Genomic DNA, 144179 nt, shown 5'->3' with positions numbered 1-144179 from the left:
CTGCCTGTGTCCAGCTAATGATCCTGTGAGGCTAACTGTGATGCTAATGCTGTCTGCAGGTGCTCATGAAATCAAAGCATTCAAAGGACATTGTATCTTGGCTTCAGTACAACTCTCATAGTAATAATTTAGTCTGGAATCCAACGTAAAGGTCGTTTTTCCCCTTTGGAAAAAACGATGGTCATTAAGAGGTGATTGTATAAGAATTACAAGATCAGCGTACCCTTCTGCTGCATTTGTCACACAAAGTTTTAATGGGATGCTTTCTTGTGGGTCAGTTATAGGGCTGAATGACTTTGGGATAATAATTGTACAATAGCTTTTACTGCAGACTCATTTATTTTAGCATGTGGGTGTGCATGTGTGTGTTCGTGTGCATGTGACTGTCTGGGTTGTTGTGTGGGGAATGGCAGCTGTGGAGGTAGGGTGGTTGGGTGGAAGGAAAGGTGAAAATGCTTTTTAATGACTGTGTTACATTTTTGTATTTTTGTAAATAAAGTTGGACTGACTGATTGAATGATAGTAACAATGCGAATGATATAATTAAGACCAGAGACTTTGTGAAATATTATAATTGGTGATGATGGTAGTTGGATGACTAATGAAAAGTGTTTGGAAAGGAATTTAACACCTAAAATTAATTGCTAATTGCTGTTTGTTTCAACAGTCTGTTCACAGCATTAACTTTTGCAAGCCGAAATAAATACATGACTAATGCCACCATTAATATAACCTACTAATGTTTATAGAGGTCTAAATAGGTAGCGAAGCAGTTTTATGCAGAATACATGAAAACAATACTTTTTTGTTACATAAATCATTTAGCTTTAGCTGTGATTAGATAATATCAACCATGAAGCCCTACCCCACCTGTCATGGACAAATCCCTGCTATGTTGCATATACACATCTGTGCATGTGTCAATAAGAGACTCGTTTAGTGCATTATGAACATGACAGGGCTGCATTGTTGGCTCTCAAGGACTGTTCACATGTTCAGCTGTGGCCTACAACACCATGAATGGGACTCACTCTGACCTTGTTCCGAAAAGCTAAACAGGAAGGAGACATGGAGAGTGGAGATGGGTGACTGGGTGATGTGTGGCATACAGATGTTTGATGAAAATTGTTGTTTGTTTGGATGTACTGGCATATAGGTAATTACTGCTCTTAGTAAGAAAACTGAGAATGTAATTTGTTGACCAGTTATGCTAAGGCTGTGTGAAGTCTGCATACCCTTGTGTTGGTTTCCAGCTTTCTACTTTAAATGCAGTTAGGTTCCAGTCTCATAACTTAAGGAAAAAGCAGCTGACAAATAAAAAAATTAATTGTCTATTTGTGATTATTTAATTAGTTTGTGTCTCTTTGTTTCAACCACAGATTTTATACATGATATGAAAAGTTAGCATTAGTCTTTTATTTACTTTATTAATTCCTTCAAAACTCAGACTGAAGGAATTAACAGACTGACAGAATCGAGGCTGCCAATCTGCACCATTGGCCCCTCCAAACACTATCACACATTCATACTGGGCAAAGAGTTTGAAAGAAGGACACTACAAGAGTGTGCTCTCTATCCAAGTAACCAGGCCAAGCCTTTTTGAGATCAGGCACTGACAATATAGTATATCCAGTGATGGGAAGAATACTTTTAAAATATGTACTTTGTAACATTTTCCTATACATGGTCCAATCAGAGTACTGTATTCTGAATTTTTAAAATCCTTTTATATAGAGTTGCGCTTAATTTACAGTAAAAACACAACGGAGACTTCTTTAAGCTTTATGTTTGTTTGACTGTATTATTTGACATTTATTTATCACTAATTAGAAAAGAAAGTATTGCACATACACTTACCACAAGAGCAGATACTGTATATAATTTGCAGTTTGAAGTCTTAATTACATGATAAAATACTTTCTAAATGCCACCAAATCAGAAAGTAACTGTACCGGAACAGAAACTCAAAATTATATTCATAATACGTATTCTCGGTACATGTTTTCACTTACTTCCCAACACTGGATATGGCCTATCTATAAACAACCCAAATAAACAACAGTCCAATCGCATACAATAACCTAAAATATCTTTGCTATTTCTGTTTAATCCCAATCCAGCCTTTGCTTCCCAACTCATACCAGACGAGTAAACCAAATAAAAAACTGTCAAAACCATTATCCCCTAATCACAAGCTGCTTCACAATGAATGCAAATGCCTGTAAGAAATCACCTTGGACACTTGTACATGCTGTGTCTTCTTTAAACCCCTAATGCTTGTGTGTTTGCCTTTGCTAAGGGAATAAGTAAGTCATTATGAAGTGCATTTGCTGTAACAAGGCATAACACGTGGCTTTGATTGATTTGCCTGTGTGCTGAAGGTTAAAACACTTTGTTACTTCACTGTGCTTTTCAAACACATCAACAAAAAGACTATACTCCCCACAGTCACTAAATATGTGTTCATGATTTAGCTTTGGGCTAACTGACAATTGTTCTACATTTACACATGATGGTTTCACTTAGCCCTTTGTGGAATTGGACAACAATATATGGTTATAGGAAGTGATGTAACAATAACCGAAATATCATGATATTGCATCTTCAGAAGTCTCACAATAATATTGTGGGTTCTCACAATATATTGAATTACAAGTTCCTTTGGTTTCATGCATGCTTTTATAGTATCAACAGCATATGAACATCGGAAACTACATATCCCATGATTCATTTCAATGCAAACAACATGAAAAGATATGTTTTTTACTTGAGTTCAGGGATTATGACAGAAACAATTCACACCAAAATCTTGTCAAGGTATTTAAAAAAAAAAAAGTGTCCTATCTACAATTATATTAGGTCTCCAAAATATTGCAATAAATATCGTACTCCGAGATGCATATTGTGAAAATATCGTACAGAGAAATTTGGATAGAGTTACATCCCTAGTTATAGATACTGAACTGTCAGATACTTAAAATACATAACATACATAAAATTTGACTGTATATGTATTAGAAGTATGCAAAAATATAAAAATATTGATATGTCATGATACTAAATTTGGTGATACAATATCATTATCGTGGGCAGCAAGAATATTTTTTGGTGTCTGATGTTTAAAATAGATGTATTTTATATTAACTTTGCACAAATGGTGGTTTAACAAAGAAATATTGCTAAATTTCATTTGGTTCTTTAAAAAAACAGCAGTATTATGTGCAATATATAAACTATCACATGTATCACTATATATTGTGATAATATGATATCATGAGCCATGTATTGTGTATCATAGCGAATCACGAGGTACCCTGTGAATCCCAGCCCTAATATCTTGTGGTCTATATCTAACTCTGAGAATAGTTAGAGAGTCACAAGTGTCATTTATAAATCACCCTGTGAACAAATTGATAGTTTACATCCCCTTTTTAGTTATGAGATTTTATCCTTTTTTCATTTCTATGTGGGTGCTTTGTTGCGAGCATTCTGATATGGACAGTTACTTAAGCATTTGGGTATTTGTACCATACTGCATTCTTCTTGGTGGCACTTTATGAGTGACTAACTAACCCTATATCATCTTACTGGCTGAAGTGAAGCAGTATTTTGAGCATGTTGTGAAAATGTCCCCCTTGCAGAGAGAGTTGACGGCACACACTTTGTAGAATGTGTGTTTGTGTAATAGGGTGATATTCCCTGTTTTGCCTGCACCTTTCTGACAGCAGCTGATTAGTAAAGACATACTGTCAGCAGATCCCCCAGCGTCTGCCTTGTTTGTGCAGAGTTATGTGCAGATGGGCTAGGCCAAATTCACATAGACAACACTATATTACATCACACCAATGAGATGCTATAGGCTAGACTTATTACTTCCAATATGGCCACTGGAGAAAGTTACCACAAATCTGTGGTGTTTAATGGAGTACGATGACTGATATTGATGGCTTGTTTAATAAATGTTGTGGTTCTCACTTTGCACTAACAACCCGCTGGGGGTGTTCTTCATGTATGTGTATGGTGGAATCAAGTCATCAGTTATCAGGTCCGTTGACAGATATTATTTCTGGTCCCCTAAGACCCTGGGACCCGGGACAGCTGACCTCTTTGCCCCTCCCCTGCCTCTCTACTCTGATGTCAGCTATCATGATGACTCAATGTACACATTAGCAAACGAGACAAAAACATTTGTATATAGTCTGAAAACTCAAGAAAAAATGCAAAATGCAAACATTCATGGTCTCATTTAGGTGTGACTTGTCACCTCAGCTGTTGTAGTTCCAAAGAAGTCTCTAAGCTCTTTCTGGTCAGATTGAGTTCAAATATGTCTCAGTCTAACAAAGTTTTAAGGCCTGTTCATACTTCATAAGAACAGAAGAACAAGGACAAAATTTGTTTGGGCTCTGACATTTCATACTTCAAAAGATGTTTTGCTGCCGAACTGCCCTGCCCCCTCCCCTCACTCTGCCCCGCCTCCTTGCTAGGCATTTCTTTTTGTCCTCCAGCCTAACTATTTTTTATTTATTTATTTATTTTTTGGTGATCCACCTTTTGGCTTTGCAAACTTGTCACAGAGATTACACCAGACTTTTCTACACTTTTCGTCCAATCCTAAAATGTCCGCAATCTCCCTCCATGAATTTCTTGCCATTTGGCGTCTTTATAGTCACAGAGCATTGTGTCGTATAGATTGTTTGTATTTTCTCACTATTTCTGCCAGCTCTGACCATCAATTTTTTTTCTTGCTCCACAGTGGCAAGGAAACAGCCGTTAGATCTCACGCACCTGTTGTCTCCAGCAGATAAACCATGAACAAATAAATAACCAATCAGAGCGAAGATGTCGCTGCCGAACTACCGAATCAAGTTCTACTCAGCTGAGGTGTAGAGAACAAGTCGAAAACAACATAATGCCGTCATTTTGTTCACCCAGCTTTGGATACAAGAACAAGGTTTGTATGTGCTTAACAAGTATGAATAGACAGAGCATGCCTACAGTTAGCATCACACCCCCAGGGAATGTGGATCGTCTGCACAGTATTAATTGGCAGTTAAAAATTGTATAGTACAGTGTTTTACAGTTTTGTTTTGTTTTTTGTTTTTTTTTTTAATTTAATTTAATTTTATTTTTTTGTTTGAGAACACTTTTGCATTTAAAAAAGATGCTCAGACTATCCACTAAAGCGATAATGTTTAAATAAAATCCATTTCCATGTCTGGCACCACAGATTTTGCTATTGTGGTGTATTTTCTGGTTCAGTCTTTTTCCCTGGACACTCCAAAATTACTTCTTGTAATTGTTATAACTTTGTGAATTTCTTACCTCAAATAGATATTTTTCCAAGTCTGGCTGGCAAGCCCTCAAGGCACACTAGTTGAAAATCAATGGTAAATTAGATGTGTGTTTTTTTGTTGTTGTTTTTTTTTTTACATTTATTAACAATAGCTCAAAGTTGAATTGATACAGCAACATTATCTTATTTGTTTTGTAGTCTATGTTGAACTAACTTTTTAAATAGATTATAGAATCATTCAGTTTGTGCATTATTAGTGGGAACTGACTTGCTTATTTCCCTACATACCCTGCTAGAAGATTCTATACTAAATGTTCCACCCAATCACAACATTATAATTACAACTGAAACATTTTTACTTATTTTATATATTTATATTTTATCAATTTATTTTGGCAAAATGGCAAGTTAACATGAACGTCTTTGGATCTGCCCTTGGGAATTGCAGAGATCATTGCTTTGGGGGTAAATTTATCTTTGGCTGCCTTGGCAAAGTATTGCAGCTTTTCATGTTTTCCTGTCTCCATTCCAAAGAAAGACCAAAACTGAGCCAAAAGACGTACTTATAAATCAATGTTTTCACAATAACAAAAGGGTGAAAAAGTTTAAACCGCAGTTCACAGAAAAGTCAGTTGAATGCTTACACAAAGTAGCTTGTTTACTCCGTCCTTCATTCATTTCTTCACATTGTGGCATAGAGCGTTTTGTGCAGGTGATGTTGGAATAAATCAAAGTGTGAGATAATGTCAGACTGAGAGCTCCTCCATAAATCTTATAAACCTGAAGAGACAGCATCACATTACACAAGGGCCAGGCACAGCAAATGGCTTGATTAAGGCATTATATCTATGCCACTATTCAGATTTGACATTATATTAAATGTATATGACTGTTATCTCTATGGGGAGAAAGGTCCACATTTTACTAGTCTGTAATATTTCATATGGACGGATCACAGCTAGTGGTTAATGTTCAAATTCTGTGCTCTAGTCACTTATAGAAATTATTTCATTAGGTTCAGCAGTTGTGAATTTACTTTTTGGATATTTCTCAGGAGACCATGTTATCAAGAAGAAACACTGCCCCCCCATCATCACATTGTCGAATCCGAAATCCACCCGTACTGCTAGTTTTCAGATTCCATTCTATTAATAACATTGTACTATCAAAAGAAATAGCCTATCTAAAAGGACAATTCACAGATGTTTTTATCAGTGACTAGATACAATATTACATCTGTTTTAAATATTACTGGTCTATTGAATGTATGTTTTTGGGGGAAGGTAACAACATTCTAACATGACTAAAAGCTCACAAGAGTCATTTTTGTGTAGGATCTGGTCCAGTTGGTCATTTTAACTAATTATGGGCTGATTGCTTTATTGTTATTGCGTTGAGGAATAATTCACTTCTGTCATATAGCAGATCAAAAGTTTTCCAAATTGCTAGAGTCCACAATTAAAAGTAGGCATTAAACAGTGTGAAGTTTGTGCTAGTATAGTCAGAAAGTATCCGTCTCTTATGGCATTGCTGTAATGACACACTAGTGCTAATCTCTAATGTGCGTTCTGACATTCTGCTGCAGACAGTCCACTAATTGGCCACATGCCTCCCTCTGTGTTTGCTTGGCTTCCTATATGTGAATCGTTCCTTATTTCATTAAAATCTCCTATAGGCCATATAATTACCATGTTCAGAATCAGGAACATTGCTCTTGAAATCCAATTATTGTGTCTGAGGAAATGTCGTGTCAGTAATATAGTTTTATCTTACCCTCTCCACAACTCATTATTATTATTCATGTTTTCCTGCATGTATACTGTTCATTTGTTTGTATATGATAGAATACATTTAAAGTTTGTGTTTTTGGTGTTTATTTCGTTCATGGAGATGGCTCCTCACCTTTTCAAGGGCACAGACACCGCGACTTGTTGACAACTGGTGAAATTGAACAAGGACAAAACATGATTGGAAGCATCGCTGCCACAGACAGAAAAACAAAAGCTCTTATTGAGAAAGACAGTACCCAACTGTCACTATGCAGCAGGCTTGCACTGAAAACATTAGGCAAATGGATCCAAACTACTGAGCTGCACCTTGTAAATACATTTCACTTTAATGAGAATATTAAACAATTATTTCTGTTCTCAAATCTCTCTACAACCATGGGTTTCTGAATAATGAAAAATTAGGACAATTGGCACAGCAACTGACAGTTTAAAACAAAAATATCCTCTCTTTTGAATGGTAAAAAGTCCAAAATGTTGCCTATAACAGGAAGCAGACACCTCTGAATTGCACAGAAACTGTGTAAGTAATAGTCAGTTTTCCATCAGTTGTAATGATTCAAGCAGTGTTCCATAGTTCCTGATGATGGATGCCCCTGGCTCAGCTTCTGCCACAGTAAATGTATCAAAAGCACTGGCCCTCTCAGAGACATTTCCTTTTGTCTCTCTCTTCTAATCCCTCCATCATTCACACACATGTGTCAGTCTGTTTCATGATACATAGGTCTGAGGTGTTGGAGGGGAGAGTGCCACTGGGTGGGCACTTGTTATGCAGACATCTGCTTTGTGGCTTATCTCCACTGCTCAACTGTGCACAGCACTTCCTGCTTGGCTGGACCTGCCAAAGATTCCCTTTTCTGCTGCACTCCCGCTTTTCCTCCTCATCCTCGTGTTTTCTCCTCATCCTCTCTTTTCTTCCTCTCTTTGCCCATCCCTCTGTTCTGGTCTGTTGTGGTGACTGTGGCTTCACTGGTCTTAATGGTCCTCCTTCTCGGTGTCTTTTAACTGATCGCCAGATGCTTATTACTGCTTGCACAATGCCGTTCTTTATTAAAGAGACATATCATATTCATTGCAGCTTTTTGGAAACTTGATTTATTGTTCTTAAATATCTGGCAGGCACCATTCTGCTGTTCTAGTTTGAGTGCATGGCAGTTAATCATCTGTTTTTACTGTAAGTGTCACTGTGTTAGTTTTGATAATTTACAGGTAAGGGAAGCTAAAGCCAATTTAAGATGCATTGCCTTAAAACACATTTTCAGCAAGCCCAAGTCACTACCACAATTCTACAGTTTAGATTTTCATCTGAAAACTGTGAAACCTAATAACAAACCCCAACAGTGTGCCTGTGGTTCATGTAGAGTTTACAGTATGTTTACTTCAGCAGGTCATTTGAAAGAGACCTCACAGTCTTTACCATTTTAGACCCAAAATATAAGCTGTAAACAGCAGGAACAAGAGACTAGATTTTTCAAATATTGAGCTGAACAAGTATTTCTACTTAAATAACAGTCTAGTTTAGTTCATATATTATTTGCACAGCTAAAATGTTGACATGGTAGTACAAACTCAAAGATAAATCTTACTGTAAAAATGTAATGTTAATTAATCATTAATTTCAGTTTATATTGTTTTTATCATTCAACCCATTAGTTTGAAAGTTGCTTAAAATCTTGAAATTGGTGCAACATATTTTTAGATTCACAGATTTTTGGTTCAGGGACACAGATTGGGAAGGCATGATAATGAGCTGACACTCCACCTCAACAACGCCCTTCATGTCTGAAAACCTTTGTTGTATATTTTGTATTCGCTCCCCCATGTCACATCTGCACCCATCACTCTATGTCTCTTTAATCATATTTTCTTGTGCAAATTATTCGACAGTGAGATCAGACTAGACAGATGATAAGAACTCCACATATTCCCTAGTTCACCGCTGTACTGTTACTTTTTATGACGCTTTGTGACACCTTTTTTGGATGGCCACATATATCACGATGGTTTTCTTACACTCTCCAGTAATCATGGAGCTGCTTGTATTTCATTTTCCATATTTAGTCAGTGGTAGTAGGTAGTGAAATACAAAAGTAAAAGTACAATACCTGAGTAAATTTTTTAGGTATCTGTACTTTACTTAAGTAAATTTTACAGGGAATACTTTTTCTTACTAAATTTGAGTGCATGCATCTCTACTTACTCCATTACATTTTAGATCTTTACTGAAAAATAAAAAGTAATTTTCTTTATAATTTGAGATCTGCTGAAATGACTTATTTTTAGCACATTTAATTTGAATTAATGTCCCAACTATGAGCAAACTAAACTAAACACAAAAACACAAAAATTAAGAAATATGAATCACATAAAACTAGCAAAATTCCTCATCAATATCACTACATTTGATGCTTTAATTGTTCTAAATTTCTCTATGAAATACTAGTACATTTTAAACAGGTACTTCAGTAGTTTTACTTTGTTTGTTTAGTTTGTGATACATGTGATACATGAGTAATCTTTTGTCCTTGTATCTGTACTCTTACAGAGTAACAAAATTGACTTCATCTCCCTTTATATTTAGTATATTTCAAGTCATATAAGAGCATTTCCTTGCTGTATCTTAAAACTAGTGGCCTTTCTACACTTCTTGTATATGACTCTACATTATATTAGAGAGACTCTTCTGCAGCTCTGTAACACATTTTCCTGCACAGTCTATTGTAGTCTATTAAATGTAATGGCAGAGCGCAGGGCCAGTGCTCTTTGAGGTATCTCCAGTTTGGCGTCACTTATAATTCTAGCCACTTGCCAGGCCTCCGCTGATTGCTCATTCAACTTTCATTATCTATGTTTAATGAACAAATAAATTTCCAGACACCATTAGCTTCTCATGCTAATGTTATTGAAGTAATTGAAATGAGGCCTTAAAATACTCTGCCTTTACTCTGCGGCTCATCTGCTGTTATATAGGACATATCTTTAGGTGTCACATTATGTACAAATGGAGGACTTTTTTAGTTCAATTCTTTTCAGGTACCACTTTATTTATTATTTAATTTGAGATATCATTTTAGATGTATAGTATTAGGGCTGGGCTCTTTTTTTTCCTTATCAATCATGATTTTTAATTTCAGTCCGCTCACTTCTGCCTTAGAAAACTCTCATGTCCAATGGGAGCAGACATCATAAATGTCATAACAACAAAGAGCTGTGGTAGTAGCACTTCACACCAGCGAGCCGAAGATTTAAAACTAAATATTGTACCGAAAGAACTTCATGATCCTGCTGAAATTTAAGAAAATTCACGGATTAAGAAAATAAACTTGTAGAACGAGGTAAGTAGACAGCAGTGGGCTTTTGCTGGTGATAGTGAAAACAGAGGTTGATCAGCAAAATGTTGTCTTGAACCTAAGCGATTAAAGATTGCTCGAACATGTACAAACATTAAAAGCTCAGAAAAGTCTATTTTGCATAATAAGTCTCCTTTAAAAAAAAAAAAAACAATGAAAATGGCTTTCAACCATAGTCTGTATATATAAATGGACATGGCTAACACACTAGTCACTGCGTTCCAATTTGGAAGTCTGAATGCGGGCGCTTCCGGCTCCTTCTGAACCTGGCTCCCGTTGACTTACATTGGAATATTACAGCCCCTCTGTCTGTGACTGCTGCTGTGAGCCTTGTCATTTTGGTCTTAAAATGTTCATCCCAAGTCTGAACTCTGCTCCAAACCACATGCTTTCACTGAACAGGGATTGGCTGTAGGAGGAGTCCTCATTTCCATTCTCAATTAGAATTTGATAAATTGCCCATAGTATTTTATTGTTAATATTGTTACTGATAAGAAATTACCACTGCTGATGTTAACTACCTCATTTATTTTGCAGACATTTGAATTTTGTGGTCATTATTCAAGCTCTGATTTTTAATAACAGCAATATAAAAATCTGAAAGTAGCTATTTTCAGTTTAAAGAGGTTTGCCTGGTTATGTTTTTGTACACTCAATTGATAAAAGAACCATCAAAACCAAATGTCAGTGTGGGTCTTTAGTTCTACTAGTATTTAGTGGTGGCTTTGTTTGTATGATTAAAGCTGACTCCCACTGGCCCTACTTTTTAATTCCTGGTTTAGCCCATAAAACCTGAACATAAGAATATTTTTTACTGCGTATCAGTCTATAGTGAGATGTCAGTTCCATGTGGCAGGTCTGTGTGAGCTATGAGCAGGGACCATGCAGTGTGTGTGATGGATAATTGCCATAGCAGTGCAGCCTCCCCCCATTTCTGCTGCGGCCCCACCATTCATCTGGTGTCAAACGCAGATCAAACTCATGACTAATACACACTCCTGTCTGAGCAGGCTGAGGAAATACAGCTAAATGACACTTCTACGCTGGAAGGCACTCATTGTACATAATTGTTCTGTAACCCTATATGTTTTCTCCTCTTTAAAGGACCCATATTATGCTATTTTCTGATTTCTGTTTCTTATTAAAAGCATACTAGTTTTTGTGTTCAGCTTCAGTCACACATGTTTAACACACAAATCCTACATATTTAGGCTGAGTTCTTCTCTCAAACAGAAAGCTCTCTCCTCCACTTGGTGATGTCATGTTATACAGGAAGTGCTACACAGAGTTTTTCATCTACACACACTTTCACTAGAATCACTTGGATGGTTTCAGCACGGGAACTGAGTCTCTCCTACATAAAAGTTAAAAGATATCCACTGCCACTTCATGACATCACAAGATGGACCAGAGCATGTTGAGCTTTGGAGATGCAGACAGACTAATAATAAAGGGTTGCGCAAACATACGTGAATAAAACAAAACAAAACTCTAGATAACAACATTGTAACATGGCTAAAACCTCACAATTTTGTCATAATATTTCATATTTAAGTTGAGTCGCCACACTGTAATTTCTTCATTATTAGACTCTAGTTATTTCAGAGATTCAAGTTTTTATTGTCAAAGAAAATAACTGAATTACATTTAGAGCATCTGAGACTACACACTTTTGATGCAAAGTGCCACATATTATTTCCAAATTCAGTTTATTTTAAAGCAGTACCAACATGTTTAACCCACTTGAAAATACTGTATCTACTGAGTTGGGTACAAATATATTTATACAAAGATATGAGGAATACAACTCCATGATTAACGCTTTTAAGAAAATATGTTTTTATTTAAAAGCTGTCTAATCAAAAGCAAACCTTTACAGCAATACCACAGTTCTGTCTTTAATTTGCAGCCACAAATGCAGCATTTTGCCATACATTTTGTAGGTGTTGTTTTTCCTTATCTAATTAGTCCCTGTTCTGTGCTGATTGACTGTCTCTGCTCAAGCGCCCGCCCCATTTACAGATAGGCAGCACCTCTTATTAAGCAAATGAGTGGACGCTCCAATGGGCTTTGCAATCAGATAGCAGCTAACTGAAGGTTAATGACTGTTGTTGGACGTGGATAGGAAACACAAAGGTCGACCTCTACACACCAAAAGTCTTAGTGCGTACATATGACCTTTGACCTTACAACAGCTTCCTGTTTCTGTCCGCGGGGCTGCACCCTGTTGTGTTAGCAGACATGACAACAGATGCTCTACGCTAACATCATTAATCAATGCTGGAAAAGCTGTCCTTACTTAACTTTTCACTTCAGTTTCATTTGTATACAGCTTAAACATGCACTAACTTATCTGATGGAGAGTCCACCCCCTGTTTCTATGTGTATGTGGGTAATGTTCCACAGTATGGTATTAAACTAATTTGATGTAAGTGATGCCACCACATCAAGTTACAGGACATTCTGTGGAGATTTGAGCCAGCTCTCAGTTGGAATCAGTTTTACACATTTTTAGCTATGTGATGTTGTGGTAGATAATTTGAATACCATAGTGTGGAACATTCCAGGCAAAGAAATAACATCTCCATGGAGACAAGCAGATGGCGGACCCTCAAGCAGAAAAGTTACTTTGGCTACGTTTATATGATGACGGTCTGAATAGAAGACGCAAAAGTGGCCTTGTGTCTTCTGTGTCTTTTATTCCACGCTTAGATGAGCATTTTCAGGAGGAAATGTACGTGCGTACGGTGACGCAAAAGTGTGTGGAATTCGCTTGGGTATGCATGCACTACTCCATTTTCATCAGTTAACTCCTGCCACAAAGTTGTCCCACCATCAACTGGTTCTCCCAGGTCTTGTCCATTGTGAGCCAGACGGCTATGGATCCGCCTGTGCATCCAGAATTTGACAGTGGTGTTTGCAGATCCTTCTCTGTTCACTAATAGTATCTCTGCATATTCTGTATATTTGTTGGGATGCCTCTTGTAAGTTTATTAGAGCTGCCAGAGCAACTTGAAGGTCCGACGCATAGAAATTATCTGACATGTTTGTTTCTGTGTACTGCATGTATATGTAAATGAGTGCGTGACGTGAGCAGATCTCAACAGAGTTTTGCATCACTAGCGTGGAGCGTATTCAACTTTTCCACTCTGGAGGGTGGTTTCAAACGTCGTTACCATCTAAATGAAAGACACTTCCGATAAAATATTTAGTTGTTTTTACCCACAAGCGTTCTCGTGTAAACAGGCCCTTAGTGCGCCTTTAAATTGATCTTTCTGGCATTGTGCTGTACCCAGTTTCTAAGCTGACACTAGTGTAAATTGGCTGGATTTCGAGACCAGTGCCCTGAGGAAGCAGCAGCACACAGCCTGCTAACAATATGCATTAGATCCTATTTAAGTAACAAAGCTAAATAAGCTGCTGCGAAGGACTGAAGAGACAAGTGCAATTTAAACACTCAAATTAATTGGTTTCCCAGTTTGACTTGTGCTGCAGCTTCTACTGAAACTATTGTTCAAGTTTATATAGTAAATGAAGACATCTGTGGTTGACTATAATTAGGTTTTGCTGTTTCTCCTCATCGAAGCAAACCAAGAAGAAGAAGTAGTTTTGCAAATCCTACTGCAGAGATCTTGACGCCGGAGGTTAATTGCGGTGTTTTGAAATGTCGACTCCTTTTGCCATTTTTATATGAACCTTGGCTTTGTCTCCAGTGAACACAACAGAAAGCAAAGAAAAGTAAAGAGCTGGGATCCTTGGGGCAGCCACCGTGTGCTTGGCCGCGAGCCTGGTTTCAAGAGTCTTTCTTCTCAACAGGGGGATCAGCCAGGGACACATATTTTCCTATCAAACAGCTGAAAAAAACATAGTGTTGTTTAAAATCTACTTTTGTCACTCCGCTCTTGTGTCTGGGGGAAATCTGACGTTTATTTTCAGACGAGCAGCAGGAAGCACAGCGGATTCAATTCAGCCGGAAAAAGATCTTTAGTGTTGTATAATTTATTAGATCAAATTGAGACATACAGGTTGACTGGCTAATGTCTGATTGGATGAAAAAAAATAAAAAAATGATTTGAAATGTTTTGGACAAGATGTGTAGTGCTGGAGAAAGTTTATCTGCTCATTGCACGTTGATTTTGTTGATGATGTAGCTTGGTTTTAATATTTCTTTGATGTATGATGTGTTATGACTCAAACAGGACCAAACCTGGACAGAAGTTAGTTGATTAATTTCCATTTTCCATCCAATTTATGCCAACATTTTTCCTTAGATTTAATACATACAGGTTCAACAGAATATCTTTTTTGAATTTAATGGCTTTTAATTAGTTTTCTCTTTCTAAAATGGTTGATTATTGAATATTTTGGGCTTTTTTGGTGAATTTTCTTGTCCCTTATTGCGACGAATGCCTTTTTCTGACCAAGGTCACCTATCTATTATGTAATCTATCATTCTTTTTTCTTTTTTTCCCTCTGTTACTTGATGAGGTTAAGCACATAATTGCATAACTGATGAATTCACATCTCAGGCACCTTTAGAGGAGCCATGTAAATACCATTTAATCACTCTGTACATTGTATTTACATGGGTGGTAATCTCTTTTAATGAATAGGGAGCAAGAAATTAATAATTACAGTCAGCCACCAGATTAACGCAATTATCATAATGTATGGTATGTGCTGAAAAAGAAAGAAAACAAAAAGAAATAATACAGGCCTTTGAAAAAGTTTTGAATTTAGCTAACAATTAACTATGCATTTAGTTTTTTGAATGATTTATTTGAGCATGGCACTGTCGAGAAACACCGCTGTACACAGAACAAACTCTAAATGCTGAAGTCATCTGGTTGTCATGCAAAAGGAAATGAGAAGAGGGTCGCTGACTTCATGACATCTTTTTAATCTTCTAATAAATTATTAATTTTTGTAGCAACCAGAGCAGCTATTTTCTAACCTGAGGCTAAGCACATTTAATTACCATGCATTAGCCGTACCTATAGCAGCAGACTGGCGAGTACTTGAACAAAAGCGGCTGTCATTTCATGGACTGAGATGTTATACTTTTCTCTAAGAATGAGCTAATGAGTGGATTTACCAAGAAATAATACATTTGATCGATGGGAACACAGTGGTTATAAAGGAACTATAAATATTCTACACAGGTTTCAATTAGCACACGCACACTCTTCACCCTTCTGTCATTCCCTGGTTCTTTGGGGACCCTGCCCTGTTTGATTGTGTTAATAGAATTTGAATCATATTTAAAATGAGCTGCAGGTCCTTATGGTAATGAGCATGCCACAAGTTACAGCCTCTCTCCGCCTGCTTTTTTCATGTCTATTGGCAGTTCTTGAGTGCCTCTTTGGCTCTCCAGGTTCAAACATCTCAAGTCCAAGAATGACTAAGAGGCAATTAGAGGCATAAATAACATGTAGGCCACTAGCAATGGTCTCACTTTCATGTGGTTCACAGCGAGGTTAGGGCTTACATATTTCTGGACATGACAAATGAACAAAACATGAGGAATATTTCACACAGATGAATAATCGTAATCAATGAAGTTTTGAATCTGGAACTAGTCTATGTGGGACCAATAGTATTAAGCAGGCACAGTAATTATAATGAAGGAAATTGTATTTTTATTTATATATATATATTTTATGTACACAAGAAACAGATATAATTATACACAGGAGATATGCTGGGGATGCACGCAGGCAGGGGAAGGCAACTCGGGGGGCCTCGCAGGTCCTAATTGTAAAGTGTGCCTGGACATGAAGAGCGTGATCATAAATGTGTCTCTTGTGTTTCAGTGCATACGGCATTAAATGGAAGTAAATATACACTCTCTGAAGCCTCTATATCAGACCACAAGTGCTACATCTAAATTCATTTCACATGTTTTTTTTTTAACATTAGCTTTGTACAAACGTGTGCAAATTGTCACATAATATTTAATATAACCTCTTAGTTTCCTCCACATTTGAGCTCAATTTGTGTTCATGACCTTCTAAAATGTAATAAGTTCCAATTGGGTCCACAGATGCATCAAAGTTATGACTTTCAACTGACAACATCATGGCTTTGAGATTAAAAAGCTACAGCTTTTTCGAGCATTCATGAAAAAAAAAAAAAAAAAAAACTTGTTTTATATTAATGATAAACCAAAACATAGTATCTGAAATGTCACAGTTAAAAAGAAAATTCTTGCATAAACTCAGTCTATAGTTTCATAAATATTACACCAGTTGTAAATGCATGTTTAAACTCACTAACAAAACACAGAATGAGGTTAGAAGTACCATTATTCAGCCTTTACAGCACCCCCATACAAAGTACCTTAGAGCTCTCCATAGATCTTCTTAAAGACTATTTAATGATACTCGTCCTGTAGCCTTGAACAGGTAATGTCATGGTTTATATCCTCACATGTGATGCTAACCTGAGTTTAAAAAAGCAAAAGGCAGATTGGGTGGAATGAAATATCCAACTAGTGTCATACAGGTTCATGTATTCAATAGCATTCCTTCCCCTTATTTGCTCAGTGAGTGAAATCAAACTTCTAAAATACAGTTAGCTTATATCTCAGGCACTTTTTGTAAATTATTAAATGTGTAACTTTTTTGGTAGAGTGTGCACCACTTGTTTGATACTCTGTGTTGTTTTTTCCTGACATTTTCTACAGTATGACATTTAATTTAACTCTTACATGGAGACAAGCAGCCCACATCAGCAGGCCAAGTTACAGGTCAGATCTGTGGATAAGTGGACCTGCTCACAGTTAAAATCTATGCTTTTGCTGTAATTTTGAGAAATAAAAACACCTGTAATTGAAGAGATACAAGATATGTTTGTTTAATGCTGTACTCTGCAACATCTCAGGCAAAGTAACAACATTCCCATGGAGACAAGCAGATGATGGACCCTACAAATCAAAAGTTACATAGTGGGTCTTTCAAAATTCTCCTTTCGAGTTTCTGTCAACTACCTCTCAGAAATAAAAGTTCCCAACCTAAAACCCATGTCAAGAATGAGATGAGCAAATGTAAGATTATGTATAAAGCATGCATACAGTACAGTCTTTATTTAACCAGTGAATCACAAAACAGTTGGCAAATACAGCTTGAACGCTGCTTATTTTCAGCCCTATGAAGAAAACATTATTACTGTTTAATACGCACATCACATGAAAAGCCCTGACAACCTGTGGAGAAGAAGAAAGACAGAGCCGCTGCTCACACACTGAATGATGACTTCTATTAGTTATCCAATTACAGAGACATGTGAGTGAACAACATTAAGGTTTATCAAGCTATTCATCACTTAGCGCTGCAACAACTCTGTAGGTAATAATAAAAATATCCATTTATCTTCAGAGTCACGGAGGAATGTTAATGCGCTCGCCTCACCCCAGTCATGGAGTGAGCTACAGTAAAGACAGTGATGAATGGAGTTTTTAAGTGGGATTATTGTAAAGTAGTAATGTGCTGTCAGCGCTGGGGTCTTTAGTAATTCTCATTCAAAGTGTTAGTGATAATATGGAAGTGGTTATTTTAGAGATAAAATTTGAATGTTAGGGTTAATTATAAAAAAAAAAAAGAGATGAAAAAAATAAAATAAGACAAACTTGTGGCATAATCCTTCAGATCAATTCATTAAGTGGTGTGATTCATTTTCAAGTTTATTTGTGAACTATAATAATTTCATCTCAATCACAACATTTACAGTTAATAATAATAATGAAGCTCAGCAGTGACTGCACACTCTGGTTCTGGAAGCACATTTTCCATTCATTCATTTCCAACAGACTTTTCAAAAAATTCAAATATTAAGTGTTCAAAGACACTGCAAAGGCTAACCAGCTATAATGTCCATAATGGAAATGAAAAAAAAAAAAAAAAAAACTAAACAAAAAAACACAAACAAACAAAACAACACACATTTACACAAAACAAAATTTGGCAAAATGCTTTAAAACTTTATATATAAGCAGTTCGTAAAGTTTCAGAAACAGATTTTGAATAAAATTATAGGTGGTTATTAGTTACCATGTAGCTGATCAGCCGTGGGCAAGCTTTCAGACTTTCAATATACATTTTCTTTGGAAAAATAGGAAAATTTAATTAAAGATTTCCTTGTGGCGGTGATCTCTGTTGCCCTCTATATTGATACATATTGTCATTGCAGTAATCAATATGTGTATTTTTGTCAATAATGCTCACCCTCAGGTCTAGTCCATTCAAATCTTCTTTCTTTTTTCTGTCTTTCAGTTTCTTTCAGATTTTTACTTACTATACAGTTTAAATAAAAAAAGATTTTGTTAGCAAGCACAGAGTGAAATGGGGGTGAAGAGTGGAGTGAGACATACAGCAAATAGTGGGTGCTGGGAATTGGTGTCACACAGGTACAGATCTAGCCTTTGACCAAATGTCCCAGCCAATCTCTTCATTGTCACACAAACCTGGTTTTATTCTATGAACTAGTGTTGACATTGTACTACAAAAGCTAGCCCTCGCTCCACATACATTACTTCATTCTATTACTATTACTTGTATATACTATTTTTGGCTCTGGCCCTGAAGAAGAACTATTCTCATGACTCAAGTACCTATGTTATTAACCTTACCTGTGCAGTACCATAATGAAATCGCTCTACTTTATTTGCCATGAATTAGCACTGTAGAGAGTAACCTTCAGCTTTGAGTTTCTTTGTATACCACCTTCTCGCTGTAAATGTATGCTCAAAGTCCTATATTACACAAAATGACTCTAGTGAGATTAGAGGTTAAAATGCTTTTATAACATCAAAACATACCTGGAGGTGTTTTTTGTTTCATTCTCACATCTTTGAGTAATCCTTTATTATTAGTCTAACTACATCGCCAAAGCTCAAAATGCTCTGCTCTAACTTGTGATGTTATGAAGCGGTAGTTTTCATGTTAACAGCTATACCTTAAATTCAATAGAGATGGGCAATTCCGGGGCTGGAATCATCCAAATGATTCTAGTGAAGGTGTATGGAGTTTAAAACCCCAGTAGAGCACTTCCTGTATTACCATATGACATTCCAAGGTGGACTGTTTTCTGTTTTAGAGAAGAACTCATCCTAAATATGCAGCATTTGTGTGTTAAACATATGTGAATGAAACGAAACACAACTCCAGGTTTGTCTTTGACAAAGAAACAACATTTTAACGTCAGAAAATAGCGTAATATGTGCCCTTTAAATCAGGTCAGTGACAGCAGTGCGTTCAGATATGTTCTATTAAAACATTAGTGTCCAGTTTTAGCAGTGGCTGTATTTGTGAGAGGTGAGTCAGCCATCATAATGACTCCCGACCTGCAGGGCTCTGAGCTGCTGTCGGAGCCCTGTGTCTAAAATGGTGAGCAGGTTGTTTGAGCAGAGTCCGTCCAGGAGCCTGTTAGCAAAGGTGGTAATAATAGAGCCATTATAGGGCTTTTGTACAACACATATGAAGACCTTGGCTAAATTTATAAAGCTGACGTAATGGTATTTCCTGCCCAGTGCTAATGGAAATCAATTTGGTGTTTTGTACAAGGTAGAATTGAAAGATTTGTCAATATTGTCGAATGTGTAGAGAAGTAAACAGTAATTCTGTTTTAGTTGCTTCAGATGGCATGAACACACACTGCAATCTTGAAATAACAAAAATGTGCTACCAACTGAAACATTTTTAAGGCTCTAGGCTTTGTTTCGTTACAATTTCAACAAGAATTCTGTATGTTTGACTGTCTTTCCAAGTATAGAGATTATGCGTTGTGCTTTCTTCATTTTTATCTCTCATCTCTTCACAAAATAAAATTAAATAAAATGCTTAGCTCATTAAATTGTTTATACTCTGAATACAGCTGCATCTTGTATTTTTTTCTTAAGGAACATCTTCTAGTTTTTGAATAAAACCTTGTCAACTCAAATGGGTAATAGAAAATATGTCGTCCTTAACTGGGGGTCAGAATCCTTGTGGTTGTAATAATAGAGTGGACCATGGACCTTTATCAACTTCCTTGAATGACTATGGTAGCTTGTTCAAAACCCTACTGCAAGGACACACAAACATGAACATATTATCATGTTCTTAAACCCATTCACTGGCTCCTACGTGCACAAAGCTTTAATTTTGAAGTTTATGGGGAAGGGTCTCTTTGTACTAAAGCCCCCTGCTAACATTCCATTTACAGCCAGTCGAAATCCTTTTTGTATTTCTGTAAAGTTTTAAATAATACATGAACGTTTCATCTTTTGCTCTGCTTATTAAATATTTCAACTTGTTTTTATTGTGTTTCTGATTAACTCTAATTGAAAAGTTTTTTATGTTCTCTGTCTTAAAGGTGCATTGTGTAACTTTTCTGTTGCAAGAGATTCCACGAGACCAATTTACAGGTGAGATCTGTGAAAAGGCAACCCCACTCACAAGAAGAATGCATGTTTTTAAAGGTATTTTTGAGCAATAAAAGCACCCACAATTGTATAAATGCATCGGTAACACTTTATAATAACTACACCTTACTTAGCCTTAATAAAGCATGAACAAAGGCTTAATTAATAATGAACAAAGATTTAATTAATAATGATTCACGCTTAGTAAATAAAGCATAATTTGTCTTCACTTTAGAAAAGCTCTCAAAAAGACTTAACTAACAGATAAGAGCTGCCTGAATTATCATTGCATTGCATTATTAATAAATCATTCTCGCATAGCTTATTAATGATTAATAAATGCTCAAATGGTTAGTCTATGAGTAATTAAGTATGAAATAATTATGAGTAACTATTTACAGCACAGGCAAATTAAGTGCAAGTGCTAATTAAGGTAGTAATTAAGTAGTTACTAAGCATGAATCATTATTAATTAAGTCTTTGTTCATTATTAATTAAGCCTTTGTTCATGCTTTATTAAGACTAAATAAGGTGTAGTTATTATAAAGTGTTACAGCTGCATCTTATATAAGTTTAATATCATATTGTGGAGCATTACAAAGGAAAATAATATCCATGGTAACAGAGCAACCAACCTGAAAAGTTAAACAGTGCACTTTTAAATCCCTTATATGGCCCTCGCTACTTACAGGGCATTGGTGTGCGATGAAAAGATATAAAATGAATTAAACATGTGTATACGGACTGACATGTTTTATGAACCTGCAGCAGCTCCATGTAAATGAATGGTGCCCTCACTCAAGTGTCTGTGGCCCTAATAACAGTGCTGTGATTGGGTGTCTGTTCCCCCAGCGCAGAGGCCAATGGCTGTAATAAATATTGAAGACAGGAGCACTCCAACATCAAAGAGTGAAAGAGCAACCACTCCAAAAGTCTATTCCACATCTACTTCTCCTCATATAAGTCCATGAACTCATAAACTTTTTACTCTTACACATCTACACCATTTATCAGCTATATAACACACAAATCACTATAAAAACTACACCTTGTTAGCCTTTCTGAAGTATGAACAATGCCTACCTACTTCATACTGAACTGATAGTATATTAAGAAGGCACTTGAAGCTATTATGTAACTTTTTGCCCCAGAATTGACCAAAATAAAAGCACATTTTTGTCATTATGGGTTTTTATTGTACTGAAAAACAGAAAAACGTGTGCTGTAAGCGGCCTTGAATTGCCAAAAACATGACTTTTTTGACCTGGAGGAGGGCCTCTTCTTGCTTGTCTCCATGGAAATGTAGTTCCTTTGGCTATAATGTTCCACAGTATGCCATAAAAGTCCATGTAGAATGTTTTGAAGTATGGTTTTAACTTTGAATTTTGAAGTGACGTGGCCACCACTAGAAAGTTACATGGCTATGGCTTTAAGTAATCCTGAATTGTTCTTATTAAATTTCCCAGATGTGAATTACAGTTTTGTTCATGCTTGCTAAGTGGTACCTTTGTTTTATGCCTACATTTTTTTGTGTAAGTGTATACTTTTTAATATACCTGTTTTATATGTTTTAGCAAGTAAGATGTATTGGGGCATTAACAATACAGCGTCTTATTCCACATTTTATCCTCCTAAGTTGATTTCTCACATTTTGGGAAATATAGCAGGCTGGTTTAGGGCCAAATTGCCAATTGTGAGTTCAATATAATCTGAGCAGACAGCTGGGAGTCTGTAGTGGTCGATATTTCAAAATGGTCCAAGAAATAATTGCAGTATAAGGACGAAGTGAAACTAAACTTGATGACAGTTGATGGTATTGAGTGTAATTTTTGCTTCACTGAATTATGAAATCACCAGTGTATCTTTTCTTGTCAGATAATGGAAAAACATTGCACAGATGGACCCACCTCAGTTACAGCCCCACACTGACTGACTGTTTTAAAGTCTCAGTTGTCATACCCCTTTCCTGCTATTATGGCTTTCTCTTTCAGATATCAAATCAAAGCTTGTTTTCTTTTTTAATCTTTATCAATACCACGCAAACATGATGGACGGGTGAATCTTAAGAGACAGACTGGAGCCTCTAATCAGTTGGTGGTTAATATGTGCGACCTTCTGGACATGAGCATCTTGGCCCAAAGCAAATTCAGATTTTTTTTTCAAAGCGCAGTCTGGTGGATGCAGGGTGCTGTTTAATATGCATGGACTCTGTAATTACGCTCTCATAACTCTAATGATATTGCCTTGAGACAGACATTCAGAAAGTCCAGATTACATACGCACAAACACGCTGAGAGAGCCTGTTTCACAGAGGGAGTCATTCATATGATGCAGGAAATTGAGCAGAAATTCAAGATGGTGTTGTTTGAGATGGTAATGTGCACATGTCAGTGAAAGAACTGAAAAGCTATTACTGTATCGCCGTAACGATCAGTCAGGCTATTAGCAAAATGGCCACTGATCAAAAATAAATATGTTAAAATTATGTGGATACATGGCTAACATTACTTTAAATTAGCTGTATCTGTAAAAAAAAAAAAAAAAAGGTTTAAATGGCCCAGATTACACTATTTTCTGCTGTATGTTTAATGTTGTTTCTCTGAGTTGTGTTTTGTTCATGTCTTGATCACTGTTGGGCAAGTTACTTCAAAATTGTAATATGTTATTTATTACTTGTTACTGTCATTTCAAAGTAATTTGTTACATTACATTATTGATACATTTAAAATGTAAGGCATTACACGACTATTGCATTACTTTTAAGTTACTCTCACCAAAATAACTTGAAGAGGCTGAACTTTTGTGCCATATATGGACTGAATCAGGACTAAATCAGGACTGAACCAAGGACTGAACCAGGAAGACTGAACCAGGACTAAACTAGGACTAAACCAAAACTGAACCAGAGCTGAACCCGAACTGAACCAGGACTAAACCAGGACTAAACCAGGACTAAACCAGAACTGAACCAGAACTGAACCAGGACTAAACCAGATCTAAACCAGGTCTAAACCAGGACTAAACCAGGACTAAACCAGGACCAAACAAGGACTGATCTTGGACTAGAACTTGGAATCTAGGATCTGAGAGAACCCCGAGCCCGTGGAGCAGGGTGTCTGCAAGGCGTGATCAGGCATCAGCTGCGATTAGCCCCGTGGAGCGCTGAGTTTTGTGCAGGTCCTTTTCGCCTGCAGTTACCTGACAGTCTATGCATTTCACATATCATCATATCTGCTGATATGATACGGTGATTTAAGCAAATTTGTATGAAGAAAAACAAAAAACCCACCACTTCAATCCAGGTTAAAAAAGCATTGTAACGCGTGTTACTGACATTTGTACCGAGTAAAATTTTACAATTTCTTTCCCCTGTAATGCCTTACATTACTGCGTTCCAGCAAAAAGCAATGCAGTACAGTAATTTGTTACTTTTATGACGCGTTACTCCCAACACTGGTCATGATAAAGCTTTGAATTAAGTATCTAAAACAAATCGCTTGTTCTTTACTGACCCCTTGTGATGGCAGTTACTTTTACCCTGTCCCACAATGATAAACAAACCTGCTTAAACCTCAACCATAAAAGTACCTTAACAATTGTGCCCAGTCTTATCCTATATCCATGTACATTTTTCTATTACATAGCTTTAACATTAACTTACTTGCTTACGAACTTACTTTACTTGTTTTGTTAAAATTGTGTTTCTCCAAATCTCAGAACATGTTAGACCACTCTCTTGAACAGCTGCATGATACACAGGTACACAGTGTTCTGTTAAAACCACAAATCTCTTGTACACCTTGTCAGTTTCAGATTTCTAGTAAAGAAAAAGAAATCACATTGATAAAATATCGCTTCGGTCTTGACTCGCAGTAGCAGTAGCAGAGGTTTTCACGCCATAAACTCATTCAGGGAGATAGCGATGACTAATGACTGAGCATCTTGTCATAGCGGCGTACACGGTGTCGGTTGGAGCTTGTTTGAAGAATAGGCAGGTCTCTGTGGGGGCTCTGTATCAGGTCCTGTTCAGCCAGCTGATTATGGGCTGATGGTGTGTGAATGCTGCCCGGAGAACGAAGGGAGACGATGGAAAAGAGGAGAGAAGAGATGGGGGTTGGTGGAAGGTTTGAAAGAGAGAATGCAAGCACACAAAGATGTTTAGCTGTGGCCTTGAGAATCTTATGTTTGAATGTATAGGTACTTTTTGTGACCAATGTTTTATTGTAATTTTCAATTTAATTATTGCAAAGATGATGAGATGTATTACAATATAAAGACATGTTTTTCAATGTTTTTCTAGCCTGATTCATTAGCTGGTTTCACTTTGTGGAAATCGTCTGACCGCGGAGCATTAGAATTCATTCACACGGTAGGCAGGTACTTTCTTTAATTTAACCAATCACTGCTATTTGGTCATGATGTATGTAATGTGCTGCTAACGGGGCTAACTGGTATATTAAGTTTTTCCCAAATCCTGTAGGAAGAAGGGCAACAACGTCTTTCCCCTTAATAAAATTCACCAAACATTCTCTTTGTTCTGACTTTAAATCCTTGATTGGGGGAATCGTTGCCAAGACAGAATATATGGCTCTTTGCTGATTGGCTGGTACCCGGACTCACACTTCTGGGGTTCTTGCATACCTTCTAGTGTATTCCGATTCCTGACCTAGTCGGTGGAGAGAAATGAAATTGAGCAGAGACACTAGGTGGTGCCAGCCTTACTAATGTTTTTCAGCTCATTTCCAAAAAGAGATGATTTTCTCTGAAACAGTAACAGTTTTTCTTAACAATTAATGTGCTATATGGTGTACAGCTTTTCTAAAATTTGCTATAAAATATTAATTAATTATTATTATAGTTATATATTTTATTAAAAACTTTTTTTTTTTTTTTATGTTTTTAACAGTTATTTCAATGCTTTCCCAGCTGTAATTAGTTTTGAAATATTTTACATTTTAATCAACTCTCTTTGTTCCTCTTGGCTAAATATTTAATGCATTGTGGACAAATATTACTTATGGATGATATACCCAGGATACTATTTATGTTTTGAAATAAAACCATTGAACCATGTTTACACAATATTGACACAGTTCAAAAACTCTTTTGCACTGCCCGGGCACCCTGTTCTTTTTATTATACTCCCCCACTTCAATACATTTTTGAGGCCTAAGCACATTTACAATAACAAACTCAACAAAAAAACACTTTAAATTACTGGATGTTCAACACTTACTGTGCAGTTAAAGATAAAACGGTTTAATTTTATTTGGGGCAGTCTCACCCTTGTAATCCAGTTGTAGGAACCTGGGGCTAAAACTGAAAACAGTGCATCCCAAATTGCTGGTTTGTCCTCAGTGGGGTTCTGGTGGTCTGAGGCACAGTCCTGGCTCCTGTGTGACTGGGGAGACAGGAGATTATAGTGCGCTGCTGTATCTGCTCCGTGTCTCGGTGGGGGGCTTTCACACCCACAAAATGAGTCAATTATCCCTCACCCTGCTCCTCTCTCCACGCAATTAACCAGGAGCTCCTCGTGACCACAGCTCCCCCTCTCGTAAAATGGATCTCCGTGCTTTGAAACCTTCACCAACAAAAGCATATTTTAGTGTGGATCAACTCACAATTCTTTATGCAGAGGAACAGGCCGGCTGCAAAACTGCTAGTGCTTGCATAGTACAGTGTTGTGGCCAAAATGCAATAGTAATGGCTTTGCACAACTTCCTGGAGCTTATAGCCCTAAAGACTCATTCATATTCCACCTGAAATGAATTCAGATACAGCCACAGCGCAGTGGCCTGTCCGTGCCTGCACATCTTACCAGATAATTGGAGCAGTTTGCATTGACCACTGAGAACACTAAATGCCATTGGCTTGAGAATAGGGCATGAATTCTATTACTATCTTTAATTTAATTCATAAGTCATTCACCTCCAGCTATTTTTAAAGCCCTGTCTGGCCAAGCCTCCATGTCAATACCTGCTCTTGTCTGATCGTGGATGCTAAGATCGGTGGGACCTATGGGAGACCCCTGGCAGTACCAGGTGCCACAGTGGAGCAGCAGTGTCTTTAATGTAAACTGCTGACATGTTCTTAGGCAAAACACTTATCCCACCTCACTTATACATCTGGTGTGTGTGTGAGTGTTGGTGGTCAGAGGGACTGATAGCACAGATTAGCAGCCTCACTTCTGTCAGTCTGCCCTATAGGGAAGATATGTATAGAATGAATAAATAATGTGTGAAATAGAACTTTGAGCATGTGGAGAAGCACTATATAAGACTAATATATTATATATTATATTTTTTTAATGTAGCCATGTTGTAGTAAAGGGTTTTTTGTTTGTTTGTTTGTTTGTTTCAGTATTATCATGCTAGTCGCTGTGCTTTGCCTCCCAAAAAGAAAAATGGTGATGTTATAAATGTGTTTAAAAAGTGAAGAATGAACACAAAGAACAAGATCTATTCTTCAGTCTTTGAAAATGACTTTAACAAGACATTATAACATCAGGTCAACTAATCATACTGTTTATTTAATTCACTGAGAACACAAAACCATCAAACATTCAAACATTAGGATAATGGAGTACTCTGGTACACAGACTCTCTTATCGCACTAAAACTGAGGCCACAGCCTCCTTCATTCACTACCCTGTGTATCATAATAAATAATTACAGTCAAGTATGCAGATATATAAGTATGGCTTTGATTAATTGATGCACCTGAATAGCTCTTGGACCTCTATTGTGGTGTCACCTAAGGATACGGATACATGAAGACAAAGAGGTGTTTTTCAGAAGGACGAAGCTGCCTCAGCACTCTGTGACTCCTACCTGAACTAGGTAACCTGCTTCTGCTAGGGGTCCAACCATACCAACTAATGTCTTTCTATTCATTCTGTTCACTTCTTTCTTATGGACAGGTGTAAAGAATATGAGAGTGTTGTTTGTTTGTTTTTTTAAAGGTGAACTTCAAAAGGAAATCTCCAATAACATATGTTTACCAGACATTTTATTACTTTCCCCAATATTTATATTGCTCTGGCAGATGTTCTACTGGCTATCATCAAAGAGATTTATGCAAGCAGATTACCTCCAAAGAGTCCACAGCACTGAATAAACATATAAGAGAGAAGGGAAATGGACATATCTTCCATCTAAAGTGCTGGAAGGATTTGAATGTCTTTGGTCTCTACATTGAGCCTTCAATAAAGTTAGCAAAAGTCTTCTCACAGCTCCAGCTCCAGACGCAGAGAGATTCTTCACAAAAAGGAGCAAAAGACTCATCACAACTTCAATAGACATATGGCAACGCCTCAGGACATGTAAAACTCTGTCACTATAGATACTCATTCAAACCAAGCTAAAATATCATAGTTTTACACACTGTAGACATCCACTCCACTGTCATACAAGACTAATATAATGAAGGGTCAGGCTGAAGCATTGTGCATATGTTGGAGCACTGCTGTTGTCAGCAAACAGATGCTCCACATTCACTCATTATGTGTTGGTTCCTTCTGTTCTGCTGACTGATTCAATACAGCAGTAAATGTGTATCTGTTTGAGAATCTCACCAGCGGCATGTCAGAACGCAGGCCGGACAAGACAATAGCTTTATTATTCACACACATTACATCACAGTAAACCTGATTTTTGTCCCCATGCACACGCACACACACACACATACACAAATATATCATCTAGCGTTTTGAAGTTTGAGTAAAGCCTATGCAGGTACTATGGGCCTGAGATGGGGTACATGCCACTGGACGCATGGCTTTCAGTTGTCATGGAGACACACCCTCCCACGTCCTCACTGAGATATAGAGGTCTAACCACCAAATGCTCTGAAGATGTATTAATTAACATTTTATAGTCCAAAAACATTGTTCCTTTCAGTGGAGTAAATCTGTTTCTACTTCCAATAAATGTTGCTCCTGCTCCCATATAATTGTTTTACTTCTTCTCCAGCCTCGCTCTAATTATTAGCACATAAAGCCTTTGCTGTTGACATGATGACTATTACCTTTTCTCTGCAGATGCTTTGGTGAAAACAGCACAATCTCACGTCAAATAGCACAATTAAAAGCATTGATTTTGAAAGGTTGGCTACATGCGTTCGGCCCATTATCGATTATTTGTCCATTACAATTTCTTGATTATTTCTCACTGATTTGCAGCTTCTATAGGATTAACAACACCTCAACACCACTGTGCTTTAAAGAATGCATGTCTGATGTTGTTGTTACCCAAAGCAACATGTGTACCCTCTTTTTGATCTGCATTTCTATTATTTTATGCTTTTGTGGTGCACTCCCTTTAAGACAATTTAGCAGCTTTCATATAGTCAGGCTTTTGATCTTTCTTTCTTCTTTTTTACGCCTCACCAGTCAAAACCATGGACAAAGGGAATGCCGCTAACACCCATACAGCAGACCCATATGCCCAATGTCGTTTGTCTCCATGGAGATGTTATAGCTTTGGCTGGAATGTTCCACAGTATGCCATTCAACGTATCTATTGGATTTGTTCAATTACAGGAGTTTTTATTGACAAAAAGACATCCATAGTGTGAGAGGGCTCGCATCTCCTCAGATCTTACCTGTAATTTGACCTGATAGATAAGTTTAAGATAAGATAAGAGAACCTTTATTTGTTTTGGGATAATTCCAATGTTGCAACACACAGTTCAAGAAAAGTAAGAGAAGAGAAATAGGCTCTCAAAAGTCCAATTAATAATAATAATAAAATAAATTAATCTTAGAATTTTATTTTTTTATTTTTTCTATACAAGAAATATAATTCAATAAAATGTAAAAAGTAAAATTAAATGAAGGGCTAGAGTATTATTATGTACAGTAATTGGTTCTATGATTATGGTCACATTTTTATACAGCACTTTTCACCTTCAAGGCACTCAGAGCGCTTTATATCAAGAAACCATTTGCCCATTCACACGCACATTCATACATTAGTGTACACAGACACTGGGGGTGAGGTGGGTTAAGTGTCTGCCCAAGACACAACTATAGCATTCATCTGCACCACCAACCAGAGAGGGATTTGAACTGCCAACATTCAGATCAGTGGACAAACACTATTACTTCTGTTACCGACATGTACAGTGCAGCATATAAAAGCATTATTTAAATTTTTTGTCTGTGTTTTACTCAATTGTCAAAGGATATACTTTTATGAAATACAATAACATTTATAACGCTACTGGTACAATTGCACAGGCACGCTCCTGCCAAGATCCATCGTCAATGCAGCAGGTGTATCCCCACAACATATTATAATATATAGTACAAAACAAAACAAACAAAGAAAAAAATCAAACCATGGTGTGTTTTATTTATTTATTTAAAACAAGGACAATGCACAGAATACATTGATCTTAAAGAGAAAAGATGCTCTGTGCCTGATTCAGCAACAAGCTACTTTCCATGTAAAGAATCATCTATCAAGTGAGCTCTCACCAGAGTGCTCCTAATGCTCAACTTTGCACTTATACAGAAACAACAATAAACAACAATCCACATAAAGTAACCAAAAGAAAAGAAAAAGTTCAAGACTGTGCAGACATTCACACAAAGTCTGATCTATGTTGTCTAATGTATTGTGGCCAACCTTAGCTATTACTGAATTTGTCCACTTCCAGCCTAACAGATGTCGTCACTCTCCCCATATTATAGATACTAAGCATAACTTTTCACACTAGGCACTATGTTCATCCTCTGGTGATTCTGACATGATTCTCGTTATTTTATAATCATCATTTCTTCCTAAATTGAATCTTTCAGTCTTTCCCAGATAACATTTCAAAACTTAAAAGGGAATTTTAATATTTAATACCTCATCAATGATCCTTTTATTTCAGTCCAATATTGGTTTATCGAGGGGCAATCCCAGAAGATGTAGAAGTGATTTGCTTTATTGGCACCACAGGATCTCCAACATTTTGTGTCTGGACACTTTCTCTGTGCTATGCTATTCTGTTTTTCCATCCATATTCCCTCCAAAACAAAGAGCTTTTGCTTTTCCATTGATGTACATGTACTTGTTCCCAATCCTCTCCTAAAATTACAATGTTTGCTTCTTTCTCCCATCCCGTAGTGCCCTCTTTTTGATCCTCTTGAGCTGTGTACAGTTTTGAAATAACTTTACTACTTAACTCTGATTTATAGGCATCCGCGACCATTTTCTAAACACCCTGGGATAAATTAAAATTCCCCTTTTTTATTTCTTGCCATAGACGTGTGTGAAAATCCGGATTATGAAGACCATATAATCTTATATCTCCTGAAAACTCATCACGTTGTGTCATTTAATTATCTCCTAATGCATTTTGGGACATTTTGTCACATTCTAAATGTAACATCCAATTTGGGTTATTTGGCGCAAAATCAGCTTAATATGTGATTCATCTCAAGAATCTGCACTGTTCTATTAACTTTTTCATGATTTTAGACCAAATAGTCAGGGACGCCTACAGATGATTAACATGGTGTTTCCAGTTTGTCTGTAATTGCATATCACACATCAAAGCTTGTATTGGTGTTATCAGTTTTTCTTTAATGTCTTTCCATTCTGCAACATGCTACATAAACTCAACAAGACAGTCAACTGAGCTGCCTGATAGTAACTCTTTAGGCGAGGTAAAGCTAGACCGCCTTTCCTTTTTGGCAGTTGTAAAGTTCTATATTTAATACACAGGCTCTCATCTTGTCACATATATATACATTTTATCTATTACCTCAATTAGAAGTTTTTGAAAAATGTAGAATAACTGAGCCAAAATATTCATCTTAATCTTCTCCACTCTTGATGCCAAACTTAAAAATGGGACTAAGTTCCATTTAGACAGATCTGTTTTTGTATTAGATATTATATGATCATAATTAGAAGCTTTCAAGTGTCCCCAGTCTTTTGTCAGATGAATACTCACGTACTGTACTGACTGCTAATGGCTCATAATTGAAAAATACAGCTTGGGTTTTTTGAACATTCATTTTGTATCTTGACAACCTACCAAACTCTGTCAGTGTTGTCATGAAAATGATAAATTATATCATCTGCAAAGCTATTTGCCCACGACTCACTTCACTCTGCTCTGGCCCTCCTGTACACTGCATGCTTGTTGTGAGTCCAGTTTGTTGTTCAGATGAACATCCAAATACTTGTATGATGCCATATTGTGGTACATTCCAGGCAACACAATAACATCTCCATGGGTGCGAGTAGATGATTGCCCCTTCATCAGAAAGGTTATAAAATGAAATGGAAATGAAATTACAACATTTAGTTAAAGGTACAGTGTGTAACTTTTTGGAAGTGATACATCACCTGCATGATTCCATGGAAACAAAAAGTTAAAACTGTATGTCTCAGCATTCTCCATAGAGATAGATACATTTTTTTTTCCATGCTGTGAAAGATGAGAGCCAAAGGAACATAATTTTCATGGAAACAAGCAGAAGCAGAACCTCCTCCAGGCCAAGAGTCAGTGGAAATACAAGCCTGCTCCCAGTGCTTTTAGTCTAGTCTTTTTTTTTTCTGGTGGTGGTTTAAAAAATAGTTTGAAGTTAGGAGTGCCTATATACATTTACAGATTACCAAATACACATACTTAAATGTCAGTGCACCTTTTGGTACTGGTCCCAAGCCTGGATATTGAAACTATAACTATAATGAAACTGGTATAAACCCTATGCTGATTTGCAAATGATTATTTCAGAGACCATCTAAGTAACATCAGAGAGCATAACTTCAATTAGAAAGTTTTCGTCCATTCAGATTAATAATGTAGTATGCACAAGTTCTCTTTAATAAGTGGCTGCAGTTTGTTTTGCAAGAATTTAAAATGCAAAAGATCCTTGTGGGCTGAGGGAGTTGCCTTACCTCCCTGCGGTCTACTGCCAGCTAAGCCTCTGTTAATTTCACTAACCACCTTGGTCATCTTCTCCATAGTCATCATTAATCTCCCCTCTCTCTCTCCTCTTCTCCCTGTGCTCGCTCACCCTACCCCCCACCCCCTCCCCCTCCAGCCTCTGCGTATGCTCCAGTCCCTTTGCAGTCCCGGTGCTTCTGAGCTGCAGTGAGGAGATTGGGAGCCACACACCAAGCAGAGAACTAACACTTATTCTAATGCAAATCGAATTGTAAGCTCTTTTAATAATGTATTTCTGTTCAGAACTCACACAGTTATTCATGTTATAGAGTATACTGCCTTTTTTGCAACTGCACACGAAACTACTACAGGCAAGAACATATGTGGGACAGCAGTGGCCGGTGAATAGTTTTCCACTTTTATGTACTATCATTTTCTTTGGGTAAGACACTTGCAAGACAAAGAGTGGAGGGCAGGATCAGGATCAGGAAAGGAGGTGTTAGAGACAGGAAGACGTGTGTGTCTTGCTCCTGAACATGAGACAAACTTATCTTCATTAAAAACAATCATCACTCATTGTGGCAGTCATGACGTCTTTCAGTGCAATGGATCATTTTATTTCCAAGAATTTATTTTAGCCTGTCCACAAATAAACCAAATCAAATGTAAAATCTACCACAGAGAAAGAGTTTGAAATCATATATTGCCTAATTTGACCAGTGCAGTTACTTAAAGCATGTTCTGGTCTGGTGCTGTGTAAAGTACAGCATGTTACAGACCAGGCCAATGTGGAGCAGAAGTCAGCGCACAGATGAATTATTGAGGGGCCACATTGCAACATTTGTGCAGCTTATGCTGGATCCATATGCTCTGATATACTCTCCAGTCAAAAGTGGGAGAACAGAGATTCTCTCTGATTGACCCTAATAAACGTAAGCTATCCTGAAATATTCAGTCTGCTGGATTTCACTGGGGTACATTTTGACCCCTGCTTTGACACTGGCCATATTTTTTATTTTTTTATTTTTTTATTTTTTTTTTGTGAACTTAATTGTGACTAGTTGTGCTTATCTTGCCCAAAAATGATAAACTCAATGCCTACTGAGAATGCTTGCTGAGAATAGAAAATATAATAATACATTTTTCCCATATATATATGTAATGCATTTTGTTTTGTAAATAATACAATTTCTATACTCTTTTGTTCAGTGTTTCCAGGCAAGTCCAAAATGATATCTTACTGGATGTTTTCTCCATTGTTATTTATGATATGGATGAATCACGCTGTCTGTGGCGGCTAAACCACCTGTCAATCATGCCCATCTGAACCTTGGGAGATTCACCAGACTCCACAAGGTGACCAGATTCACATCTTCGTAAAGTATTGAAAATATTGCTTTTAACCCATTTCTCAAACAAAGTTTCACAATTTAATAAAGAAGCCATTTACCTCTAGTGATAAAAGTGTTCATTTTGTATCCAGCTGCTACAAATAAACACTGACTCAACATCACTTGTTCAGCGATCTCCGTGGAAACCGTGTATTTGCTGTGCTGACACTGTGACTGCAGCTCCCCGCTGAGGGTGTGAGAGGCTGGAGGACCCCTGTCCAAATGAGGTCAGATCACACATTACACACTTAGTTAAACTCCAAAACTCACAACACACAAACTATTCACTTCCACGACAGGGCTTGTTCCTATCAGGCATCAGTACTTTTGGATGGTCAAGTGGAGGGGTGAAAAAAGCATCCTGGGGAAACCTTCTCTCACACATTTGCTGCTGCGGTGAAGGCAATAATCTGCAGACTGTAACAGTGGGTTCATAGACAGTGCAAAGAGTTCTCCTTTGTCAAAAAATAATAATAGTTAGAGAGACAAACAGCTTTGACTGACAGAAGAGCAAGAACAGGGCTGAAATACACAACGCAATTACATTCAAATTATTGCTGTCATAGGTCAACCTGTCTGTGGGAGAGATACAGGATCAAGGTCAAAAGCAAGGACTATAGATCTAAGTGTTGCGTAAGTTTTTATTTTATGAGACAATTTTATGAGAAAATTAAAATTGCCTGACCAGCTAGTCCCAGTTTTGTGATTTGCTTGTTGATTCTACAGAAATTCATGCCACTTTCTCTGTCTTTTGTAGTTTATTTTACTATTTCTTTACTATTTTTTTACTCTTTTCTACTCTTTTGTCATGCGCCTTGTATGTTTTGACACATACGACCCACAAATTTCTCTAACTGGTTAATCCTAGAGGTGGGGACTTGCAAGTCGTGACTTGGACTCGAGTCAGACTTGAGTTACTATTTTTAGGACTTGAGACTTGACTTGATAAAATGGACTAAGACTTGAGACTCGACTTGTACTTGAAGGTCACTGATTTGAGCCTTAAATTGGACTTGAGGCCTGTGGTATAGAGACTTGAAATGACTTAAAGCTCAACTTGGACTTGACTTGGACTTATAAGACAGTGACTCAAGACTCGACTTGAACTTGCCTGTATTCGACTTGGGACATGCCTTGAACTTGAGGTCAAAGACTTGAGATTTACTTGAGACTTGCAAAACGATGACTTGGTCCCACCTCTGGTTAATCCTCCTGTCAATCACTTCCATCTGAAATTGTGGAGACAGGAGACAGTTAAATATCCATGGTTCTTTGTAAAGGATTGTAAAAGTGTGCGGTCTTGTCTAGCCAGGCAAGCTTACACATGGTTTGTTGCAAGATTCAAAGGAGCATTGTGTAACATTTTAGGTGGAGGGTCTGCCAAATGCTTTTCGCCATGAAGATGTTATTCCTTTGTCTGGAATATTTCACAGTATGGCCTTAATGTCTGTTTTTCTAGGTGTATTGAGCTATAAAACATCTCTAAATGAATAAATGTTTCTCACTAAACATTCCAGAAAAAGCAAAGACATGTCCGTAAAAACAAGCAGGTGACAGACCCCCAACCCGAAAATTAAGAGAGGATGCAGACCCCACAAAAAAACATGCAAAAGTGACCACTGTAGTGGACTCAATAGCACAGGACCATTGAACAGCGTAACAGCTTCACATAATAGATTTGGTCAGTAATACCAACAGAGAGGTCAAGCACAACATCAATGTACAGTTCACTAACCACCAAAGTGAAAAAGCAACTGCCTCACCACCGAGCACCTGAACAATTCTTGCCATGTTTTAGCCTTGACATTTTCGTAACATCTTTTGGAGGAGAGGGGGGGCACACACCCACACTTGCTTGCTTGTTTGTTTGCTTAGCTGGAGGATGAAAAGGTTCTTATAAATTATGAGTGCACAATTGTTTTGCAAGTTCCAAATGGCACTGTGTCTTGAAAACAAATAGCGGCGGAGTGCACTCAGGTACTTTGGTGCTCTCATCTGGTATTTGAAGAACATAATTCCCAGAAAGCCAATTTATCATAAAAAAAAATAACAAAAAACTACTCAGAATTAACATGGTGGTGCAAGAGTATGATGTCTTTGTCTGAGTGGCTTAAAGAACTATACAAGGAAGACAAATAAATACTGGCTCTTGGTGAACCCACTGCTTGATGCATCTCAAATAAGGTTAATTTGGGTCCTTGTGGGCATGGGAGCATTAGCGTAAGTGTTTATCTGCTGTCCCTGCTGGTTGTGGATAAAGGAAACTGTGCTGCCAGGGTCGTTAGAGTGACACTAAGTACAAGGTGAATGCCCAATTTACCCATCAAGTCAGTGCCAGATGGACAGGCTGCAGAGAGCGTTCTGCGTGCTACTAAAATATTATGAGTTTTAGATTTTGGAGAGTGAGTCAAACCAGTTTAAAGATGCACTGTGACCATCTTGCTCATTGTGTTTTTAATAATCCACAATATGGAACCTATTAAACTAATCTACAATGGCCTCCATGTTTTTATGTATTATGCAGCATTGATTTTTTTGAACTTTCTACCAAGTTATAATCTTGTTCTCTCATCAGAAGCATGCCTGAAGAGCTTATCTGAGTATTTTAGCAATCATTCCTACGCCCAATTCAAATCCTTCTTACAGTTAGGTGTAAGATTCTGTGTAATACATTAGCCTAGAATATCCGTGCTCCCACATGACAATTCTCCATAAATATACAAAAACATGATACAAAACTGTGCACAGCAACTTGACAAACCTGATGTGATGTGCAGCAGTTTTATTAGATGGATGTGATTGTGTTGTGAAAGGGGAGTGACTTAGCGCAAGGAGCAAAGGGAGGGGAGACTCAGAGCATCAAAAACAAAGTGAAATTTAGAAACATGATGTGTTGCGTTTTCAACGAATATAGCATTTTTCAAAACAATAAAATTCAATACTAGCCAGGCTGGTGCCACCTGCTCAATTTCATTTCTTTCCAGAGACTAGGTCAGGAATCAAAATACACTAGACAGTTTGCAAGAACCCCGGAAGTTGTAGACCATGCACAGGCCAATCAGTGAAGAACTGAACCAACCTGAGGAGCATTAGCAGACTGCATACGCTATCCTCCTTTGGATTTCCTTTGTCAGATACAAATTTTGTATTTTTTAGTGCACCTTTAGTTCGCAAGTTCATCTCACAGAAATTACAATGATCATTGACAGACATGTTCACGCCCTGCTTTGTTTAGTGTTGTGCTGACAATTATTTGGACATCGCTAAGCATTCTGGAGCATTACTTATGTTGTGCCACGACCAAATAGCAGCAATTGGTTAAATAAAAAAGTACCCGCCTACCACTGAGCAAACAAATCCTAATGCTGCAAGGTCAAACGGTTTCCAAGAAGTGAAACCGGCCGATGAATCACACTAATTCAATACCCCATAGAAGTCAAATATTCGCTCTTTAAAGTTTAGTATTTTAATAGTTTAGCTTGATATGAATTTTCATCAAACTTTTCATCACACAAGTTAATACAGTTTTGGCATCCTTTTGTTCATCATCATTTTTTGACAAGTTCTTGAACATTTCATATGACCCCTGTCACTTTAAACAACTCACAACTCAGTGTTTAAGTTTGCACTGCCAATTTTGCACTAATTTCTATTTGTGATCAAAGTTGTTTTTTTTTTTTAAGAACTTATTTTGTGCATGCCTTTATTTGATCTTTTTTTAAATATATTTTGTACTTTATTATTCATTGTTTTATCTTGTTGCCAAAGCGCATTCCTAGTTTGTGACTTTTGTTCACTGACAATGGAAATAAAACTTTTTTTTTTTTTTTTCTGATATGGTTAAAGTGTTTGCCAGTATCTTTGTGTGGAGCCCTTTTCATAAACTGTTCATGGCCTGTCAAAACCACATTCAAGAACGCTCCAGGCACCTATGATCCCTAACAGCAATAATCAAAAATGAAAAATACTCGAAGCAAAAAGTACCATGACTTGAATTACAAATGTGTTGAAGCCAAGTAAGCACAATAAACACGTTCTGTGCTGTAGACTTCCTTAATTAAAAATGGCCGACTCATAGACAGCTTGTACATGGCTGTGATGTAAAGTGGAGTCTGCTGTTAAATTCACCACTGGGGCTACTGTTGCGTTTACAGTCTGCCTGATAAGCCTCATTTGAATAATTCCCATAGCTCCTCTGCTTCATCTTTGGTTTACCATCACAAATGCGCGCCTGTTGTGCTCACAAAGTTGTTGCAGCCCCACAGTTCATCAATAACAAGCTTCAGGGACTGCATAGAATTTTGTTGCAGACTATAATCTATAATAAGCTTTTCCTTCGCTCAGAAATGGACATTTTTAAATTCCTTTCTATTGTGTTGTGCTGTTTGGGAGACACTTTGAGTGAGCTGTGTGCGGTGTGCATACGTGTAAGGAAAGGTTGCATTCTTTGTATTGCAGGGTGTAATCCACAGTCCCATGACAAAAAGAGAAAATAGTCCTTGATTTTGAAATTTCAATATCATGTTACCCATATATAAATAAATATCATGGACTGTATTACTACTAGTGATGGTAATTTCAGCCGCTTTGTGGGATCCGAATCTTTTGGGCCTGTTCACTTCAAAGAGCCATTCAAAACACTGGCTCTTTGTTATATTTATTTATATGACAGAAGCCAATTAGAGACTCATTTTATCTACAAACTAATCACAGAGAGAAATGACCAAAGCAAAAATTTGTTCAAATGGTTCAAACTGAGAGTGGGGGCGTCTTTACCCTTTGAAATGATGAAAATTACTATAAAAACGATGCACTACAATAATAATTATTAAAACTAAAAAAACTGTTATAATTATCAAATATGTTTTTCGTGCACAAAGCCTACTCTGCTTCTGTGCTGATTCTTGTGTTGGTTCAGCTTTAATCAGTATAAAAATTTTAAGGAGCATGACCAACTGTTCACATTGTGCCTTTGACACAGTAGACCACACTATTCTTTTAACTCGCCTAAAAGACCTCGGCCTCTCCGGTGCTGTTCACAAATGGTTCACATCCTACCTCACAGACAGAACATTTATGGTGAGTGTAGACACATGCTCCTCCAGGGTCCATAAAATCACATGTGGTGTGCCCCAGGGTTCCATTTTAGGCCCTGTGCTTTTTAACTTGTACATGCTCCCTCTTGGTGGTGTCATCAGGAGACATGGAATCAACTTCCACAGCTATGCAGATGATACGCAGCTTTACATCTCCATGTCTCCTGATGACACCAGACCAATGGATGCCCTTTTTAACTGCATTCTAGAAATCAAATCCTGGATGGCAGAAAACTTTCTCCAGCTTAACCAGGACAAAACTGAGGTTTTAGTCATTGGTCCTGAGGCCCAGAGAAAGAAACTTTTACCCAAACTACAAGCACAGTCTTTTAACCCTTCTCTTCAAGTAAAAAACCTGGGTGTCATTTTTGACTCTGAGCTGACTTTTATACCACACATTAAGAACATCACAAAAATTGTTTTTTATCACCTAAAAAACATAGCCAGAGTCCGCCCCATTCTCTCTCTGGCTAACACAGAGACGCTGATGCATGCTTTTATCACCAGTCGAATAGACGACTGTAATGCCCTGCTCTCTGGTCTTCCCAAAAAGTGTATTTCAGGTTTGCAATTATTACAAAATTCAGCAGCACGTGTCCTGACTAGGACCAGAGGGCGGGACCACATTACACCGGTTTTAAAATCACTGCATTGGCTCCCTGTGTGTTTCAGGATCGATTTTAAAGTTCTTTTACTGGTTTTTAAATGTCTTAATGGTCTTGGGCCCTCTTATCTTTCAGAACTGCTTTTACCCTACAAACCCTCGCGGACCCTGCGCTCCTCCGGCAGCAGGCTCCTGCTCATTCCCAAAGTCAGGACACACACTCACGGAGAGGCGTCTTTTCAGTATTATGGCCCCCGTCTATGGAACTGCCTGCCGAAGGAGCTCAGGGCTGCACAGAACATTCATGTTTTTAAGAGCAGGCTCAAGACCCACCTTTTTATCTTAGCTTTTGATTAAATTCTTATACTTTTACCTGTTTCTATTGTACACATTTTAGTATATTTATTTATTTTAGGCATATTTTTTAGGATTTCCAGTGTTTCTTCTGTAGGAGCCTCTGCATCGGGAGCGGAGGTCAGCTGTGGCTGCTGGGTTCTGTCCCGTGGGCTCCTGGTGGAGAGTTGGTGCTTGGGCTTCATCTCTCCCCTGGACCCTGTGGTGGTTCCTGGTGGTGGTGGACGACTCTCTGCTTCTGATGTAGACGGCTCCTCTGATGGTGCTTTCTCAACTGGTTCGCCTGTATTCAGCCTCACATTTTACTATAGGGGATTTTATGTATTTTACTATCTTAGGGCGTGTGTGCGTGTGTGTGTGTGTGTGTGTGTGTGTGTGTGTGTGTGTGTGTGTGTGTGTGTGTGTGTGTGTGTGTGTGTGTGTGTGTGTGTGTGTGTGTGTGTGTGTGTGTGTGCGTGTGTGTGCGAGTGGGTGTGCGTGTCTGGGTTGTTTGGTTGTGTGGAGTTGGGCAGGTGTGGGGTTGGATAAGTGGGTGGGTGGATGGAAATGCGGGATTGTTTTTAATCACTGTAAAGCACTTTGTGTTACGTTTTTGTATGAAAAGCGCTTTATAAATAAAGTTTGATTGATTGATTGAAGGAAACATTGAAAAGAACCAACTTGTTCATGAACATCACATCACTAACTAATACCGTCTACTCATGAGGTCACAGGGCCGAGGTGTAGCCGACTTATTGGGGATGTAACAATATACAAACCACATGACTGTATTATCACAATGAGTAAGCTAACAGAATTGTAGAAATTATGTCCTTTGCATTGCTTGAAAAGCAAAGTGCTTTATAATACAATATTTTGTTCATTGTTACTTCCTTACTATTTATGTTCCAAATCTGGATAAATGGGAGTGACTGAGCTCTACAGCTCAGATTCATCACGGTTTACACAGGGTTTCAATATGGTTGTAGAGTTTTTATATACTTTGTATAATCATATTTGGGAATTTAATAAAGCTTTAAGAAGATCTACAACATACAAAGAAACTCCATTGAACAGTTTCAGTCTCAGTGTTGAGTGGAACCAAAAAGAGCTCGGAGTGTTCACACACGCTGAAGGACTGAGTGGGAGATTGCCATTCGCCACTGCAGCAGAGGAGTATCTGAAGATGGATATTTTGCGCTGGGTGCCAACACTATTTTGGGATCCTGAGCCCGTGACTTGTCCCTGAGCAGGCTCTGATCAGCTTTGTCATCGGCTCTGAGTGCAGCACACACACACACATCCACACACACACCCCCCCACACACACACACACACACATACACACACACACACACACACTATACTATATACATAGCACACACACAGTGGAGGAGCCAAGGCGTATCTTGACACTCACACCCCCTGAAAGTAATAGCTCTTCCCAAGTTTTTTGGAGGTAGGAAAAAATAGCACTTTACCTCTCAATTCCCTCTCTAAATTGGAAACTGCAGAAGAGTGGACTGAGTCAAAAATACATCAAAAGAGTAATGGAGAGTGACATGGTCTGTCAGTGTTTGTCTCCTAAAAACGAATACAATATCAAAAACAAAAACAAAAAAAACAAAAAAACAGGTACATTAAAAAAGTTTAATTTAATTACAATGGGGAAAAGTTGTGAAAATCAAATCTAACTAAAATCATTCATTCAATAAATAATCCAAATTATTTATAGTAAAATAAATAAATAATAATCATTGAGATAATATTTTCTGCGCCCATGCTCTTTGGTGTAGTCCATATATTTATTTATTTAGAAGAGACGTTGCGCACCCGATTCAGTCGCTTTCGAGTTGAAATGACTTCCACTTTCAGACTGCTGTTCTCGGATATTAGTCCAGTCCTAATGAATATAAAAGTTTTAGAGCGCGCGTGAGAAGTACGCGTGGCTCTTGGCGCATTGGTCGTTTGTAGTGGTGAATGAACAGAGAGAGGAGGGGGGAGAGATCGTACATAACCCGCGCTGGGTGCAGGGACTCTCCAGATGAGAGGAGCCAAGGCACGGGGCTGCACGCTCTTGAGGAACACCAGTCGTGGTTAATGAAACGCCAAAGAGCACCCACGGGATTTTTACGCAGCACAAAAACGACGCAGAAGCGGGAATGACTACTACGCGGGTTTACGTGCGTCTACAGGACCCAATCTCGTCTTGATAAGGGGACAAACGAGATTGTCCATGATATTTTTAAAAAGAAGGGCGCAAAGGTGGAGCGATTAGAAGGGGCTCATGACGGGACTATTAATCCTGTCAGTGCATCAAACGCACCGCAGGGTTTTGGAAACGTTTGGATGGAAACCTTTGAGATTGCTTTGGGTTTTATACGAAACTGCTGACTAGTCAGGAGGAGGAGAGAGGACTTCTTCAAACTACATATTTCTGGAGTATCATTGTTTGTTTGTTTGTTTTTCTATAGCGCAGAATGTTTGGCATGGGCGCTTTGTCAATCTCCGCAAACTCTTTCTAAATCTTTTTTCTTCTCCAAGTATTTCTACATCTAAATGGAATTAGTTGGACCTGAAGCGGTTTGTGAAAGGAATAGACATGGTACATGGACACAGCTTCCATCGCGGTAAGACATTCGCTGCTTATGTTTTTTTTCTACTTTGAGCTAAACGCGCAAAAAAAAAAAAAAAAAAAAAAAAAAAAAAAAATATCAAGCTATCCAGATCTAAATGCGAATGGGAGATTTGGTTCAGTTTTATTGGTTTAAAATGATAAATGAATACAAAATCAGAATAAAATGGCACTAAATTGGAATAGTTTCTTAAATACACAAACTAATGATGTTCACATTCTGAGCGTAATACCATTGGCCAGTGTCCAAAGACAATATTGAGCAAAAACAGCAACATTTCAGAAGATTTAGCCTATACTAGCTGCAGATAATGGTCATGAAATTGCCAATCCATAATTAACCCTTTGCTGACTCAAACCTCACTAAACAGGAATGAAGCTGTGAGGGAAAAATACAAAATCTTCTGTGTCACCATTTTGCTCCCTTTCTTTCAGTTGTTGCTGTAAGTCTTCTCATACTGGGGTTGTCTGGGGCAACGAAGAAGGAACTTGCAGGTTAAATCTACGATCTATAGCTGTAACCTGAAATACAATAGAATCTTTCTTCATGGTTAAAGTAAATTGTATTTGCTGTGTACTTCTATTACAGTGAAAAACAATTCTGGAGTGAAGCCTGCAGGTCAGTGTGGGACATGGGTGAAAGAACCAGACGGAGGGCTGTTCACTTCTCCCAATTACCCCAACAAATACCCCCCAGACACCGAGTGCGTTTACATCCTTGAAGGTAGGTGGGACCAATCAGCCAGTGAATCAGTAAAGTTGTATTAAGCCGTCACTTTAAGCAGTAGTTTCTAACTGCTGGACTTGATCACTGATTACTTTTACTGTACAGCTCATGTTTAAAAAAGGCTTTCACTATGACATTGAAAACCCATTGTCAAAAACAGAATAATATGTGATGTATAACTTTATTGTATACCTATAAGAGGAGCAAAATATTCAAGTAATTTGAGCTCCAAGTACCTCAGAGCCAACAGCTATTATATGGACATCTCAAAATTCACACAGTTACTCATCTGGCTGTTTTTTCATGGAACTAGGCTTGTCACGATAGCAATACGATATGTCACTACAAGAGAAGTATTGTGATAAATTATGGTATTGAAACTTTTTTGTGCCTCTGACACAAAGCAGGATAATCACAGTGAACCAATTTTTAAATAGACAGTAACATTAAAAGGTATAATGAGCTAATAATTTGCCATAGAAGTTAGTTATTCTGCAGTCTACAGCTCAGATCTCACTGTAGTAGAGGAAACTGGCTAAAATCTCTCACGATAAATATTGAGCCGCAAAATATATTGTTTCAGCTTTCAGGTATTGAACGATAAGTCTGTATAGTAATTATCGTGACAGGCCTACATGGAGCTATTGGCAGATAATTGAACGGAAATGATAACTTTAAAATTCTAATTAAAATGTAATTAAGACGTTTAAACCATTTGCTCTATAATTACAATTGTCAGGCTCTTGTCCAAATGCATTGATGGAGCATCACATTAGAGATCAGTATTGAGTGCGCTGATAACGCTACAGCTTTTACGTGTCTGGCAAACGTTTGGCTGCCTTCTTCTATAGCCTTTCGACTATAATTATTTGTATTGTGTCTCGCAGCTCCACCAAGACAATGCATCGATCTACACTTTGAGGAGAACTACTCAATCGAATCCTCTTGGGAATGTAAATTTGACAACATCGAAGTCAGGGATGGACCTTTCGGCTTCAGCCCCATGCTCGGACGCTACTGCGGTCAACAAAGTCCCCCCGACATCAGGAGTAGTGGGAGATACCTGTGGATAAAGTTTGTCACGGACGGAGAGCTGGAAGCGGTCGGATTTTCTGCGAGCTACAACTTCACGGCGGGTAAGTCTTATCTGACATTTCGGAGCTGTGTTCTTGAGTTCTTTGTAAGCATGCACCGTGAGACTCCTGTTGTGCTGCTATGAATGAATAACAAACATGAGGCAAGGAAGTGTGCCACCGTGGCCTCCTCCAGCTATAGCTATCGATTGGCTGTCTGCGAGCACTTACTATTTTCTATTGCCAATATACTGCCATTGACTTTCTGCTGTTTCTTTTCATGGAGAGCTGTCTGGGCTGACACTGAGCAGGGTTTATATTCAGTTTCTCTCCAGGTGTGATTCTGAGGCTGTTTTAAAGCAAACAAGATTTTCAAATACAATGGTTTGTTTGCACTGATGTGGGGTGATGGAAGAAATGTTTGCATAAATGTACTATACAGGGAGCTTTAGTGAGTACTCAAATATCACAGTCTTCTATTACTCCTACTACCTCTAATGCTGCTCTGAAACGGTCTATATTTAGTTAGATGGGTGAATGGTGTCTCTCAGTAAATTTCTCTCAGCCAAAGCTCATAGGCTAAGAAAGGGTGTGTCTAATCCTTTTTGTCAGGCCAGCCACGACCACACTCTTTTACTATAAACTTCACAAAGACTCTGGAAAATTCTCTTTCAATATCCCTCTCTCAAAAATTTCCAATGGGCGTGACTGACAGGCGGGTTAACCAATCAGAGGAACACAGGGTATGTTGGTGTCAAAACAAACAAGCCGGCCTATGAGGAAAACCAAATCATAATCATAAATAAGTTATGTATTATTTTCTGAAGGCTACAAGAATATTTGAGAGGAGACGTCTTTGTGTAGTTGAGAAACACGTACTACACTTGATTGGATCTTCAATATTCTTCCATATTGGATGGTTTTCTAATGCGCTTTGTTGTTCCAGACCCTCTGCATTTGAACAGAAAATAGAACGGACTGAAGACCTAGGCAATAATCCTTCCACGGCCACTCTGACCCAAAATATTGTGTTGTTCTTGTTAGCAATGGCTGTAATTTCACCTCCAAGCAATTGCTTTTTACCTTATACTAAAGCTTGTTTATTTAGCCAAATTTATCTTCCTGTACCAAACAACCATCATAAAAGTGGGTTTATTGAGTGAGGTGGGGATCAGAAAGTTTGAGTAAATAAAACACAAATCAAGACAAAATCCAGGTTATCTCCAGACATGATTATGTGCTGTGTCCCTGTCATTTTGAAGCACTGGTGCATGAATCTCATCACCCCACTGTCAGAGGACCCATCTACTTTGATTTAACTCTTCACAAAACACCGCTTTGGTTGTGCAGATGTGCAGCAGGGGAGAAGAGAACAGACGAAAGGTGTGACCCAGTTAAGAAGACACTAGAACATGATCTCTGGCATAAGTTCATAGCGTACATAGATGGTCTTTGCATCATCAGTATATTTATGGTTATTGAATGCAGTATTAGATATACTATCATCCAAAATGGTGTCTCAAGCAATAAAAAGTTAAAGTAGCAGAAAGTGATTGTGTAGGACTAGCTCAAATGAATACAGACTAATAATTATTGCAGTGTTGTCCAGATCATTCAATTTCAAACTAGATTTTTGATATTATTAAAAGTTCTATACTCAGTCAGTACCACGTTCAGTATCACTATTACACTTAAGAAACATTCATATATTACATAGTGGCATTTTGAAAAATAGTATTTGCATTAATATTATTATGTGGTCTTACTAGTTCAGATATATAGATTGTTTAATAAGGAAAGATCCTACATTGTCCTATTTATGCAGTTTCATCAGTGTCAATACTTGTTCAAATGAGATCTTGTTTCAATACTAGTTTTAGTCTCTGGATGGTCTAACTTGCAGTGACAGAATATAATTCATGCCTGATCTATGGGAGAGTCTTCTCAAGATTAGTTGTGAAATCTAATCTGTGTTGTTTTATATTGCGAAATGTACTGACTGAAAGTTTACAGAGAAAAACAAGTGTGCCTCTTCCGTTTTGATAGGAAATATCTTTGGCATATGATTTGCATAATTAAAGCTGATAAAATATATCAATTCAATCCAGAAAAATGAATAGTGCCTGGCATGTGCAGCTGCTCCGCGAACGGCACTAGTCCTGTTTTATGAATGGAAGCGCTAACACGGAGCGCTAACACGGGTGAATCAGCTCACTTCACTCATTCCAGGATAAAAACTACCATCTGCTTTTGCCCTTTCAAAAGCCCAATGCTGCAGATGACTGACGCACAATGACTATTGGCGTCATGTTTAGGTTCGCTCTATTACATCAGGGCATTGCACCTCTCCTGTGTCCCACAATGCAATGGGGATTATAACTCTCCAGAGAAACACACAACAATGACTAATACAACTCTCCAGGAAAGAGACATAAATGGCAGTTATGTGTCTTACTACCTTTAAGCCCCCAAACAAACTACTGATAGAGCCTTTTTAACATTATGTTGTATTATATTGTTTAATAAGAAGTAAAAGCAGTAAAAGCACTAAACTGAGACAATACTGTTTATATGCACTGATTGTACCATTACAATGACTCTAACAACTACTCAATTCACTGTTGATGTAGACACTTGCATAAATAAAGCCTTATTTGTTACAGACTTATTGTACTTAGGAATGTAGCGATCCAGCTTTTTCAGTTCCAATACATATTCTGATACTACGGATATAAGTGTCTGCTGATAACTGTTATCAACCTGATACCAGTGCAGTGTTAATTAACTCTTAAACCCTATTCATGCTTCATAAGAGCATTGTTCTTGCTCCCAAGGCTGGCAGAACAAAATGACGTCATTTTGTTCAGGCAGCTCCTGTTCAGCAGTTCTTGCAGCTTGTTCTCGACACCTCAGCTGAGCAGAACTTTGTTAAGCAGTTCGGCAGCACTGTCCGACATCTTCACTCTGACTGGTTATTTATGAGAGTGTGGTTTATCTGCTGAAGCAACAGCCACATGAGATCCAACGGCTGCCTCCTTGGTGGTAAGGAGCAAGAAAAAAAAAGGATGGTTTTGATTCACAGCTGGCAAAAATGGTGAGAAAATACAAACATCTATATGGCATGACACTCAGTGAATATAAAGACGCCAAATGGCAGGAAATTCATGGAGGGAGATCACGGACATTTTAGGCTCAGATGAAAATCAGTGTAGAAAAGTCTGACGTAATCTCTGTGACAAGTTTCCCAAAGCCAAAAGGCGGGCCACCAAAAAAAAGAGCAGTCAGGCTGGCGGACAAAAAGAAATACCATCGCTATATACCTCCCTGCAGTGGCTGGACTCCTTCATCAAACACAGGGAAACGTCCACAGATATGACTTCTATTCCAAGTCAAATGGTGGTAAGATATTCATACTTAGTTAATAGGCCAATGTGAGATGTGTGTGTGTGAAAGGGATGTTACAATAAACAAGATTATCAATTAGTTAATATCTTAAATGTTTGTAATAACAACAGCAGAGCGAGGGGGCGGGGCTATCCAGCACCTGAACATCTTTTGAAATATGAAATGTCAGAGCCTAAACAAACTTTGTTCTTATGAAGTATGAATAGGCCTTTATTCATCACACAAGTAACTGATGAACAACTTTGTATAAGTAAAAACATTATGAAACTTTCTGAGCCAACTATGACCAGTAGTACATTGATTTATAAGAACAACCAGGTTATTGGAAGCTGATGCCCAGTCCAGCATGATCTCTCATACCAGTATCAGATCGATGCATTCCTTATTGTACTGACAAAGTACAATATTATTTTTTGCTTATTTACTCCTTGACTCATCTGGGACTCTTAGAAACACACTATTCTTCTTTAACTCCAGTAACTTGCTCTGGAAATCTGATTATTGCTTTTTCGAGTGAATGCCAAATAAGTGAAATACAGCTGAGCTCATATTCTGAGCATTGACAGTGTTATAGATTTAATCACATCCCTCCTGATTTGAGCTATATGGTACTCCTCACACACTTGAACCTTGTCCTGTTTCTAGTGCAGATGCAGGGCATCTCAGCCCTGGTTTGGTGCATAGTCTGTGTGTAACACCTACTGTAACTGAGTCCCACAAGTCATTACTTGGTACTGCTCCTTAATCAAGTCCACATAGAGAGGAAATTCACTCGATTAATTGAGTGGGGCAAATAGGACAGAAAGTAACCAAGAAACACTCCAGAGGAAAGTGGGTTGTTAAGTCCCTAAAGGGCTGCAGTACTGCATAGAGCACACGGGCCAAAAACTGTTAACTTTATTGTAATTTATAATATCTCTCAAACCAAAGAGCTTATTTCACAGGCTGTAGAGACAACAGCACTAACTCTAGTATTGGCTTTTGATGAAATTATGAACTCTTCTCGCCAGCAACCAGGCAGCTTCATCAGGGCTTGTGTTGGTGACTGTGACTCCCATTGCTTCAAAAAGTCCAGTTGGTTTAGTTTAACTCGTTGATAATATCTTATTCCTGGAGGTCTCAAAATTTGCATCAATTAATCTGTGCCAGACTTATTTTGGCATTGATTCATAATTTTGAATAGATTTGATCGTATTCTGGAAGTGAGGACTAATGAGCCATTGGGGGTCACTAAAGGTACAAGTGTGAAGTTTATTAAAGTTTGGTTTGAGACATAAGCTTTTACTCACTACACTGTGGGACACTGGTGGAGTTTTGTCAATGAAAGATGACTATTTTGACATTTTAAGTAATGTTCACTAATGACAACCTTTTTCAATATAAAATCTTATTTATAACCCAGTTCCAAAGACATACAGTATATCTCTGTGCTGAATTACATTTCCTGTGGTATTCATCACTGTTCTTAGCTTCTCCGTGAAATAGTGTTAGATTAGATGGCGGGTTTGTCACATTTCATGGCTAATTGGATTTTAGTGGTACAGAGTGGACAGCCCTCAGTGCATACAGGAGACATCATATAAAACTACAGTCAGAATGGCTGAGTACATCAGGGACTTACACTGATCGTGTGACTGTGCGTGTGACTGTGTGTGTGACTATGTGTGTCAGTCTATGGTTAGGTTAGTCTTTATTGTCCCCATAAGGAAATTTGTCCTCTGTATTTGACCCATCTTACAGTGCTGCTAGGGCATCTCCTTAGGAGCAGTGGGTGCAGCAGTATCAAGGCCAAGGATCCATAATCTTGTTGGCCAGGACTACCTTAGCTCAAGGATTTTACCATGTGTCCATCCAGACACAGGGAGAACATGCAAACTCTGCACAGAAAAGCCTTGGCAACCCAGAGAACCCGCAATATTCTGACTGTGAATTGTGAGTGCCACTGCCTGTGACCGTGTATGTTACTGTGTGTGTTACTACCTGTGTAACACACACAGGAGGAGATCTTAAAAGAGCCAGGGCTGCATGTGTGTGTCTGCGTGTGTGACTGTGTGTAACTGTGTGTGTGACTGTGTGTGACCGTATGTAACTGTGTGTGTTACTGTGTGTGTGACTGTGTGAGACTGTCTGTAACTGTGTGTGTGACTACATGTGTTACTATGTGTGTGTGATTGTGTGTATTACTGTGTGTGTGACTGTGTGTGGACTGAGGTATGGTCTCAGGGCACAGTGACCTTAGCACCCTCTCCTCCGACAGATAAGTGGTGTTTCTGCACCTTAAGCCAAGACTGGAGCAAATAAAAGCAGCTCCTCACTCACTGCTCTAGTGGGCCACTGTTAGCACCAGTGTTTGTAGAAGGACGATCACACAGACGTGAGCAGGGACAACTTAAGAGGAATCTGCCAGGGATCACGGATCAGGGCTAGATGACTGGAATACATCAAGACTCAGATCAAATCCAACTTTCATTTTGTACTATTTGCACTCTATTGTACCAGGGTAAACAATATCAGCCTTTTTGCAGCTGTTCATGCCAGTTGATAGTTAACCTTAGTAAATCTATGTACAGACTATTATGTGGAGAGCTGTGGTAAATAATACAAATGTAGAAAATATTGTGAATGTTCAAAGTCAAAAAAGACTAGGAGTGGGGGAGGGCTCAGTTTCAGGTGACTTTATTTGTACCCGAAGATATATTTGTTTTGCAGCAATTTTCAGGTTTGGCATCAAAACACATTCGCACTGGCTCACACTGAGTCACTGTCTAATAAATGTATTAGAAATATAAAAATCAAAAATTGAATGCTGTAATTCAGGTCATTTAGAAAAACTTAAAACCCACATAGTTAGGTTATAACTAAGCTATTTTTTGTGCATTGTTTTAAAGCCAGCAAACCTGCAATGAGTAACTGAGTAACCAAATAAATCTGAATATTTTTATCAGAAAAACCAAATACTATCAAGATTTTTGGCACTATCACTCTGCCCTACATGTGAACTAATCCTCTATGGCCACTTGTAACCACTAAGGAACAAATAATTAGAAAATGAATGAGTCTTATTTTGTATTCATACAGGAAACAGTAGTAAGTCAATACATTTAGTCTACGTTTAAATCACTCCAATCGATCGTGAGTTTTGCCATAGCATTTAAAAGGGTGCAATTCAAACAGGTCAGCATGCATTCTATTTGATTACTGCTGAATGTTGTCCACTGGGAATTGGGGCCAGGGCTAACGAATGCATAATCAAGTAGACACTGATTGATCTAAGTGCCTTCAACCTCGGCTAACTGGACTGGGAATCACTTTGAGAATGAAATAACTCCAATGACATTTAGGATTATAACCAGTAGAGGAGATATGGAGCCCCCTTAAAAGAGCCAGGGCCGTGAGATTGGACCAAGATGAACCTCAAACTGGAAAATTGAAAAATTGAACCAAGAAGATGGACTCCTCACTCTTGGGGGGTAGTCTCTGGCAGCGCTTTCACTACACTACAGGGTGAAGGCCAACTCCTGTCTGTATCTCCGGTATTCAAATGCAGTTCACCGCAGGCAAAACATGACATTTATATTTAGGGTTCATTTGCATCCCGTAAAATCATGTCCCAATGTAGCACAATGGAGCTTAAATACCAATGAAGACGTACAGTTCCAAAACAATGCATAGACTAAATGTTTTTGTCTAATATTCTAATATATCTAATTATAGTTTCTTTCGCTAGCTGGAAAGAACATGCCTACATTTGTGTTTTGACATTTGTCTGACAGGCATTTACTGGATATAAACATTTCTCTCAAGAGAAACAATAGTCAACTTCACAATGAAACAGCACAATGAGTTACTGCATGAAAGAGTACAACTACACAAACTGTACACTTTTTTTTACCATATTGAATTATTGAATGTTGTGACTGACAGTTACCAAACACTTCTTTTGGCTCTTGCAAAAAAAAATTAAAAATCTGAAAGTGTGAAAAGACCAGAAAGCCCAAGAGCATTAAAGTCAAGTAAATATATACATACTGTATGTTAGTAAGTTCAAAGGTCCTATATTTTGCAAAATTGATTATAATGTTGTCACCTCATCAAAAATACCTGGAGTTGTGTTTTGTTTCATTCACACATGTTTGAGTAATTCTGGTTTATTAGTCTGTCCACATCTATAAAGCTCAAAACACTCTGTTCCACCTTGTGATGTCATGCAGTTATAGTTTTCAAGTTAACAGCTATCCTTTACTTGTAGTTCAGTAGAGATCAGCAATTCTAGGGCTGACAAAAACAATAAGGTATAACGGAAATATACATCATTAGGATTAAATTATGAATGGAAATGTGCTTACTGCAGCCTGCTGCACTTTACACTTCACAAAAATCAGCAGTGATCTACTTCACTTTTCTGCCAAAGTTCTTCAAAGCCATCGTTGTGTATAGGAGCTCGTACTAGACTTACCAGACTTAATTTAGTGATTATGAATGAATAAACTTCTCTAAAGTACAGTATGAAAATTCTATTGTGCCAATTGAATGAATGATCACAAAAATATATACTGCATGACTGAACACTCAACGCTAATAAGATTGCAAACTATGTGTACAATTCTTCAAGTACAAAGATAATTATGCTTTTTCAACAGCCAAATTAGTTTAATAATTCATTCATGATTGCATACTATAAGTTAGCCGATGTTGTGACTGCAGAGTACACAGAAACCAAAGACAAGGTGGTTATAATGATAATGGGCCCATATATTACGCTATTTTCTAATCTAGGTTATAATATTGTTTCCTCATCACAAACATACCCAGAGTTGTATTTTAGTTCATTCTCATGTTTAACACACATATCCTGTATTTAGGTTGAGTTCTTCTGCCAAATGGAAAACCCTGTTCCACCTTGTGATGTCATGCGGTAATACAGGAAGTGCTCCTCTGCACTACGCAGTCACTGGAATCATTTGGATCATTTCAGCATCATTTATGGAACTGCCAATCTCCACTGAACGAAAGGTAAAAGGTAGCTGTTAACTTGAAAAATATCCCTTCACAAGGTGGAACAGAGCATTTTGAGCTTTGGAGATGTAGACAAACTGATAATAAAGGTAGGGTGAGCAGACGTCCCTATTTACCGGAGACAGTCCTACTTTTAAGCCCTATGTCCCCTGTCCCAGTGGATTTATCCAAAACCAGTGATTTATCTCAGTTTTATACAAGAAATGTTCCAGGTGTCCCTATTTTTGACCAATCTGACACCAACAGTAAAGAGAGGCATAAACTGTCAATTTACATTAGTGTCGAGTATATTTTCCTGAATTATGCACTCGTTTCACAATTTTATTATTACCAACCAACCCAAACCGAGGATGTCCCAGTTTTGTCTGGTCACCCTAAATAAAGGATTAATGTGTCAGTTAAACAAAACTCCAAGTATGTCTTTGAGAAGGCGGTAATAGCATTTTAACATGGTTTAAAGCTCCGAATACTCAATTTTGTGTGATCTAAGACCTTTAAGCTTAACCAGTGTACCTCTCTATGTTTTAACCTAATGGGATAGATGTAGCGTGTTAGCATTGCGGTCACACCTCAGGCAGCTGTGGAAGAGGGCTGTGTCTCCCTCACTCGCTCACACTGCTGGCCTCTGTATATGCCCAACACTGGCTCTCTTCATCCCTCTCTCCTCTTCTTCTTGTCATGCCAAGTACATAGGGGTGTGAATGTGCTGCTTTTTGATCCAAGCATACTCTTTCTCACTCTGTCCGGGAACCTTAATAATTCAAACCCTGTGCGTGAAATATGAGCTTCGTTACAACGCTGTATGTCTCTCTGTTCATTGATTCAGAAATGACTTTTGCACATTACAGTAATAATGAAGGAAGCTACAGTCCGAGCATGATTCACTTCACCTGCTACTGAACCAACCGACCTATCACTTTATAATTTTAATTCAATTTAGAAACACGTGCAAAAGAAGATATGTGGTCAGTTCAAATCAGCTTCTGCCGTTCATTAGTTTTATCTTCTTGTTAAAAGCAACATTTTGATAACTTTTCATTAATCCAAAGATATTGTTTTAAATTGTTAATGACCATGGCAATGGTTTTCATCACTCTGAAATCCATGGATAGCAAAAAAAAAAAAAAAAAAAAAAAAAAGCTAGGCCTGTCACAATAAGAAATTTTGAAGTATGATATTTTGTTAGACAATAAATGATAATACTGAAACTCATTTATGTAGAATTATCCCCAAAATACTAAGTGAAATGTACCATATGGTTAAAAACCTTCAATAAATAAATAACAGAATGAGACATTTTAGTACAGACCTGTCAAAATTTGGCCAACAATATAATTATATTTGGCCTATGAGATCGTCTCAAATATGTTTTAGAGCTGGCTCACCAGCTACAGATAGGCTATAGACATTATATATTTAAAATGTTGTTATAATTTTATATTAAGCTTGTTCTGGCTTCAATATTTAAGCAAAACATTATTAAATGTTTATTTTAATAAGAAAAGGTTTAAAATTACATATCTCAAAAGAAGAGAAAACATGCAGATGTTGTTGAAATTTGTCAATAAATATTTAGTTTGGCCACAACTTAGTCCCTGTTTTTTTAAATTTTGTCCCTCTGTGAATTTGAGTTTAACACCCCTGTTTTAGTAGTTAGGCTTAATTCATTCGTATTTTGAGTTGCAAAACTTTTCTTTTTTTTTTTTTTTTTTTTTAAATTCATCCTTCTTCTGCACGAATCTAATCATAGTACAGAAAAATAACAAATAACACATTTTCCGTTAGTGCAAAGATAAACAGTGACGCCCAAAAATAATCACTTCTTATTGAACGTGACAGACCTACCATAAACTCCACATGTAGTAATTCAATGATCATGCCATACAGATGCAAAAGTATATATGATTTCTCCTGTATTTTTGCATATCCCAATCCTAAGAATATAGATTTGATAAATAGAAGCAACATAATTAATTGGTGGGGATGAAAGCATAGTTAATCTCAGTAAATGTTGCCCAGATAATTGCTGAATGTCTGCCTCCACTCTTCACTCTATTCACATTCTTTTCCCCAACCAAACCTTCTTGCCCCAAAAATCTTTACCAGAGCCTTATTTACCCTCCCTGCCGATCCTGACTCGGACTGTTCCATCAGCACAGTTGATATTTACGTCTTGTCTATTGCAGCCACTCCTGGCCAATTACCCCAGCGATCAATCAGCGCTTCTCCTCTGCCCATCCCCTGTTAGCCTGGCCTGCTGTTCACACACAGATGCCGTGGGGGTGTAGCTGGAAGTTTGAATAGAAATACTTTTATTTGTATTGGATTTGGGATTTATGGAGGCAGGAAAGCATACCATTTGTCGATGCACTGGTCTATAACGTACAACTCCACCATTTTGGCAGCATTCCTGTTTAAACTCTTTTGCAAACACAATCTGGTCCGCTGTATATTGCGTTTAGTTTTTGGTTTGGGAAATGCAGTGGAAATGATCCTAGCTTGTTGTAAATGTGTTTTTGCCATCTCGTGCAGTGTTCTCCTGTAGCCATAACCACTGGCCCAGGGCTCTTTGTTTCATTAGCCTATCGCTGTATTGGATCGCTGGCTGTCACGCTGCCAGCCTGACTCTCTCTGTTATGCCGTATTAGGTAGTGGCAAGATTGAGCTGGTCGCTTTATCACTGAACACATTACCGCATCAAGCTATCACAAATGTCGCTGAGAATTAGACAGATCCAGAAGACTTTTGTCGTAAAGAAGGTGATAGTTGTTGGGGTATGACACTTTATTGTCAACATAAAAAGTAGTGACTGATTGATATCTATAACACAAAACATTAATATAACATTACTGACTGAAGTATCGAAAAGTGTTTGTTTCCATGGAGATATTGTCTGCTTCCAGAGTATAGCATTACACTTATTTATCTCAGCGGAAACAGCAGGTGACACCACAGTGGTAACTTACATGTCAGATCTGTGGAGAGGCCTAGTCCACTCATAGTATGAAGGTCAATAAAAACCTGTATTATTGAGTAAAAAAAAACTGTATTATTGAGTAAATGCAAGACGGGTACGTTTAATGTCATACCACGAAATTCCAGATCAAATAATAACATCTCCTTAGAGACAAGCCGGTGCCAGACCCTTCACCAGAAAAGTTACACAGTGCGCCTTTAAGCAGAATATCTGTACTTTAAATGTTTCAAAAAAAAATTGTCGTTTTTGGAAATTCAAAATGAGGCATGTCTTTTATTCATTGCCATAAAATCAGTGTTGGGAAGGTGACTTTTAAAATGTATTCCCCTACAGATTACAGATTACATACCCCAAAATGTAATTTGTAACTTAATCCGTTAAATTACTTAAAGTGAGTAACGTAATCTGAATACTTTGGATTACTTGATTTGCTGTAGAGAAGCAAAGACGAGGAAATCTTCACATAAGATGTTTTGTCTGTTAAAAGTCAATAAAAAAGCCCAAACTTTACTTAACCAAATTAAAAATATTATTGATAGAAGAGGAGGAGACATGGTCCGCACAACATGGTTTAGACCTGGTTTTAGTCCTAGTTTAGTCCTGGTTTAGATCTAGTTTAGACCTGGTTTTAGACCTGGTTTTAGACCTGGTTTTAGACCTGATTTTAGACTTGGTTTGGACCTGGGTTAGAGTCTGGCAATGAGTGGAATTATCAAAAATAAATAAATAAATAAATAAATAAAAAAGGGATATAGCCTAAAATGTGAAAACAGCCATTTATTTCAACAAAGTAACTGTAATCAAATTACCACTCACTGAAACAGTAACTGTAATTGAATACAGTTACTCACAATTTGTACTCTGATTACGTAACTCTGGTACATGTAAACTCCCCAACACTGCGTAAAAGGAATCACACTTTGAATAGTAAAATAGCATAGATTACATTATATTATGTCTTTCTGGCAACAATCCCACCCCATACAGTTTTATGCTATCTCTGTAATTTAAAGCTCCACATAAATTCTGAAATGCATGTGATCCTTATATTAATGTAGTAGTTAAGCTTTCAAATGTTAATGTTCCTGGATATGGTGAAAAAGTCTATCTTAGAAACTGCAAATCAAATCCATAACTTTTTTACAGCCACATTACGTCTTGCTTATTTTTGTACCTCAAGTTATCGTATGCTGAATAAAAATGTCCACATAAAATAATGAAGATAAATCACTCAACGTTGAAAGTATTTTAAGTACGTCAAAGTATGTCAGTGAGTTATTTGCTGGAATGATGTTGCTTGAGGTATTTGGTGGCTCATTTGTCTTCATTGTAACAACATTTTGAAGGACATGGCACAGCGGTATGTTTTCTAGAGCTTTTGTTTTTCTCTTCTTATCAGCGGGACACTTCCCTTGAGGCTCAGTGTATTAACTCAGGGATATAAAGTCTAATAACCACATGAAAGGGACTATGAATGATGAATGGTCTCTTTTATTACCACACTTTCGCTGCTGTTGCCTTCTTGCACGCTGGCTGGCTGTAGATCGGACACTGCATGCTTACGGGTTTATCATCTAAGAACAAAAACCTGACCCCTGAGGTATCCACGCTAAATTACATTTGGCATTGGGGTAATCTAAAAGGTAATGACAAGCTATCGTTTTGCCTATAGGTGAACGCTGTTGGCATTCATGTTTTACAAAGAGGGAGGGCAGGAGTATGATGAGATTACAGAATTACAGTAATCCTAGTTTCAAAACCACGCCCGTCCAATATTCCTGTGTGTGGAAAATGTTTGCATCTGTGTTGACGGCTGTTGTTGTTCACCGGCCGACCTATAGCGCATGTACAATAAGGAGAAGGGTCTTAGGGGTTAAGTGTTGGACCAGTTGATAGGCTTATAAATCTACTCAACTTTACTTTATGTCAATGCTCGAGGTTTATCATTTCATATCCTGTAGGTGTTAGTGAATAAAAATGTTTCATAGTAGAATTTCACAGAATAGAACATTAAAGAATTTTTACATGCAATCAAATTACTCATAGTGTGGTCTGGGTCTCTCTGTAATATAAGATTAAAGTGATTTACAGCGATTAGGGATGTAACAATTATCGAAATATGGTGATATCGTATCGTCAAAATCTCACAATAATATTGTGGGCTGTCACAATATATCGAATTACAAGTTTCTCTGCTTAAATGCCTTGTTTTATTGTAGCAACAGCTAATAAACATCGGGAACTACATATCCCATGATTCATTTCAGAGCAGACAACATGAAGAAATATGTTTTTACTTGAATTCTTGGGATTATGACAATAATAATTCACACCCAAATCTTGTTAAAAGCAAAAAAGGTCCTATCTACAATTATATCAGCTTCTCCAAAATATCGCAATAACTATCGTACCGTGAGATGCATATCGTGATAACATCATAGCAAGGATTTGGATATTGTTACGTCTCTACTTTAAAGGTGTACTGTGTAGCTTTTCTGGTAACCACCTGCTTGATTCTATGTAGATATTGTTTTTTCCCCGTAATGTTCTACAGCATGGCATTTGATTTAACTATCTATGGAGACAAGCAGGACGCATCACAAGTTACAGCTCAGATCTGAGGAGAAGTGGACTCGTTCAAGCAATAGCGCATGCTTTTACTGTCGTTTTTGAATAGATATGAGATTTATTTGTTTAATGCCATACTGTGGAACATCCCAGGCAATGGCAAGTTTATTTGCATAGCACAATTTGTACACAAAGTATTTCAAAGTACTTTAGGATTGGAAATACATTAAAATCACAATAAAACAAATCAAAACATAATAAATAATCATCATAAAATTAAAAAGAGAGAAAGACATTAATTTAGAGAGAAGCGTGAGAATTTAAAAATTAAAACCTTTCAGTCATATGCACAGCTAAACACAACGGTTTTGAGCCTGGATTGCAATTACATCTCTACAAGACAAGCTGCAAAGTTGGACAGTGCATTTTTAAAGAATGTCTAAAGGATGTTTCAAGGAATTTATAATATAAAGTTGTCAAAGTTTTGTATATGTAGGTTTATAATTTCATATAATGTGTGTCTTTGTGAATATAAAAACATTTCATGGAAGAATTACCTGGAACAGAGCTTTAAAGAATGTCATTTTACATGCAAGGAACTTTCTCATTTTGTGGTTTGAGTCTATAATGAAATTTCCTATTTTCAATTTGAACTACAAGAAGAAAATCCATTACAGTCTTATAGTCATTTTCGTGTGCTGGCATATACCAAGTTCATTTTGCTGCCCATTCAAAACACATGTGCACAAAATGTCCATAGTTACAGACGAGGGTTGTACCATTCCCCAACATGTGTTTGTAAAAGTACTGCATGCTAAGTGTCCATGTTCTGTGAGCTGGTTGATGGCTTCTATGTCCTTGCAAATGGCATGTAACATCGACTGTTTGCCATTCTAAAGGTGTGAAACAGCCTGTGTAATGTCCTATGCATTTGTTAAGTATATGCTATAGGAGGCAGCAGGCTGTGATCGGGTGAGAAGTCTTGACTCATAAAAGAACTGTCAGGTTGAAATCTCATCTGCGGAAAAACATGTCTACTGAGCAATTTCAGTTTCACTTGGTTTTCTGTCTTCTCTCCACAGTATCAGATCTGAAACTGCTCATCCATCTGTGATTATTGAAGCTCGGGCCTGTCCAAAAGCATTTCTCAGACTACTGACTGTACATCATTGAGTCTATCAAGTCAATTAACGTCTATTGGACAACAGAAATCTCCCTGGCAGGCTGCCGGCTGTGAAGGCAGAGTCAGTCGATCATGCGGCGCTCATCTGTCCTGCACTCACACAAACATAAACACACCATCAGTAGACGTTTTATTTTCCATTTGGGCAGCCCCATTCATCAAATACAATAAGATGCACATGGCCACACACCAGTGCTGCTGGTCTGTCATTGTGGCTCAAAAAAGTCGAAATTGAGGCAGATTTGATGTGAATAAACCATTGTAATATCTGAAAGTGGATTTAACTGTGCCACCGGCCAAGGACAGCACAAATAACTTGACTTAAACGTGCATTATATAACTTTGATTTGAAAGGGCCACTCCATTCGTGTCTCCATGGAGAACTGATTGCCCAGTGTTCCACAGTATGGCATTAAATATATCTATTTTGGACATGGAGATGCAAGTTATAGGTCTGAGGAGAGATGACTTCACTCACAGTAAGAATGCATATTTTTCAAGATGCTTTTGAGCAATATAAACACCCACAGTTAAGTAAATACAAGATGGATATGTATAATGTCATGTTGTAGAACAGACCTGGGCATTGTACAGCTCCAGGGCCACATACAGACTGTGACCAGCCCGTTTAAGATCATTTGGAATTACAAAATAAACATATTTTATCATTTTACCTCATGCATGGACTAAAGCTGCATTGCTTTTATTTTAGAGATGTTTTTTAATGACATTTTTATAAGGCAACCACACTTTTTCATTGCTTAGTCATAAAATATATTCTTGCCAGTCTGAGCAGCTTGTCAAAAACAAAGCTATTTACTGCTTTTTATAAGAAATACAATTAACATTATGCAGAATTAAGTTAAGCATTTTGGCCCGGTCCTCCACAATATTTTCTGTTTCTCATGTGGCCCCATGGAAAAAATAATTGTCCACCCTTTTGTAGAACATTGCAGGCAAAACAATAACATCTCCATGGACACAAGCAGAAGGTGCTCCTTCCACCTGAAAAGTTACATAGAGCTTTAGTGTTTGACATCAAGCAAATTATGGACATATTGGAAACTGTCATGTTGTCTGCTATGGGATGTCAGAGCTTCACTAGAAAACAAAAGCTCATTTATTTAAGACAGTAATTAACATTTGCTTAGCATACATAAAGCTCAAGGCTAAATTATATGGAGATAGACTTGTACTATAGCTGAAGAGTGATTACATAAACTAGGCAAAGCCGTTAAAAGGGTAATTAGTTAATATGTTTTTAAGCTTTTTCAATGTAATATTTGCCTTAAAACAATATGATTCTGCAAAAATACATCTTAAAAGCCAGTGACTGTTAATCAGATGAAAGTCAAAGTCAGAAATACTTTTTTTGGCAGCTATTCTGTTAAAATCATATTTAATTTGCCCATAGGAACACATTTGAAAAAGCAAAAGAGGAAAAATAACACTGCAGCACATTAACAGGTATATGTGAATAAACACTTGCCCAGAACAATGGTGGCCAGCTACAGAGAGCTTGGATGGCTGTGAATAGTAAGTGTCCGTGTTGCCAGGACAAAGGATAAAATATTGGGGTGGCTCCATGTTTCCCTCAAGGCTTCTCCTCTGTCTGAATATTCATGGAGCTGACGCTGCTCTCCTCATTATTGTATATGTGCCAATTGTTTTTGCATTTTGACTTCTGATGGGCCTGTTTATGCAGACACCACATTACACTGGTTCAAGCGCTGACCATAAAAACACAAAACAACAGTTGTGGAAATACTAATAGGAAGATCAGGATTGGCCATTATGAAAATCAAAAAGCAGTAAAAATGAGTTGACATGAAAATAAATAAATAGAAAAGATAAATAAATAGAAAATATATAATTATTTTAAAGGTGAAGTCTGGAATTTTGGACATAGGGCCACATTTCCTAGTTTGCCAGAGTGTTGGAGACGTGTGGAGACACTTTAAAATATTCCATCCAGTCCTTGTATTTGCAGAGGTCACTGGTGCTAGGCTAGTGCATGTCAATGGCCATAGTTAGCCTGCCACTAAAAATAATCTTACCCACTCCACAAAACACCCGAAGCAAAATTATTATTACGCCGTGTGCCAGTGTTGATAGAATAATGTTTGAAATAAAACTAACCTTGCATTGCATGAATCGTCGCATGTTGAGGGATTACTTTTTCAGCAGCAGCTGAATTTTACTTTGCCAGTAAGGTAGGTGCTAGGTGATATCAGTCCGCCGCTGCCAAGCTTTCAATCAGAAAGTACAACTCGCTGCTGAGGCTCAGACATAAATCCTTCAAATGCAAGGTTGGTTTTACTTCTAAAATTATTCTATCAACACAGACATTCACATCAACAGTTTGGTGTCATAATTGTTTTGTTTTAGGTGCTTTGTGGAGTGGGTAAGACTGTTTTTAGTGGCAGGCTAACTATGGCCATTGACATGCACTAGCCTAGCACCAGTGACCTCTGCAAATACAAGGATTGTATAGAACATTTTTTAAAGTGTCTCCACACGTCTCCAACACTCTGGCTCACTAGGAAATGAGGCCCTATGTCCAAAATTCCAGACTGTCCCTTTAAAACTTGATTCCTTGAAAGGACTGTACTGCTGATTTCTATACCACAATGAAGATGATGTGGAATATAAAGTTTAATCCAAATGCACAGTGCTTTTTGGTGTTATGCTAGTTTTTATATTGACAAAAAAACATTTTAATTCATGAATGATTCATCATTTTATCAATTGTAAATTCTTCAGTGCTTGCTCAAGTGGGTAAGGTGTTGATACTAGTTTTAGTTGTGTCTTTTGTCACAAATCTAGTGTAATCTTCCAAAGAAGGGTAGAAAGTGTACTTTTAATTGTACAATCCATTCTCATTTTGTGTAATACATGGAGCACAACTAAGTCATTTACAGGCACGCTTTCCTACAACACTTTCTGATTATCTTGACAAAGCTGAAGAAATCGTGTTTTACTCTTAGTGAAAGATGCAACACTCTTGGTTAGCTGAGGTAATAAGGTAATATGTAGTACATGCTTTCATTTTAGCCCACATGTTTCTATTCACTTTTGGACATCTGTGTGTTGTGTATATATAGTATAGAGTATTTGACAGGCTGTGATTTGTGGACAAGCTGTACTGTGCAGATACGCCACGCACTAATCAGCCATACAGAGCCCCATAGCGTGAGGCTCAAACGTGGGGGAGTTTTTTGATGTACATGACTTATGTTCTCAGATTTATATTCGGAGACACTAACAGTTTAAACCAGTTACTAAAGTCATCATCATGTGTCTTCCATTCAGTAATAACATTTATGTAATAACTAGTGCTCACACAAACAAGAAGTCACAATGGACACAATGTTGTTTACATTAATTTGTATGAATAATCTGCTTTTGGAGAACGTGAAAATTTGGATCATTGTTTAGAGAGGATTAACACTAGCTGGAAACAAAGGCTGGTGGCTCAATCCCCGGTCATACTGTCTCTGGGTAAGACTCTTCACTTGCCTTGTTGGGCAGAAATAGGGCTGCAAAATCTCTCTCAGTCAAATTAAAATAGCAATTTAAATGGGAGCAATTAGCAAATCGCAAAGACTGTAATTATTTAAGTAGCATATATTCTTCTGCAGACAAAAAATATCATCTCTTGTCGTGTGAAAAAACTGCTACCCCTGTTCAAACCTCTGCAAACATGTTCTAAAATGCATGAGATTCCTATATTAGTTTGTCAGTTCAGATTTCAGTCTTCTCTCATACCAAATGGAGTCTTTCACCTTTGGTTTTGCACTTTACATCAAAACTGTGCAGTGTTTAATGCTCTAAAGTAATTTCATTGTTTTTTCTATGACAATGACAATAAATTCTTGAATCTTGAATCGGAATCACAATGCTTGTCAGAAAAATCACAATGAGATACTTTTCCAAAATTGTGCAGCCCTAGCCCTAGAGATTTGCTCTCACCCTTTCATCAGTTTCTCTAGGGTAGTGATGGCTACAGATTTCTTCCCATGGCCAGGTATAAAAGTGAATAAATAATGCATGACATTTATGCATTTTGCTTTCTTTCAGTTATTATTTCCAGGTATTATAGTTGAAGAGTTTTTTTAATCTTTAGACAGACTTCAGTCAGTTTAGGTGTCTAACCATTTTGTATGCTGCTCCTGTCAGCTTTTGTGTAAACACTAATATACACACAGAACTAGTGCTCAGCGCGGCTACATCTGAACCATCAGATCAAAAAGTCCTTTTCATTTTCTATTTTCAGAGGAAGGATGTTGGCTGGTGGTTTGTCTCCAGCATACGTGTCCTTGTGTAATTCATAAAGTGTACTGCAAAGCTAGACCTCTGTAGGACTACAATTCTCCATCTTTGTCACAGCTATTTGTTTTAAGGACCTGTAAAACCAGTCTAGCCACACAGAGCCGTGTTAGATATTCAGCTGTAATCCTGCAGAGACTTGATGTAAAATTCAGAAGTCAGATTGAATCTCCAGCCTTTTCCTCGATAGCTGTGTGCCGCAAGGACGCAATTCTCCCTTTGCTTAAATTAGAAAAGATTGGACAGGACATGTGTGGCTCAGACTCAGCTGTTTGGTCTCCTCGAGGGCAGCTCTTAATGTTTCACTATTTCAACAGTCAGATAAGTTTGGTTGCTTTTTAGTTCAGATTATTTCAAATGCAGTCATTGAAAAGACTAAAGTAGCAAACTGTAAAATGAGCTTACGATGTTTTATTCATCTGTGATCTTCTGCTATTAGAAGTTGCAGACCCTGTCGTAGAGTTACAATTTCAACTTGATTTCAGTATAGAAGAGACTCAATGCCAATTCTGATACCACAGTGATAAAAACATAATGGTAGTTTCTCTTGTAGTACTGCATGGGGTCTCTAGATCAAAACTCTTCTAAAACTGTTCAGGAAAATGTCCAGATTTGTATGTGTTGTTTTTTTGTTTTGTTTTTTTTCATATCTGTACTAGTTGTATGAAGTAGTATCTTTTTTGCCATCCTCTATTATACCAGTGACTCTTGGTGGGATTTTATTTTAAAAGTTTAGTCATATTCATTAAATTCATGCATGTTTTTGACATGTGGTAAAAATATTTTGGCTGTTATGTTTACATTGCTAATGAGCATAGCCAAACCCAATAACTTTTTTAGTTAGCAGAACACAAAAAAAAAGCCCTCAAAAATAATTAAAATGCATTTAGAAAATCCTTTTACTGTTTCTGTTACTTCCTGTATGTCCTATATCACATTTGCCTAATCAACCCAGCAGTACACTATAAATCTTCATTTAATTGCATCTGAAGCCACGTGCTAATAACATGTTTTGCTTTTAATTACACATGATTACACATCAAACTGATCTTGGCAGTTACTCATATTCATGCACCATGCCAGACAGATGCAGACTCTGGATTTGAAAGCAAATTACTGGGTCAGAAGAAAAGCTTTCGGTAGTGGGTGTAAACGGTATCGAGATCAGGCCTAACCGGTCAAAAGTGCCTGCTTGTGTATTTGGGGCTTATATGGGAGATTGACCGTGATCAAGGCAGAGAAGCTGGAGGCATTGATTTTATCGTGCTCCTGGGCTTTGCGAAAAAGATTGTGCTAAAAATCAGATCTTAAATAGAGTGTGAGGGGAGGGCAGCTTTGGCCTGGCTTTAAAGATCCGTTTGGGGCGTTGCCATTGCCCTGTAGTGAGGGTTTTAACTTCCTCTGTCTGTGGATCTTTTTACACACTGTGCTTGTCTAACATCTGTGGTTATGTCATGTCAGCTTAAGTCAGCTCAGACTTCAGATCAGGCCCTTTTAAAGCACTTACAAGTGTGCTGCAGACACATTTTGCTAATAACTTTACTTTTAATTAGCTGCTTAAATGATAAGTCATTAAGGAGCTGTTTGTTGTGTCAGGGAGGGCATCTGGCATAAACCAAAACAAACAAACAAACAAAACAAACAAACAAACAAAATTCCATAGCAAATGCAGATAAAATGGTGCACAATTAGGCCTGCACAATTTTGGAAAATGAAAATCTAATAAAAATTTTTTGAAAAAGATTATGATTTATGTTTAAAAGTGCATTGTGTAACTTTTTTCTTGGAGAGTCTGCCGCCTGCTTGTCTCCATGGAGATGTTACTGTGTTGCCTTAATTATTCCACAGTATGGAAATAAACACAATCAAGACAGGTTAATGGTCAGATCTATGGAGAAGCAAGCCTGCACATGTAAGAAGTCATGTAGTTTTTGAGCTATAAAACACCAGTAACTGAGCAAATGCAAGGAAGATATGTTTTATCTTAGAAGTTATATAGTGCACCTTTAAAAAGTAGAATTCTGTTCTCATTTACATTGTTAATAAGCCCAGAAGCATTCATCTTTTAGAGAATCCCATGAATGTCAGAACATGTTTGTACAGGTTTAAACTACAGACACAATCCTTCAATAAAAAGAAAATACTTTGTTCTTTTCTGAGGACATTTTATTACCCAAGTGATTACAGCCTTTGCAATTTCATAATTGCAGCAACTCCAATTGTGATTTCAATTTGATGCATTAGACTAAACAGTGTTGAGTTTTTCATTTTAAGCTGTTATGAATAGTACATTTTGTCTTGTTCTATTCTGAATGTAGGTTAGCTGTGATTCACTCTGACTGTAACCACACAAATTGGAATTGCAATTCTTGTGTCATTTCCTCATCATCGCCGCAGCTGAATATTTTTTTGGGGAAAATATCGAACTGTGCAGTATTGCAATTAGAATTACTATTTATTTTTAACATTTACATTAGGGAGATTTAACATTTGAGAGGATTTAGACAGGAATATGCCCAGGCAATGCCAATTTGGCACCCGATCAGATTTGGCACCTTTTAATATAACTCGTTTAACTCTTTTAAACATGTTTATTATGTGTTCTGTCTGCTGCAGCCACACATATTACTCAGCAAACTTGTGCAGTTTGACAAAACGATGTCAAATGGGGTAAGGCTCCACATCGGGCAGTGACATGCCCTGCCGGGCTCTGCCCACTGAGAGACATTTTTCAGATGTTGCTTGCAGGAGAAGTCAGGCTTTGGGAGATGTTAAGCTACTCTCAAAATTGCAATTTCGATTTAACTGTGATTAATCTTTCAACACCACAAATACATAAAGTATATGTAGAATTTGACTTCAATGGTTTGGTGGTCAGTAGTAGCAGGCCAAATTTGTTGCAGACACACTTTAAAAACAAGACTATTTTGGTTAGTATGTGGGAGAAACCTTTACAATCTCCACAGCGTTATCTGGGCCTGTCTTTGTCGACAGCCCATTAAAATGTCTGTGGTGTTTGTGTGTAATCCTGATTGGGATTGGGTTTTTCATTTCATTAAATGTGAGAGGGATTTCATCAGCTCAAGGCAGTGGTTTGCCCCGGGTTGATAACGTGTAAAGCAACTCAAATGATATTTTCTCCCAATAAAGTGATGGGATTAAGTAAAGACACTGCAAAAAGGGCTTTAAATGAGGTCAGGGCCACTCCTTTGTGTGAGAGTGGCGTTACGTGAGTCCTGACAAAGGCACACACCGTCCCCAAAGCTGAGCCCTATTGTTACATTTGTGTCATTGAACTTTTCCTGATATGAGCCAGAGCTGGAACTAAAATCATTTTGCTCAAGTATACCAGACATGTTTTATGCACTGTATTGTAGGTTTTCAGATGATTCAATATTCTGTTTGCCAGTAACATGTCATATAGATGAGGAGCAGCTACAATTCTTAAAAACCTTGTTAAAAGCTATATAGTGTTGTAGTGTTCCAAGTTTTAGGGTCTAGTCACTAAGAGAAGCAAAGTTCAACATCTGTGACTTTACCTTTTTTAGATATTTCATGACAAAATAAAATGTCATTAACATTGTCAAGGACCATGGTTTGCATGTTCCACCTGTGTCTGGGTGTGTGTGTTTTTAATCCGGAGGCTCTGGTGTTCTTCCAGATTTATAGTCCAGACCATAAACTGTATAAAGTGTCACCCATAGCGTTTGACTCCAGACAAATGAAGATCAAGGTCAATGGTCCTGACCAAACTTGAGGGGGAAATGGGTTGGAGGACAAATCTCCCTTTGAGGGTCAAGTCAAAACATACATTAACTTATTTAGCAGCATTATGCCCTTTTGAAGTAATAGTCTCTGATTTGTATTGTCAGAGTGTTAAAGCTATACATGATTAGCCCATGCTGTTTCATTACTTGGTACAATAGATCTTTATTTGATCTTCCTCTTTTAGCACAATTCCCATTAATCCCCTTCTGATGTCTGATTAAAAGTGTTACAGTGATTTGCCTTCAGCCCGGCTCCGCACTCACACAACCTCAGGCACACACAAAAATCCAATCTGAGAAAATTAAAAATCTTTTAAAAGGATGTACTTATCTTACCCACTTTTCCGACGGACATTTTTATGTAACTTCAGTGATGCATGACTGCTTCCATTAACTTGTGATCCCTGAAGTTGGTATAAATACTCGTTTCAATTTAGATAGTGTTAAGTAGTGAATGAGGCGTTGCATGTAGAGCTGCGACCTCCACTGCTCTTCTCCCATAATCCATCACTCTTATTTTATCATTAGAGACGATCGGCCCCTCCTGCAGAATTTAGACGTTAGGCGAAAAGGCATTGACATATTAGTACTGTGTGGAGGTTTTAGTATGGATACATATGTTTTAAAAGAAGTACATTTTAAATAATAAATGAACACTCAGATCAGCAACTTTTCTTTGTGGTTTTGTTAATACTGAAAGTTATAAGCTGTAGTGTTAAAATGAGATTTCTTCTGATATTTTTATAGTTTTTAAAAGGATCCTTGGCTACTTTGACATGCTGGTCTTATATGATTAATGTTTGGTGTCAGTTATAAATATGTAATACCAATAAACTCAAATATGTTTGTTTGAAATACGATCACTAGTAGTTCACAATATTTGTTTACGTCACAAAGCATTCTGGGTAGCGTCGTTGACTGGACGCTCCGTCTCTGTTGATGAACATGGCTTCTGTTCAGTCTTTTCAGTTTGACCTGAGCGCAAATCAAGTTTGAAGGACAACTCGGCAGACAGTACTGTAAATGATGAGCGACAACCGACAGTCTACGCGGGCGCACCTCTGAGCCCGTACCGACACTTAGTCCTGGTTCAGTTCTGGTTTAGTCCTGGTTTAGTCCTGGTTTAGTCCTGCTTTAGTCCTAGTTCAGTCCTGATTTAGTCCTGTTATAGTCCTGTTTTATTCTTGGTTCAGTCCTGGTTCTGGTCTGGAATTGACAGGAAATTACCAGACGGAAAATTGCAACCAAAAGCCGCTCAGTGGCATTATCAAAACAGCGCTTAAGCACAAGTTGAACCCGACGACAGAAGACAACAACCTTGTGACGACGCTATCCAGAATTCTTTGCGACATAAAGAAATATGGCAAACTACTAGTGATCGGATTTTCTCCTTTTTTAATAAAAAAAAAAATACTACAAATGAACATATTTGAGTTTTTTGGTATTACGTATTTATAACTGATTCCAATGTTAATCATATAAGACCAGCATGTCAAAGTAGCTGGGGATCCTTTTAAGGTTTAACTTTTTTGGATGGGTCACTATTGGCTTGTGTCCATGTCTATTTCTTTGCTGGGAATCTTCCACAATCTAACTTAACTAGGACTTGATACTGAACATTTTTATGCTAAACAAGTGATTCAAACATTCACCCCCCCTCACAACAGCTCACGCACATGTCACCTGTTCCTTCCTTCACTTCGTCGTTTTGACGCAGTGTCTGGACAACCTTGTGTCTGTGCCCCGGTGCATCTCTCTGTGGAGGAGAGAGAGAGAGAGAGAGAGAGAGAGAGAGTCAGTGACGCTGTAATGGGGCTTTATCAAAGTCAACCTGAACAGTCCAACAGTCTGACATCAAAGTCTCATCTGTGCTCCTCTGCCAAGCTCTCCGGACATCCATCACACTGGAGCGGGGACAAGCTCGAACTGGCTAAAATAGTGAACAGAAGTGTTTGCATTGTAAGGACACAGAGTCTGAATCAGGCCTAATCACAGCTGTCAGTTTGTCTGTGAGCAGCATGTTACACAGGTTAGGAGGGGATGAAAGAGAGGCTGGAGTCTGAAGTTGGTCATTGTTCAAAGGGTGTTATAGACTTTTCTTTCATATTCTTAATGCTTAGACCTGTGAACCAAGAAATAAAAAAAATATATAGAAATATTGAATTATTGGCAGAGCTAAGAGTTGGTTTCATCTTAACCTGACTGAACTTAAAAATGTACTCAAATGTCCAGTTTATGTGGACCTGTTGAGCATGTAATGAAGTCACAAAACTGCACTGTGAAACTATTTCCATTGGTTTTTCTCTTTTTTTCCCCCCCCATCTTTTACTATAACTTAAAGGTGCACTGTGTAATTTGTCTTGTGGAGGGTCTGTCACCTGCTTGTCTCCATGGACAATGTTCCATAGTATGGCCATAAACTTATGAATATCCTTAAAGGGATAGTCCGGAATTTTGGACATAGGACCTCATTTCCTACTTAGTGTTAAGGAAGATAACTGGTGGACCCAAAAATACAGACAAAAAGAAGGATTCATTAACAAAAATAGTCTTAGGGGGAAAGCGGGTTCCAGGGAGGGGAGCAGGACGGGTCCAAGAAGGCAGCAGACAGGAGGTAGGTGGTGGCTCGGACTGACCAGAAGTTAACGGAATCTGAGACAGTTGTGACAAGACTGGCTCCACCCAAAGGTACTGAAGAAATGACAAATGAAAACTGGTAAGTATATAAATATCTTCAACATTCACAAGAATTAGAGAAAGCCTGAGTATATGCTCACCACTTGATGATGGAACGATCTGGCACTGGAGAGAAGGTCAGCAGGTCTTTTATCAGGAGTGGAGCTCAGCAGGGGAGTGTAATTGGGATCTGCCCAGGAAACTCCAAACAAGGTAAGGAGAGAAGGAGAGCGGGAGCAGGAAAAGAGGGGGAGCAGGATGAAACCCTCACAGTTAGGCAGAGTGTCGAAGATGTGTGGAGACACTTCCATCAGGTCCTTGTATTTGCAGAGGTCGCTGGTGCTAGGCTAGTGCACGTCAATGGCCATAGTTAGCCTGCCACTAAAAACCCACTCCGCAAAGCACCAGAAGCAAATCTGTTATTACGTCAGACTGTCGATGTAAATATCTGTGTTGATAGAATAATGTTTGAAAAAAAGTAATCTTGCATCGCATGACTCGTCGCCTGTTGAGGGTTTATGGTTTCAGCAGCAACAGGATTTTACTTTGCCAGTAACATAGGTGCCAGGTGATATCAGTCCGCTGCTGCCAAACTTTCTATCAGGAAGTACAACTCGCTGCTGCTGCTCAGACACAAATCCTTCAAATGCAAGGTTGGTTTTACTTAAAATTATTCTATCAACGCAGACATTCACATGGACAGACTGGCATAATAATAGATTTTGCTTCTGGGTGCGTTGTGGAGTGGGTGAGACTGTTTTTAGTGGCAGGATAACTATGGCCATTGACATGCACTAGCCTAGCACCAGCAACCTCTGCAAACACAAGGACTGGATGGAATATTTTTTTTAAAAAAGGGTCTCCACACGACTCCAACACTCTGGCTAACTAGGAAATTAGGTCCTATGTCCAAAATTCTCTGGACTGTCCCTTTAAGGTGACTTGCAAGCCAGAAGACATGTAGATTTGTGGAAATTCGACCTCACTCACAGAGTTAATGTTTTTTATTATATATTATTTTGAGCACAAGTTGAATAAATGTAAGACAGATTTAATATCATACCTGTGATAATTTAAACCAATGCATTAACATCTCTATGGAGACTGTTACGGCTCACGGCCTGTCTCCGGCTCCGCATCGCCTGGCGCTCCCCGTTTGTATTGCTGCGTGTATCTTCCGTGTTTGCATGTCCTGTGTGGTGCCTGCTGTCTGACTGGTGGGCCGTGGTTCCGATGCTGTGGTCTGGCTCCGACACCCCTTGTGCTGTGGTTGGAGGATTGACGTCCCGTTCCTCCAATCCCGTTCCTTCCACATCATTCAACATCAATCACCTCGACCAATAAAAGTGCTGTGCGCCTGTCCCTCCTGGCGACTGGATGGCAGTTTCAGTTCGCCCCTCACATCTGAAGACGTTCGTTAGTTGTGTCTCTTTGATATTGTAAAGTGTGTTTATATTACTACAAATTTTAGTTTTGCCAGTTTGGCTTGGCTCTTGGGCAGTTGTTTTTGTTGTTGCTGTTAGCTACCTTAGTTTAGGAGTGGTTTAGTTAACTTTGGGGAATTCTGATTTTTCACATGTAAAACGTTTTATGTTGTCATTGTACTTACCTACATCACTTTATAAAACCCGTTTACTTTACATCATATCTGGTTTGTGTTACTTTCCTTTGTCCCTAGCACTGGGTTGTAACAGAGACAAACAGCTCCAGAAAAAGTACACAATGCACTTCAGTCTATTTTGCATTTATTTGATGAAACAGTTTTTATTGGTCAAAATCTTCTCAGATCTGGCCTGTTATTTGTCTTAGTAGCGTCACCTGCTTATCACCATGGAGACAGTTTAATACCATACTGTGGAGCATTACAGGGAAAGCTATAACCTCTCCATGGAGACAAGCAGGCAGCGGACCGTCCAACAGAAACACTTGTACTTCAAATCCATGACTCATCCAACTTCCTAGCCATACATTATACCCAGAATGTCATGACATACTTTGAACATTGATTATAAAGATGAAAAGGACGCATCTGGAGTGGGATTTTACTTTTCTTAAATCTCTGTAGTACATACATCCTAGAAACACCAAGGCTTTTTTGATAGCTCTGAATCTGACCAGAGGGGCTATTCTCTCTGGGAGATTGCAGACTTTCTCCCATTTTGATTAGACTTCAAAGACTTCACCCATACAAGTAAATGCACCGTGCCTGTACTATTCCTCATACAGTATCTAGTGGGCTTCAATCCATCATCAGGCGCACCGTGTTATGTGAGCCTTCATATAGTATGTGGGTGTATACTGTAACCATATATGACAGCAGTACATTTTTTATAGAGAAAATTGAATACATTTTGCACATTGTAAGTAATTAAGTATTTGCATTGGCCTTATTACTTTGAATTTCTGACATGAATCATAGTCTGCCAGTCCAATATCTGAGTTCAAATAAATCAAATCAAATTGGCTTCGAATAGGAATATATTTGGTACTTAGTGGAATTACTTTTATGCACATCACTGACTACTGCAAAAGGTGGTTACAAATAATGTGGTAGACATTTGTGTACTTTTGGAGGTCAAACTGTTCAATCATCACTAAATGCATTTTCATAATTTATTGATTTGTTTTCATGCAGAATAAAGATTTATAGCTTTAAAAACAATGAAATACCTGTACAATTTTATTCATATATTTCTTTCGCATTATAATAATTGTCTGTTGCTCTAGAGTACCCTACACATTTGGTGCATTGGGAGCAAGAGCCTGCAGTGGGCCACATGTTCGTGCACACAGGACCCGCTCACTGTGAACTCTTTGGTTATTGATTGCTTGTGCGTGTTTTGCTGAGACAGATGCACTTTCTCCCCCCTCCCCTCTTTTGCTCTGTGCCCTTCCCCCTCTTTACCTTCTCCTCCTGCAGATAGCCATCCCTCATCACAACACTACTGCTACACCTTATCTCAAATCATGCACTGCACCCACACCACTACTTCTACTACTACTACTACTGCCGCTGCTACTACGGCTGCTGCTTTAGAACAACTTTCATTAAAATATGGTTCATGTTTCACTTCCTTGTAATCTTTTCTACTTAATCTGTAGCCCTGTGAGCTTGCATTCTTTTGCTTGCAGATTCCAGATGTGATAGAGCAATTTTTTTTAAGTACAACTAGATGCGGAAGATATTAAAAATGATAACATCGCAAGTGTTGTTCTGAAGATATGCCGAATTTGAATATCAAGTATATTGCCTATAAAACGATTAAAAATGACAACAAAAAGATCAGATTAAAATACAATGAATAGTAACATCTAGTGAAATCTTCCAAACATTGGCGTAAAGTCTAGATATTACAAACACAATATGTATGAGCTAAGCTGGAAAATGCCCAGATGAAACTGACATTGCAAAAGACATTTATTCCATTTCCCCAGAGGACAGCTTGCTGCACATCCTGTAATGAGTATCATAATGGGATACATAAAATACATTAGGGCTATAACAATAAAGAAGCAGAAAATTAATGATATATTGTGGCCATGATAAATGTTGAGAACTGAACAGATGAATGACCCAAAGTTAAAGAGACTGAAACAAACTTACCTTACACCAAGTCTTTTGTGGTTTAGGTGAATGGACACAACAGCCCATATATCAAACAAAATTGGACGATGTTTTTTTATAACTTGTCCAGGGAGTACTCCATCTATTTGCCAATCAGCAGATTGCAGAATGCAGTATACTTTGAATATATTTTGCTGAAGAAGACACTTCAGTATCATAGGCGTTGAGTTGTGCACACATTGCACAGTGAAGCTGCTGTGTTGTGACATGTTGCAGACAGGCTTATAGTTTTCACTTCATGTAGCTTTCACTCCTCTCTCTTGGCTCAGACACACTGTACAAGCTGTCTCAAACAAAGCAAACTAGGTGCACTTAACAATTTCAAAATAGCCCAGTATTGAAAGGCAACATGATTCATTTCAAAATCATACATTGATCCACTCTTAAAAAGTGAAATAGTTCATTTTAAATGGTTTGCTGTGGTCCAAAGTAAGTGGCTAACCAGAAATACACATTTTGACAAGAGTTTACAAAGATGAGTGGGTATGGAGCTGTATCATGCCTACCTGATTTCAGAGAGCGAACTAACCCTAACCCTTCTCTCAGGTAAAAGAAGTTCTATATTTTGTTCTGAATGTTGCAAGAATTTTCGGGTGTAGATGTCGTCCACATTTGAGAGACACGTGCTACAAATCAGCAGCTGTGGTTGGACCGTCTCAAGTTTGGACAGAGGTTTTCGCACTGTGTGGTTTGATTCCAGACCGTTCTGGATTCAAACAGAATGTATAAGGACTATTTGTTCAACATTTATTTTATTAGTTTACAGTATTTGTTTATTTGAAGAATTTTGGCACAGTGAGATAAGCAGTAAAGGTTTCTGCCAATTTCTTCACCATTTGACAATACAGTATAAGCTTTGCCCTGCAGTGGTCTGCTTTTTTAACCTTTTGCCCACCCACCAATGTATTCTCCATGTTTGTTTTGAGTGTCAATATGTTTTTTGGTCCAGTCCGGTGCCTGCTGTCCCCACAGGGCCTGCTTGTTTTCTAACAAGTGAACTGTGACCTGTGCAGTCATTTGCTCGGCAGGGTCCTCAGTTGAAGCAGCTTAACCATCAGTAATCTGCTCATCTGGCATGGCTGCACTGTCAAACACAAGTAGACTCAGCCTTTGGTACCATCAAATACACTGGGAATAATCAGTACGGTTTCAGTGGTAGAATCTAACAAAGTAGAAGTAGTAAATACTGTACCTAAGTATAAATTTTAGGTGTCTGTATTTGTACTTTTTACTTTTTTTGGTGTGAGACCTGTGGAAAAGGAGAACATTCATAATTTGAGCAAACAAAAATGTACTAATGAAAACAAGGAAAAAAGTACTGATTCAGTTGTGTCTTACAAATAAAATTCAGCACAGATCTTTATCACTAAAGATCACAACATTTGAAGCCTTATAAGACCTTAAAAGTTTACTTTTGACTTTAAAAGTACATTTTTAAACAATACCTTTATTTAACTAGATTTTTTTAATTTGCTACTTTGCACTGGTGTCTGTACTGTTACTTAAATAACAAAATCGAGTGACACCACTGTACGGTTTACAATATTGGATTTTCATAACAGGTGTCACAATACAATAAACTGATCAGAAACAGGCAGACTGGATAGATATTTTGGTGTTTATTTGTTTATGCAGAATTCCGGTGAACATGCTGAAAATGAAATGCTTAGAGCTTTACGAGTGCTGAGTGGGGGGGCTTGGCCTGTGTCCTGGTGCGTTCTTATTGTGCGGCTGGACCCACTGCCAAGTAGGCCTGAGCTCTTAAAGGGCCAGAACTGTGAGTGGCACATTTAGTACCGTGGTGTGTTACTTCTTATAGTCTCAAGTCTTGGTATGCAATCATTTTGGTTCACATTTTATTGGACTTGGACAGATATGAAAGAGACAGAACAAGACAGATTACACAAACACATCATAAATTATACAAAATACAGCTTTCAGTGAGTTAATCATGAAAAACATTGTAACATGAGATAAAATATAAAATAAATCAAGGTCACTTTAGCATAGTATATCTCCTTTGAGGCTTGATATGGTCTGAGTCCTGGTGTCATGTTCAGTCCAGTTCAGTCTCGTTGTAGTTTAGTTCTGGTTAAGATACTGCCTTGATATGTGTAATCCTGTGTCAGACCTCGTTCAGATCTGGTCCAGATTGTAGTTTAATGGTATATACATTGAGAAATCCATCAGTTAGGCTTGATGATTCTGAGTTAGTCTTGGTATGTACCTGGTTTAACCTTGTTTGTCATACTCTGACACATTTAGAATCCTACAGTTTCATACAGGAAAATAGTAGTAAGTTTGTATTTGAAACTCTCAAACAATGAATATTCTATCATTGATGGACAGGCAGTTCTAAAATAGCTGTAAAATCATTAAAACAGCTATTCTTCAACCATCTGTAGCAGAGAGGGACAGTGCTGGAGCAGAGCTGCAGTTGGAGCAGGTGGACTCAGTGTAGACTCTGTTTGGGATGATAAACTGTGCTTCTCTCAGAGGGAGGCGAGGATGGAAATGCTTTTAACTTCCTCTGCCTTTTCAGGTCGTCTCTGTGGAGGTCTGACCATGTGTGAGTGAGCCTTGTTTCATCACAGTAAAGTTGGATTGAAGGAATATAGCAGCTTGTAGTAACTTAACAGAGAACGGTTGTAGCAGTTGTTGTTAAGTTCTGTTTTCTTGCTCCCTGCTGGTTTGCCTTGCTTGGGTTAGAGCATTTTTTTTAGATATTTACATTTAAAACTGCATTATAACCATGTTTAAATTTCACATTTACAATTTTAATATTTTGTTAGTGGTGTTAATATGGTAGCAATTTATTACCTTGAATAAAAGATTGTGATAAATTCATCATGTTACTATCTTAAGTTAATAAGTTGCACTTATTTTGTGCAATCATTCTATGCTGAGGTTTAGTTTTAGGTATTTTAAATTACTTATTTTAAACTCATATACACTTTTATTATTTTGCTGTCCACTGTGAGTGAAACAATGTGCCTATTACATATATTATTGTTGACCAACTGTAGTATTTGTTTAAGTGTTTGCTTAATTTTAGGAGTCTTTCTGATTCAACATAAATGCATAATGCAAATGTATTTATAATGAAATTCAAAGGATGCTGTCTGACCTGTCGTATCAAACTGCTGACTTAATGTGAGAGCAGCAAAGAGGAGCGCCGTAAAAGTGCATAAAGTGCTTTAGTGCATCATAATGGACTAGCCAAGTACAAACAACTTCATTAGCATTACTCGACTACATGCCATAATGAAACCATTTGAACTCACTGCCAATATAAACCTCATATGTTTTAGTGTCACTACTAATAGGTACAACATTATTATAAGAATTGCAAATTTGAAATAGACATCAGTAATGCACCTTTACTGTAATAGGCCACTTTAGTTTGAGTTTATTTTCTTCTGTCAATAACTTAAACAGGGCTCCAAGTTAAAATTTGAGTCTTTGACACAGTTTGGTCATTACTACATTTGGGTCTAATTTTTAAACAATTACATGTTCATGTTATAGTTTGTAACAAAATCACACTCTGCTGTCTGTTTTTGAATGCTGAACGTTTAACAGCATTCATAACAGATTGCAGCAGGTGCTTCATTGTTTGCTGTCTGGCCTGGCTCTTTTGGGAGGGGTCGAACAAGTCAGGTCAATCAGGTCCTCATGAGCTCTGAGCACTGTTCTGATGGGGACCCTGGTAACTGCTTTTGTTGGCGCACAACAATGTTTTGTGAATCATGTCCCATGCTCTCTTTCCTCCATAAGTAGAAGACACAAGGGAGGGGACATAAGCTGAGGACATGAGGACACAGGTGTTGTCCTGGCAAGCCTGGGGAGCTTGGTGTCCCTGGTGTTGGTGAGCCTGGAGAGTCTGGATGATGCTGGTCTTGGGCCTAGGGCTGCTTCCCATTTTGGGAGCAGAAGTGTTTTTGTGTCTAACCTCCTTGGTGACTGCTAAGACCTGAGAGGCCTGGTGGAGCTTGATGTCCCTGGGTAGCCTAGTGGCCTTGGGCAAGCCAGGCGGTGTTGGTGAGCCTGGTAGTTGCTGGGCTTAGGGCTGGAGCTTCTTCTTTTTGGAGCAGAATTCACAGAAATTTCTTTGTGTCTCTTTCTTGCCTGCTTGGTGACTGGTGAGCCCTGTGGGGCATGGGGAGCCTGGGAGGCCTGGTGGCCCTAGGTAGCCTGATGACCATGGGGAGCCTGGTAACACTGGGCAGCCTGGTGGTCCTCGGGAGCCTGGCAGGCTTGTCAATGCCACCCAGCTCCCCAGTGCTACCAGGGTCACCAGGTTCCCCAGGGCCTCCAGGCTCCCGAGGGCCACCAGGTCAGGCGCTCTTTTGATGAGCCTGCACCAACGCTGTCAGGCTCACCAAAAGTGATATTGGTGAGCCTGATAGGTGCTGTTATTCATGCTGGAGCTGCACTCTTCTTGGCCCTTTCCCAAACTTCTCTTTTTGCACAGAACTTCCTGTTCCTCATGTTTGCATTCGAGAGCAGAAGTTAGTGCTGAGGGTGTGGAGCTCTGAGGCTTCCCTCTCTGCCACACTTGCTCTCACTTGGTGATGAATGGAGAACATCCTGGTCTCTGGGTTGGTGTCCAGCATGTGTTTAAGCAGGTGCACAAAGATCACCCAGTTCCTCTGTGAAGCTACAGAAGGATTGCGGGCTGTGGGGGTCTCTAAGATAAATGTGGTCCAGTGGTGTGATTCTGTGAGTGGGATCCAAAGGACTGAATTTGTATGTCCACTTGTCTACGCATTCGGGCCGGTTATAGTTATATACTGGGTGGTCAGCAGGCCCTGGTCCAGACAGGACTTGGGAGGGTGCCCCAGAGTCTTCACTATCATCTTCATCATATCCTGTTCATCTTTACGCAGAAAGAGAGGAGCACCAGGAACATTTGAGACTGCCTCTCCTTTCCCTGCTGGGCCTCTCTCACTGAACAGGTTAGGACAAAGTCTATGACTATAACATGAAAGAATTACATGATCCAAAAGTTTTAAATTTAAATTTAAATTGAGTTTTTGAACTGAAGTAAAAACAAACCATACACATTGTTAAAGCAGGTCTTTTGTGCAAAATCCACCTGAGCCTTCAGCCATGCCACAGCTGTTCCCCTTCACCACCCACATCGAAGCCCCCGTCTCCACCAGCACCCACCCACCGCTCAGCAACCACTGTTAAACATTTTATGTAACGCAGATTATGTTAAGGATGAGAAAAGTTTGGCTGTGCAGGGCTGTATTAATTAATGTTTATATTAATCCACTCTATATGATCCTGGTGAATTCACCTGCTCCTTTCATGTTTGAAAAATCTAGCTTTATGTGCCAATTTACTTAAGGAGATTCTAGAGATCTCAGTCATAGTAAATCTTTCAAATCTTTAAAGAAGCAACTTCACATAACTTAAAGAGCAAGTATAATTGCTCTTGTAGTCATGAGGTTTTTATTTTGTTATTGTGCTTTTTTTTATTATTATTATTCTTTCTGTAACCTGCAACCACTACAAGCTCTGCAACAATGATGTACACAATCTTGGAGTGACAGTAGCAAAACATTTCCTGGTGCCTAGTTGACATGAACATCCTGTTTGAGGAAAGTGGGGTCCTGACATGGTGCACATGTTACATATTAATGCTGTGCAAGTGTGTGACATGTCAAAATAATGCAGACCTCTGCCCCAGTGTCTCTGTTTGTCACTGCAAACCATTCAAAGTAGCCAACCTTACAACCTTACAGTGACAGGCACAGTATAAACACAAATATAACACTGTCTGGGAGGTAAACAGTAGCATCCACACCTAGGGAAATATCTTTATAAGTGGCATCTACGACTCCAAATAAACCATTTTGTCATGAGTTTGAAGCGGTAAGAATTAACAAGTGATGCATTTGAGTAAATTTGACTAGGATGAAGTTTTTTTTTTTTGTTGCAAGGGTCAGACGCTAAAAACTGCTACTACTACAAGTGATCATACGTTTTGATACAATACAAGAAAACAAATGCAAATGCAAAATGAAAACTATGTTGTATATGTAAAAGATTCACTGCAACAGGAGATTTGACTTGGGAGTGGAGGTATTAACTTGTGTGCTCCAATTTTACACCTGCTTAAATGGAGTAAAAATAAACAAAAGTAATAAAACACTAGTAGCATAAACATTTGTAGTAACAGCTATTTTAAAGTAGTTTCTACTATCTTCTTGTCTCCATGGGGATGTTACTGCTTTGAATGGAAGATCTCTATTTTGCATTTGCTTTTTACTGACCTTAAAAACTTGCATTCTTTCTGTGAGTGGGCTTGCCTTTCCACAAATCTGACATGTAACTTGACCCTGTGGCATCACGTGCTGTGTTCCAGGCATCATCTCCATTGAGTGAAGCAGAAGATGGACTCTCCACTAGAAGAGTTCCGCAGTGCACCTTTGGAGAAATGTTTTGAGTGTTAAGAATTTTATATGATGAAAAAAAAAAAAAAAAACACTAGATTTTGATCCATCTGTCACTCAGAGCTTCGCCGTTCTTCTATTACTTCTTTCACTTCCTGTTACATGGTGTAGCAAGTACAGAACACCTGATGTTCAATGTTGACAGACCAAGACACAGCCATGTTGACACAAGCTACAAGCATCAACCAAAAGGCCAAAAATAGTCCAAGGTCTTACAACGTGGTACAGTAGAAGGGCCCTGTCAACATGCTCCCCTCTGATGTGTGAAGTGTGGTGTGGAATACAAACTCTCTCTCTCCCTGACTATGGGACGGTTCAGTGGAGTAATGTCAGACAGCACCGTGAGAGCTAATAGAGGGCAAAGACATAAACCTGAGCACGTTTAACGGTTGGCACGGCGATGGGAAGGCGTTTCATTCATTGCTTTTCAGATTAAAGTCGGCCAATTACTTCACGGGATGAGAAACAAATGAGCCTGTTCCAGCGACTGTGTAAAGTTGAGGGTTGTTCATGGACATGCTAAGTAGATGCAGGAACAAGCATTTAATCTGACAGAAAAATATATGTAAAAAATTTAAATAAATGCGAAATATGCAAATTGTGGCCAGGATACAGTAGTGCACAAGTTTATGACATATTTAACTTAACTATATGACACATAACTGCAAAAATAAAGGTACTGGAAGTTGTAGGTTTTCAAATGGGGCGAGAAGGAAATAAGGGCAAAGATGAGAATAGATCAGGTGGACGAGAGAGGGCATGGGGCAGTCCCACGCTGGGTTTAGTACGGAGAGCTACAGAGGCATGTACAGAGAGGTCATCATGACATAAGTAACAGTAGGAGAGGACTGAACAGTGAGGGGATACACCTGACAGAGAAATGTAGGTTTCTGCGGAAAAGTACTGACTGAACCAAATAAGGGAAACAAATAATTCTGATAGCAGATGCATTTAAAAAATGTTAAAATGTATTTTGTTATTACAGTATCATTTAGGGATAATGAAAATGAGCAAGATTAGGATACCATTCTATGATATCAGTTAAGTTGATATCCTGATTGGGCCTTTATTTGGATGTATTAAGACTATTTACATCACATTATGTTTAAACGTTTATTCATACAAAGCTGCTCAGTAGTTTTTGAAGGATATACTAACTCTCTTGTGTAAAAGCTTAACTGTGTTTTCCATTCATACACTGGTGTCGGTTAATATTGGGTACTGGAAGATACTGAAAGTCAAACTATCAATATATTTATTGGAACTGAAAAAGTTTAATTTACCATAAACATAGCATAACATAATAATCTATATACATCTCATACATATCACATACATATATACTATATTTATATATCAGTCAATTGCTGGACGTTCTTTAACTTTTTACTTGTCACATCCGGAAGTTAAGCAGGATTGGGCCTTGTCAGTTCTTGAATGGTAGACCATTGGGAATACCAGGTGCCACAGTGGGGCAGCATGTGGCTCGAGTGCGTATTACTGTTGTGTTCTCAGGCAAGGCACTTAATCCACCCTGCTTCCACTATTGAAGCACCCTGTCGATAGAATGTGTCGGTGTGAATGTGGGAGAATAGGTTGAAATTTGCCCAAAGTTTACTACATGTACTGTATGTACACATGTTAACACTAGAGATGTAACAATATCCAAATCTCACAGTACAATGTTTTCATGATATACATTTCACAGTACGATATTTATTGGAATATTTTGTGGAGGCTAACAAAACTGTGAATATGCTACTTTTCCTCTTAAAATGCCTTGACAAGACTTAACTCAAAGAACTAAGATTTAAAAGTGCTTAGAACTGCTATTTCTTCATGTACTTTGCACCAAAACTGAGCAAAGGATCATGGTCTATGTAGTTCCCACAGTTTTTTTTTAGCTGTTGCTGCAACATAACAATTAATTTATGCAAAGAAACTTGTGATTCAATATATTGTGATGGCCCATGATATTACTGAGAGACTTTTGACGATATGATATCACAATATTTCAGTTATTGTTACACCTCTTGTTGACACACATGTTTTTGATGAGGAAACAACATTAAAACATAGATCAGAAAATAGCGTAATATGGGCTCTTTAAATTGTCTTGTCAAAGTGAACATTAGCAAACATTTGTCCATCTTTGCCCATTGACTTTTCAGTTTTCAGTGTCAGTTGGAATCTGCTCTGTTTCCTGGACTCCCAAAGCACTGCACGGGGACCATATTGATTCAGTCCCAAGGGCAGTTTCGCACAGATCCTAGAGTCGCTCACTGCTTATGGATTCATCCCGACTGCTGGCCTCGCTCGTGGTATCAAAGAGTATCACAGAGAAGGGACAATAGTGGGAGCTGCTGGTACTGGGCTTGGTACAGTTAAGGCTACAGGGATGATTAATCGGTGGTTCAACGTGATCACAGCGTCGGAGAAAAAAAAGCTATAGTCCACTGTGCAGTAATTCAAGGTTTTCTGTTGTAAGATTTATACCTGTGTTTCTTTCAGTGTAGTGTTAGTTTAAAGGTGCATTGCATAGCTTTTCTGGAAGAGGACCCACCACATGTTTGTCTCCATGGAGGTGTTATTGTTTTGCCTGGAAGGTTCTACAGTGTGACATTAAACTTATCTAACACCATGGAAACTGGTGCCACCATCAAGGAAGGTAGAGGTCAGGTCTGTGGAGATGCAGGTCTGCTCACAACATGTTTTTCGAGGTATTTTTTAGCAATAAAACACCTATAAAACTATAATTTCTATGGAGACAAACAGGTGGGAGAGTCTATATCAGAAAAGTGCCTCTGAAAACATGCTCTATATTTAGGAAGTGGACAGCGAGTACACCAGGGTTTAGGCTTATAGTTGCTGCGCCCATCCACTAAAGAAAATGCATCTATTGTTACAAGTCAGTAGAAAATAAATGTTTTAATGCTCATTATCATTATTGAGAAACTAGATTTGATGTCTGGACATATCGACCTCTGTGACTGACAGCTTGCTTGTCTCCTCTTTGTATTCTTCAAAGATTGTTTTTGCAGACAGAGTAATCAGCTGGGACGGTCTACCCAAGGCCAGTGTTTGGAAATCCTTTATTACTTTATTATTTTTTTTTAGCATTGTCTTCTTTGTCAATATGCTTTTTACTGATTCAGAAGCTTTATTGTATTATTGACTCACTGTGCACACTCACTGTAGATAAGCTAGCCACAGCTGCCTGGGGATGACTGACAGTGGTTTGGCTGCCAATCGTGCCAATCTACGTCAATGGCCTCTCTAACCACCAATTACTCTCACACATTCAAGTTTAAAGGTGCACTGTGTAACTTTTTGGTTTGGGGTCCGTCACCTTTTTGTTTCTGAGTATGTCTTTGCTTTGCCTGGAATATTCCACAGTATGATATTAAACTGCTCTTTATTCGGTTACAGGTAGTTTTATAGCTCAAGAATACCTACAAAAACAAGCATTCTGACTAAGCAGGGTTGCCTCTCTGCAGATCTGACCTGTAACTTGGACTGTTTTGGTCTTTATGAAGATTTATAGGTTTAATGCCATTCTGTGAAACATTCCACACAAAGCAATAGCATCTCCAAGGAGAAAAGCATTTGATGGACCCTCCACTAGAAAAATTACACAATGCACCTTTAAACACAACACGGACCTCACAAACCCATTCACTATTAGTACACAATGATGTCCTTCGGGAGGCAGTACAGGTAACCGGACCTCTGAGTCAGACAGGTTTATTTTTATTTCTTTCTTTTCTATACTTTGAAGTCCGCTGCTTTTCTGGAAGTACATTTTCCATTCATGTTTCCATTCATTTAAACAGAAAAATCCTGCTCATCGTCTTACTTGCAAATTGGGATCATCCCAATGTCCTAATAAAATTCACAATTTGCAAGTAAGACAGTGTGAATGATTTTTTCTCTGTTCATGTTCTTGGGCTGCCCCCCTCTCCTCCAACGTGTCCATTTCAAGAAATTCAAGTGTGAAGTTCTTATTCAGTCTCCCACAGACTTAAAAAAAATTAATAGAAGATACTCAGCTCTGTGGTAACCAATGTCCATAATATGATTGTTAGCAGTCCCTAAACACAATTAAAACTTAAAATCCTGTGACATGTTAGCTGTGAAAACTTAGCTGTTAATAAGAAACATTTTTCTAAAGTCTACAAGAAAATAGACAGGAAATTTACTTCAGGAACACTGTGGTGCGCAGTGACAGCTGAGACATTAACACAAAAGATAGAAGCATTATTTATCAGAAACAAATTCTACCAACTTGTAACATTTTGGTTGGGGGTCTGGCACCTGGTTGTTTCTATGGAGATGTCATTACTCTACTTATGTATTCAATTCCAGGTAGTTTTATAGCTCAAAAATACTTAGAAAAACAGGCATGCTTCTTTTAAGATCTGACCTGTAACTTGGTCTGGTTTCATGAAGATTGAAAGGTTTAATGCAAAACTGTGAAACATTCCAGACAAAGCAATAACATCTCCAAGGAGTAAAGAATTTGACAGACCCTTCACCAGAAAAGTTGCATCATGCATCTTTAAGGATTCTGATGGGCACAAGAATAAGCACTGAACTGTCGTCCTTCTGGCTATAGGTTTACCATCCTACTACCTAAGCCACTGCCGCTCTGCTCTGACTCTTGTCTAATCTACACTTCCATTTGAACGATATTATAAAACTGTCATAGTGGCTTAGTGTGTGTCAAAGCCTGTACAAACCTGTCACACACATAGGGTCCATATGGAAGTGTATCAGGGCCATCATCCAAATAATGGCAGCACAAACAAAATGGGACATCTGGATGCTCAGAGCCATGCACATATGCAAATCTTGAATGTTCGTATGCAGCTCCATAATTGGACATGAATACTAATGCATGCAGGATACTCCACATGTGAATGACAATGGGGTACACACACAGCAGATTCATGTACAGTCCATTTGTTCCATTGACCGCCGCTCTATAATAAAGCCATATTTTACACAGAAGCACGAGCGCATCAGTCACCGTTTGTCACGCCTGGTACAGCTGTGACCACGGGGAGAATGGAGGGACTTAGAGCAGCCAGTGTGGTCCACAGTGTGCGCTATGAGGAAAGAGCTGGAGTCCGATGTATGTGAGAATGGCTACTGCGTGTTGTGTTATTTTGGAAAGGAGGGGTTGTTGTTTTTGGATGAATAAAAAAGAATGCTTGAAGTAGAGAGCAATGTTTTTTGCATGCCTGACGCCAACACCCAGAGCAGCGGCTGGCCGATAAGATCTGCCGATATTTTTGGGCAGCCGATTTTGATGATTTTCCTCAAATTATGTCATTTTAAACTCACCCACAGACCTTTTTTTTTTTTTTTTTTACCACAAACCTTTAAGAGAGCAGTGTACCACATTTAGTGCGGTTTTCTTTTCGTATTAAAGTAAAATGAAGCTTTGTGTGTATGTTTTTAGGGAGCAAACCGTCCAAAACAAAATATCATCCTGTCCTAGAGATTTAGGCCAAAATGCAAAAAAGTCCAAATATCAGCCAACCAATATATGGCACTATCTCTTATTTGAAGTACAACTACGTAAAAGATAGATAGAGATAGAAAATTAGTGCTTTAAATGTCGTTCAAAATGGTCTTTTGTGTGTTTTAACTTTTTACGTACTATGCAACTGCAGCCTGAATGGAAAAAAAGTTGTTTATGTAGTAAGTGCCAATTAAGAAAATATAAATCAGGTCTAAAATAGGACTGCACCATTGCCTAAATTTTGTAGTACAATTACTACAGTCCCATGTTGGAAAGCCTGCTCAACCATAGTATTGTATATTACTTTCATGAGCCTGTGATTGGGTTGAAGAAATGAATCCAAGCAAATCCCATCTATCCTGATCAAAACTACTTTGTACTTTATGAAACCAGGGTTACATAAACTATTGCACCAAGCTGAACATTATGCAATTCAATTCCTTCTAAATGGCCTAAATGAAGTCCTAGCTCACCTTATGTGCCTGTGCATCTATTCTGTGTATTCCAGAAATAAAGAAAAGAACTAACCAAGCAGTAAATCCAGCCATTCAGGTTCTTCTAATTAAACCTGTGTATTGTGTGACTGTGGAACAGACAGGGATCGATGCTGCCGTTTGCTTTGGTCATGACCCCCACTCTGTCTTTCTAAAAAACTAAAAACGTGCATAGTTGACCCGGTGCTTATAGCTCCCACTTCAGAGGAAAGAACCAGAGAGACAAGAATGAGTCGCCGTGGAGACAAGAGGAAAGGCTTCATGTTGACATATCGGCAAATGTATGGTTATAGCTGTGAGCTCTCATTGGCGCTGCTGAGCTTTTCAATGGCTTTGCGAGTATTTATGATGTGCAATTGCTGTTCTATGGTTTCTATTCTTATCTATGAGCCCAGAGCAAACAGAGACAATAAACGTTTGTGTAATATCGGTTTAATTGAAATAATAGTGCCATAAAATTAAGCAGGCTTTGGATAGCAAATTAAGATGAAATTATCATCAGTTTATTTTCCAGCATAGAATAATTAGCAAGTGCATTGAGGTTAAAACTATGCCCATACTATACTATTATCTGAACTATGTTAAAATGTTGTTTCCTCATCGCAAACATACTTGAAGTTTTTTCATTTACACATGTTTCGCACACAATCCTGCATATTTAGGCTGAGTTCTTCTCTCAAGCAAAAAATTGTTCCACCTTGTGATGTCATGCAGCGATACAGGAAGTGCTCCACTGTGTTTTAAAACTCAATACACCTTCATTAGAATCATTTGGATGCTTTCAGCTTTGGAATTGTCAATCTCTACTGTACAAATGAAGAAAGTAGCTGCTGAAACTTGACCACTATCTGACATCACAAGGTGGAACAGAGCATTTTGAGCTTTGGAGATGTAGACAGAGTACTAAAAGCATTATTCAAACATGTGTGAATGAAAACAAAACACAACTCTGGGTATGTTTTTTGTTGAGGTAACAACATTCTAACATGCTGTCTTTATTTATATATATTTTTTTTTCGTATGTTTTTTGCTCTTGTTGGTAGTTGATATTGAATACCAAATTGAGAGCATTTAATCAAATCGTCTGCACTGATTGTTGTAATTATAACACTTCTGGATATCTGGAATGAACACACTTTAATTCAATAAGGACTTTCAATGTGGTGTTCTCATTTGGGCAAGAGGCAAGTACCGGTAGTAGCAGTTGTAATGGTGTGTGTTTTAAAGGAGCCATTATGATCATTAGCAGGCCCTCTCTCTCTCTCCTCCTCATGTCTAATGACCTCTCTCTCTCCAGAGACTGTGTCCTGATGTGCACTGCAGCTGGGAAACTGCAGGGACAAATCAAATGCTACTTTGTTACTTCAGTGTCTGTGACGGCTGTTTTTATTTACCAAATATCTTGTGTGTTAAGTGTTCAGTTAGAGGTTAATTTAGAGGCTCTAATAATAATAATTGTATTGTTGAGTTATTTCTAATGTTGCACTGAATTAGATGTAATTCAGTGTGTGAAGAATTTTTTTTTTTTTATTTAATATTAAAATTACAAACTTCTCTAATCTAAACTACACTTTATTATTATATACATATTATATTATTATATACACATTATCCACCAAATACTGCATTTTTATTATCCGAATGTTTTGGACAAATGACTAACAGACTAAATTTAATGTCAGTATTTATAAAATTTGGATTTCTGATTCCTTCTTCCTTGTTAATGGTTTATATAGAAGTTTATCAAAATTAAACTTTTTATGTCAAAACAAATTTGAAGATTGCTGCCATAGTGTGTAGTAGTGATGTGACGTTCATGAACAAGTTGGCTCTTTTGAACAGATGGATTTGGGTCTGGGTTTTAAAAGAACAAAATCTTTTTGTTCCAATTTTTATGCATTTTTACACTGAACACTGAACCAACACAAGAATCAGCCCAGAAGAGTAGGCAGCACCAGTGGGACACCAGCTTTGTGCAAAATAAAACAAATTCAGCATCATAATGACAGTTAGTTTTTCAATTATTAGTACTGAAGTGCAACATTTTATTTTATTTATTTTTTTTTTCATCATTCACTCACTCCCACTCTCAGTTTGAACCATTTTAAACAAAAGTGGTCACTTATCTCTCCGTGATTAGTTTGTAGATAAAATTAGTTCTCACATTTGCTTCTGTTATACAAAAAAAAAAAGTCAAAGAGCCAAGTCTTTTGAATGGATCTTTGACATGAACACATCCAAAACATTTGGATTCCACAAAGGAGCAGAAAGTCCCATCACTAATGTGTAGGCAGCATCCCTTTTTAAATACATGTTTGGATGTATTTTTTTCTCTTGAAAGATGTGTCTCCTATTTCTAAAGTACTGACACGTGCATTTGACCCTGATTTAAAGGTGTACAGTCAACATTTCTCTTGCTTTTAACTCCCAAACATCTTGTGTTTACAATTGCCGACCTACCTCTAGTGTATTTGCCTACAGTTTATCAGCTCAGCAGGTCAAACCCTGGTCTCATATTGGCAAAGTAAACTCCCGGTGCGGCCCTCATTCCCTGTGGGCACGGGAGCAGATGCAGAGCGCGCTGAAAATTGAAACAGTGCTCTCTCATAATTCCGTGACAGTGAAATGAAACGCTATCTGCAGAAAGCAATCAGACTGGCAAATTACCTTTTCTTTGGGGGGGACGCAGTTTGCAGATCGGCGCATTGTCCCGTTCTGTCTGAGCATCCCGGTGTTTGCATTTCAGATCCGGCCTCAGTAATGAGCGGCTGAGTGCTGGAGCAGGGCTGATTTATTGCATGGGTGCCCAAAAGGAAGCTATAGGAGCGTCTGTCAGGGAGATGTCAGTTAGATGGGAATACCTGTGAAGTAAAGGTGTAATTTCTCATTGAAAAGATCAAATATTTCCTTTCAGCTTAAATATTTTTGGACATGATGGCACCTCAGACATTTTTAAGAATAATATTTTAAAATTGTAGTTATAGAATATTCATTTTTCATGTATTTTCTGTACAGAGCCAATTCAGATTAATTATGTTAATGTTTCCAAATAATTCCTTTCATTTTAGCTTTTCCCCTTCAAGTCACAACAGCCTAACCTGGCTCACACCAGATTGATTTGTGTGTCACTCTGAATTGAGTTCTACACATTATCAATCTGAAACGGCTCTCGCTGAAAGCCATCATAAAATGCGGAACGTCATGATGTCTTGAATCTGATTGGTTGAAAAATCAATCTTTTGTTACATCCATTTGAGAGAAAAGCACAGACATCTTCCCTGTCCACAAATGCACAAAGCTCTTCGCTCTGCTCATTTTTCACAAACCAAATATTCTGTATTGACGCTAAAATAGGCTGGTTCATTGGGGCACTTTGGCTTGTGCACAAACCTCAGTGCTGCTCTGTGATTAGTGAGCCAAGATAGATTCTCATGAGTTTGGGAACTCACTAACATCGCAAGAATCAATCTTGCTGTGCAACGCATCATTTTTCTGTGATTTTTTTTTTTAAACATTGGATTTGTCTTTATTTGTCCTTTTTTCCAGAAATCACAGGTTCTTCTTGACACATTTAAGCATGTTTTGGAACATAGTTGCTTTACATATAAAAAAACATTCCATTCTAAGCTTGAGGATGAACTAACTAAATATCTGCTTCACAAATCAAGCATTTACTCCCTAACTACCTGGTTTTAGTTCATGTTTGGGGAAAGCATTTGGGAAAACATTGGGGGGGGGAAAAAAAATGTACATTTTATATTTTGCTATTTAAATCAAGAAGTAATGTTGCAGTATTTTTTGCAGTATCAACTGTTTGTATCATCTATGGGGCATTTTTATGAAGGAAAGTTGAATAGAGATACTAGTCAAATTAATAGAAACTGCAGTTAGAAAGGCTCAGGTATTTGAACTTATAACTAAAATCAACTTCTAAAATCAATTACTGAGAATAAAGAAGTCAAATTGTCCTGAAACTGTAAAAGGCAAGAAAAGCAGAAATCATGTTGATGGACAGCTTTATTCAGTACAACATAGAGGCTGTATTTTAAACCTATGCGTCCTTGAACAAGACATCCAATCCCAATGGTGTTGAGAGCTTTTTTATAGCTATTTCCTTATGGCGATCAATAATGTATCACATGGATCCGCAGTTCATTCACAAGGGCAGAGATCACACAGGTTTGGTAATGTATCCGCCACTCAAAATGGCCGACACACAATCCCACATTCTTAGACTTTTCATGACTCAACACCTTTATGGGAACTCACTGGCCCACTGCAGCTCATCCAATTAGACGCAAGGCTCTTTCTATGTCAGGATATTTTTGTATTTTATTTTCAGGCATTCTGGCATGGACAAAGCCTTGGAGAGTATAACTGGCTTCTTATACAGTACATTGTGTAGTAAATGCAGGTCAAGGGCAAAAGCATTGTAATGTAAGTCCCTTTGTGTTGTTGCTAAGCGTTCCTCTGTGACCAGTGCAGGGCAGTTCTTATCCAGCTTATTGATGTGTGCTGCTGTGTGAGCTACAGTGACACTGGGGTGCACATGGACTGCAGATCTAACACACTGCTGGATCCTATTGTACAATCCAGCTATTTTTATTTCATATGGGAAAAATCCTCTTTTAGGGATTATTATAAAGTTAGTATGCGGTGAGGGTCTCAGCAGTCCAAGAGAGTGTGATTTAATGCAAGATCCATATCTTTTGAAGCAGATGGGTCGGGAAGGGCATCTGGTCTGAAACTACAGTAACAACTAATGACAAATCACTTTGCAAATGATTACAGACTGTAGAATATATTCCTAAACTTTTGAGACTGAAAACCCTCAAAACTAACCATGCAACGCATCCACTCTGCAAACTGCTGCAAATGACGATCACATCAAATGTCATAAGGTTTAATAAATTAAGGTCACCTCATGTCTCACAACCCCTACTTTGGAAACTACTGGTATAACTTATTGTATCATAATTCATTCCCATTCAACTATTAGCAATTCCTGCCCAGGCAATTTGTTATACTTTCTGAAATAACTGTCTTCACCATTGGCCATAAGTGGCTAAACCTTGTTGCCAAAACCTGACACTTCCCTCACCTTGCTTTGTATGGATGTGGTGTGTGTGTGTGTGAATGATTGGTAGTTGAAGGGGCCGATGGTATAGATTGGTAGCCTTGCTTCCATCAGTCTGCCCCAGGGCTGCTGTGGCTACAGTGGTAGCTTACTATGACGAATGAATGAATGAATAATGCGCAAAAACTGTAAAGCAACTTTGAGCATCTGAAAAGTGCTATATGAAAAAAAATGCCATATGAAACAAATGCATTATTATTACTAGATTATTATTATTATTATTATTATTATTATTATTATTAGTAGTAGTAGTAGTAGTAGTAGTAGTAGTAGTAGTAGTAGTAGTAGTAGTAGTAGTAGTATTAGTATTAGTATTAGTATTAGTATTAGGTTTTGTGGCTAACCAACACACTGCAGTGCCTCTAACCATACCAAAAAGTTCCTGGGTGTGAAGTCTGAGTGACATATAAGGAGTGTATCGCAATTACCTTCTCCAAAGCTATTGTTCTATCTCCTTGTTCGTGGTTAATTGAATCCTGAATTGTTCCTCTTCCTCTCCTCTGCCTCACCGTCTGTCTCTCAAACTCCTTCCACAGCTGTGCCACTGTGATTAATGGCAGCTATTCATTAACTTGATCAACCACTTTAGCCGAGATTATTAATCAGATGCTTATTTAAATGTCACAGCCAAGTGCAAGGGAAGCAGAGAGGCCACTGGGAAATTGAGTTTGGTGCTTTGCTCGCTTGTATGCTGTTCGCGGATATCTTATTAATTCACACTCAATTGTATTTTGGTGGAGCCAAGTCACAAAAGTCCATAATAATCTACAATTTGTTTAGTTATTAGAGGTACATCTCCAGACATTTCTATTCAGTTTTCTCAAAATGGCATTTGGCACCGTGCAGCCAAACACTGCTAATAAGAGGGCCATTTGTTTTGCTTTTGCTTATTTTTACCGGAACAAATTGGTAATGAACATTTCTGTCGGGCTGCCAGACCGAATTACCTTTGGTGCTCTTGAAGTATTATAAACACATTTCGGAAGCAACTTGACAAGTAAATTTGCAGTGGCATTTGCAAGCTGCTCGTGTTTACTTCTGGGGGCCGTTTAACCCAATAAAACAACAAGTGCGAGATTCGCAAATCAAACAAAACATTATGACTACTGACATGTAAAGTGAAGAAGAGAATATCTCCTGTTTTCCCCAGCCAAGTAAATGTTAGAATAAAAGGATTTGGAGGAGTTTGTTAGAGAATAAACTGGTGGTCATAAACTTTTGCTTTTGATTGGTGTAGATATGACCACACCTCTGATGGACAACTGCAGATCATGCAGCACTTTTTTTTCATCAGTACTAAAATGACCGAATGCTACACATATCACCGATTAAGACAATTAAATGTAAGAATGAAGTACAGAGCAGTGTGCTCTGTCTACCACGGACACAGGATTTGATCACCAAAATGGCGTCTTGAAAATAAACAAATTAAAGATTCCTCAAATATGTATTAATCACTCCCAATACAACTTCTGGTGAGGGGAAAACTCTGAAGTTGATTTTGCATAATAGATCTTCTTTAACCATTTAGAGGGTGCATATTGTGCATTTTCCAGGTCTATTTAGTACCATTAGAGGCATTACCATTGCTTTTTCATGTATATAACTTAATGCTCTATGGTATGCATTTGATACCAGAAATGTACTCTTAAAGTATGCACTCTCAAACAAGAAGGAAAGACTTAATTATGATGGATTACTGAATCATGTGTGAATCAAAACAACTCCAGGTGCCTTTCTTCATGATGGACAATGTGTTAACATGGTTAAAAGCACAGAGGAGAGGTGCAGTATATTCTGGGGACTTCCATTTTACCTATTGCAAATTAAATAGTAAGTAACTTCATGTAGCAATGAGAGGCAAGGTCTCTTGAGAATGTGTCCTGAACTATTGTGTTCAAGGGTTCTCTGAGGACAGCGCAAGCAGCACAATGCACAGAATAACATCAGAGAAAGCTGAATTTACAGAAATAACAAATATATGGCTATATGGACATTATGGACTATAAAGGAAACTGCAACTGCAAAAAATGTTATGATTTGTCTAAAGTGAAGGCAGTGACACCACATAGCATGACTGAGGCAGTCATGCTATGTGATATGATGTAATGGTCAGGATTAGACACTCTGGATTAGTTGAAAGCCAACAAAATGTGAAGTAAATTTTCGTTAAATAAATTTAGAAGTAACAGCTGCATGAACACTTTCCCTGGGGAGATTTAGTTTGTTTTGTTCTTGAGTAACCCATGACAACTGCACATGGAATTCCTGCTCCATATTTGACTGAATTTTGATTAATTTGTCTTGTTTGTTTGCTACAACATTAATATGTGGGGTATTCCATCAAGTCATTCAGCAAGTCCAGTCTTATCATGAAACCGTAATCTGAAACTAGGTCCTTCTCCAGGTTTAAGCCTCAAGTCTTTCCATGAAATAACACTGAGTCTGTGCTTTAGTCGCCCTCTGAAATGAGAACCTGGAATTACATAATCAGCCCGTTCTAGTCAGGTCAGAAAAACAATATCCAGACTATTACAGTAACAATTCAATAAACTAAAGTAATTCTAGAAAAGTGCTTAAATTAGCCAAAATGCGGATCCAATTGTTAAGCCATGAATGGATGGCATGGCTCAACGCCTGCACAGGGGCTGGTGCACAGAAGTGAGTGGACAGGAGGTGGCAACAAAAGGGAAAATAACACAAGTTCCATCAATATTTGAACAAGGTGCAGCCATGTTAGACTTTCTAACTCGGACTCTGAAATGTTCTCAGAATTTCTGAGTAAATCCCAAGATCGCCCATTGCAGTCATCATATAAAAGAACAGAACTTGGAAATCCATGCTCCAACTGCGACTGGAACGCACCATGACTCCAAGTGTGGCGTGGTGTGGTGCAGTTTGGGTTTGGGATTTCAGTTAATCTACGTATCTCTGTTTTATGTTATTAATGCAGATTTAGACTTAAAATAAGACAAACAAACTGCACTGAAGCTCCCTTTTTTTGGATCCTCACCCATAGGTTGAGAAACCCTGTTTTAAGACAGCTTCCATATCCATGTGCATGTGAAAACTTCTTCAAACTGAGAAGGATATACAGTGATATTGTGTCGCGACAAATACAGTGGATTTGGATTTATTTGCCAAACTTCAGACCATGTCGCTGTAGGCCTTCTCTGTGCGGATGCAGTAGCATGAAAGTTTGGGTTCTGTTTTTGCTCATAGTTTCGTCTTGGTCTTCTTCTGGGCTTTTAAAAAAGAGGAGCAAGTCTATGTGCACTATGCACATGGAGGGCAGAGAGGGAAATGGCAAAGAGAGCAGTGCACTTACATGAGGCACACAGAGGGATTTTTTTTTAAAGTTGAAACTGCAGTGTCTGGTGCTCACTACAGATTTGTGCCTTGTCAAACTAAGCGAAAAGGCTGTAATGGACAACATTTGACACCGGGAAATTCCCCAATTAGTGAAGCGATATGTTTTAAATCCAGCCTAAGAAAACTCCAACCTGTGGAGACAGACTTTCCCCTGCAATATTTTTTTTTCCAAATAGCCCTGTAAACAGCAGACTTGGCAACTGTGCTCAGGCAACATGTGATTGAAAAGTCATAAAAGTCTTTTAACAGAAGTGTGTGAGTGAATGGGCTGAAACTGTGTTTTAAAATAATCTTGACAGTTAGCCTGGTCCCGACCAGCTCTGAACGGTTCCTGTGTGCCTGTTACTGTGTGCAACTTTGTGCCAACTCAGGTTAGCCATGTTGGTGGAACAGAACTGAAGATTTGATCAGCCTGGATTGTCTAAATAAAACAGGCTTTGGCTTAATCTTGGTTCATATCAAGAGGCACCCCATTTTCTACAGTTACACAACCCCAACAAATGGCATTTTCTTAACAACATACAAATAGACACCATTATGTTGCATTCCATATAATATTTAAATTGTATTGCTATTTTAGATTTAAGTTTTTTTGTTTTTTTTTGTTTTGTTTAAACCTCTGAAGATGTTGGGGGTAAGTTGAGACATCCATAAATTCTCAGTTGTCATGCCCCTGAAATGGTCCATGCTTTTGTGATTCATCAATCATGTTATCAATCTGTCTAATTGATCATATTGATTTATCTAGAAGGGCAGAGAAGGAGAGGCTGTGATGGATGATTGAAACTAGTGGGGCTTGCTGATTGAAATTCAGGAGCAGCTCTGTAAAAAAGAGGTCAGAGGTCATACATGATACATTTATGGGTTTCTCGCAGCTTCCACGTGCTAGCCCTTTGTTGCAATTTCTAGACTGGATCTATCAGAGGCGTACGGCGTGTATGGGAGTCCTGTGAGGATGTGTAGCCTTGGGATTGAATGGGTTAAGTGATGCCAAAGCCCAATAATAAATCTCTCATTGGAGCAGCACATGTGACCTGAAGGTCGCTGTTTCATTAAGTGTCTTCCACTTTGATTTTGTCATCGCTCATGTGACGTCTGCTGCCTGTCTTCTATAGGAGGAACAGACCTTATTTAGCAGAAAAAAATGCATGTAATATATAGAAGTCAAGGTGTTTCAAGGTTAACTCCTCCATAACTACTCCACGTACGCTACTCAATGATTTTTTACTAACTGAACTTAAAGCTTCAGTACTTAAATTTGACTAATAAAGTTTCTTCGGGACCCCCAGGAAGATTAAATTATGTTTCTCTGTCATCATGTTTGATCTCCCAAACTTCTGAGATACGCCTGGGTCTTAAGTGGTTTCAAGAAAAATGCCCTCAGTCCGGTAGTTAATTTCCAACTAGCATCTAGGTGGGTCTTCTCCTCCTCGAGCTCTTCTGGCTGTGATATTTGTTGGTTGATTGGTGGTGGCTCATTGAAACTCACACCATCTTCATCAATCTCAACTGATTGCCTGGATATGTACCCTGTATACAGTGAGCTGCATTGGTTTGGTGTTGAAGGCATCTCTTTGTCCTCTTGGTTGGCATTGTTGGACATCTTGTGAGGGTCTCTGGAGGGTTTTCTGAACCAGGCCCATAATGTCTTTGGCCCATTTTACATAGTCTCACTTGGGTTTGTCCTCAAGTGATTGAATGAAGAGGTTTTTCGCTAGGTTCAGAATTCCCATCCTGTCCATGAAATCAGGGAAATTGTGGCAGGTATGTCCAGATCAAATCTTCCAGTGGGCCTGCTCAGTCCCGATGGCACCATTTGTGTGTGTTCTTTTCTGATGTAGATTCCAGTAGATTCCAGAAGTCCTCCAAGTTGCAGTCCAGCATCTCAAACACTGTACATGTGTTATCATTCCTTTCAAATGTGTTAATAAATCAATTTGACAACATCAGGGTCCAGCTGTTGGACGTGGTGGAGGATTGTGAGCTCTCTCTGCAGGGAATATTGTCCCTCCTTCTTGAGGAATTTGTGGGTTTGAGACAGTGCAGCCCTTGTCCAAAAACCCCTTCACCGAGCATCTCTAGGATGCAGTAGTCCTGCAGGTAATGTGGCAGTTTTACTTCAGACATTTTCTCATTTGTTATATGAGCTTGTGTCATGTGGGTGTTCTCTACAGTTTGTTTAGATGACTGTTTAACCTGACTCTCATTCACGATTCACGATCCTAACTTAACTTGGAATTGTATGTTATTATTTTAAACCACATGCTCTGTTGATCTTTCTGCATAATCAAATAATGACTTTTGACTGTACTGACTCTTGGAATTTGTTTAGGAACAAAACAAGTTAGGCTCACTGCACTGAATATATCCTCCAGACCACCTAATGATGTTCAATGCTCTAAACAGTATGTTCTTGAGTGTAAGTCTTCTCTGTAGTTACTTCTGTAGCTGTTCAAGGCCAAGGCTGTTTGTATTTCTGAATTACTCAATCCTCCCCACACACCACTTTACAGATTGAGTTGTTGGAGCCAGAGAAAGCAGTAGTTAATCAGTAGTGAATCTTAAGGGGATCTGTGTGGTGCTCTGTAAGCACCTCCTCCAATACTTACTCTTCACTTTCACTTTGTTCTCCTTCATTGCAGTGAGGTTTCCAATTAAGTAATAAACAACCTCCTCTTTTTTACACAAAGTCAATGTCAGTGGTGATTTATTTTGTTCTAGAAAGCACCTGGAACCTACCCAGTCAGAAAACGGCAAAATTCAATTGCTGCATTTAGATAAAATGTTCAGTGTACTTCATAGTATTTCATCTTAATTTATGTTTAGAATTCTCATCATGTCTGGATTTTTTGTACAATGACAATAAAATCGAATCGAATTTCCAACATAGAAGTTAAATATCATTAAGGGTAATCTCTTGAATTCAGATTTACATGACCAGTAAACATATTGGAATAAAACGGCCTTGTCCTGTCCAGTTCAATATTGGTGCTGTGTTCTTTTAGTATTACTGTACTTTTATTCAAGTGGTGTTATGTGTTTTGCTCTATCTGCAGGCTAAGTCCAGACATTAAAATGGGCCATCTGCAGACAGAAGAGTGTGACATTTAGAAGCGTTCCTGCTGTGCAATCAGACCTGTTTTTTTCTCACTGAGCTCAGTCAGAGGTCTGAGGCTCCATTCAACAACCCACAATCACCCTAATGTGGGACCCTTTCCTCTACAAGATGTCTCCTTAAAAACAGGGGCTTACAACTCAAAGTGGATCTCTTACTGCGCCTTAGGAATAAAATGGGAGCTGCTTTATTGTACTCAGGCCCATAATGTTACCCATCTGGTTTTAGTTAGATGGTTTGCTGGATTTAAGAGCATTCCAAAATAACACACCAAGCTATTTTTAACATTTGCATTTCTAATCCTGTTTACGTATTTGATGAACAACTATATTTTTCTGAATCTAGTTCTTGCCATTGAAGACACAGATCTGGCTTCAATGTATTCCTGTATTACTCAAGTCTATTATAGGAACTTTTGGGGAAAAAAGTTGCATTACGTGAAGTTTCTGGCGTCTTCCATCTGCGTATTTCCAGTAGCTTTGTCTGAATTTGTCTGAATTTTTCTATAGTATTAAAGAGGGGTATTTTACTTCAATAGGGTATTAATTGCTAACACATAACATATTTAGGTCACTATTTTACCTTTTATTGTTTTGCTGAAAACAACATACAGTATGAATATGTTTTGTTAGTTGGTTGTTCATTTTCGTTAACGCGCTGAGCCCCCCTCCTTGTCCAGTGTTAAATTTGCATAGTACTTCCCCTTTGCCTGTAACGGAATAAATGCCAGATATATGCTTTTTATTACTAAAACAATTCCTTGAAAAACACATTCCTCTTGTAAGGGAGGCCACGTCTCTACAGAGCTCATATATTTAATGCCATACTGTGGTCCTCCTGGCAAAACAATAACACCTCAAGATATCACAAGCAGGTGGTGTATCCTCCTCAAAAGCTTTAATGCATCTTTAAAGCAGCAAAAGTCTCCATGGAGAATGTTTTGAAGTATGGTTTTAACTTCTATGGAATCATGTGATGTGACAGGTGATTTCTGTCTCCAGAAAGTTACATACTGTACCTTTAAATATCAATACTGCAGGGAATGGGACAACAGTTTGAATGCTCTACTTATTTTGCTGTGTCTTGCTTATCCACTTACTGGAACCACAATTGATTTATTTTACTTTAGAATTAAGTTGAGGTAACTTTTGTGTTTCTCTGCAATTATCTTTAACAGAATAGCTATAGACTTTTGTCTTGTATCTGAAATCTGCTCTGTTATTTTGACCTACCTACCCAATCACACAAACAAACCGATTATGAGTTTGAAGTCATCTGAGCCATTGTACTGAATCCGTGGAGACACACAAAGCCTTGTAATGACTCACAAGCAAGAGAGTGGTAACACGCCTCACAGAGACTGGCTCTGTTGATGTAATTTACAGCAATGTTAAACAAAATACATGCTTAAACCCTTACTTTGAGCAAGTTCAGAGAAAAATAATTTTCTTGGGGTGGGTTTATGTTAGATTTTTTTAGTCAATATCAAGACAAAGCCATACAAAATGCCTGAAGAAATAGATGTTTTGGTAATGTCCCACTGTTACCTGTTACAGTGTACTTTTGAAGCAAATTGCAGTTATTCAAAGTCCTACAAATGTATAGATAATTATAAAATACCACCACTAAACTCCCAGCTCTATGATAGAAATACTTACTCCACAAATTAACCGCTACACTGCCTTCTGAGTGTGATTTGTGAGTTAAAAATAAATATTGTGTTCTTGTGTGTTTCAGATCCAGACTTCTCTGACCTGGGCGTCCCACCACCTCTGCCCTGTAGGTATACTTCTCTATCTATCATTCTGTCTCTCCTCCTCTCTTTCTCTCTCTTCCTGTTTGGGGATTTGAACACATGTTTTGTGTTTATGGTTGGTTGGTTGTGTGTGTTTGTGTTTGTGCATGTGTGTTATGTGTGTTATGTGTGTTATGTGTGTGTGTTATATGTGTGTTTTGCAGCGTGTCAGTATGATATGGTGGGACCAGAGGGGATAGTGGAGTCACATCAGATCACCAGAGATGGGAAGGCTGGTGCCACTGAGGCTGTGGACTGTAAATGGTACATCCGAGCGCCGCCTAGGTCCAAGGTAAGCCATGGCTCATATTTATTATTCACTTATAATAATGATAATGTAGCAACAACTTTGTGTAAATATATAGAGTTATATAGTATTGTCACAATACAAAAATTTCAAACTCGATTTCGATACCAAGGAATGTTCTTGATACTCAATACTGATTCCAATACTGATACTATAATGGTAATAAAAACAAACTCTAACTCAATGCAAACTTAATAGAATGTGATTTTCTACATTAAATCGTAGTAATTTACCATCTCTTTTATATTACCATTACGATCTGTGTAATCTCTGTGTAAATGTGCAGGTATGTTCAAGAGTAGCACATAGGTGTAGTCTGTGTCAGTGTTTCTCAAAGACATATATACATATACATATACATCTCCACACACACACACCCTCCTCACTGTTTCTCAATGCACTGAGTGAAACGCTGACTAGTGTTTTTGTTTAAAACTTGAGTAATTCTAATTGTTCAAAGAGACACGATCACTCAGTCAACAATAAAATATCCTCATTAATGTTCCATAATGGTCAAATCCACCTTTATTTTGTGATTTACGTCTATTGACTTGGGTTGTAAAGATTTTCTAAGGATATGGGTCCCTTGAAAAAAAGAACAAACACTGGTCTATGTGGTCTTATACATGTTCTGATACAGCTCATGAGCATTCTAAAGCTATAAAGGTTCATTTCTGTCCTGTCAATTTCACGTATCACCAGAACAAGCTTTGCAATAAATGGACAATATTGTAGTACTGGACTGGTGTGAAACCTGTGAATGAATTTTACTTCTTATAGTGAATATAAAAGCAATAGTAAAACAATGTTGCAGTTAAACTTAGTATTTATGAGTAGTTCTTCCACATCTGACCTAACTTGAATATTTACTTCATAATTTATTTCATAATGTGTATTCCTGGGTTCTAAATGATTCAAAGCAATAACAGCATCCTGCCTGCTGTCTTTTCCAGGGGGAGACTTGTTCCCTGTTTGGGTCAGATGGATCACACTAGGGTTTACACAGGGTCAACTTCTTTTTTTTAATCAGTGAGGTGTTGCCAAGAGGAATAGAGGGATATTACAGTGAGGACAAGAGAGAGGAAGAGAGAGAGAGTGAGGAGAAGGAGGGAGGGAGGAGCGGTGGAGGGGGAGAGTTAGTCCTGATGAAATAGTGCTGCTATTCACTCTGACCCTAAGGCCGACCCCACAATGCATTTGTTTTCTGTACAAGTGTTTCCCATGTATCCCGGAATAAATGTTAGAGCTACAAGATAATATACCATCCTAAGGTGAAAATGGCAATAAGTAAACATGTATTTAAATATTTACACAAGTTATAGTACAGTGTGGAACTTTAAAGAATAGTATTTTGTAGAAATAGGACACAGCAATGAGAAAACCAAAATAACTTATTCATAGGTTTCAGCTTCCTATTTCTAAGTAATATTTTATGGACTTTGCCCATTCAAAAAATATAAGATTTACTTTTGAGTTGTTAGTTACCATAGAAACGGTGCTTTTCTCACCCATGTATAAGCTAGTAACTAAACTGGAAGGTGAATGAAGGGAGGGAGAATAAAAAAAAATTTTTCCCCCAAAAGATTTCACATATCTGGTAGTGGGATGTAGATTGTCCACACATGCCAGATTTTTGCCCCTGTGTTTTTTACTCTTGTTCCACCTCTATACAAGCTTCAGTTCCAAAAAAGCAGTTCTACAATTACAGCAAAATTATAAACTAGAATAAATTCAAAAAAATACAGAATGAGGCCAAACTTGTAAACTAAACAGCACATTTTTAATTTAAAATAATTTCAAAATCTTGTCTTGTCCTGCTCTCTTGGACCAAATATTGTAATGTGTTGTTTTTTTATTATTATTAATTTATTGATTTTTGGACGATTTTATGTGAAAATTGTGTTTAAAAAGTGTAAAAAGGGTCCCTATTACCTTATTTTCTGATCCATGTTATAATATTGTTTTCTCATCAAAAGCATATTTGGAGTTGTGTCTTGTTTCATTCACACATGTTTAACGCACAAACTTGCATATTTAGGTTTAGAGTTTTTCTCTCAAACAGAAAAAAATCTGTTCCACCTTGTGATGTCATGTGGTAATACAAGAAGTGCTTTACTGTGTTTTTAAACTCCATACACCTTCACTAGAATCATATGGATAATTTCAGCCAGGGAATTTCCAAACTCCCCTGAACAAAAGGTAAAAAGTTGCTGTTAACGTGAAAACCGCTTCATGGGTTAAGACTGGTTTATGGTCCGATGTCAAATCTACACAGATGTGCTGTCCAGTTTTCCAACGCACATGAAACCCAATCAGAGAGCTTGCGGTGTTTGCCATGCTGTGGACGTCCACCTCGGCCAAAAAGTTGACTCTGAATGCAGTTGCTCTGATTGGTTGATCCACAAAGACTATACAGACAACTGATTATAAACAGCTCAAAGCAGCTAAGGGTTGGCACAGAAATGTCTGCATATGAGCCTGATGCGATTGGTTACAGCCACAGTACACAAATAACAAATAATTAATGCAAACTGGATTCCCACGACACTCCCTGATTAGCTCCAAAGCTCTTATGGTTCAGGTCTGCGTCAGGACATCGGCTCTCTGGACTATAAACCAGCCTTTGCTCAAACATGTGAGAATGAAACAAAACACAACTCCAGGTTTGTTTTGAGGAGGTAACAACATTTTAACGTGGCTTAAAGCTCACAACAGTAAATTGTGCGTAATATAGGGCCTTTAAGAAGTGTTTGTATACAGCAGGTAGTCATAATGTTTTGCCTGGCCCCTGCATTCCTCCTCCCTTTCATGGATAGACCAACATATACACAACCCCACGCTCCTCTCCCCACCCACACGAGCCTGTCTCCTTATCTACTCTACCTGGGCTGCATTAATGTAGAGGATTAAAAGTTTCCTGGGGGATGAGCAGCGGTGCAAGGAAGGGCCCGGTTTTACAAATGCTGTAACTTTTGCCTCTACAGTCCATATGCCTCCATCACATATACTGCACAGTCTGTCTGCTCCATCACTGGGCTAACTCCACCTCTGTGCCCTGCTTCACACGCTACATCTGGTGATTTAAAGAAGGAACAGCACACTTTTACTGTGACTTTTATGACTGGGCCATTCATTGAAGGGCAGAGTATATTGCTAGGCTTGCATTTTAAACTCGGGAGCATGAATGTAGATGGGAATGACCTTAGCTTTATGGCCATGCTGTTTTCATATTCTCTAACCTACTTTTTATCTGCCGTAACCTGATTTTGCCATCTGTTACAAAATAAAACTATAATGAGCGAAAGAGTAACCTTTCACCTAACTGAACCAAACACAATGTTATCAAATAACAGTATGATTTCAAACACTGTTTTTACTAGTAACTAGTGAATATTACTGTGTAAAAATGTATACACATGTCAACATTAGTCTCACGATACGATATCATCACAGTATGAACCTCACAGTACAATATTTATTGCGATATCGATGTAACAATATCCAAATCTCTCGGTATAATATTTTCACATATATAGATCTCACGGTATGATATTTATTGTGATATTTTGTGGAGGCTAACAAAACTGTGAATATGTCAGTTTTTCCTCTTAAAATGCTTAAAAGTGCTTAGAACTATTATAGTCTACACTGAAATGGAGCAAAGGATCATGGTCTATGTAGTTCCCTTTGTCTATTTTTAGCTATTGCTGCACCACAATTCTTAATTTAAGCAAAGAGACTTGTAATTCAATATATTGTGATGGTCCATGATATTATTGTGAGAACTTTGACGATACGATATCACAATATTTCAGTTATTGTTACATCCTTATACATGAATTGATTGGACAAATGCTGAAGTGATATGTCCTAGAGTCCTAAATTTCACAGGAGATTTCAGATTTGATACCAGTACCAATATTGATACATTCTGATTAGTAAACATAGTAACAGCGATGGATAATAGAAGTGGACTAAGGCTACAGCCAAATGAAGCTCAGTGAGGCTGGTAGTTAAAGCGGCAAATTGGCAACTACGGACATCACTTGAGAATCCAAGCACGACATGACCAACAGCCATTCACGAGAGACTGTGATGAAGCTAATGCCCCTTTCCAGTTCACCACTGGTTTGGCAGGGGGTGGGAATTTAGCAGCGCTGTCAATCAAACTGGCAGGAGCAACCTTGGGAAAAGAAGACTTGTGGTTGGACTGTTATTAATGTTCATATATTGATGTAGGGACATAATAGTGAAATCATTTACAGCGGGTTAATACGAACATTTTAAGACCAAAATGAGAAGTGGTTATAGACAGACGGGCCTGTGTTTTTCAATTGATTGTGAATTAGAGCCTGAACTTGAAGGAACCACTTTGCGCCCATGCTCACTTCCCATTTGGAATATCCATTTCAGTCACTGACTTCTCATTTCAGTGACACTTATTTGGTTGACTCAGACCTCCTGTTTTTGTTCATTAGTTAGTTGGCTTCTCCTTTTGCACAAGTCAGAATCAATATTAAATTTACAGGTAGATTCAAAGGTACAATCATGATGCTCTGAGTGACTCTCTGATTATCTGATAATGAACACAACATAATAGGCCTGTTTGAAGGGAGAGAAAGTAATGCCCGCTCAAGTGCAGCACAATCTGTTTGGCAGAGTAATTCTGCACCTGCTAATGTTAAGATGTTATCCTGATCTTTTGTCACTGCTTTGCGCCCACGTTTAGTCATACATCACACATTAGGGAAGCTATTAAGCCCCACTCCCTCAATGATAAAACCTCTGATAAGTCTGATGGGGCGCTTTCAGCCATTTTTTACCCGGCGACACACACATACACATGCACACTGATTGGCCGATAATAACTCTGACTATGATTCATGGCCTGGGCACTAGCTTAGCTCTTATCTTATATTTCTCATGTATGTGGAGTTAATGCCCTTATTTTATACTACAAATGCCCTTCAAAATCTCCATTTGTGTCCCAAGGCGGTTATCTTCCACCTTTAGTACCTCAGCAGAATAATAATACTATATGTTCTTAAAAAGTACTTTAAGAACTTTGTGAAGGACATTCGTTGAGTACACTCTTACATCATGGTCATCTCTAAAATAAAGCACTAAACTATGGTTACTGTATACAACTGTTGTTGTCTTTCAAAATAAACAAAAAGTAATTGTAATTTATTTTAACCATCCTTGTGTAATTTCAGTTAATGTTATTTAGATTTTCAATAAATTTTGAAATATCTTATTATAACAAGGAGAATATTAAAATGTGCTATGTGTGCTAAAACTAGAACTTAAAGTGCACACGTTTTCATGTTTTTCTAAATATTTCTTGGTTTGGTGGGATTGTACCAGGCTGTGTCAAATATCTATCATAGTTTTACAGTAGTGAAGCGACAGTTTGTGAAAAAAAAGTTGAGGGGAAAAAAAATACAAAAATACAGGAAATAGTGAAGAGTTCTAAAACAGAGTCTATGGAGTAAGAAAGCTTTCAGAAATATTTGTGCGCATAGAATTTAACTCTGTGCTGGACTCATTCAAGAGTTTACAAATATTTATTTTATGCACAACTACAGCCAAATATGCATGGATTTCCTAAATACGCATGAATTTCTGTTCTATGCGCACAAATATTTCTGAAAGCTTTCTTAGTCCTCTACCTATTTCAACATTCATTCAAAATGCTGGAACAATTAGTGCTAAAGAAACCAATTTTTCTGTCAGTTTAAACATTTATTTAACAAAATAATAGTGTGGTCATTTATTATTTTTAGTCTAATCATAACCAGCATGTAATATAGACTTGATAGATTTGGCCCATGTTAACTTTATAGATGTTATGTGGAATTACCTACTTGTCCTTCATGTTCAGTGCCTAGAAAAAAGTAGGCAAGATTTTTATTAAAATCTTAAATAGAATTATGTTAACTATAGTGAAATAAGTAGTCTAACCTGACCTAACTATATGCACTTTCAAACACATTTCTTTTAAATGCAGAAGACTTTTTATTAACTGTAAAGCTTTGATGGAATGATTGACATGTTGTGATGGCGAAGATCTATTTTCTTTGCTTTGAGACTCAACAGGGCCACTAACAAATGAAACCATATAATGTAATTGTAAGTACACATAATATGAACTTTTAAAAAACTTAAATTGAGTGTGTGTTTGAAATTCTACATGAGATTAAATTCATATAAAGTAACCTAAATTCTATTTATTTGTGTTACTATTTCCAGTGGCTCTGCATTTCCCCTCAGTACAGACAGGGGGCACTGCTGGCACTTTGATCTATGCGTCTATGGTTGGAGTGTGTGTTGTATTGTGCCCCCTGGCCGTGCCTCCTTCTGCAGTCTGACACCAGCGCTGATCGACAACCCCCAAATACAAGTTTTAACACAAATTTATTCTCAGTTGCTCCGCTGCTGCTCGTGAAATTCCCCATCTGAAAACAGAGTGTGTGTTTGGCTCCCATAAGGTTGCACAATATGTTACAAATTCAGTGCCACAGAGATGGTTACTACGGCGCATGTATCATAAAAAGAGTTGACGCCTGCAGACACACTTAGGTCCACATATTCACCAAATGTGACTGAAAATCTCTGCCTAAAAGTGCACTCGGTGAGTCAGGGAGAGAAATGGGGAACCAGTACTCAAACGCACAATTGTAAATTCTGTTTAGTGTGTGTGTGTGTTTGTGTATATAAAACTGCTCCATATAACTTTCCTGGTGGGTGGCTTGTCTCCATGGAGATAGTTTGCTTTGCCTTAAATGTTCCACAGTATTGCGTTACATTTATCCATGCTGTGCATCGAAATCCAGATTTTTAGTAATGCAGAAAATATCTTGAAAAACATACTTGTGAATATACTGTGAATGGGCTTGCCTCTCCACAGATCTGACCTATATCTTGGCCTTCTGGTGCAGCCTGCTTGCCTACATAGAGAGAGCCACAAAGTGTAGTTTATTGTTAATAGCTGACAATCTAATTACTACAGTAGATGTATATGCATTTTGGATAAAAAGCACTCCAACCATTTTCCTCTAGTGAGGTTCCTTGCCAAAAAAGAAAATACTAGAGTGTGACTCATTTTAGCAATTGCAAGAAATTCAATATATAAAAGTAATGTCAAGCCTTAGGTGGAGTACATTTAGATGCCATATCTACTAGTATATACCAACACTTCATGTAGTCAAATGCATGGTGAGAATGAAACACAGTCAGTATGAAAAGACCAGTCCCCACATGTCCTGTTTTTGTTTGTTTCTTTGGATCATTTGTATGTATTGCTTTTGGAGAAAAAAACCAAAACAAAAAAACATTGCATAACGTATATTAGTCATGGATCAATACTTTCCGCTGTACATTACACTGTAGTCTCTATATAGCCATAATGCAGACTCATGTTATATGAGTGAAGGAGATACAGAGGAGATTGTCCCTCTCCAACTGTACACAGTGTACACACCTGAGCTTAGGGCCAGCACTTTATTTCTCCTCTGCTGATACACACTGCGCTAAAGCCGCTGTGCCAGAAACCTCACAGAATCACATCCTACTCTATACTGGAGCGTCTAATTAGACAGGACCCAATGCTCTACAGACATACTGGGAGAATACATACTGGGACATACTTAATAATGCATTTTAGGAAACATATGGAAGAGCTTTAGGCTGAGATGACAGAGACAGGGGCAGCACTCACAGCAGCTGAAGAGAAGGAGAAAGGAACTATATTGTTGGAGTAAGCAATAATGGCCCTCTGCTGCTGCCAGAAGTGACAGCACTGCAGCAGGCTTTGCTCTGTTCTAGCCACTTTAAACTGTTATTTTAACCTTGCTTTATCCACAAAATCAACTTCAAATTACATTACTGGAAAGACCATCCCTTCCTTGGCATATTGTAGGAGGAGGTATGCATTATAATCATAGTGGTCAGGCAAAACATAATGACTAAACGACAAACTAGCTTAATGTGATTCAAGCCACTTCACATACTGTAGCACCATTTATAGATTCAGAGAACTGCACACTTAGCCTCACTTAGCCTGATTCATCAGCTGGTTTCACTTCTTGGAAACCGTCTGACCTCGGAGCATTAGGATTTGTTCGCTCGCCGGTAGGTGGGTACATTTTTATTTAACCAATTGCTGCTATTTGGCCGTGATGTATGTAATGCGCCAAATCCCGTAGAAAGAAGGGCAATAACGTCTTTCCCCTTGATAAAATTCACCAAACATTCTCTGTGTTCCGGCTTGAAATCCTTGATCTCGAGAATCGTTGCCAACACAAAATGTATGGCTTCGTCTACATCCATCTTGACCTCTTTGTTTACTGTTGCGCTGTACCACAAAAGGGACCCAGACAGGCGGTTTACAGCTCTTCACTGCTTGGCCGGTGCGTGGTCTACAACTTCTGGGGTTCTTGCAAACCATCTAGTGTATTGCAATTCTTGACCTAGTCGCTTCAGAGAAATGAAATTGAGCCGAGGCTCTAGGTGGCGCCAGCCTGGCTACTGTGCACTAACATTACACAACAAAATGTAATGTAAAAATGTATTGTTACAAAAGTCAAACACAATTTGTACTCGCTTTGTACAAGTAATTTTTTTGTACATTTAGTTCCAGTAGCTCTACTAGTAGTTCATTTCTTAGTTTTTTTTGTTTTTTTTTTTCTCCATACTTAGAGTGTTTTGGAGATACTATTTGGCCCATTTCAAGCTCACTCATATTTGTCCAGTTAGCCTTATAATACAGCAACTTAGAGTCCAAAATAGCCACTTGCTGCTAACATTAGCTTTGATGAAGTGCTGTACTTTGTCCTTTTGTCACATCTCACTGGTCATAATATGCCTAAAAAATCACTTAATATAATTTATAGGAGGACACTAACACCCTAAAGGATGCTGACTTTGATTAGCCTGTCCAATGCTGCCCACAGCTGTTTTTGTACAAATCTTATCTTGCTGGAGGAGATCATTTGTATTTTTGAGTGTACCTGGCCCTGATAGCCTAACCCCATGCAGGGTCTGTCTGTACACATAATGACCAAAATATGGACATCCATTCAGGCAATAATGAGCCCAACCAAGAGCATATCGAGAAGCTTTTAGGCGACAAGGAGGAGCTATTCTTCAGAGCAGTGATGGATTCTGCGTCATTATACAGATCGATAGAGAGGGGGCCCATTTTGCACCACAGCCAATCGGTTTCATTACAAATTGGTGATTGTATCTATCTGATCTATGACCATCATTCGCTTTTAAGATAGAGGATTGACCACCAGTTCACTTCTTAATTTGTTACCGAAAGAGACATCTCAGCTTGGGGTAAAATTAAGTTGCGCTATTGATACTTTGCAGCTGAGCATCATCAACATTCTCTGGGCATGTGGCGCTAACTGAAGCACTGCTCTGTTAGAACCTCAAGTTGGACTTTTATCTGAGCTTTATTTTAACTCAGTCTTACCAGAAAATGCTGATTTAGCTGGAACTACACTAGGTGAGCTGATTTGTGCTGGTAAACAAGTCTCTCATGCAGAAAATTACAGTCCAAACTAGCTTTTCAGTTGGTCACTCTCATATTTTTATTGAAAATTGATCTCCAGAACAGGACTATGAATGTTTGTATTCAGTATTTATTTATAACATATAACATATAACATTTACTAATGTGTGCATTGTCGCTATGGTAACTGATGTAGAACACCCCCATCGTAATCTCTCTGCGAAGTATCAATACAGAGACCTATGTGTGAATGATGTTTTTTCACATTAAAAGCCCACATATCTGATTTTTATTCATGTCTTTAAACAAAATTTGTCCTGCCCAATCAGAGATATATTGTATAAGCAGCTCTTGGGGTCAAAATATGCAGTATATTAAGTTGTTGTTAGCATGACAACAAAACTGAAAGCCCCTGAAAGTTGTGAAAAGAGCTCATATATTCATTGCGGTGTATAATTAAGGTGCTTGAGACGTATAAGGTAAAGTGAGGAATAACTTTGGACCAGTGCCAACTGTTTAACATGAATTAGGACTTGTTTTAAGGGCAAATAAATAAATAAATAATTGCCTTTGTTGAATACATTTTGTCGCACGTTTTTAACAGATTGAGAATGTGAGTGTGGCCTCTTAAGTAGTATTGATCTATTACAGTTACCCCCAGGTCTTGTTTAAATAAGGGTAAATGTGTCTCTCAAAATAAAAAGATGGATAAAACCAGTTCACACAAAACACACTTCTCAAATTAAAATGGATGCCGTTTTCCCAGAATGCCTTGCACTCTTTTAAACCTACCTAAAAAAGTGAAGCTTTTATACCCCCTGAAACCAAACTGAAACCATGTGTTATACAATAGTGGTGCCCATTAGTATCTTTGACTGTTACGAAAAAGGGAACTGAGTTTGCACAAAAACATCAAATTGAGACAAAAAGTGTTTTTCAATTATTCAAATTAATTTCACCAGCCCAAAATGTGATAGCCAGTTTATTCACTTCAAAGCAAGGTGCAAATTATTTTCTTTACAAAATGAATCCCATCCGAACCAAACCCGCTGATACTTGAATCCTTTGGGTACAAGCAATGAATATGTGTGTCCTCTATGCGATGTATTAGATTTCATTTGTTTTTGCACACGCTGTACTGTACAGTGTTTGTATACCCTACAGATTACGCTGACATGGCTCTATTTAATTCATTGGCGAGATACAAAATGTCCTGTTTCCTGTGATGAAGCCGCAACAGTCAGCGAAGTGGCAAAATATGACATAGTTTTATTAGACCCACTATTACTGACACCAGAATGGGAGCTTGGGGGGAAATTGGCTGACTTGTTTTGTCCCAGCGGATGTATAGCTCCTGTCATGTTGGTGAAGCTGAGTTGACATTGCGGGTCCATTATCCCGTCCCATCTGCAGCTTTTGTCTTTGTGCATTTATAAAGTATCGCATTACCCAGCCACAGTCCAGGGCCGTTCCACTCATTAACTGTAATGATGGGAGTGCTGCACCCACTGGAGCAGAACGCAGGCTCTGATTGGAAGATCTCAGGCCTGATGGATGATTGACAGGTGACTGTGTGAAAACGCTTGTACAAGAAGTGTCCCTTTGACCTTTACTCATGTAGAGGAGACCGAGGTGGTTGTTTCTGCTGTTTGGAGTACAGAGTTGTGACAGGATACACTGATTAACCTTTTAAATCACACTTTGGTTCTTTCATTTAGTCGTGGGAATGAATAATAAATAATCAGAATAAGTTTTATTGCTATTGTCAGCGCCTTAGGTACAATACTCTGGCTGAGGTTCTGATCAAATCTAGCAACAAGATCGTGGAGATGGGTCCCAGAGTACTGCAGTGTGGTGCCCACTGCTGAGTATTTTCTACTTTACTCCATCTGACTGCACCCAATGTATTCTAAATAATGGGGGTATTAGTTGCAGTAGAACAATAATGAAGGGTGTTCAATGTAGTGGACTGTAAATGTAAATAAGAGCCATTGTTTCCACTTGTCCTCTAAGGAACTGGGGTCTCCTCAGGTCTGAGAAAGCCAAAGAAAAACAATGATTTTTACCTGAAATGGCTTTTGTGTAGTTTGTCTGAAGTGTGTATGTTTATTGCTGTACTTTCATTTGTCAATAATTCTTTGTTATTTTTTCAGATCTACCTACGTTTCCTGGACTATGAGATGGCTAATTCAAATGAATGCAAGCGTAACTTTGTAGCAGTGTATGATGGTGGCAGGTGGGTCTTCTGTTTTTGTTTTGTTTTTTTGTTTGTTTTTTTTGCTTGGTTGTATAACAAATCCCATGATATCAACTAGAAACACTATGCAGATGAATAAAGATTACTCAAACATACATCAGTTATGAGAGTATACAGAGGAGTTACTGAAGACAGGAAACCATTATAACATGCTTAAAAGTCAATTTTGGATAATATGTCTCTAAATTGAATATCAAAGCTATACTGTGCAATTCCTAATTCCTACAAAACTTGATTATAACTTATTCTCTCCTGTCTTAGCTCAGTGGAGGACCTCAAGAGTAAATTCTGCTCCACGGTTGCCAACGACATCATGCTGGTGTCCACTCTGGGGGTGATCCGGATGTGGGCGGATGAGGCCAGTCGAAAGAGCCGATTCCGCATCCTGTTCACCACCTACCAAGAGCGTAAGACCACCCCCTACTCCCACCACAGCACTGAACATCCCATAATACTACACTGTAAACCTGGTCCTTAGTGTGGCCCATAAAGGCGGGATTCAAGAACATGGGTCAGGTTTATAGTGGCTTGTATCAGATGTCATTCATTTACAATGTACTGCCAGAGGTTTCCATTTAGTTTTATGGGCTTTTTAATAGCGAACACAGTGAATGCGAGCAGCATCATGCCTCATGTGGAATACGATAATACACGCAGTATAGAATGGAAGAGGAGGTACAACATCAATAAATTTTTTATTTTGGTTTGGGAGAAATTGTACAAGGCTTTAGTGGACATTTTGAAAGCCATGTGATGCCACTTATCTTAAGATTTGTGTGTGTGTGTGTGTGTGTGTGTGTGTGTAATTATTCAAGTACATAGTCACCGGAGTCCATTCAAAAATCAAGAAAAAAACTTCTTTTTTTTCATTTTCAAGAGCCTGTGATCAATAGAGGGATTATCAGATTATGTCACTTTGCACTCTGTGCATGTCTCCTGCAGAAAGAGCTGTTGTCTTGTCTGGTATCATGTCAGTGTCTTGGAGGATTTCAGCAGATTTCAGTCTCTCTCGGGGTTGGGGCTAGTCGTATTGATCAGGCATGAGTGTATGTCCAGCTACTGAAGTTCGAGCCATTTCCTCTCGTCATTTACGCACCCACCTGCAATTAACTATAGACCATATGCATTTGATGCATGCAGGCCATTAAGTCGTATTCTACTCATTAATGCATCATAACTTATTTTATGTGAGCTGACAACATCTCTAGATAGCACCGCAACGTCATGTTAACCATATAGACAGCGGCGCTTTCTGCACTCAGACTGCAAGCATATCCGCTGTGTTGGTCAGCAAATAATCTGTCTATAGGAGCATCCATGGTCCTGAGAGTCCTGAGAGTAAAAAACTAAAACTGAAAAACTGTTGGCTAATGTTAGTTAACTTGTGACTGCAATGACAGACTTGTTTAATTGTGTTCAATCACATTTAAATCTAACTTGAGCAACAGAGCTCTAGACAAGGTAGTGCCACAGTTAGCTTCAACCCCATATTTATGATATCAGCTGTAAAGTATTGACAGGTAAAAAAAATAAAAAATCTGTCCAAAAATATGTATGTTTTCATCCTTCTGACTTTAACTGGACACCATTTGTATAGTGTTACTGTATTAAGCCTTAAACTTTTGCAAAAATTCACAATGTACAGACAAAACTGCAGCCAGGGCTATTTTAAATGAAAACAGATCACCCTGAATAGAGCCAATGTCCTACATGGATCGATTGTATCACGTCCCATTCTCAATCAAGCCTCATTCAGTGGAGCTGGGAAGTGTGCTCAGTCATTGTGCACACTATATTTAGCTCCACAGTGTAATTTAACCTGCATTCAAACAGACAGAATTAGACCTGAAGTAACACTCACCTGTAGCCACACAAGCCACATCTTTCTTTGAAAGCATTAGAAAAACAGTACAACATCCCTACGTAAAAGACTGTATATCCTTTAATGGTAAGGAAAGAAGGAAGTCGCAAGTATGAAAAAAGGACTGGAAATTAAGAAGTGCTCACCTTTTAACATTTGCTAAGATCATAATAATTGTATGTTTTTGTTTGATAGTTTGTCTTACTAAGTTATTAGAGATGTATTATCCAAAATAATATATGAACTCTAATCTTAATAGAATCTTAAATCTCCAAAATTATAATTCACTGAGATGTTACAACGCAATCCTGAGCTCTGACAATAATATTACACTTTCTCAGATGTATGAACACAGTATCCCACTTTGTCAGTAGATACTTCCTGATTACTTCCTTCATTGTTCAAGAGAAATCAAGTCTCTCCAGTCTAAATCCACAGACCTGATCAGTTGTTTGTGGAGTCCAGTCTTTTTGGTGGGTCCATTTCACCCTCAGAGCCCGAGGTGTGCTGTTGCCGGGGTAACAGTGCTGCCTAAGTCACTGAGGCGATCCGTGCCAGACCGTCGCCATAGAGCGGCGCCCGGCTCTGCTCCTGCCGCAGCCTGTCAATGCTCCACGCTCAGGTGCTCCATAGACTGAATATACAACAGGTCACAGCCACATCAGGCTAGTGGGCTATTTCAACTGTCAGGGAATTCAAAAAACGGTCCACTTCTTTGACCTCAACTATTGTGCTTGTTTTCCAGGTAAATTTAAAAACTACTGCAACAAGAAAAGCCTATATAAACAACCAATATGTGTCTCCCTCAACATAGTTACATAGAGTCTTCACTTTTTTAAATGCTGTATGTCTCTCCCCGCTCTTCACTCCATCTCATGCTGCCCAATTTCTTGTCTAAAACACCCAATTGATACTTTGCAGTGACATCATGCTGGGCGTGTTCAACATATATGTCTATGACGGAAAGCTTTAGAAGTTACCATAGTTACACAATGCACACGTTTGCAAACACAGCCAAAAGAAGTTTTAAGATAGTCTGAAAACTCCAGAAAAAAATACAAAAAGGATTTAAGCAACACATTTTCAGGAGCCTGTGATCGATGCAAGCGCTCATGGTCCTGTTTCGGTGTTTGATTTTCAACCAAAAATGAGAGTGACTAACTGAAAAACTGTGTCTATTGCTACCTAGGTTGTGTAATTTTATGTTGCACAGCACAAATCAGCTTTCAGTTCCATCTTTCTGGTGTTAAATTAAAGCTCAGATTAAAGTCTAATTTGACTAACAGAGCGTCAGACAGAGCATTGCTTGCAGTTAGCATCACACCCCAAGGAAATTGATGACACCAGCTGCAAAGTATCAATACAACTCATAAATAGTCTTAAAAAAACAACCCCAGGAGCATAGATTAGTAAAGTAAATGCATATCCCTATACTTTTGTGCTCACAAACATATACCACAATACACTGACAATGGAGGTAATGCAGGTGAAGTGTCTTGCTCATGAAGAGCTGAGACCCAAACTTCACACCACCTGATTTGTGGGTAGCCATACCTTCATTAAGCTACTGCTGCATCTGTCGTATACTAGAGTCTCTTTTTATCCTAATTATACAGAGATAAAGTTCAGTTCAGGGCAGTGTACAGACAGATCCTTCTGCTCGTACTTATATTTGATGATGAATGATTGCTATGACAACCAGGAAGTCACACAATGTCCATTTTTGGTTCATGTGATTTCCCTTCCTTCCTCACTTCCTCTTCATTCTGTGTGTGTGACCCCATGAACGGCACATAAGCCAGGGCCTCCACACTGCTGTAAATACACACAAAAACACAGTGAAACCTTCACAGCTGTGCACATGTCTCTAAAAGCCATCGGCCCCATTGGGAACTCACATCTGCTCAGGACATAAAAAGACTTAAAGGATCTGCAGAGGCACTCATTGTGAAAAGTGTCCTATAAAAAAAACACAGGTGTAGTATGCACCTGTAGCTCTGTGCACCTGTAGAATTCAATATAATGTACAGTATTTGGATTTCTCTCAAAAGGGAACTGCTATTTTGGTCACTTTTTGCCCATGATTAATCAGAATCAGAATTGACTATTATTTAAATTCCTGCACTTTTTAAATACACTGTCATGGATTCCTGTTTTAGGCAACATTTTGAAGACTCATGGTCACGATTTGATATACACAATACTTACTATATGATTTTATACATGTAATAATTGATATATTGCTGTGTTTTGAGAACCAGATACATTTTAGCAACAATATTTCTTTATTAAACCACTACCTGTGCAAAGTTAATATGAAATACAACTAGTTTAATCATCAAAACAAACTCCAAAACTATAACTTTAGTGTAGAAAATACCAAAAATACTCTTGGCAATATACCAATATAGCAGCCCACCATAAAGATACTGTATCATCAAATTTAGTATCACAACATATAGATATTTCAATATTTTTGCAGACCCCTAATTTAAATACTGTAATATTTAGTTTTTAATTGTTAATTGGTATGGCAATGGTCCTAATTTTTCATGATTCTGAAACTCATGAATAATTTTGTATGCATAACCACCAACTGTATTCAGTCTACTTTAAGGTCAAACCAGTTATGTAAATGAGTTGGACTTCCGGATTATTGTGTTGATATATCCATGTAGTACTTGCATAATATTTGGCATACTGTCTCCGTCCCTCTCCATCTAATCCTTTCCAATCCTATAGTGCAATTTGTGGGGGGCGCCCTCCTGAGACCAATTTTGGGAATGCAGTCTCAGTCCATTTAAAGTTATTTCTAGTCTCACGGTGCTTGTTTTCACTCACCCTCAAAAAGCCACTTCTGTAGTCTCTTGTTCATTTAAAAATTCATGAACCTCCTGTTGCTTCTGGCATTTTACAGCCAAATCCCCCTTGCACCCATCAACCACTCATTTAAGAGTTAATTATGTCTCCACTGGCAGCTCGAGGCGCCTCTCTCTGACCAAAAGGACACATCTACCACAAAATGTCTTAAAATTAATTTGAAAGCAGATTATTGGGAATCGAGTTCTTAAAATGTTCTTACCCTGTGGTGTGCTGTGAGGAACTAATGGAAGGAGTTGGCGCCCCCCTGTGGATCCTGCTGTGTAAGGAGAATGATTATTACAAGTAAATAGTCTCACATGGAGAAGCGTTATCTGTCAATTACTGGCAACAGCGCAGACGTTTATGTTGTAGAGAGCAAGAAAACATCTTGCCAAAAAGCCATTACTCAAATACAGCAGAAGATATTAAATATACATAAGTATGAAAGGTTAATTTGCAAGTAACTGGTGTTGAGTGGATTTTATGAAGGTGGGCCGGCATTTTATTTTCATAGCCCTAAATAATGATTTTCCATATTTCAATATGCATGACATATTATCTTTTTTTTTTTTTTTTTTTTTTATGTTTTTCTAGTTGTAGTAGCAGTAGTAGTGGTAGTAGCAGTAACCGCATTAGTAGTGGTAGAGGTGGTGGTAGTAGTAGTAGTAGTAGTAGTAGTAGTAGTAGTAGTAGTAGTAGACGTGGTAGTAGTAGTAGTAGAAGTGGTGGTAGTAGTAGTAGCAGAAATAGCAGCAGCAGTAGTAGTTATGGCAGTAGCAATAGCAGTAGCAGCAGCAGCAATAATAGTAGAAGTAATAGTAGTAGCAGTAGTAGTATCAGTATTAGCAGTAGTAGTAGCAGTATTTCTACTACTGGTAGCAGCAGCAGCAATAGTAGTATCAGTAGCAGTAGTGTCAGTGGTAGTAGTAGTAGCAGCAAGCAGTTATAGTAATAGCAGCAGCTGTAATAGTAGCAGTAGTAGTACCAGTATCAGAAGTAGTATCAGTAGTATTAGTAGTAGCAGTAGCAGTAACAGTAGCAGTAGTAGTAGTATCAGTAGTAGTATCAGTAGTATCAGTAGCAGTAGTAGTATCAGTAGTATAGTAGTAGTAGTAGTAGTAGTAGTAGTATCAGTATCAGTAGTATCAGTAGTAGTAGTAGCAGTAGCAGTAACAGTAGCAGTAGTAGTAGTATCAGTAGTAGTATCAGTAGTATCAGTAGCAGTAGTAGTATCAGTAGTATCAGTAGTAGTAGTAGTAGTAGTAGTATCAGTATCAGTAGTAGTATCAGCAGCAGCACAGTTCCTGTGCCCTTGGTGCCTGACAGTGTGTTTTAGCACACACTATAATGTTATGGAGACAAAGCCAGAGAGCATGTGCTGACAGCCCGTTTATCACATGCAAATTGACTGTCTGTAACGAGTAATGTATTATAATCCGAGTGTGTAACATAGATTTTATTTGCCAATATCCAATTACTACATGCTGTAAAGAGAATGCCTGTAATGAATAACTTTTATCACATCCACTTGCACTAAGATCGATAAAACAGTCACTCTGATTTGCAACAGTTTCCTGCTTTAGTTACTCTGCGGACAAAGTATATCAAAACATCTAAGTAAATTGGGTTTCACTATGCAGAAATATTATTGTTTGATTGGCTCTCGAGGAAAATGAATTGGCCAATCAGATGACATGTGCATTAGAGCTATTGGTAGTTAAAGGGAAGGGCACCTTGCATTTAAATGATAGGGCCATAACACTGGGAGCATACAGCATTACGGAGCTGACTTTATGACTACTCTGGTCCCACATATTGTAAAGGAGAAACCATTATTATGTTAGAGGACAAAAGCCTTTGAAGGGCCCATGTTATACTATTTTCTGATCTGTGCTATAATGTTGTTTTCTCATCATTTTTAGTTTGTTAGGTTATAAATAAAACTATTGTAATGTGTAAATGAACTGGATTTCACCATACAGAAATATTCAAATCCACAAGTTGTCTTTGCAAATTTGGAAAGGAGAAGATGAGGATGAAAATTCATGAAGAACAGATGGGTTCAGGGGGATCAGGGCAGATCTGAGAAACATCCGGACAGATTTACTTCTGGCAAAATTGGCACAAAGCAACTCTTGGTCATCTCATCTGTGGCTATATTGCTAATTCTGTGCATAATACCACTACACGGGATAAGAGCATGGGGAGACATTTTGTTCTTAATATCACAAATAAGTGAAGGCGTATTTTGATAACTCACAAATTTATTGTCATCTGTTATTTTCTAGCTCCTTGTGATGCCGATGCCTTCTTCTGTCACAGTAACATGTGCATTAATAATACCCTGGTGTGTAATGGGATGCAGAACTGCGTCTACCCCTGGGACGAGAACCAATGTAAAGGTAAGATGCTACAGTCTATGTAATTTCTATAGGGCATACGTAAACTATAGCACAAATATAAGCATATACATTTTACTCAACTGTTTCAGCACCATGGACAGCGACACAGATTTTTGCTATCCACAACTGAGGTCTGCATGGGACTGAATTTTCAGTTCCGCTCCCGCAAAGAGTTGTAATTTTCAGTCCCGCTCCCACCTGCATCTGCGATATTTTGTCCCGCAAGAAGACGTTCACTTTCTTAAACTCCATCAAGCAGAAAGAAATTGTTTAAAATATGTGCTGAATTAGACCACATATGCAAATTTAGGCTGCTTAAAATGTTTTTATTAAGGCCAAATAAAATATCCATCAGAAATTATGCATGATAGGCAAACATTCATCTTTTTTATATTTTACTTTACACTCATATTTAGTTGCGGGACTGCAATTTACTATCCCACCCACCTGCTCCTGCGTTGTGTAGTCTCGCTCCTGTCTGCACCCGCAATGAGCTTTCAAAATGTGTCCCTCTCCGCACTATTTTGCGTAGGCCTGCGGGAGTGCAGGGCTCTAATCCACAAGACTAGTATCTTTTCTCTTTACTATCAAAAAATTAAATGATATAGTTATATTCTCTGAGTGGTTTAATCAAATATATAAAAATTTGTTGTTGTCCAAAGCACCCAAATAATACTAAAATGTTTCACCATGGACAGCGACACTGAGTTTTGCTATTCACTGGTCTAGTAACTTTTCACTTTAGTTTGAAAAACTGTGGTTTAATCAGATATATCAGAGTTAGCTGTTGTCCAGACAAGCTTAATAATCGCTATTTTGTAAGTTAATTTTGCAATTTATGTACAGAATTAAAAAAAACATTACTACACAATTTAAGGATATAGGATATAATAAAAAAAAAAAAAAAGAGGGTGGGTGTGGCTATTTCCATTGTTACTAGCCTGTTTAATACATTGATTTAAATAATATTCATCATAGCACAATTGACAGTCATAACAAATTTGCCAAAAGAATATTGCTTTTCATAGGTCAAGGCAAAACTACAACAACAACTATAAACACTGAAACATGAGCTGGTGTCCTATTTTGCTGCACTTACATGTATTTTTGCCTGCAAAGAAGTTGAATATTCTCGTACGTTGTGTTGCGGCCAGTCTCTTGTGGACAGCTCCTAAAGCCCCTGGATCCATACATTGATCCCCTGTGTTTGCTGTGTGTCTTCATAATTTATCTGCTTGTCTCACTTCAGATTTCAGTGACGTATGTTGCTGTCCAGTACTCCCTGAGATGCGCGTGGACTCGGGGGATCAGGCGGTCCTATATCTCTCATTAATTACTTTACTGCAGCCTGACCTTTCTCCATCCATCACTATATTTCTACTACATAACTTAAGATCCATTCTGCAGCTCCACTGGGGCCGTTGGATAAGACCTCAAACATCAATACATGCAGTGGGTTTTTAATGATGTTGTCCTGCGTAGTAAGCAATTAGGATGTGTCACTCACTTGAGGTGACAGTGAGTGTACTTGCTTTTTCAGCATATATATGAAAGTGTTCACTGTGACTCACAACGTGAAAAGTGAGCTCAGCCTTTCCAGTCTCTTAGCTTCTATAATAATAACACTGAAAACCATTTTGAGCTTACTTTTATAATCAGAATACAACTAGTACATTAAACTTAAAGCAAAGAGCGTGAGTGCTTCAGTGGATCAATTAAGTATCAGGTCAGGTGCTCTTCAGGATCACAGTGGAAAAACATCACTTACATACATTTAGGAGAAAAAAACTGAGGTATTCCAATTGCATTAAAAAGTCCTTTAATGTAAAATCCGGGACTAGCCTACACGTTTCTTCAGGGCATATCAAAGTACATTAAAAGTGCATTAAACTACTTTGTGGATCTTGTTGCTTTAGTATTTTTTTGACCATTTCCAAACTTTAAAATTTATAAATTTTATTGTGTTCCTTAAAACCTTCCTCACTCTATAGTTTTATATATATATATATATATATATATATATATATATATATATATATATATATATATATATATAGTTTGTTTCTTTTTATCTTTGAACCAAAATATGTCGAAATTAGTCTGGCTTAATAACTATTATGATTTCTGTTACACTTGCTAATTTGTAGTTTCAAAAGATGCAAGTATCTATTATCGCATATTAAGGGCCCATATTACACTGTTTCTGATTTATGTAGATATGTTGTTTCCTCATCAAAAACATAGCTAGAGATCTCCACTGAACTAAAGGTAAATTGTAGCTCTTAACTTGAAAACTACCACTTCATGACATCATAAGGTGCACAGAGCATTTTGAAAGATGCAGACAGAGTAATAATAAAGGATTACTCATGTGTGAATGAAACAAAACACAACTCCAACACAAGTATGTTTTGATGAGGTAACAGCATTATTACATTAACATCAATTTAGCATAATATAGGACCTGTAAGTGGTTGGTTTCTCAACACATTACTCTCCACTCAGTCAAGTGTGTTTTCATTAGTGACAAATGTCAGGTTTGATCCCCTTCTTTCTGTGCTCTTGAATGTAATCTCTGTGTGACGAAGGCTCTGTTCGTCTGTGCAGGGCTTGCTCATGCAATATTCAAATGTCACACCATGCCACATCTAATGGATATTAAGCAGGACAAATGTAACTGCTGTGAGCCCTACATGAGGGGGTCCATTTGTCAAGATGATTTAACATAAGAACAATAAATCCTTAGACAGCAGGGTTTGAATGAGCTCCACAGTCCAGAGCACAGAGTTTAAAAAAGAGGTGAAGAGGAGCAGATATGTTAAAATGTGTGCAGGAAGTTGTCAGATATGAACCAAATGTGAACAAAAATGAAAGGAAATAACAGATTGGAGACCGAAAAAATAAGAAAACAAAGTCAGAAAGGCCAAACTGGACATATAAAGAGGAGGCATTGTATGTTGTATGGATAATGTTCTTGTACGGAAATGTGGTAGCGCCTGTGAACCAAACCCAAACACCCAACTCTACAATGTTTCCAATAGAGGCTAAACAGGATATCTTATGCAATCATAAAGCAAATAAAAACATATTTTGAACTGTTGTAACTTTGTTTTAACAGAGAAAAGAAAAGCCAACATCCTGGACAACCTGAACAACACAAATGGCACCATCATCGGGGTGACCTGCTGCATCGTGCTCCTCCTTCTCATCGTATCCGTCATAGTTCAGATCAAACAGCCTCGTAAAAAGTATATCCTGCGTCGTGAGGACTTTGACCCCACTCTTTTCCAGGAGGTCTTTGAGCCGCCACATTACGAGCTGTGCACTTTACGCTCCACCACCTCTGCTGCAGCGGCCTCTGCAGACCTGGTGGACCTGGCTGAGGACTTTGAGAACTACCACGCCCTCAGAAGAGCCTCCTCCAGGTGTGTCCATGATCACCACTGTGGTTCCTCATCCAACCCGGGCTCAGCACACTTCTCCCAGCTGTCTCTGAGCGGCAGAGGCAGTAGAGGAAACTTGAGCACCAGAGAAGCAGCCACTCTCCTGACAGACCTCCCACAGGCCCCCATGTCCGTGCGCCCCCTGCTGCCTGGGACAGGGAACCGCAGAAGCATCCTGGTCATGAAGCACAGCTACTCACAGGAGGCAGCGGACAATGGCTGTGACCTGGACGACGACATGGAGGAAGTGCCCACCACCAGCCACAGGCTCTCACGCCACGAGAAGGCCGTACAGCGGTCAGTATCTATAGATTTCTGATCAAACAACAACAAGCATAGAATTTACTTTATGGATTACATTTTATGTTTTTCTCCCATTTTAGCTTTTATTCATAATTTTGAAAATTATAACAAGCTTCTTTTGGCTTTACTTACCATTAATTTCTAAATAACTAAAGGGCTAAAATATACTTATTTTGCCCCTTGTTGCATGCACTTTGTTGAACACTTTCAGCACTTCATCTGCTCTAGTTTTATAGAAAATGTATATTAGATATTGCCGACATATGCACTAAAGTTTAAATGAAAGATGTTATGTCATATTCAGTCTTATACTGACTATAAAGGGCTTGAACCAGTGCCTCTTGCTCCTAGATATTAGTCACAGCACAGCATTTAAACAGTTTTTCAAAGTAAAATTGCAGTATTTTGGCATGGTATTTTTTATAAAAGAAAGTATTTTAAGCTTGACCTTGATCTTTGAAATTTAATAGTTGTTTACTTAAAGTTATGGCAAGTTTTTTGGATATACTTGCATGTAGTTCATATTAGTGTTATTGATGAAGTCTGCATGCAAGACTCATCACTGTTTTTAGAATTGCATTTATGACTGTTAGGAAGCACATGATCTATGCAAAACAAGAGTTTGATATTAAACAAAAGAGCCGTGACATTTCAGGTTCTGCCTCATTGGCTCTTTGAGCAAACATGAATCAGAGTACAACACAACTAGGGTCTAGGAGACAATCTCAAGGTAAGCCCCCTTACCCAACAGTCCACATGTTTCTCTGTTGTTGTATATAGTCATTATTTGCCTACTTTCTTTATGTTTCTTTTTTTTTTTTTTTTTTACCAAGATGGGTCTCTTGCTTGCAGCCATCTTGTTGTAGCAGGTTTTGTTATTAGAAGTGTATGCTCTAGTTTGCCCTATGTCTTCATAGTTCTGGGGACATACTGCATACTGTCTATGTATATTCATGTATTTGTGAGCATGGACCTTTTCATTTGACCGTTTGGTTGTGTAACCTCTAACAAAACAGAGATACTGTAAAATTCCAGAATATAGTACATTATAAGAAATGTGCAATGTTCTTGTGAGTTGCAGATCTTGACAGTTATCTCAAGTATTGCATGACTGTATGTCATATACTTTTGTGTTACAAACAGTAGTGTTCATGTAGTTCATGTTGTGTAACATTTTATGTGTTTGCCCCAACTCTTTTTTTTTTTAAAGAAAGGTGTAAATATGGCTCAAATGTATCATTCAAATGGAAAGTTGCCATGCTGGTGTTTGACAGGGCAATCACATGAAGTGCTACTCTTTGTTCTTAATGTTCTAATGCTCTGTTGTGTCTGTCTGCTTATGTTCTACGTTGTGTTGCATTGTCTCCATCATGTAGACTTCTTGAGAATAGTGCTATCCTGGATCAGTACGAACGGGCCTCACTGAAATATGAGAAAGCGGAGCGTGGATTCACACCAGCATGATGCTGATGAGGGACACACTGAGCACTGGATATCAGTATGAACTAAACATAATGGGACTATGGTCACTGCTGCTACTCTGCTCTGGAGAAGAGCTTAAATACAGCAGACTTAGATGAAGAAATGGACCTTTGAACTGTCTTAAATTCACTCAAATTAATGTTATCGCAACTCATTTCCTAGCATGTAATTTGGAATCACATTACTATGATTTAAACCGTTATCATTATTTTATTTAGTGCATATTTATTACATTATTTATCAGTAAACCCTAGGAGTTAGGCAGAGAAACTTAAAGTGAAGAATGAATGGTTTAGATTTATGGATTATGCATGTTTCATTTACCAACATCACTAAATTTTAAGACATGTTCCTGAAAGTAATTTGATGGCACTGCATGTAGTTTCCTGTCACACTCCTTAGGTTAGATCAGTATTCATCTCAACATAATTCTTTTTTCTAAAGCATCTTCATTCTATTTACTGACAAACATGATCACTTAAAACTGTTATTCTTCCCTTCTCCCATTGTTGAAGCTTGAGATCTTTGTAACAGATTTTCATAGGGCTAATTGACAGAATGACACTTTGAAGTTATTCCAGTGAAATTTCAGGGCTGATTTTATTAACGCTTTGTAAAATGAATAATACAATAAAGCTTCACATTACTTTGTTTGTCCTCATTTATGTCCCATGTTCTTTTTTATTTTCCTATATCTGTTTAATAAGATCCAGAAATTGAATAAAGAGCGTATATTGAATATATGATACAGTAGGCTGTCTAAATATCATAACATTTTAGAATTATGTAACATAACACACAGTTTTCCCTTATAGATGTATAAATCCATATTAGCATGGAATATTTTTATCCTCTGTGTTGTTTCATCTCTTGGCTTTAATTTGGGTGAGGCCTACCTTTTGGGACAATGGTGTCCCTAAAAACATAAATCATCCTAAATCTGAAAATTGTACAATTGAATGTGGGTCCATTCAGAACTGTAAAGAGTGACGACTGTGTATCATTTTAAAAATAATAGTATTCTTATTTTTCTGCAGATACTTCAGACAGGTGCAACATTCCTCTGCTTCTTGCCAAGTCTGACTGCACTGGGAGCTAAACCTTTTCTCTCTTTGTGCATCTTGAATGAACTGTTCCTCTGTAGAGAATGTGTGCACTTGTTTCAATGGGACAGCAGAGATGCATAACTGTGAATGACTGGCTTCAGGAGTGATGAGCCATGGGACAATGATTATTTAGATGTGGGACAAAGAAATTTACAGTACCTTTAATGTAGACGATAAGAAATTATCAGGTTTTTGAAATACATTTTACTATCATTAATGGCATAAATGATCACATTTCTATTATTATTTTTAGTATGACAAAATATTAACACAACAGTGTTGATGAGATTGATGGTACTGATACTGATTAAGGGTTTATAATCTATTTCAGCTACTAACCTTTTGTTAACCATTTGTTTATAAGTTATTTTTTCTGGTCCCAATCTCTTTGCATTGTGGTGCTTCTAGTTATTTGCATAATGATTTGATATCACATTAAGAAATGCTGGACCGAATGTTTTTTGTTTTGTTTTGTTTTTTTAATAAAAAAGAATGTTTATGGATCCGTGTGCTTTTTGTTTACCTAAACCATATGATATGACATAAAAACAGGTGTGAACTACTTTATCATTTGCATGGCTCAGTTTTACTATGAGAAAATCTAAAAGTGTTGCTTCCAAAATTGTACTACATTTCCCATAATGCCTTTCTTTGCAACGTACTTGCGTCATCGACGTAACTACACCACGTGAGTTAATGGTAAACATGCTACTGCTTCTGTGTTGGGGTCAACTGACTTTTTCATTTATTTAGATGTTTCTATTCTACATGTTGATGCTTTTTTATTACCAATAATTACAATATGATGCGATGATTGTTTTTAAAACATTGTGAGGCTTATTTCTTTCACAGCTGTTGCTGCAAAGCTAGCATCAAAAGCTAGCAGGGGACAAGCTACCATGGCTTATGCACAGATATTTAAAGCACTTCATTGTAATTTACCACAAACAGTGTCTCGGTATATGATGAAGTCTTGTAAACTTGCACACGTTCGCTTCATCGGTCACACGGACAGAGCTGTTTTTGCAACTTCAAGATCATCCTTTCAAAGGAGAACAGCCCCGGACCTTTGCACCGTGAATTGTTTAATACGGATCATAAAATGGAGAGGGATTTCTGTCGACTGCAGCAACAGGAATAAAAGTAGTCCAGAGGAGAGCAGAGGGAAATCTGTCTCCAGATTTCAAGGTGGGAGTCCCCAGGCGTCTGCTGCACAGAAAGGTAAACGGCTTCAATGAACTGAGACGCTTTTAAAGGCAATTGTTTCGTCTAACACGCGGTGTCTGTTACAGTCAAAGACGCAGGCAGAGATTTCACCTATTTGATTGTTGTACTGATTGGACTTGGAGTTACAGGTAACTACACACAACACACATCTGGCATTGTTTTATATCTGACCTTTCCGAGCTGAAGTCAGTGTGTTTGTAGGGTATTTGGCACATTTTGAATAAAATATTATTTCATTTACAATATTATTAAGTGGGCACAAGTCCAATCTCTTCACTGGGTTATTATTTTAAATATTTTAAATCTTTATTGCGCCATCCCATCTTTAAATCGGATGTGCATTTTAATCCAAAGTCCAAGCCACTTATTATAGTGATTTGTCTTATAATAAGTGCCACTTATTGTGTTTTGTGTTATTTTATTCTTTATAGTCCACATTATATTGTATCTAATTTTATTCGAAGTATATATTAATATAGAAATTTCCTAACTGTAGGTAAAATAAACGTTCTCTCTTCTCTTTATATAGTTGTTAATATGCAACATTATATAGACTCTCCTTATACAGCAATGTAACCTGTTCTCATCATATGCACATTTCATTAGTGTTTTTAATCCCATTAGGTTCATTACGTCTTCTGTATTGATTGTACCTTAGATTCTGTTGTACAGATGTCTATTTAGTTCTTACCCTGACAATTTCGGATTGCAGTCTGCTGCCTTCCTTGCTGTGAAGTGTCTGGTCAGCTGATTTAAACAGATTTTTGAGCTGTCTTCATACTTGTAGCAGTAGGACAACAGCCCCATCTACAGACTTCTTCAGAGCAGTATCACATGTGTCAGCACTAAGGTCATAGGCACAGAGAGCAACAAATATCATCTTTGGATCAGAGGCCCTCAATATCTGGAACTAAATGCACCAGACAGTACATCGGAATGAGGGGGCCTACCAACTTTCTCACACCTGGGATACAGTTCTGAAGAAGTCGGACTGCAGATGGCGCTGTTGTCATACTGCTACAAGTAGGAAGACAGCTCCATAATCTGTTTAAATCATCTGGCAAGAGACATCACAGCAACATCACCTAACACTTCTCAGGAAGGTGAGTGCAACTGAAACTATGCAGAAACAAGTAGAGGTCAATACATAACAATGCATAAGAATCTATAAGAAGTATAATTAATTTTTTTGTTTGTTTGTTTTTAATATCTGGGTGACTTTATTTTTATAGGTGGACTTCTCTATGTGCTTTTCCAGGAACTTTTCTCATCCTCCAGTCCAAATAAGGTTTACGGTAAAGCTTTCAACTTAGTCAAGTCAAACCCTGAGGTGAGTTTAGTTTTTTGAGTTACATCTAAATGGATCAAAAAAACTTATCATTTGGCATTATTTTTATATTTAATTCCATATAGGTAATTGGTGCATTTGGGGAACCAATCAAATGTTATGGTGAAACTACTCGTCGTGGTAGAAGACAGCATGTCAGGTGAGAAATATTTCCCTGCTGTTATATCACAAAATCGCCATACACAAAATTATTTGCATTAAGCAGCTTTTTTTTTTTCTTTACTTCAGTCATTTTGAGTTTCTCAAGGATGGACTTAAGCATTTGAGGCTTAAGTTTTACATTGAAGGTTCAGAACCAGGAATTAAAGGAACAGTCCATTCAGAATCCAAAGAGGTAATCTACTGATATTGATCAAAGTGTTGTTTATGGACGATTTATGGGCAATTTACTGTCACTTGCTTTTCGACAGAATCCTGAGACTGGAAGATACGAGTTTCGCTACATTTTTGTGGAAGTAGACACTTATCCACGAAGAACCATCATTGTGGAGGATAATCGGTAGAAGCCTACACTAAAACACAACTGTTAGAATAAGGGGAGTGAATTTATAAAGCCAATTTATATATGTAATGCAAATAAAACCAAATGCATTGTTAAATGAATAAAAGTCATCAAAACACTGCAATTTTCGTTTTATTTTACTGCATATTTTAGAGTTACGGAGTTATACAATTTAAAAACTGAATTTTGCTTTTACAGTGTTTTTACAGTATAGTCACCACCTGATGGAGCCAGAGTTGCACTAGGAGCAATATTATAATTATTACAGATAAACTAAAAAAAACAGAACACGGAGGAAAAAAGTTTCCAGTTAAGTAATGTCAGTGGCGAACCCTGGACCTGGACCCTGGGCCTTCACTAGGACCAACTGCTGGCTATCATGTCATCATCTGTTTAAAAAAATTAATTAATTAATTAAGCGAATCGGACATTCACTTCACATATTTGTTTAATGGGCTCCGAACTCTGGTTTTCGGGTCTTTGTTTTCCTTTTCTTTCTTTCAGACACCCCCGAGGTGTCCAGATAGAGGCGTCCAGCGCATTTTTTGACGCTGTAGTCTCGCTTATATATCATATATATCATATATCACAGGAGTATTCGTGAAGGCTCGGAAGGTGTCATGATATGATCCCATCCATAACTCAATGAAAAATGACTGGCTAAGACAACTGACAAACTCAAATTCATCCCCAGATTGATTTGAATTGCACGGGCCTTCGCTACAGCCACCGAAGGCCCTGCAGGTGTTTCTGTAGTTTAGTGCCTGCAGGGGGAGCCACTGATTTACCCAGATACCATTGGAAGAAAAATTGTGATTGGTCCATTTCCATTCCATAATATTAACCCTTTGTTTCCCAAGAAATATTAGCCTTACTAGTGTAGTGTTTCTACTCACTGAATAAAAAATATAGAAAAAATATATTAGTAGTACAAAAATTCTTTCAGTGTTTTTTCTTGGGCCTTCACTGAATAACATGAAGACCCTCAGGGTTCCCCTCTGAGTAATGTGAACCCTGTATAATATATTTTTTCTACTTTTTTTTCTTTTCTTTTTTTTTTTGAAAAATGATTGGTTCGTAAACCCAAAGGGGGTGTTCCCAGGCAGGGCGTTACGTAGCACGCTGAAGGCAGCGTGTGTGAGCCCCGCCCCCTAAGCCAAAGAAAGGCACAGGTCTGCTAAAATGAGCTAGTGGGCAATTTGTGCGACTGTTTCTGTATTTTTGCGTTGATTTTTCTAATTTATTGATGAGTAATAACCTAATGTGTTGTTCTTCTATGTTATCTATCTGAAGTACATTTAAACGGCAGTGTGGCTCCTTTTAACCGTGCCTAGCTAACTAACTAGCTAAGGCAGCATCTGTTTTTGTTGTGGCCTGTGTCTGTCTGCGTGGTTCTGCTCTAAAGCCACTTTCACCCGAAGGAAATGGCACACCGTACAAGCTGAACCGAGGAGCATTTTCAACAAAGTAAGAAGCTGCACAAGTTTGTCTGTTGTAACTACAAATATTCTATCGTTAACTAGATTTCAACTTTGATATTGCTGCCTTATTATTATACCAACACAACTGGTAAAATTGATTTTTTTTTAAAAAGGGAAGATAAGAGCATATTCCTCATTTGCGCCATGTGCCATCCTCCTAGTGCTACGTCTGTGCTGTTAGATTCTAACCCATTATAACAGAATGACACATAATTAGAGGAATAAAGCAGCGGGCAGACATTGCCACGTTGTTTTCAAACCGTGTTAAATTGCATCTTTATATATTTAAATTTTTCAGAAGTCACAAACCGAAATAAGACTTTGATCGTTTCAATAGTAACGACTTATTATTTTGTTACAGATGATTCTTTAAGGAGCAGTGAATTGCTCAGCTGATGAGAGGTCACTGAACTCACCATGGAGTTGTACTGGTACATGTAAGTGCCCATTTGAGTAAAAAAGTTTACTTCTTTAGACTCAATACTGACTTTGTTCTCCTGTCTCTTTTTCAGAGTTGTGGTTGTATTCATCATCATCAAAATCTTTTTCTATGTTTGCTGGTACCGGTCCACACAGAGGCAGCTGGCAGCCTTCCTGAGAACTCCTCGCAATGCTCAAATCGTCATTGTGGGAGGAAGAGCATACCTCCATCAGATGTGTGAAAGACAGAGTGTAAGTGTCAAACTGCATCTAGGGGAAAAGCTACTGGCAAAAATCAATCTCTCAATATTTCTAACCACAAAAGTGACACTTAACTTTTTTGCAGCTGTGTTAAATACTTATTTTTTAAATTATTATTGATCAATTAGTATATGATATGCCCGGTATGCAAAATTAGATTAGAAAATCTTTCACATAAGGATGCCTGTGCATTACAATTAGAGCACATGAGCTGAAAATGTGGAACAAAAATGTAGAACTAGAGTGGGCTTTTAGATTAAGCCTGTAGTGTGCTTTATCAAAGAAGTTGTTTGCTCAGTCAAAGGGTCATGTGGTTAGAGTCACTTCAGCGCAGAGGAGACAGCCCTGTTTCAGTGCTGTGTTGTGTGTAGGTGTGTGTGTATGTGTCTCTGTGTGTGTCATCCTGTTGTCTCCACTTCTAAGTCTGTTATTCATCTTATTACAAAACAATAAGGAACTGGTAAAAGCAACTCTCAAATGAAATAACCAAGCAGCACTGCGTAAGATTGCTGCATGGTTCCACGGAGATAGAAAGTTGAACCCAAACTTAAAAAACATAGTTTTAGAACAGGCTGGTTTCATGCCATTCTGTGGAATTTTTGAATATTAAGAGCATCTCTATGGAGACAAGCAAGTGCATAGATAAGCCCCTTTACAATAAATTACACCTGTAATGGAATAAATTGCTTTATTTCAGTCAGTTTTGAAATCTGACTAAAATCTTAGGGCGGTAGCTTTAACTTCACTTACAACATATTGAGTCCATATATGACATTTGTATTCCATGTTGCCTATTTTTTCTTGCCTGATGAAGTTGTAAAAAAGTGGATATAAAAGAAATGCAACAAACAATAAAACTAGTGTCTTACTGTCTATAATCAAGAAGAAATCCTTTTCCCTAGTATTGACATTTGTGTGTGTATTGTGACACTAATGACTGACTGATTGCTCCATTTAAAAACACTCCCGGATGAGAAATGGAAATAAATATTTAGCTACATTCTTATGAAAGCTAATAGCACTATTTACTTTTCTTGCATTTCCTTTGTCCATGTGTGTTTTGCCCTATTCTAGACATTGTACAACTGCTGTCTCTGGTGTATTGTGTTCCCAGTTAAGATTTTAATGGAATGTGCAGCAGGGAGGCCCAGTGGTCATCTATAACCTTCCTGAAAGTGCTTTGGAGAAATGCCAGGACGAGTCGAGTTTGGGGAAATCAAACAAACTGGAAAAAGACCTGATGTATTATCTCTGTAGTAGAGTGCAGTTTGGGAGTTCCACTGTGCCACTGTAAACCACATAGGTTTCTTTAAGGACTGCAATGTTTCTCTGAGAATTTACACCTCTAGTTACAGTATTGTAATAAAGCTGTGGTTGTAAGAATATGGAGCTGACTATTTATTTTTCTGTTTCAATGCTCCTTTAAGTCACTACTTGAAGCAAAAGTGCAATGCTGTGTTTTTGTTTCAGGATGATTTGTCAGTAGAAGAGGCCTCTTCAGCTCTACCCGCTGCTCCCTCCTTCTCACACTTGGACATGCCACCTCCATATGATGCTGTTTCTAGAGGTAACACTCCCTTGGTCCTGCATGTTTTTATAATAAATATGATTGTAGTGATGTGTGCGTGAAACATGAATTTAAAAAAAAAAAAAGCCTGAATTGGTACATTTTTCATCTGTAGTCTGCTGAACTTGTTACACCATTGACTGCTATGGTGTGGCCCTTCACTACATGTCTGGGTTTGAATTTTGCCCTCGGGTAAAACATAATTGCCCACCTCTGCTGTAGACAATGTCGTTCTAATGTACAGTCATTACATGAATTCTAGCTGCTTCTTTTTTTAACTCTTTGCTTTTCGCTGCTGAAACACAGAGCCCTTTTCTTTGAATGTCAAGGATATACATAAAAAGTTTGAAATGACTTGTGAGATAACGGCCGCCTACAGCCAAAACTACTTCATTTGACCTTTAAGTCAGTAGCTGAATCACAAACTCACTTTGATACACAAGGTTGCACTTGGGCTTGTAGCAAAAATGAGGAGGTCTGCGCCAAAGGATTTTTTTTTCCTTGCTGTAAATAATGTGTATGGTGTACTGTGCTTCTTCCAGAGGACGAGCTAAAGCCCCCTCCGTACAGTGAGTGCACCCGCAGTGACAGTGCAGCAGTAAGCAGAGAAGGAGCAGCCTCTATAAGCGCTACAGAAGCCCCTCCTCCTTATACCCCATCTCCTCCAAGACATGCCCCCCCAACCCCCGCACAGCCAGACAACCAGGGCTAGGTCTGTTCCTCTCTGGTACCGATCTCAATACCAATTTGCCTTTCTATTCTTTAGGTTATAGTTAGAGACACACTGAAGTGTAGTGTGAGTGTGTTTTTATTACTTCATAAGGTGCAATGAGGGCAGTATGTGATGTCAGCTTTGTGTCTGGCTCAAGCCTTATAGCTGAGGCCATTGACGCTGCCCTCAAGCTATGGCTGTAAAATCCCTTAACGCCATGGTGATTCAGAGTCATAAAAATATTCTGTCCATAAGCGTTAACACTTACAATCCAGTCTGTTCATATGCAGTACATTATTTTCAATTGACATCAAGAATATTTATACTGTCAACCTGTTTTATAATGGAAAGGCAAGGTGTTTAAATCAAATGGGGAAGACTTTTGTAAGAGACTCAAGTGCCTTCATGTCACTAGCTGAAAGTGGGTCAAAATGATGATTATAAAGGGAACGCAGCTACTATCAGCTTTGCAGTAGAACAAATGCACTGTTTTCATCTAGTCCATGCAAACTGAGATTTTTTCATGTTTGGTGTTTGTTATAGATACTCTAGTTTTGCTTGAACATGCGCTTTTTACATGTGTCTTTGTGTATTTCACATAGTAACATATCCAAGTTACTATTTCACAATTCAAACTCAATCTACCGTTTTACATTTTACAAAGATGCAAGTTTCATGCTCAACTCAAATCAAAGAGGCTTCTACTTTTAAATCCTTTAACTTCATATCATAATTCCTAATCCTTTGACAGACATTCCTGACCAATTTTGTATGAAAAAATGTATGTATGTATAAAAGTTTGTCTCTGTTACTGTTTTTGTGTTACATGTAGACGTTTATAATGAAATTCAAGTAAACTATACTTTTCTAAACTACCGAGCTGTCATGACTTCTTTCTCCACTAGAGGGAAGTGTTGTACAATCTATGTTTTTTTTAAATCTCGCTTTAGCCCAGCGTCACCTGTTTTCTGTGATAGTTGTGAGGGACTCTGTCAAGTAAGATTGATGCTGTTCCCTGTCTATCCAGATGGAGGCTAATGAAAACACCGCTGACTTTTTCAGTAAGGTTTTTTTTGCTTCAGATAGAAAACAGTATTGAGTCTGATCAAAATCAATTGAACAGGCCTCTTGTGGAATGCACAGAGATGATGAGAGCTTGAAAATGTTTCTCATCTTTCATCTGGTCTACTTCTGACACATACAAATAGAGATCAGACCATCTATGGCTGAAATTAAGCAACTCTGATCAGACATCTGTGATTTTAAATAAATAAAGCAGGACTTCAAAACAAATCACTTTCTGAAAACCAAAAATAACTGCCTCTGCATTTGATGGTCTGTCATTTGTAAAAGTACTACACATGCTTATTTAGTTAAATTGTATACAGTAAAAGCATACATGAAAATGCAACAAATAAGACAGATCTATTTAAGACCACTATACTCTTGTTATGCTCTGTTTATTTTGATCCAAATTTCAGTTATATTATGAGCCAGAGCTTCATGTTTGCAGTTGTATTTTGTGATCTAAATTTGGGAAACTGGGTTAACTTATGGAAGATGTTACTTAAGTCTTTTTGTTTAATTAAATGTAATTATTCTATTGACTTATTTTTGTTGCTTTGCTTCTGATGTTGGCTATGACCAGAGGTGGGACCAAGTCATTGTTTTGCAAGTCTCAAGTAAGTCTCAAGTCTTTGACCTCAAGTTCGAATCAAGGCCGAGTCAGGTCCCAAGTCAAATACAGGCAAGTCCAAGTCTCGAGTGACTGGCCCATAAGTCCAAGTCAAGTCCAAGTCGTCTGCTTTGAGCTTCAGGTCATTTCAAGTCTTATAAACCAAAACACCAAATATAGCTTAGATTTTAGCAATTTACATGAATTTTTAAATTAACTACTTAAAAATCATAGTATATTCATATACAAGAGTTATAGAAATGTATTTAGTTATTTTTTTCTTTTTAAATGTCTTTGCAAGATCTTACAGTGAATCATTATGGTCAGAATAGAAAGAATTCCGATTTAAAAGTGCTTCTCAAGTGTCAAGTCCCAAATCACTGAGCCCAAGTCGAGTCCCAAGTCTAAGTCCATTTTATCAAGTGACGTCGCAAGTCTTGAAAATAGTGACTCAAGTCTGACTCGAGTCCAAGTCACGACTTCAAATGGTAAACACTTTCTGTCAACGTGATAGACAATGTTATGCCACCTCTTATTAAAAACAAAAGATCGAAATGGCTTTTAATATGAATTTCATGACAGACTTCATCAGTGCCACAATCAGTGCCACTTAACAAAACCTATTCCTTCAAAGTCAGACTTAGTTCTCCCTCCACGGGTTTTTAAACCATTGACAGACTGTAGACGTCTTGATTAAAAAGAGCCAAACTGATCATTGATAATTTGAAATGGATCTTTGGATCTTGATTTGATTAAGAGAATGCCTTCCCCTCAAACAATGAAGCACAGACTAATAATGAAGTCTGTAAATTCAATAAAACACAAGTGTCTTTGAGGAGGGCTAACATGGCTTTAAACTCACAAGAGTAATGTAGGATCTTTAAAGTCTGGTCTTCGCCCCTACTGCATGAATTAAACTTCCTTTCCTCAATGTCAAATGAAATAAAATAATCCATAACTATCATGTCAAGGCGGCGCTCTTTGATTGATTCACAAATGTCAGATGTACAGCATAGTCAGAAAAGCTCCGCATTGTCACCGCGGTGTTTCTGAGAGCGCAGCTTTGAGTAATTGATGTTTTGGAGGAGAATATTTGCATTTCAGAAAAGCACCATAGCGATCCATCTTGCAAAGCGTTTTAATCATTACATCTCCGCATAAACAGCTGGATAATGGATACTGAGAAGGCTTCAAGGATAATACAAGCCCGCCCCCTATTACCCGGGTCCTCAAGGCCGCTGGGAAATAGGATATATAAGACTAAATTAGCAGCGGTGCTTGGCTGTAACACACTGCTCTTTCAGCGCGCTCCACAATGCGCACGTAGCTACACTATAGGTATACTGTCTGTAAATACTCAGAGTGTCAGGTTCTGTGTGTTTTAAAGGGGAGCCATGTACGCAGAGGGGAAACACCACACCTTTAAATTCAGCCAGAAAGCACATTCCTGTCCGGGGTGAGGATGGATAAGATGTCACCAAACGCCTCAGATTGATTTTCTACCTCAGAGCGTTACATACGATCATATAGCTGTTCAGTTATGGTATAGTCAGAAGTGTCAGGAGATTTTTGTATTTGATATAGGGTTGTCAAATAAATTTATGGGTCTACTCCGGTATCAATAGAAGTAGTTTCAAAAGTACATAGTTATTTGAGAAGGTCATTACTTAAAGGACTCTTATTACACTGTTTTCTGAGGTTCTGTTTTATTTTTATAACATTATTTCCTAAACCAAAAACAGGTCTGGAGTTGTGTTGGTTTTGTTTCATACACACGTTTAATACTCGAATCCTGTTCTTTCAAACAAAACACTCTGTTCCACCCTGTGATGTCATGTGGCGATATGAAGTGTTCCACTGTGTTTTTAAACTTCTTACACCTTCACTAGAATCATTTGGATAATTTCAGCTGTGGAATTTCCAATCTCTTCTCAACAAAACTAAAAGGTGGCTGTTAACCATTATCTCAAGGTTTAACTGAGCATTTTGAGCTTTGGAGATATACGAAACACAACTCTGGTATGTTTCTGATGCAGTAACATTTGTAGTTGTCTTAAACTTGTCTTAAAACTCACAGTCAGTTTTTCTCACACAAAAGGAGAAAATTTAACCTTGAATATGGGCTTGATCAATATCAGTAAAATCATAATATTTCTCAATTTCAAGTTTAAAATTTTACAATCATTTCAAGAGCTTTTATATTTTGAATGTGCAAGAACTGGCAGCTATAAACATTTCTCCATTTGAGGTATTTCCGTTTATCTTGGTGCTTGGAGTGTAGAAGATAAGATAGGAGAAGACTATGAGAACGTGGTCTGCCTGGGGATTGAACCCACAACCTCCCCATGTACTTAGGGATTTATATTGCTGACATTTGACCTTGTGTGAGTGGAATCTTAACATTTACATATTTCCATGAGAGAAATGAGTCGATACGTATTTTGATGACAGAATAACCTGTGAGTAATGGTCTAACTGCATAGTAAGTAAAAGCACTAGATCCATACATCCTAGCATCACACAGAGGCTTAAATAACTCCTGTAGAAAGGTCTAATTTAAGATGTGACGATGATATTTAGCAGGTGGAAGGAGTATTCGCCTTTGATATGTAAAGACATACTATGTAACTTTTTGGTTGGGGGTCTGTCACCTGCTTGTTTATGGAGATGTCATTACTCTGCTTGGAATATTCCAAAGTATGACATTAAACAGCTTTACCTTACATTTATTCAACTGTAGGTGGTTTATAGCTCAAAAATATTTAGAAAAACAGGCATTCTGACTATGAGTGGGGTCACCTCTCCACAAATCTGACCAGTAACTTGGTCTGGTTTGGTCTCCTTGAAGATAGAAAGGTTTAATACCATACTGTGAAACATTAAAGAAATAACATCTCCATGGAAAAAAAGCATTTGACGGACCCTCCACCAAAAAAGTTACACAATGCACTTTTGAATAAAAGTACAAAAAATACTAAAGTAAAAGTATCACATGAAAAAAATCAGCTTAAGTAAAATTATGCCCCTTTAAAAATGTACTTAAAGAGTAATAAGTAAAAGTAAAGTAAAAGTATTTCATGCAGATTTTGAGATCTAATAAATCTTCAAATGTAGATCTGTTATTAAAGATTTGTTCTGAATTTTATTCAGCAGAAACATTTGAATCAATCGTTATCTGTTTTTACTATTTTTATTTGTATATTTTAGTCTGAACCTGTTAAAAATAAATCCTCAGCTTTTTCAGAAGGTCTCACAATAATAGTAAAAAAAAACCTTTATTTTTCAGTCCTGTTCAAAAATATAGTGGAGTAGAAGGTACAGATACATGCTCTCAAATGCAGTGAAATAAAAGGAAAACACAGCTATCCACTCTAAAATGTTCTCAAGTAAAGTACAGATACCTACTTGATAGATATATAACCTATATGCATACTTAAGTACAGCACTGTTACATTCCATCACTGAATTTAAGATGTGATGATTTTCAGTTATTTGTTATTAGGGCCAGTCAGAAAGTGTTTTCTCTCCTAAGTATAGCTCTGCAGTAGTTTTCATCATCTCTCCTACGTGTTGAAGTACCGATAAGCAGGTTGATCCTCTCTCCTTGGCCCCTCTCGTTCTTTCATTCTGAGGGTGGAGGAGATGTTGTTGACAGGAGAGAAGAGAGGTGTCAAAGTCCAGGAGGATGGATATGGCTGTAACTATGTGCAGACAGACAGGTGAGAGGCTGTCAGGAGCAGCGCCTGCATTCAACTTCTGTAATTAAGTTTTTCAGTATTCATGCTTAACGGATATATTTGAACATACTCATGACAGTATAATAAACGAATGGATGAATGTGATCCAGAGATGGAGTGACATGTGCAGCAAAATGCAAAAACGTAGAAAATGAAAACATAAAAGATATAGATGTGATGCTTCCATACTCCCAGGTTGGGGGCAAGAGGCAGTTTTGTCTATTGATTACACTGTACTTTGCCATGAAATATCTAAAATTGAATTCACAAATATTGAACCTGATCATTTCAATTAGTGACTAGACCCAAGAACTCACCTTATTACAACACAAATCTGTATTTTAACAATATTTATTTTACCCCTATCAGGCTCTATTCATGCTTACGTCACAAACCAGGAAGACATTTTGAAAGATGCGATTACAACTTCCGGTGTACTTACCGATAATGAGCTCGCCAAACATGGATGTATTAAAACCGACTGTGATAAAACCCGCTGAAGTAAATGTGATCAGCAGTAAAATGAAGACTGCATACGTATGTGCTGTTTGGAATCATCTTGAATTTAGCGCCTCATTTCTTCTAATCACATGTTCCCAGTGCGCTCAGAGTTGTGCGTCAGTGGAGAAATTATGAAAACTGAGGTAAAGTTGTCATTGTTGATTAGCCGAACATAACGGAACATTACAATGACATTTAGATGAAGAAACTGGGCCTGTGAAGTTGTAATCGCATCTTTCCAAACGTCTTTCTGGTATGTGACGTAAGCGTGAATAGAGCCTAAACTGACCAAAAGAATGTTGTGATGTAATCTGAAACCCAACAATATTGATATTGATTACAGATATTGAAATTACCACTCATTTTGTGATTTTTGGCATTCAAAAAACACTCTCAGATCTGTGGAGAGGCGAGACCTTTCACAATATGAAAGCATATGTTTGTAATGTGTGTATCGGGTCATGTGTATTGTTTTCATTCTGTTGCGTAGTGAGCAGGAATGATTCTGTAAGTTATTTATGCTTTGTTGTGAATAAAATGGAGATTTACTGAAACTTCTTGAATCACTTTTGATACTTCACATTAACTTGCAGACTGATCAAACTATATGATGCAAGCCATTCATCCGCTTGTGTCGTATTAAATCAGTTGTGAGTTTTCTTGACTATCTGCGTATGCCCTTCTGTGCACAGGCGTGAAACAGCCGTCAGCCTGGAGAACTCTGTTGATTCAATACAACTTTGTCTCTCTTGTTTGACGGCGTAAAGACGAACTTCAAAGTTTATAGGTGCCTGGAAGATAGAGACAGCCTGGAAGCTGTCGATATCGTAGATAAGATTTGAAGTGCACTGCGGATATGGGTTTGAAAGGAGTTGTTTTTGTTATTATATCTTCCACATTTCTTCTACAGCTATGTTTTTTCCCTTAAATGACCTCCAGCTTCTTCTCCTTGGATATTTATTTTTTAATATTTGGAACCAATTGTTATTCTTTGAAACAGTTGTGTGAAAATTTTTGTAATTCTTGAAAATAACAAAAATATTACCTTCTTCCTTCTTTGTTCTGATGCCATTTTTCAACATTTATGGACATGTTTTCGGGACTAAAATGCTCTGGATTCTATCATGTCAGTGGATTATTAAAAACATATTCTTAGATATATATATTTTTTTAATTTGTTCCAAAATAACTATGCAATGCAGCCAAATCCTACGCGTATCACCGATTAAGAAAATACGATTGGTAAAGGAAGGAAGTACAGAGTAGTGGGTGTATGCCGGAAGGGACGTAAACGGAGATTGATTGGTAAAATGGTGTCTTGAAAATAAGCGATTAAAGATTGCTCACACATGCACGAATCAATCCAAATACAACTTTGGGTGAGTAAATGGTGAGAGGAAACTACTATAACTTGTTTAAAAGCTCTAAAAAGTCGATTTCTGCTTTAATGTGGCCCCTGAGAGTAACAAATCCTTCCTCATGAGCATTCCCAAGACTACCCTTTATCGCCTCCTGTCTACTACCGAAGGAATTTGCACCACAACTTGTTCTTGTTTATCATCTTAGTTCGAATTTACATTTTAATTGAATCCTGTGTTGGAGCCAGAGCATACTTGCTGAGTAACTGGAGGTGGTACAGAAAGGTAGAAGTGTGAGTCCACAGAAGATGACAGCAGTCAGGGCCGCTCACATCCACTATGCAGAATCCAGGCTTCATGTGCCAAGGCTCCTCACACTGCACGGAGAGGAGCAGGGTGTGTGTGTTTGTGTAGTTATATTATTCACAAGTACTGGCCCAAACCAGGTGTAAGCTAACTTTTAACTTGTTATAACAAGACTAAATCAGGTCTGAACAACATGACTACCAGGTTTAAAACTACTAATCAACTCCACTTTTCTGGGGGAGATCTGCTACCATGTAAATGTTTCTGCTTTGCTTTTCAGCTATCTTAAAGCAGATTCAGCTCTCCACAGATCTTAGTTGTAACTTGACTTAACCTCTAGCCTTATTTCCTTAGGGCCAGTACAGGACAGAACTGTGCCGGACCCTGAGTGTTTGCACTGTGTACCGCTCCCTTTTTGGGGTCCAACCAGACGATTGAGAGTACTACCTTCTAAAGCAGTCTGGAATGGTTGGGACCTGGGACCGGCTCGCAGAGGGTGAAGCTGGTCATGCCTGCGCACAGCCGTTGGATGACCAGCACCACTCCAGTAGCAACGCATGCGAGGCAACACGAAAATAATGCAAACCTTGTAACAGTTATTTAACAACAGCGCAGATGCTCACTTAGTAGAAAAACAGAAGAGCGGAAGACACAGCGTGCAGTGTGAAACTATGTCTCCATGGAGATTGAGATGTTTAATACCATACTATTGAACACACAAGACAAAATAAAAACATCTCCATGGAGGAAAGTAGCTGCTAAGAAAAATAAATAAATAAATAAATACAAGTGCCAGTCTAGGGCTACAATAATGCCTAATCAGATCTAAATCTATAACTAGGCCGTGTGTGTTCTCATTGCTACACAAACTTCATTGTATTGTATTGACATGCTAGCCTGAGTTGCCAGATCCACAGCTTCCTCTCGCCCACATCAGTAGCACAGCTCTGGCTCCAGGTGCGGCGTTTGTTCTCAGCATAATTAAAATGGACGTGTTTCGCCTACAGTGTCTTTGATGCAGCGTGGGCCCACTCTGCTGAAGTGAGGTGTGAGTCTAATCAGACACAGAGATAAAACAATATGTGAGCTCAGCACCTGTCTGTGTCTGGTCCTCCTCTTATGCCCGCTCAGGATATCCCAGCAGACAAAATGAGGGCGTGAGGAGTGGGCCCCGCGGTGTTTCTAAGCTGTATTTACAACTCATTTACTGAACGGACTCTGGAGTGATGCAAAGTTCAGCTCTAAAATGTTACACTGTCTTTCATGTCAATTTTATTTTCTTACTTTACTTTTTCCTCTTGCTCCCTCAAAACTAAAGTGAAAGTAAAAACAGTAATTCTGTGACAAAATTAAAGTTACAAAATTTGGCACAGTAAACCAACTTGGACTAGAACTAAAAGGTGCTGTAACAGATTTTTACATGGAAAATGGAACAACTTCATTTTCAATGGTATGTGATGGTCCAAAGTTATTTGTCACTTTCCTAATGCATTTGCACTGAGTTTATAAGTGTATTTCATAATGTCAAGAGCTGGTCAATGCAATGCATTAAAATTAGATGCTGAAAGCAGACATTGGTTTTATTAAGAGTTGCCTTTATAATATACCTGTACTCAGGTAATGCACATGTTACTTTATTACCATCCATCCATTTTCTTTTGCTTATCCAGTATCAGTCAAGGTTGCAGTCTGGAGGGACTACCCCGACTTCCCCAGCACGTCCTGACTCTTCTGCAGAGCATTTTCCCATAGGATATTCCTGGAACACCTCTCCCAGGAGGCGTCCAGACCAGATACCCCAAGCCAGCTAAGCTGCTCCTCTCCATGTGGAGGAGCAATGGCTCGACTGCAAGCTCCTCCCATGTGACTGAGCTCCTAACCCTATCTCTAAGGGAGGACCCAGCCATTCTGTGGACGAAATTCATTTCACTCGCTTCTATCTTGTTTGGGTCATTACCCAAATCTCATGACCATAGCTTTATTACCTGAAAACAAATAGGTATAGTCCCTTTCTTGACCAAGCTTAATAACAACCTTTAGTTCTTGGGGTTCTCAAACTGGGAACAGACATTTTCATTTCATCTTATGTCTAAGTGAAATCATCATCCATTACGTCTTATCTGTAAATGGGATCAAGGTAATCCTATAGGCTGGTTTCATCTCCTCATCTCATTTGATATTACGATTGTCACTGGCAACACTTCAAGTTTTATCCTTCCAGTGGCCCACTTTAAACTCCCTAACACATGTACTGTAAAACCATAACTGCAGCAGAGGGCCCATAAAGCTCTTAATTGATTTGCTAATTGATTCAAATCCCTGTGTCTTCACTGATGACCTGCTACTTTGGGGGGAATCTGGGAGTTGAGTCAAACCTCTCCAGGATCCGTCTCTCTCGCTCCCTCAGTCATCCACCCTCCCCCTCTCCACACACTATGAAGCATGAGATTGGATTTACACTGTAATGGAATAAAACGCATTGTTCCTCGACTGCCAGAGACCAGATAAAACCACCTCGTCATGAGCGGATGGAAAGTTGATCAGAATCCATGCATACAGCCATGAAAGCAAGAGTAGAGTGTCTGCCATCACCACCTGCCATTATTATTACGACGCATATATAAGAAACAGAAACATGTGTTTTCAATTGACATAACCAGTAATGGGAGATACAAGTGATTTTGGTTTTGATCCAATACTAAGTAATACTATAACAAGTATTGTGTTATTGATTTGATATTGATACCATTGAGTTTTGTACTGAAATGCATTGGCACTCTAACCTTGTTGTATAGCGGCTATGTCTTAGATCCACCCCAGATCACATACATTATTTTTTGCTCCATGTTCTAATGTTGTCCTCATCATAAACATACCTGGAGTTGTGTTTTGTTTCACTCACATTTGTTTAACACACAAATCCTGCATATTTAGGCTGAGTTCATCAAGTGGTAATTCTCTGTTGCAGAGGTGGGGACTTGCAAGTCATGACTTGGACTCGAGTCAGACTTGAGTCACTATTTTTAGGGTTTGAGACTTGACATGATAAAATGGACTAAGACTTGGGACTTGAGAAAACTTGAGAATCACTTTTAAACCTGAATTTGTTCTAGTCTGACTGTAATGATTCACTCTAAGATCTTGTACAGACATTTAAAAAGGAAAAATCTGCATTTCTACAACTCTTATATACTCTACTCATATATAAATATATTATGACTTTCTATGTACAATTTATCTTAAAAGCCATATAAATTGCAAAAATCTAAGTTATATTTGGTACTTTGGTTTAAAGACTTGAAATGACTTGAAGTTCAGAGAAGATGACTTGGACTTATGGGCCAGTGACTCAAGACTTGACTTGGACTTGCCTGTATTTGACTTAGGACTTGACTTGGACTCAAGTCAAAGTCTTGAGACTTACTTGAGACTTGCAAAATGATGACTTGGTCCCACCTCTGCTCTATTGCGTTTTTAAACCCAATACACCTTCACTAGAATCATTTGGATAATTT

The 144179-nt window shown here is 38.1% G+C and overlaps 3 protein-coding genes across 4 annotated transcripts; all 3 read left to right on the top strand.

Moving 5' to 3' along the window:
* Positions 1–42503: 42503 nt before the first annotated feature.
* neto1l (neuropilin (NRP) and tolloid (TLL)-like 1, like) lies at positions 42504–125702 on the top strand. Its single transcript, XM_020925755.2, has 13 exons — positions 42504–42583; positions 42686–42771; positions 43212–43271; positions 43366–43500; positions 44391–44639; positions 99969–100010; positions 100191–100318; positions 112007–112089; positions 112372–112517; positions 119122–119235; positions 122354–122975; positions 123637–123711; positions 125501–125702. Exons 2-12 carry the CDS (start codon positions 42744–42746, stop codon positions 123695–123697), a joined length of 1668 nt encoding a protein of 555 aa, XP_020781414.1. The 5' UTR covers positions 42504–42583; positions 42686–42743; the 3' UTR covers positions 123698–123711; positions 125501–125702.
* A 536-nt stretch (positions 125703–126238) lies between these two features.
* Positions 126239–128765, top strand: timm21 (translocase of inner mitochondrial membrane 21). 2 transcript variants are annotated; one of them, XM_020925724.2, is made up of 7 exons: positions 126239–126268; positions 126422–126790; positions 126862–126924; positions 128029–128126; positions 128210–128283; positions 128373–128478; positions 128555–128765. In XM_020925724.2, the coding sequence occupies exons 2-7, from the start codon at positions 126469–126471 to the stop codon at positions 128645–128647; spliced, it is 756 nt and encodes a 251-aa protein (XP_020781383.2). In that variant the 5' UTR covers positions 126239–126268; positions 126422–126468; the 3' UTR covers positions 128648–128765. The 2 variants fall into 2 exon arrangements, with proteins under 2 accessions (XP_020781383.2, XP_020781382.2); XM_020925723.2 differs by having other exon boundaries at positions 126248–126790.
* A 1036-nt stretch (positions 128766–129801) lies between these two features.
* Positions 129802–133963, top strand: si:dkey-118j18.2 (uncharacterized). Its single transcript, XM_055151205.1, has 5 exons — positions 129802–130113; positions 130489–130564; positions 130640–130799; positions 132279–132375; positions 132918–133963. The coding sequence occupies exons 2-5, from the start codon at positions 130545–130547 to the stop codon at positions 133085–133087; spliced, it is 447 nt and encodes a 148-aa protein (XP_055007180.1). The 5' UTR covers positions 129802–130113; positions 130489–130544; the 3' UTR covers positions 133088–133963.
* The last annotated feature ends 10216 nt before the right edge of the window (positions 133964–144179 follow it).

The sequence above is a fragment of the Boleophthalmus pectinirostris genome, unplaced genomic scaffold (genome assembly GCF_026225935.1).
Source record: "Boleophthalmus pectinirostris isolate CB_2022bp ecotype Guang Dong unplaced genomic scaffold, ASM2622593v1 HiC_scaffold_15, whole genome shotgun sequence".
Taxonomy (NCBI): Eukaryota; Metazoa; Chordata; class Actinopteri; order Gobiiformes; family Gobiidae; genus Boleophthalmus; species Boleophthalmus pectinirostris.
This window is presented reverse-complemented; position numbering and strand designations above follow the sequence as displayed.

Coding starts and splice junctions, on each gene's coding strand:
- neto1l (XM_020925755.2), top strand. CDS start 42,744: ATGGTACATGGACACAGCTTCCATCGCG. Junction 42,772..43,211: donor TGGACACAGCTTCCATCGCG/GTAAGACATTCG, acceptor CCTTTCTTTCAG/TTGTTGCTGTAAGTCTTCTC. Junction 43,272..43,365: donor AACGAAGAAGGAACTTGCAG/GTTAAATCTACG, acceptor CTTCTATTACAG/TGAAAAACAATTCTGGAGTG.
- timm21 (XM_020925724.2), top strand. CDS start 126,469: ATGGCTTATGCACAGATATTTAAAGCACTTCATTGTAATTTACCACAA. Junction 126,791..126,861: donor GGCGTCTGCTGCACAGAAAG/GTAAACGGCTTC, acceptor TGTCTGTTACAG/TCAAAGACGCAGGCAGAGAT. Junction 126,925..128,028: donor GATTGGACTTGGAGTTACAG/GTAACTACACAC, acceptor TTATTTTTATAG/GTGGACTTCTCTATGTGCTT.
- si:dkey-118j18.2 (XM_055151205.1), top strand. CDS start 130,545: ATGGAGTTGTACTGGTACAT. Junction 130,800..132,278: donor AGATGTGTGAAAGACAGAGT/GTAAGTGTCAAA, acceptor TTTTTGTTTCAG/GATGATTTGTCAGTAGAAGA. Junction 132,376..132,917: donor ATATGATGCTGTTTCTAGAG/GTAACACTCCCT, acceptor TGCTTCTTCCAG/AGGACGAGCTAAAGCCCCCT.